The sequence below is a fragment of the Telopea speciosissima genome, chromosome 3 (genome assembly GCF_018873765.1).
Source record: "Telopea speciosissima isolate NSW1024214 ecotype Mountain lineage chromosome 3, Tspe_v1, whole genome shotgun sequence".
NCBI classification, from domain to species: Eukaryota; Viridiplantae; Streptophyta; class Magnoliopsida; order Proteales; family Proteaceae; genus Telopea; species Telopea speciosissima.
Window position 1 is genome coordinate 1,326,081 of NC_057918.1, and position 106,285 is coordinate 1,432,365.

The 106,285-nt window shown below is 39.0% G+C and overlaps 4 protein-coding genes across 5 annotated transcripts; 3 read left to right on the plus strand and 1 right to left on the minus strand.

Annotated features, from left to right (window-relative positions):
• Positions 1–1,256: 1,256 nt before the first annotated feature.
• Positions 1,257–2,234, minus strand: LOC122655924 (CCG-binding protein 1). Its single transcript, XM_043850314.1, has 3 exons — positions 1,975–2,234; positions 1,698–1,771; positions 1,257–1,578 (listed from the first exon to the last, which is right to left on the minus strand). Exons 1-3 carry the CDS (start codon positions 2,207–2,209, stop codon positions 1,258–1,260), a joined length of 630 nt encoding a protein of 209 aa, XP_043706249.1. The 5' UTR covers positions 2,210–2,234; the 3' UTR covers position 1,257.
• Positions 2,235–7,562: 5,328 nt separating this feature from the next.
• LOC122656290 (signal recognition particle subunit SRP68-like) lies at positions 7,563–31,940 on the plus strand. Of its 2 annotated transcripts, XM_043850775.1 has the most exons (13): positions 7,564–7,713; positions 7,805–7,871; positions 7,999–8,109; positions 8,347–8,542; positions 12,121–12,206; positions 12,560–12,755; positions 13,894–14,005; positions 19,503–19,630; positions 19,813–20,019; positions 20,165–20,274; positions 24,315–24,444; positions 28,737–28,886; positions 31,607–31,940. In XM_043850775.1, exons 1-13 carry the CDS (start codon positions 7,617–7,619, stop codon positions 31,826–31,828), a joined length of 1,812 nt encoding a protein of 603 aa, XP_043706710.1. In that variant the 5' UTR covers positions 7,564–7,616; the 3' UTR covers positions 31,829–31,940. The 2 variants fall into 2 exon arrangements, with proteins under 2 accessions (XP_043706711.1, XP_043706710.1); XM_043850776.1 differs by lacking the exon at positions 28,737–28,886 and having other exon boundaries at positions 7,563–7,713.
• A 3,202-nt stretch (positions 31,941–35,142) lies between these two features.
• On the plus strand, positions 35,143–41,361 carry LOC122656747 (sialyltransferase-like protein 1). The gene is made up of 11 exons (XM_043851383.1): positions 35,143–35,307; positions 35,417–35,493; positions 36,789–36,875; positions 36,972–37,049; positions 37,121–37,212; positions 37,316–37,517; positions 38,158–38,248; positions 38,419–38,477; positions 39,128–39,276; positions 40,413–40,494; positions 40,587–41,361. The coding sequence occupies exons 1-11, from the start codon at positions 35,193–35,195 to the stop codon at positions 40,977–40,979; spliced, it is 1,425 nt and encodes a 474-aa protein (XP_043707318.1). The 5' UTR covers positions 35,143–35,192; the 3' UTR covers positions 40,980–41,361.
• A 7,176-nt stretch (positions 41,362–48,537) lies between these two features.
• On the plus strand, positions 48,538–103,056 carry LOC122654031 (ADP-ribosylation factor GTPase-activating protein AGD3-like). Its single transcript, XM_043848003.1, has 19 exons — positions 48,538–49,192; positions 52,652–52,728; positions 56,145–56,245; positions 66,663–66,733; positions 67,191–67,253; positions 79,409–79,453; positions 81,257–81,322; positions 81,432–81,479; positions 81,598–81,693; positions 81,796–81,837; positions 83,706–83,921; positions 84,076–84,207; positions 84,294–84,524; positions 85,253–85,339; positions 85,424–85,765; positions 86,475–86,620; positions 87,059–87,152; positions 87,884–88,380; positions 102,455–103,056. The coding sequence occupies exons 1-19, from the start codon at positions 49,148–49,150 to the stop codon at positions 102,567–102,569; spliced, it is 2,514 nt and encodes an 837-aa protein (XP_043703938.1). The 5' UTR covers positions 48,538–49,147; the 3' UTR covers positions 102,570–103,056.
• Positions 103,057–106,285: the final 3,229 nt, after the last annotated feature.

The window sequence follows — 106,285 nt, forward strand, 5'->3', positions numbered from 1 at the left end:
ATTTCAGCGTCACTTTAAAACACAAATTAATCTTATCGTCTCCAGCTGAAATGATTTGGAGGCTGCCTGTGTATGAAACTAAAGATCATGTCTCACACGTTTTGCTCAAAACACATCGCTGACGAGTTTGAACCACCCCACCGGAGTGCAATGCCAAGGTCCAAGATGTATGATGTGATCCATTGATGCAACAATACACGGGTTTCTATTGGATCAGACCGGATTTCCACATGGATGTTACAGACTATCATGGACAAATTTGAGCCAACCCACGGAGGGGAATACCAAGATGTATCAACTGATGCAAAGCCATGCTTGGGTCTTGGGCTGTGGTTGGATTAGACTAGGATTACTTCACATGGCATCCTTGTCCACGTTTTAAAGAATCGGGCAAACCAGCTGATATTGGTCCCAAGAACCTTAGAATCGGCCTTCAGATCTGAAAACTCAAAATGGTTTTAGGGTTTCTTGGCATGACCATATTGGATTGATAAATTTTCACTTGAAAACCTACTTATAATGTTCATCCAAAATATATATATCTAAGTACCAAGTCGTGTAATCTAATATTAATTTCAATTCATACACCATAATGTCCAAAGTCTAGTGGAACAATGTGGCTTAACTATGGTGTTGCTCATTGTTAACACAGCCAACACACTCATAAAAGAATTTTACGCTGTATTTGGTCCATAAAAGACTTTTACTGTGTATCTTGGTCTATTGTTGGCTTGAACACTCCCTAATATCAAGCAAGGCCTAACCATGGAACTGAAACCTATTCTTCTTTCTTCTCTCTTTTTAATTGAGGAGGGTACGGGTTTGATTTTGTCCCTGTGGTTCTCGAACACTCAATTTACCATCCCACGAACCAGAGATATGGAATCAGGGTTTTACAAATGAAAATCGGATTTGAAATTATCCTGATCCCGATTCATGCCAATCCGAATTTCTAGGGTTCAATCTGATTCCGACTAATTCCCAACTAAATATGACCTATTTCGAATTCAGGCCGATTCCTTGACCGATTCTAGACAATTCTGATTCAAGCTTGATACGCCAATTCCAACGATTCCGCTTTCTTCGAACCCGGATGGAATGGGGCAAAACCAAAAACATCCTTTTTCCACATACACAAGACATGTAAACTTTAAATTCCCAAAAAAAACACACCTGTAAACTTTACATGAATGAGAAAAGGGGAAAAGTAAAGGTCGACAGAGAGAGTCTATAAGGCGAGAATGAGCAGAGGGCTCACTAATCAGTTTCATGGTCTGGGGCGGGAGAATACCAAGCGGGGAACCTCCCCTTGGTTCGTAAGAGTTTGGTGTATAACGAATCCGGCATTCTAGCTCTCTCTTCCTCTTCCAGCTCTTCCCGTGATTTCGGCAATCCGTCGGGCACCGGAAAAGGTTCCTCTTTCTTTTTCTCCAAATTTGATTGTCTTCGCGATTCCATGTCTCCGTTACTCTCCTTCTTCCTCCGCATTGCCGAAATTCCGTGCATGCAATCGATCAGAGATTTCACGCCCCCAGACTGAAGAACTATCTTCTCTACTTCTTCTTTTGGGTACTCCGTCTGAAAGTTCCATCCACATCATTTAAGTAATCTTAAAACAAAATCTGGTTATAATAATTATATATTGGATTGAATTGAGGATTCAAGCAATTGATGCAGGTGAATCTGTGAGAACTTACTTCTAGTTTTTTTAGATCAAAGTACGCCCTCCAACAGCTGTAGGATGCGTCTCCCTCTAGCGTCGAACAATAATCTGAACAGGTAAAAGGAAAAAAGTGCAAAAAGATTAAGGAGCCATCGAAGTTGCACTCAAATTGCAAAAGTAAGAACTAACCCTAATGTTCTGTCTCGCGACAAAAGAAAATATGAAAATGAAACAGGACATGTAAACAGGCTTTGAAATCACAAGTCAAAACTGATATTAATGGACCCCAAAGCTAGCCAAGGTTCACGTACCTGCAAGCTCATTCTCGCATTTTTCTATGAACGAGGGCTCTTTAAGACCTTTATCGATCTTGCTTCTGCTGAAAGGCTCGTGATTTGGGGTGTAAAAATTGCTCCTCGAAGAAGAGGAAGAGCAAACCGTGGTACCCACCCTCGAACACGACACCGTAGAACGATTGAGATCGCTAGCTCCGAAGAACGCCGTAGCTGACGAAGAAGAAGGATGTAGAAGCATTGATCTAATCATCTTCTTTCTTTCTGGTTTGTTTGAGTTGAATTGCGATTCACAAGGGTTTTCAATGATAGAATCAGATCGCAGATCGCAGATCTCAGAGCTCAGAGGATATCTCTATTCATTCTATTGTTGACTTATCACTTATATAACTTGTTATAGTATAATGAACGGATAAGGATTCGAAAAAGTTATTTCTTTAAATGTTTTTAGCCTTTAATATAATACTAATTGTTTGTGAGTCTATATGCGGCGCAGCAAGCGGTTTAGGGCTTGGCTCTAACTTACGCTGGTGGAAAGGGGGCGTTTCTACAATTAAGTTGAGACGCCACGGATCCTCTCCAGTCACTTGACGTGCACTGGAAAGTGGCGATAAGGATAGAGAAAGTGTATACGTGGACACAAATATAAGGGGCATGGTCCCGAGATATTTTGATGTAGCTAACCTTTCTCTTCGTTTGTGGCAAAAGAGTCTTCTAGATGGCCAGTTGAATGCCTCGTTAATTCCATATTGTTTAGCCACGTGGAAGTTGACTTGGCAATTCCAATTTTTCATACTGGTGATGTGACCATGAGTCCACTCCCTATTGACGAAGTCTAAACTACTCATTTCCATATCAGTCCGAGGGTGTCGATGGCTATGGTGAAGAGATTCCTATGTCACCATAGCTGAAGAGAGTGTCTAAAATGGTATATGATTATTTTGATATGGGAAAGGGTTCTTTGAGCTGCGAGGGGCAGGGATTGAGATATTGGTATTGGGATTTGGGACAATATCAGACTCCACCAAAAACAATCTAATATCGATCCAAGCAGGTCTGTATCACCCTGGATTGGTCGATTTCATCTCTAGTTTTCATTAAAAATTAGTTTTTTTTTCCCCCTTGATCTGATATGGATTCGTGACGATCTAATACCAATACCTCATTCCATGGCTAGGGGAGGGTAACAGTAATACCCTCCCTTCATCTCTCTCCTCCTCACATGAAATGATCTCACTAACCTCCTATGTATCATGTATTGATGTTTTTGTTACACCTCATTTGGCGCCAACTTGGAACATCGTGGTGATTCAGAGACGGCTGGTGGGATCCCAAGACTCATGGTGGCTCTTGACTTTAGGAACTCAGAGCAAGCATTTTGGGCTTTACGAATGACTTCCTCTAGGGTCCAAATTTTTCTCCCAAACACTTGCTCATTTCTGGCTATTCATATGTACCAGGATATGAAGGAGCTCAGACAAATAGTTTCTGTAGCCTTGGCCTTGCCCAAGTGAATGAATTTGTTCCCATCCAACACCCATTGGAGTATGGAGTAGTTCTAAGTAGGGACACGGAAGGACAATGGGTATCCAAGCCATAATGCTTGAGCGAAGGGACATTGAAGAAAATATGGTCTACTGATTCAGAAGCAGCTCCGCATTGACTGCAAGAGCCATCCCCCGTCATTTTCCTGATAAGAAGATTTTCCTCTAATGCTAGCCCAGCTCCGCCCGCCCGGCCACCAAAGGAAGGATCTGATCTTAGGCAATGACATGCGCTTCCAAATGGCTCTCCACACTGACTTCTGGACGGTTGACTAACGGCTGATGTGAAAAGAAGTATGCTACTTTGCTTCTTGATATTACAAAGCATGTGGTATGCAGACTTAACTGAAAACTTACCATCTTTTGCCACTCCCCACCTAAGTTGATCTTCACACAGGAATAAAGAGGGGAATTTTTAAGATCGCTGCAACATCAGATGGGGAACACCATTGGATTAGAACTTCTAAATTCCAGCACCTACTCTGTTGAGAGATTAAATCAACAACCCATTGGATCAGCCAATCCTCCTTTGGGCGGTGTGGAAGTGTGAAGCCTGGGTTACTTGGAACCCATTTATCTCCCCAAATTTTGACTCTGTCACCAACTCCCAATTTCCAAATGATTCATTCCTCAATCACCAACAAAGGAATTACTTCACAAGCTAATTAATGCACAGAGATAATCCACTGGGACATGAATGAAATGGAACATAAATTTGACATGTAAAAAAATCCCCACCGCCTTGGTATTCCCTGCATGGACTTTAATATAGACGTAGAATCAATAAAATACAAATATCTTCCTAATTTGAAAGAAGTTGGTAGAAGCATTAATTCTGAAGTGACGGTGCCAAATTCAGCACAAGCCAAAGGTTGGAAAAAGGACGGAGGAGTAAAGGTAATCAGTATTTTAAAGGGATGTCTATGTGTGTTCAGATGGCATTGAGAGCCATTCTTGATTTCCCCAATTGAACGCCTCCTCTGCACTAGTAAGCAATTTTAGAGAATTTTTCGAGCTTTATTTTTATCACTTGGCTTATTTCTTTCTAAGGAAACTTGATTCATGAGTATAGAAATTTGGGATCTAATCTAATTATAAAATTTCAGTTCTATCCAATCTATCACATGATACCACTCATCCTGTTTTGTCCAAATTTTGTTTGTCTACATTCCAAAGTGAAGCAACTCATCAACCAATTAATGGCTCACTGTTTGAGGGAGAGTTTGGTTAGTTTCGATGACACCAATTTTAGGCAATGTTGGATGATGATGGAATTTTGTGGATGGGTAGATCCTAAGGTCCCTCTTAATTTGCTATTTGACAAAAAAGAAAAAAGATTTATAAATTTTTAGAAAAAAATTGCATCTGTGTATTACCATGGCTGGTGGCACAGAGTTAGCCAATGTTTATTCTCCGTATATTGTCATTGCTCTCCTTTAGTGAAAGAAGTTTACAGCCCGTGGGCCTTCTTCATTCACGTGGCATTGCTCTGTCAGGCTTTTGCCCATGACGAAAAATTCCCCACTGTTGCCTCCCATATGAGTCTAGGTTGTGTCTTACTCCCAGTGTGGCTGATTATCCTATTGGACCAACGATTGAACATCGTATTGGTAAACTATTGTCTCACCAACTACTAATACAATGCAAATTGTACCAAGGGGGTTTATAGTTTAACAAGAGAATGCATGAACGTACATAGAAGGGTCAAAGATTGAATTCGGACGTGATGTATAATGAGCGACTGATACAAACCATCTTCATACACATCCAATTGTACATACACCATCATTCTTTTATTGTGAACGAAAAACAATCTTTTACCATGGGACCATAAGTGCTTAGACCTGATATCTACTCTATGTGGGGTCTAAATTTTGGTACAAGTTTTGAAATAATCTTAAGGGGAAGTGTTTTTTGTCCACGAGCATGCCTCCTGTGCCTATGAGAGACCCAAGCAACTCCCCTTTTTTTGTTCAATCTATGGGATTAGGGGATCATTTTAAGAGACACTGACATAAGGGTGCAAAGCCGGAGCCAAGATCCCAAATAGGAAACTTTATTCCTAAATTTAATTACTCATCAAATTGGAATTCAGTCAAAGTTGGCCATGTGGAAACATAAAACTCAGAAGATTCATAATATATTTTGGGGAAAAAGTTATCTGTCCGGGAGTGTGGCCTACACCAGCACTCCCATGAGTCTATCTCTCTCCTCCCCATGTGAAAAGACACCTATGCCCCATTGTTTTAAGGAGGAGAGAGATAGACACAAGGGAGTGCTGATGTAGGCCACACTCCCATGTAGAAAACTACTTTCTGCATACCCCCCTGAGGTTTGCAGAAAACTTTTTAGAAGGGCAATTCCGTCAGTTCAAGTCTACTTTTTAACAGTGTTAGTCATAAATTGACGGAATGGACCTATCTGTTACCGTTTGCAAACCTCAGGGGGGTACGTAGAATTTTCCAAACCTGGGGGGTGAAAATATCATTTCGTCAAACCTCGGGGGTGGTATGTGTAAATTTTCCTATTTTTTTTAACTGAAAAGGTTTTTCAATCGATTAGAGTAGGGTACACTAGCGGATCTTTATCCTCTCAATTACATTGCCCGTACTTGACGTCAAGTACATCTAACAGAGGAGGCATAAATGATTATCCTACCCCCTGTCCAAACACACTACCTGAGGTGGGGTCTACATGGGGTCCACCTCCCTCTATTAGATGTACTTGACGTCAAGTACGGACATTGTAATTGAGAGGATAAAAACTATGTTTACCACTCTCCTCTTCACTTAATATTACTTCATTACTATCCATGTATAACTATTTTGCCGCACTTCATTTGTGTGCTCCTCTATGCTGCTTGCTTGGAGAATACTCTTTCTCCTCCCCCCCCCCCCTTTTTTTTCTTCGAAAAATTGGGAATGCAAAGGAATGTGTGGAACACATTTAATGATGGCAATGTGTACTCTGTACCGTACACCCTAGTTGTCGATTGTTGGCTTGTCTTATCCCCCTTAGCTTGTAGTTGGCCAGATCTTTATCTGTTCCATTTCCCCAAGTCCCTCTAATAAAGGGGGGAAATGACCACTCTACCCCTGCCCGAACACACTGCCACCCCCTATTAGAGGGACTTGGGGAACTGGACCGGGCAAGAAATGGAGCAGATAATTTCCGTAGTTGGCCTATGGGCCCTTGAGTAGGATAAAAAAATGTGTACCATATACCGTTCACTGATACCGTTTTCGTACCGAACCATACCAAATAAATTCAGTATGGTATCGGTATTCGATACAGTATCAATATGGACATAATGCCGAAAATATACCATATTATACCAAATACCTGTACAGAATCATATTGAATTGATTTTATATGGTATTAGAATGGTATTCAATATGGTGTCGGTATGTAGTATATTGTAGTATACCATACCGATATACATCCTTGAATACATTGGGTAAATGATTCAGTATAGTTACCCAAAAAAAAAAGGGTGAATGATTCAGTATAGTTACCCAAAAAAAAAGGGTAAATGATTCAGTATTGCTGCAATACTTGATAAGTGTTCGATTATGGTTTTAAAAAACAGTATCCAGATCGATTAAGAAAATCATTTTTGAACAAATTTACTCCAAATTAGAGCCGTTTGGGCAGTTATTGTTATCGAATAGCCGATACGCCTGACCCGATACCGTCTTTTAAGCCATTGGTCTGCTCCCTATTCAACAGTGGATTTGTTAGATCTTCATTCCATTAGGCTCACGAGGTTTGAGTCGGCCGATAACTCAAGAACTACAGTTCACATTCCGACCAAAATTACATTGCGATATAAACTCGGACGTCTGAAACTATTTATCAAATCCATCAGGGGCAGTTGAATTTCTATTCTTCTCTTCGTTACAGTTTGCTCCTGGCCCTCTTACCGGTTTGGATCTCCTAAGCAAGGTATACCATTTCGAAACCCTACTTCTTCTAAATCCTTAATTTCCACGATGGGCTTGGAAGTTCGTAAAATGCCGGGATCTTATCTTTGAATGTAAACAGATTCACGTACCGATTTGTTTGATCTTCTTAATTTTACTGGTGCATGATTTTATTGTTCAGTGGAAAAGATTCATGGGGAGAATGAACGAGACTTCTGTTTCTGCCATGGAGATTGACGACGATAAATCTCAAGTTTCTGATCAGATCAATCCCAAGTTCTCAATAAATGGTTTCTCTCTTAAACTATTACGCTGTTCCTCTTTTCAGCCACATGCCTCTCTAAAATTTGCATGCTTGACCTTATTTTATGTCGTTTCCAGTGCTGCAGCTATTAAAATCCGCTCAGATGCAGCACGGATTGCGACATGGGGATTATACTCGTTATCGGTATGGTTTCTATGATTTGAGTACTTTCCTGCATTTAGGGCTAGTTTATTGCTATTCTGTTTGGTTTTTGAACCGTCATTGTTCAAGTTGTTTTGTTGTATTTCTTCTATTGTTAAATTGTTTGTAGGAGATATTGCACTGCACGATTGAGGAGGTTATACAAATCACTGAAGTTCACTCATGGTCGTGCTAAATACACTAAGAGGGCCATAACTGAATCAACAGTAACGGAAGTGAGGTTTGTCATACTGACTAGTTTTTTTTTGATGTTTGGGGTGGGGGAGGGGTAGCACCGGTTGGTCCCCCTTTCCTCCTGTAGAAAACGCACATTTGTACTTTAAATGAAAGCAATTAAGTGAAACAGGCAAGTATTTTTTCTGTTTGAAAATGAACACAAGTTGGAAGTGTATGCATAGGGATCCTCAGTTGTCCAAGTCGTTGAAATGATACCTCATGTTCTTTCAAATTGAAATAGGTTTCTTCATCTAGTCCTTTATACGGCGGAAAGAGCTTGGAGCCATGCCATGGAGAAAAGACAGTTGCCAGATGGCCCAAATGCACGCCAACGGATCTACTTGATTGGTAGGTTGAGGAAGGCTGTGAAATGGGCTACACTTTTTGCCCAATTGAGTGCCATCAAAGGAGATTCCAGAACCTCACTAGAAGCGGAGGTGTGTGCTTTGATTGTTTTGAAACTTGGGTGTGGTTCTTTCTCTTTTCTTACCTCCTTATAGTTCTTATAATTTTTTTTGTTTCATTATAAAGTCAATATAGGTTCTTTTTATCTCATTGCTTGTGCAGATCTTCTCGAGTATATTTCAAAGTTTTTAGCTCCCAAGGGGCTTACTAATGTGGGTAATCACTATTAAGGGAGAAGATAAAGGCTTGATTTGTCTCTTAACGGAATTCATTTCTTCTTGCATGTCGTGTTTCTTAAATAGAAGAAAATTTTTTTATTTCTGACTGACAAAGCCAGTGTTTGTATAACTGGGAATTTCAAAATAGTTCGGGGTGTGGCGGTTGATAACTCGAGCCAGACCTGACAGCATCTCTGTTTCCTGGCATAATCTACAATGATAAAATAAAGAAAAGCAAAAATAAATACTAAACTTTTATATAGGCACACTGAACATACACAGACAAAAGGATTAGAATATCTTCACAATATGGCCAGCAGAGGTGGTATTGCAGCTAATAGTTGAAATTTGTTTGAAGTTATATTTATCAAGGAAAAAGAAGGAATTGTATGGCCAGCAGAGGTGGTATTTCATCTAATAGTTGAAATTTGTTAGAAGTTATATTTATCAAGGAAAAAGAAGGAATTGTCTGAATCACACCTTTATAGGTGTAGAACGTGTAACCTTCTTTTGATTGCCCCTTGTTTTATTCCCAAAAGTTCTTTTAAGTCGGGGCTTGAAGAGAATTTTCAAAATTATTTGAAAGTGATACCACTATGTCAATTTCAAGAGTTGTCATTGTCTCGCATGCCTTTCGAATACACATGTGAAATGACAGGTTTTACCCTCCCTAAAGGGAAAAAATGTGTTAAACTAAGAAGAAAAGATGCAAGGTGTGAATTCATTAAGCTAAAAAAAATACAGGATATAGGCACAGACAAAATACACGTAAGCATAGGTGTTATATCGGTTTTATTGACTGTATTAATCCAATACATTGCAAAACATGGATGGTATGGTTGATATAGCATGATAGAATCATAGAATGATGCATTTGTTAGGATTTCTAGGTTTATGTTGAAAACCATGAGTTTTTCTCCATACCAATATTGGCAAGTGTCTTGGAACTGGATCCCTTTCTCTTTCTTGCCTTTTTAACTTAAAATATGATAATCTAGTGGTGTACCAGTTATGTAAATCAAATTTTTTATATATTATTATTTTTTGTAATTTTCCTCAGAAAAATGTAAAATAATAAAAAAATGACAAATTTTCCAAAGGAAGTATCTAAAGGTGAAATTATAATTTATTGATGATCTATACGTCCTCTAATAAAGCTTCATTTTGTTTATAAAAGATCACAGTTTTGTTAATACATTGTAGAAAAATTAAAATAATCAACACATTTTTCTACCTTGAAAATTTATGTTTCTTGGTGAAATACCTGTTTATTGACCCACTAACAAGATGAATTACAAATAACCTTTGCTTGCATTTTGTAAGTATATCAATATGTTTCTTAAACTTTCCCATGTATTCAGGTTCATTGATATGTATTTTAAAATTGATGTCTTTCAGTAATTATATACAAACCATGTGAAGCTATTTTTTGATGTGGTAATAGAGGTCTTTGGCTTTTTGCATGAGGTTGGAGGTTGTTGCCCTCTCCCAAGTACCCCCCCCAACCCCTCAAACTAAAAAAGCAGAAAGGAAGGTTGATTTTGGAGGTTCAGTTGGCACATATTCCTTTTTCCTTAGAAATCTTCAAATATTGATATTCTATTCAAATTTGGGTGTCTCACCTCATTAATAAATCCAACTTAACCCAAACTGCATTCTGCAATCTCTGGGTAGCTGACCTATTGACTGGTCAATATCCTGAAGTCAATTACTGCTTAGGTCATGTGTTTGGTTGTCCAGGCTAGTGGTTTACGACCCAAATGGCATTTAAATGCCAATCAAATGATTCATAAGATTACTGATATAATAGAAAGTGGAAATTTGTCAAACAAACATTTTTGGGTTTGGTAATTAGAATGCTGTAACATATTGATGTTCTGTTACTTTAAAACTGATTATGTTCGTACTGGTCAAGAATTTTTACCCTTTCGTTTTTTTGAACAAATTAACCATTGTGATGATATTATTTGCTTTGGAGATGCCAGATGTGGATGATATGACCGGGAAAATAATCGAAAATTTATCATGCTCATGTATTTTGCTGCTAATTAACTAACACTAAGAAGCAATAGGCTTCTATTAGTGTTATCTGGTGGGCCACTGGCCTTCTGACTGACATTGAAGAGATGATATGTATTTCTTATTAAAAAAAATTGAAGAGATGGTGGACACTTAAATGCATATTGATACATTCATGTTATTTGTAAGATTGTGTGTGATTTCTTGCATTTGATGCAATGCTGCGACAACAACAACAAAGTAGGGAAAACTGAGGTCTAAACAGAAAATGGGAATGAAGATGAATGATTGCAGTTAAGATTGTCCAATTGGGCCTCATAAGACTTTATTTTGGCCTATGGTTGGGTTCTATAGACCTTATGCTTCTTATTTTTGGGTTTATTGATGTACTGGGCCTAGTTTATAAGCCTATAAAGTGGGGATAATGTTAGTACCCGGGATTAGTAGTTAATTGAGTGTTTGAGTTAGATTTGGATACTTAATAGATAGATAGAATTCTGTTATGAGTTTATTTACTTTATTGAGTCTATTAGAGTGATTAGGAGTTAGGAATTTTAGGTGGTCTATATATATGTAATACATCCCCCATCAATTAGAGATGATTTGAGTAAAGAATATGAGTTTTTTAAAGAGTTTTGGTGTTGTTGAGCAGTCACACGGGATTGGTATCCCAAACCTGATTTCTTCTGTTCCTTCTTCTTTCTTTTTCCTCCCAAGTAGATCGATCTCAACTCTATTCCTTCCCCTTCCATCAGTCTGATTTCTTCCCTTAACAACACAGTTGCTTCCTTTATCTCAGATCTGATCACAGATTTGATTATTGGGCCTGCTTGCAAGTTGCATTTGAGATCCTTAATCTGGATTTTCAGATTGCATCAGGATCTGTGTTTGCCAGTACTGATCCTGGTAAATAAGCATTATGTGTGATTCGCGACGTAAATTTGCTAATAGACCATTACTTATATGTATCGAAGTTTCTTTACATTTTTTTTTGAATAAGGTAAGTCTAACATCATTGAAGAAAAGGAACAAATTGCCTGTAGACTCAGTAGCACTGCATCATATGCAAGAACCACATACAAATTTATTCATGTGAATGCTTATTGCTTATGTACATTGGAGTTTCAGATCTCCTTATAATTTCAACTCAACTCTACTAAGACTTATCCCAACTGTTGGGTTTTGTTCTTTTAAATGTTGTGATACATTTTAAAAAAATTTCCATTATTGAGGTCATCAATGGAACTTCATATTTTTATTGTTCAATTTCCAATGATATATTGAGTGGTTTTCATATATTGCTCTTTATTGGGTGTTAATGAAGTTGAGTAATTTTGTTGACTAAGCAAGTTTTTTTGCTTTTTAATGTATAGGCATATGCCAATTATATGAAGGGAAATTTTCTGTTTGAACAAGATCAGAATTGGGACACCGCATTGAGTCATTTCAGGAACGCCAGGTGCATCCTGACTTCATTAATACTCCATCTCTATCTTATTGTATTGATGCACGGTTCAAAGAAATTTTCTTAGCATGTCCATTTAAAAAAAAAATTTGTCTGTAATTCGTGTCCTTCATCTGATTCATTCCACCTGGAGAGACTTCCTATACCATATTAAATGACTTTCTTTCATTTTATCCTTCAGATTTTTGTTTCATCTGGCTCATTCAGCCTTTTGAAACTGCTTATGTTCCAATTCTCTTTGTTTGCAAAGATTGACTCAATGATATTAGATATATTCTTGTATTTTAGATTTGTTTTTTCTTATCGTTTAGTGCAATGGTCACTTGCTGACTTTGAGAGACTCATAGGGCTGTTTATGAGGAACTTGGGAAGTATGGTGATTTGGACAATCAAGTTTTGTGCCGTGAACGTGTTGAAGAGCTAGAACCAAGCATTCGGTATTGCCTACACAAAGTTGGTGAATCAAAGATACAGACTTCTGAGCTTTTAGATATTAGCAACATGGAAGGACCTGGATTGGATCTTTTCAGAGCTAAATTGGAGGTGATTAGTTTCTTGCGGCCGTGGAACTTGGATTCTGTCACTCAAGTTGTTTTGCTTTATTGACCACAAAAATCTAATTTTTTTTGTATTCATAGCTTTGATTTGTGTAATTTGATGGATGTGCTGCTGCTATTCAACATCAGCTGCTTTTGACAGAGACCTTATAGCTTGTTTTTAGTCACTTTAAAATATCTTCTATAATGCTTCTGTCTTCAGAGGGTGGGCCTTGGTGCAACGGTAAGGTTGCTCCATTGTGACCAAGTGGTCACGGGTTCGAGTCTGGAAACAGCCTCTTTGCGAAAGCAGGGGTAAGGGTGCTTACATTATGACCCTCCCCAGACCCCGCAGTGGCGGGAGCCTCGTCCACTGGGTACGCCCTGTTAATTCTCTTCTGTCTTCAAGATTGTGTATCTCTTTCAAAATGTGTATGCTATATTTTTTCTGAATGCTTTCTGAGGAGTTCCATCTTCTAAGTTTGTTACTTCTATATTTACTCAAAAGCATGGTTTAATTATTCCTCACATTGAAATATGTCTGAGACCTTGGGTAAAAGCAGTATCATTCAGCAAGCGTTAGAAATAATATGACGCAAATAGTTGCTACATTGTGGATTCCTCTATTGGAAGGATTTGCAGTAGATGTTGATCTGGGACATCTCCAAGGGCATGAGTGGGACAAGTATTTGTGTCATGTTCTTTCCATACATTGTGGGTTTTTTTGGGCTATGCCTCTTTATATGTTATTATCCTGGATGTCATCCTATTTCATTGGTACTCCCACTGTGTCAAAACGATTCACTTGTTTGGAAAAGCACACTTTTTAAGGAGGTTGTTGTTAATGTGTTAATCACCCACTTATTCAAACCATTTTTCCAACATCACCGTTAGAGTTTTGGCTTATGTAATAGAGGGAAACAATTATGACAAGTGAATACAATAAATGTGGGGATGATAATAGGAACATTATGGGGAATTTTGACAAAACTTCACATCTTGGTTTTTAAAATGGACAAACATTTTGCGACAGTGAAAAACCTCAAACAGGACTATCTTTGTGGACTAAGGGAGTGATAAAATTATGTTGCTTGTTGGGGGGGAAAAGTCTTGATCATGTTTCTTGTACAACTTGTGTTTTGCAGGCTGTTATGGCTGAGGCAAGATCTCAGCAGGCGGCAGCCATGATGGAGTTTTGTTGGCTTGGTCATACATTTCCAATCTCCAATGCTAAGACCCGGGTCTCCATATTAAAAGGTTTGTGTGGTTCTTATTTAGCTGAGTACAGGAACAGTATTGGAAGAAGTTAGTTTAGAAAGTGCATACAATTATGAGCAATAGTAGGAGGATCATGGTTTCAGCTTAACTTGTTGCCCAATTTTTTTTCCTTCTATGTGGCCCAATCATTTATGTGGCTGCACCTGCAGTCCCAAGACATTTCCCTAAAATCATTAATTCTAAAGTTGTGATGCGATTGACTAGTGAGGTTGTTTTTAAGAGATAAATGAAGGTGTTTATAGTTTTGACATAATCTGAACCATTTTATTTTTGGCTGTAGCCTCCATGAATGATGTTGTTGGATAATAGGGTGGTATCTCCCTCACCCCTCCCCCCCCCCACCAAAAAAAAAAGCCCATTGTAAGGTGTGAACATGTAGACTGGATCAATGACTTTGTCCCTGGTTTGTGGAGGTGTTTATAATTTTGATGCATTCTAAACGCTTTTCCATTTGGATTGGCTTCTAGAAGTTTTATCCCCAGTTTAATTGTTTAATTGCATATCTTTTTGATGTCTTGGGAGTTGAGTAGACACAATTCTGAGGTTATATGTCAAGACTGTCTTCATATGGATGATCATGTCAATCATAGACCCTAACAAAAGAAGTGGATGACTAGGAGAATGTGCAAGTTTTGAGGTCAATGTGCAACTTATATAGGTGAGAGGGCAATAAACTTTTGGTTGTACCCTTCCTCATTTACTATGCTCACTTGCAGCTTGTATGGAACTAAAATCTCTGGCTTTTGAAAAAAATGGCGTATGTATATAAAGAGAAGTGGATGACAAGGAGAATGAGAGCTACATAACATAGATTAAGGTCATAATGTAAACATCATTTTGCTTTTATGAACTATATGGCCCCAAAAATTACATAATATTACACATATGCGTGAAGTTTTTAATTATTGGATCTGATCAGCTGATCTGCCTGATCTGTATCAGTATCAGTGGAAACCATAATATTTTGATGCTTTGCGTCTCAATTAGTAGATATCCGGAAGTTTCTGACTTCATCCATCCAAGTTGCTGACCTCTCTCCTCTTCCCCTCCCTCCTTGTTGCTGCGAGCTGTCAACATCTGCAGAGAATCTGTTATGCTTTCAGTCTTGCTCCTGAGTCCTGACACAACTGTTTTCCTCCGTCCTTCTGTATTCTCCATAGTTGTCAAGTCATCACTCATCACCTCCTTGAGGTCTAAGGCAACCAGTGGCCTTGTGTTCAAGGTGCCCAGACCTTAAACCTATTGTGTCTTGCACGCGACCTCTTATAAACTTCAATCATTTCTCATTTCTTCCCTTCAATGTTTCTATAACCTCACTCTTATATTATAAATTGACAAAAACCTGGAAAATATGGAATGTGATATGCCTTGGCCTTGCCAAGGCGTCAAGGCAGCTATGGGCATCATGGTGGCTTGGCGCCATGACTACTAATGGATCCTGCAATTGATAACAGATGAGACTTGAGAGTGTCCAGTATGAATTTGAAAACTTTGTTATAAGAGCTCAAGAAGAGGGAACCCTTCTTTTGGGCTTTGGTTTTCCATTTCGAGTGGAAAAGAAACAATTTTTCTGTAAAGCCATTTCAGGGATTCTTGTCCATGGATTGTACTGGTCAATCCAGTCAGATGCATGTTGGGATCATCAGAAGCCAATCTAACCCTATAGAGCTTTAGACAGTATAATGGGTTTGAAACAGGACTGGTCTACCAACCCCAATTGGGTTTCTCAGGTTTGTGTCATTTGTTGACTCCAACACTTATCCAGATGCAAGCTATATGATAATTACAGTATATGGTATATATCAAAGTTACTGTTCGAAGCCAGGGATGTTACCCAGCCAACTCGAGTTGGTGTTTTGAGGCCCAGAAATGGTTTTTTTTTAAATCTGATTTTTGCTATACAGTCCATTTTTGACATTCTAAATACAATGCATGAACTATTTTCACACACACACACAAACAAATAAAAAAAAACACTCAAAATGGTACTTGTGGTTTTTACCCGAGTTTACAAGTGTACGCTGAATGATCGGGTACAGTGTACACTAGCTATATTATAAATATTAAGTTCACATATGGTTAAAGTACTAGAAAACTAAATATTTCATGTTAACCAAATAAAACATTAATTATACAACACTCACTCAATTCCATGCGGAGTTTCTTTGTGGGTCCAATCCACGAGCTGCGTACCATTGAACATGTTGGAGCCGTTCCTCTGAATGTACCACATATGTATCCCATGACATACTTTGGGCCCAATTGTTCTGATAGTATGGTACAAGATCTCTCTGAGATCTCGCTATTTTCTCGGTTTCGGCAACTCTCGAGACGAGACCATAAATCCATAATCGATACCAAAATTATACAAGATCTCGGCTGAGATCTTGGTATCTCGATGAAATTTCGACCTATATCTCGGTCTCGAGTCGAACCAAACCAACTTAAGTTTAAGTGTTATAAATATCCACCTCTCAGCGAGATTTCGACCTCAAAATCGAAATCTCACCAACTCTTGCCAGTCTCGGTCTGTTGTGAAGGGAAAACCCAACTTTGGTGGATTTTTTTGGCAAATCTCACCTCCAAGTGAAGATTAAAGCTTGTAGATTCAACATTCAAGCTTCAACATCAAGAGAGGGAGTTGGTTTGCTTCTCAAGATGACTGTTAGGTAACTTTTCATCTCAAAAGCAATTTTTTTTCATAGAAATATGATCAATATTTGTTTGTTGATTATGTCCTTATTATATGTGATATAATGTCCAACGTGATCGTTATGAAGATCCGGCCCGACACTCTTTTAGTACTAGCTACTCTCAAATGGTAGGACTTGTTAGACACTTACACTTGTATTTGTTTAATATGTCTCTTTCCAAGTTTCTAACAATTATTAACAAACCGTCGAACCATCACCATGTATGATTATGAAATATGAATATGATGTGTAATGCTTAAATGGTTTATGGTTTGATGTATTTTAACTCATAATGCTTATTTAAGTTGTTTTACATCTCTACTTTAATTATATGAGTTTAGGGCTAAAAGAGGTAGGGGCAGGCCTAAAATGACAATTGGAGAAGTGGTAAGACAGGATATGCATATGGTAGTGCTCGATCCTAGTGTGGCCGCGGATATAGTTGTTTGGAGGACAAGGACCCGCGTAGCCAACCCCTTGTAGGGGGATGTTCCTGGGATGCTGCTTTGCTTACTGCTTAGACTTTTTCCTTTAGTAATTTTATTTATTTGCTTATTTATTTATTTTTTATTTTTTTACTTCCTTCTACTGCTCTTTTTTCTATTACTATCATGGCCTCTTCGGATCCATGTAGCCGACCCCATTTAGTTGGGATAAGGTTATGGTTGTTGTTGTTGTTTAATTATATGAGTTCTAAATATTGTGTGGAATAGTCTAGGGCAGACCTCACGTATGCCGTAGACTACCAACCTAGGGCCCGAAGTCAAAGTACCATTTTGGGATTGAATTTGTAAAAACTAATGTTTCCATTGTATTAAGAAGGTCTAAAATAGGGTGGATGTCAAGTTTCAGGATCTATCTTGCCCATATGGCCATCGAAACCACCACCGAGTTGAGACGGGAAAAAATGCAACATCTCGCCAAGATCTCATTGAGATCTCGGCAGAAGTCGGTTTCGTGGCCTGGTGAAACCAAGGGCGAAACCAGGGGCGAAACCGAGTTCTAAAACCTTGTATGATATTTGTAGAAACCGCTTCCTTTAAAAGGCCGAGCTTCTAGGAAAGGGAGGAAACAATATGTATATCTTACAGGAGCTTTTAACACTGCGGACTATTCAAAGGGGGACATGGGTGGATAAATAATTTTTTAACACCTGCCCGCTCCCAGGGGGACTCGATACCATGACCCCTGCCTGCTTTGATACCATGTAGAAACTGCTTCCTCTAAAAGGCCAACCTTCTAGGAAAGGGAGGAAACAATATGTATATCATACAGGAGCTTTTAACACGACAGACTATTTAAAGGGGGACACGGGTGGATAAATAATTTTTTAACAATATTCCATAATTGCCCATCTATAAGCCCCATCATCAACTTGTCTGAGATGTCCCAATCTAGGGAAGGGTTCACTGAGACTATAAGAAGGTGGAGCTGGCACATATGGCTAGGATGAATACCCGGAGATTTTGTCAACAAAGGAGGACCCAACACCTGGCCCATCCCCATATCCATATGCAACAAAAGATGTATCATGGCCACTCCCATATCCAAATGAACCGGTGCTCTCGAAGGATGGTCTACCAACATATCCACCATACAGTCTCTCGTAAGATAGGAGAGCCTATTTGCCCTAAGATAAGGTGGTAGAGCCTATATGAGGTGGTGAATATTGGTGAGAGGGAGATTCCACAAAGTGATTATTTTAGGTATCTGGGCTCAATCATAAATAAAGAAGATGATATAAAGGATGATGTTGCCTAGAGGATTAAAATAGGGTGGATGAAGTGGAGAGGTGCATCCAGGGTGTTGTGTGATCGGTGTATTCCTTTAAAGTTTAAAGGAAAACTTTATAGGACTGTCATTCAATTAGCTATGATATACGGTGTGGAATGTTGTGCGATTAAGAAGTGTCATATAAATAAACTATGTAGTGGAGATGAGGATGATGCGATGAATGTGTGGAAAAAGTAGGAAGGATAAAAAGGAATGACCATATTAGAGCTGGGTTTGGGAGTAGCTCCGATTTGTGATAAGCTTAGAGAGAGACGTTGGAGGTGGCATGGCCATGTTCAACGGAGGCCTTGGAATGCCCTAGTACTGACGAATGATTTGATTCAAATTGAGGGAACAAAAAGAACTAGGGGCAGGCCTAAAATAACCATAGGAGAATTGATGAGGAAAGACCTGCTTAGCTTAGGCCTCGTATCATGTATGGCTTCGAATAGAGCTGATTGGAGAGCAAGGATCCATGTGGCTGACCCCATTTAGTTGGGATAAGGTTATGTCGTTGTTGTTGTTGTGGTTGATATGTGTATAAAGAGATTACAAAACATGTATTATCATTAATATAACATATATCAGGTTGTATAAATACATGTTTGGTTACTTTTCTGTTGTTGCCTATCAAAATATGTATTAGTTTTTTTTCTTTTCAAGTGCTCATTATGTTTCTTAGAAGTATTGTATTCAGCATGAGGTTTCTGCCTTCTCATTCAGCACTACCCTAGTTGTGTCCCTAGTTTAGAGGGAATAGTATTAGACTTTTATAAGTTCTTCAACAGTGTTCATGTGCAGCCAACCTGGATCATGTACTTCTCTATACTGGTAGAAAAATATCTAACCTTTTATGCCTCTTGCTCAGTGCATTCATGATCTTCCGTGAACTTTTGAAAATATGTTATCTTAATATATACTGTATGCATCTTTTTTTTTTAAACTTGTTATATGCTGTCAAAATTGGTTTCTGATGCTGCAGTATCTTTTTTATCACAAAATTTGATCAGCTCAGGAGCTGGAGAAGGATCTATATGGCTCAGCAGCTGACTCACTGCCTGCAGAGAAAAGGCTTGGCATTTTTGACAAGATCTTTGCTGTATATCATGAGGCCAGGAGTGGCATCCGCAAGGACTTGGTATGGAACATTGATTATTGTGCTTAACTTGCATTGTCATACTCAAGGACTTTTGTTTGTACAACCTGATTCTAGATGTTTCATTTGTTTTTGAGGAAACAGTTGTCTGCCTAATGAATGACTTACCTCATTTGCTCTTTGTATCTGGGTTTTTCTTGTTTCTTACAAACTGCTTATTCTAGGACTCTGCAGGAAATGCAGAAACTGTGAAAGACAACCTGAATGGACTTGATAAGGCTGTTAGTGCCATCTTAGTGCAGCGCACAATAGAGAGAAACCAGTTACTGGTTAGCATTGCCAAAAGTAAATTTAATAAACACCGTGATGACAGAGGTGAGAAAATCACGAAACCAGAGGAGCTTGTTCGTTTATTTGATCTTTTAATACAGGTAAATGGATTTTTTTTTTTGTGATAGTCTGTTTGACCTGAGATAGATCTTTCATTTTTATTCTCTAGACTATTTTGTTCAGTAGATGCTGCTGAGGTGCATCAAGTACAAAGCAAAACTTGAGTTTTATCTTTTCTATTTGCAGAACACAACTGATCTGTCTGATTTAGTTAGTTCCGGAAGAGATAGAAAACCCGAAGAAGTGGCTTTTGCTGAAGAGTATGCTATCAAGGGCCTTGCTTTTCGGGCAGAAAGGTTGTCCTTTTTCTCTCTTCCTAATATTTCCTGCTAACTCTAGTTTTTTGCTTTCGAAAAAATTCTGGGATGGATGGTATTCTACTTCTCAAGGATCTCTGTGAGGCTGAAACGTATTCAGTTTAATCTTTTATCTTAGAAACCTCTTGCCAAAGAATTTTAACTTCTTTAAGTAAAACATTCTGTAGATCTGAGCTTTTTGCATGAGGAGCTCCTCTAGCCATCTGGATCCTTATGATTATTGGTTGGAAGACCATCAAAGGCAGAGCTTTAGTTTCTACTTCCCTTTTCCCCCCTCTCTGTACATCTATGGTTGGGCTTATGCTGATGCAGGTTAATAAGAGAGATGGACTTATTTCCAAATAAGCCTTGGGTTGGGTTTCATACATGTCGGGCCTTTGGTCCAATGGGTTTTCATTGTAATGGGCCTAAAATATGGGTAGGAAGTGGGAATATGGGATTTACTTTATTTATCTAGTTAGAGTCCTTTTTTTTTAATACATTTAAATTAAAGTGTTGTAGTTGGGTGGGATTAGGTCTCTATGACTGACTATGAGCCCACCCTTGTTTTAAGCTGTTTTATTTATTTAATTTAGGCTTAGTTTTAGTAGTATTAGAACTACCTCCAAGGTAGGCTATTAGCTGGAAAAGTTTTAGGCCTAATTGTATTTCTGTAATGAGTTTTTTATTTAAGCATATTTAAGGGCTATGTTTTGTACACAAATTTAGTAATGAAGAAGAAGCTTTCAGCTAAATTGGTCTGTAGATTTCATGCTAGCTTTGTGGATTTCAGAGTGTTTTGGCATTTGTGTATTCAGCTGTGTACTTTAGTGGATTCAGAAATGGGTTGATGTTGTTCAGTAACCGAAATCAGGTGGATTACTCGTTACTTCCCCTCTCCTTTCTGAATCAGGATTCATTGTTTCGCTTCTGGCAATGGCTCTGGTACCAATTGATGGGGTTCTAAATCACCTAAAACTTAAAAATTCAGAAATCCTTTAGAAAATCCAGAATCACAGGAAATAGGAACCAAACCAGAATGCAGAATTTTAATAAAACTCAACAAATATAGGTCTGATATGGGCCAAAGTCTGGTTGAGTAGTCAATTAATGATGGGGTGGTTCAGTAAAATCTGACTTAAAACTGATGATCAGACCCTGAGTTATTTAGAACATTCCTACTGGATGTAACAAGCAGAATCGCAGGACAGGTTTAGGGCTTCAAACCAGACTTTAAGACTGCAATATTCAATGATTTATATGTAAGCAGAAAACCAGTAATCAGAACTAGAATGTCAATTTCAGAAGTCTGAGATTTGAAGAATCATACATGATATAGGATTTCTCGAAATTGATGGAAGAACTGAACAGAAAAAGAAACTGGATTAATGATATAACAAGGACTGAAGCCTTGAGAGTTTTTGAAATCAATTCTAGAAAACCAAAGCAAAAAACAGAAGTTTTTGAAGAATTTGACTGCAAGTAGGATTTCAGAATCGATATGAATTTAAGGTTTTCTGAAATCAGAACTGGAACTATATTGAAATCAAAAGAACAGAAAAGGAAAACTGCATGCGCAGGATAAAATAAGAGTTCAGATCTGACCTGTTCTCGATGGTAGGAGAAAGAGAGATAGGAGAGAGGGATGTAACCAGGAATCCACCTGATTTAAGTTACTGAATCTACATTCCACAACAACCCACGTCTGAATCCACAAAAGTACACACCTGAATCCACAAATGCCAAAACACCTTGAAATCCACAGAACAATTGAGCTTTCTATTGAGTTGAAAGCTTCTTCTTCGGTAGTAAATTCATGTACTAGCCTACTAGGCATAGCCTTTAAACAACAACAGCAACAAACTCAGCCTTATCCCAACTTAATGGGTCGGCTACATGGATCCAACAAAACAAAGTAGGGAAAACAAAAGTCTAAACAGGAAAAAGGGGGATGAAGAGATGGCAAAATAGGGATGGGGGATGAGATGAGAAATGAGAAAAAGGGAAAATCACAAATGAATGATGGAAAATAACAGCAAAATGAAAGATGAAATATGAAAGTAAGAGGAAGGAGGCACATGGATCCTTGCCCTCCAACAGGCTCTATCCAAGGTCATACTTGGTACAAGACCGAGACAATGCATGTCTTTTCTCACAACTTCTCTTATGTTCATTTTAGGCCTGCTCCTAGCTCTTTTTAGCTCCTTCGATCAGAATCATGTCACTCCTCCTTACTGAGGCGCGCCCCTAGGCCTCTGTTGAACATGACCGTACCATCTCAAACGATTCTCTCGGAGCTTGTCATTGATCGGGGCAACTCCAAGTCAGTTCTAATACGATCATTCCGTACTTTATCCTTCCTAGTTTTCCCGCACATCTATCTTAACATCCTCATCTCTGCTACACATAACTTCTCCATATGACACTTCTTAACTGCCCAACATTCTGCTCTATACATCATTGCCAGTCAAACAACTGACAATAGTCCTATAGAACTTTCCTTTAAGCTTTAAAGGAATACGTCGGTCACACAGTACTCCGGACGCACCTCTCCATTTCATCTATCCCACTTTAATTCTTTGTGAAACATCATCCTCTATGTCACATTCTTTATTAATGATTGACCCCAAATATCTAAATTAATCACTTTGTAGTATCTCTCTTTCCTCAATTAGAACCATGTCATTATCCATCATAGTGTGACTAACATTACACACCATATACTCCGTCTTCGTTTTGCTGATCTTAAATCCTCTTGTTTTCAAGGTTGATCTCCATAACTATAACTTAGCGTTAATCCCTTCTTTTGCCTCATCCACCAAAACGATATCATCGGCGACGAGCATACACCACTATAGTTGTCAAGGCGTCCAGGCGCTTTGGTTGACTTGGTCGCCTAGGCGGGCACCTTATTCGTCTACTTGATGTCGCCTTGATTTTTTACCCTCTCCAATGCCTTGGGTCGTCTAACCGTCATGAAAACTATGTACACCATTAGCATAGTTGTCAAGGCATCGCCTAGGCGTCCAGGCGCTTTGGTCAACTTGGGCGCCTACTTGGTGTCACCTTGCTTTTTTAGCCTCTCCACCGCCTTGGGTCGCCTAACCGCTGTCATAGTGTAACCGCCGTGACAACTATGACCACTAGGCATAGCCTTTACACATTTTTAAATAAAAGAAATCAAGACAGTAATAAAACTAGGCATAAAACGTTGTTAGCCAATAGCCTACCTTGAAGGTAGTTTACTGCTACTAAAATAAAGGTAAAATATAGTTTAAAACAAGGCTAGACTCATAGAGACCTTATCCAACCCAACTAAAACACTTCAAAAACAATTAAAAATAAAGAAATAGGACTCTGACTAAATAGTTAAAGTAAATCCCTTCTTCCTACCTCTTACCCATATTTTAGTCTAACTATGATGAAAACCCATTGGACGAAAGGTCCAACATGTATAGTACCCAGCCCAAGGCTTATTTCCACTAAAATAAGCCCATTTATCTGCATCGAATTTTGTTTCCTTAGAAAACATTGGGGCATTCACGCTATCTAATACCCTAGAAACCTTTTTGTCTGAAAGTAGTGACAACATGTGGTATCTGACCAGACTTTTGTTATCTGTGTCAATATTTTAATATCTGCATTTGTTTGCTGCTTTTGTAACTGATCTTAAGCAAATCTATGATTTTTGAAGATAATAATATTTTTTTCATAATTTGCTGGCACTTTGTCATCTTCGATCAGGTTACCAAATTTTATCTTTGGTGCTGAGCCTTCCTTTTTTTTTTTTTTGTAATTTCAAAAAGAATATAACCATGTGAGAAGGTATTTCATTATCATGTTCTTTTTTTCCCGCGTATTTTCGTTTGCTTTAGACCATTAATTTATTTCTTTTGGGAGTGGTTAAAACACTCTTGAGTAAAACTTACATAATTTGTCCAGATGAGGGAAAATGTGGGTTGGTATCATTTCCAACTTCCAAGTGATGTTTGAAATTGAAGTACTTAATATGGTTGATTCTCTTTGTGATATGTTTGCAGGTGCTTTTACTTGGCTAAGTCTTACAGTTTAGCTGGAAAGAGGGTAGAAGCATATGCATTGTACTGCCATGCTCGCACTCTAGCTGATAATGCTCTTCAGAAACTTCAGTTTGTGGCTGACTCTGACAGGGTATTTATGTTTGCAGTTGAATTATTTTGTTGCTTGACTGCTTCATATCAATGCCAATGACTTGTGAAACTGAGACATAAAATCCTTCCATCTCTTACAGTTGTAGTTTTGTGTTGGTTCATTTGTAGATGCATATTACTGATATGCTTGTCAGCATTCTTAGAGATCTTTTACTGGATTGTGATTCTGAGGCAGAATGATCACCAAATAGGGCTTATTTCTTTAGAAATAGGCCTAGGGTTGGGTTATATCCATGTTGGGCCTTTGTTCCCAAGGGTTTTTTATGTAATAGGCCACTTTAATGAGCCTAAACTAGGAGTACTTAGGTTGCATACGGGATTAGCCCAATACTTAGTTATTTTTATGTTTTTAGATTGAACTGGTTTAGATTTGGTTGCATCCAATTGGTTCAATGAGTCTAATTTAAGTGAAATGTTCCTATTGGCTAATAGGTTCTTATATCCTATTGGCTAGTATGGAATTTTCACTTAAGTTAATTGTTCTAAGTTAGATTCTTTTATTTTTAAGTTAGTAGGGGTAGTTAAGTCATTACACCATTTTAAGTAATTAATTAGACTTAAACCTCTCCCTTCCACGTTTTTGTGAAGGAGAGGTATTTAATTTGTAGTAGGAATTGGCCTATGGCCTTATTATAAATATAAGAGATCGTGGGAGGCTCCCCCACAATTGAAATTTGAATTAAAAGACTGTTTTCTGCTGCTGGCTGACTGCTGCTGCTGCTCCTTGCTCTTCAAGAGTGTTTGCATCCTTGTGGGTACATCAAGGTGGAAGGGTGGGTGGAATCCTGCGACTCCTTACGCCGTGACGGCTGGGAGGGTCTCTCTTCGAAGGTGATTTCATCCTTCATCCCTTAACTTGCTGTCGGTGGAATCCTATAGTAAGTTGAGTTTTAAATTTCTGTTTTTAGTTTCCTCCCCTCCCCCATTCGTTCCCTCTTGTTTTTCTATTTGAATTTCCAAAACCCTAGATCATCTAGGCATTATCCAGCCATCATCCTACCTCTGTTTTACACCAAAATCAGAGCACAGCCTTCCCATACCATCTCCCCCACTCGACCAGACTTGCTGCCCGTTCTGTCCAGCCAAACCCTAAAATCCCTCTTATCCTTTAAACCCTAAAAAACCCTAATTTTCTGCTGGGACATATTCAGCCATCAGAAAACCTCCCTGCTGCAGCCGAACCTTCCCCCTAGTCCCTCTAACACTCGACCTTAAGCCCTGCCCCTGAATCCTACTGTAAACCCTAGTTTTGGCTATTTTCCTAATTTTAAAAACCCGAAACCCTAACCCTAAATCTGCAGAATTTTGAAACCTAACCAAATCCAGATATTTTTATACCATAATGACCCTCTAAACCTGCAGATTAAAACCCTATAAACCCCATTCCCAAATTCCCATCCTAAACCCTAATTTTGCCCTAAAACAGCCCCTAATCAGCCCTAAACAGCAGGCTTGACCAAAGCTTGATTCCAATTGGCTCCTAGTAGGATTATCACCTATTCTAGGACTACATTAGATTCATAAGAGAGGGACAGAGCTGCTTGCGAAACTACTACTGTTCAACTGGGGATCTTAGTGTAAAATAACTATCAGTGATTTTGTACTAGGCATATAATAAGTATTTTCACATCATGCCTGATATGAACCAGGGTTCGAAAACCCTTAAATTTGGGTCACTATGGGCCCACAGAATTACTGAACACTCAATTAGAAATAGTGGCAATTTCATAATTAAATGGAAATTCAGAACTCTATTGGGAAAGGGTAAACAGTAGTTAGGGACAGAGTAAATAGATATCAAAGAGAAGGGTGATTCTGAAATTTAAGGCAAGAAGGGGATAAAATTGAAATAACTTAAAAAGAGAGGAATTTTTGTGTAAATAATAAATGTTCTGGCCCTTTTTTAAAAGTACAAAAGATATCTCTTCTTCTTGTATCTCTCAGCAGTACATGAGCCTACTGAAACCGAATCAAGTTCAAATGCTGGAACTCTCATATGGACGCCAACTGATCTGAAACTTTAGGGGTGGAGTCACTTAGCCCTGCTGAGCAAAAAAGTCCAGAAAATATTATTTTAATGGGACTGGACTGGTGCTATAAACAGTTGCAGGAAAACCCAGAAACAGAGCAGGAATTAGATTCTTCAGTTTTAAGAAGTTAACCTCAGATTTATGATAACTAATCAACACATCATGAAACCAAAAATCTTATATCCAACACATCATGGAATAGATTGGGGTTAATGGAATTAAGGTTTTAGTGAAGCTGTATTTGAGTTTTAAGGGCTGGAATGGGTTTCAGTATGAGTGGTCAGAAGATAAAAATGTATCGAAAACAGACCAATGCATGGGTTCGGATTACCAACAAATGTGGCCCTGAATAGTGTTGAATGGTGAAACAGGATCCGTTTAGCTGACTCTATTTAGTTGGGTTGAGTTGGTTAGGGTTTTGATGTTGTAAATGGTGAGGGTTAAGGTTTGGAGAGAGTTATGGTAGTGAAGTTTGATGAAGATTAATGGTGGAAGGGGCTGGTTTTGTGTTTGTATGTGCAAATGCAACAATAAACTTAGTAAGAAAAGTAAAAGAGAAGAGGGAAGAAAAAGTGAGGCAATCTATCCAAAGAAGAATAAGAAATGTGCCTGCACAGGGTGACTAGGACTCAATAGCCCACTAGGAATAGCCAAGGAGCGCAATGACAACAATAAAAAATATATTATTCTTGAAATAAACTACAGATGAGCAGTACCAGGGCTTAGACCATAAAGTAATGAACATTCATAGAAAATTTTGAGATATCGGTGGTTTATTCTTGAAATCAGGCCTCACAAAATCAATCATTAGCAGATTTTAAAACCTCAAGAAAAGTTACTAGAATTGCCCAAAGATTTACTATATCAGACTTTGGGAGAATAGTAACGAATTTCAGTTTTAATACACTCCATAAAGTTGTTTTTAGTGGGGTATGAAACCATAAAATTCTCAGGTAGAAGTAGAACGGACCTTGATTGGTTGAGTTGAAAAATTGCAGACCTAAGTTGCACCAAGAGAGGAAATCAGGTTTCAAATTCTAAGATTTAACTAGTGTCAGACTGATTCATGTACTAGAGCAATGATCCAACCCAAAAGAAAAAAACAGAGCAATTTGTAGAGTGCAAAGAACATAAACAGTTACAAATCCGCAGCTTATGACTGTAAGTTAGCAGCAACAGCAGAGGCTTTAGCCTAAGAGAGGGAAGAACCAGTCCCTAACTCAAAATCAAATAAAATTCAACCAACAACTGCCTAAGAACCCTATTCGAAATGGAAAACCAACTCCTAATCTAACTTGAACACTAGAAACTAACTCTTTAAAAGGATTATATGAATTATCTCTCTTATAACAGCTACAGAAACCCATTATAAGTCTTTATAAGAAAACGTACTTGCAACTATTGACCATAACTAAAGCCTATTCGTGAAAACGCTTATAAGTAATGATGAACTAAGAAAAGGCTCTCCTAATAACTAATTACTATTTACTAGTGCTGAAACTTAAATATCTTCTTCTTCCTCTGCTGGATAGACCCCAAGTGTCTTTACTAGGCTATTGGCCAATGTTTTTCTTATGTGGAGCACCAAAGGAGCCACTTTGGAGGATACTTTTGCATAAAGAGGACATAAGTAACATAGGAATCTGACTTTATTGGAGGAATCCTCCTTCAAAGGGGCATCTGAATCCGGAAAATTATCCTCTCCAATTCCCTAAAGCTCAGCAATGCGGCATTGCTAGGTGGAGATGCCAACACATGGCAGCTCGGACATCCAACGGTCCAAACTCAACATAGTCAATGAGCTCGGACCATTGGATGTCCGAGCTGCCACGTGTCGGCATCTCCACCTGGCACTGCCGCACTGCCGAGCTTTAGGGAATTGGAGAGGATAATAATCCCACTACGGTATCATAAAACTTACAGAGGAAAACTTTATCATTTTTACTAATTTATGGCACTCAAAGAAATTCTAAAGCCTAAAGCTCTACCTAACCCCATAAAGCCTTTTTATCTGGTTACACATATTGCTGCTGCAGTTCTTGACCAACTTTGACTGGACGCATCTCCTCTTGATCTACTAGATGTTAACAGAACATTTTCCCCATATAATACTTTCTGAATGACGAACTTCAAGCCTGAAAGGCTGAAATAAGTGGGCTCCTCAAGCAATAAACCTGAAATCTGCAATATTATTTTGCTCCATATCAATGTGTCCTGATGTTTCTAAGTTTTCCATTAACAGGTACTGATCCAGGAGTTGAAGCTGTTACAGAGCAACTGCAGATCAAACAGTTGCATTGAACATGCTACTGCAATTATGGAAGAGAAGGTGGCTCCAGAAAAGCTCTCTAAAGGAATCTCTACTATATCATTGACTGGAACTGAAAAGAAGGTATGTTTTAGGATTCGTTTTGGGTTTGATGTGAAATTTCTGGACTTCATAAAAGAGATTCCAGTTAAGTCAAAAAAAAAAAGAAAAAAAGAAAAAACAAATATATTCCTGATAAGCATTTTCATATAGACGTGAGGCACCACCATAACCAACATACTCTTTTCTCAAATAAAACCTGGGTAATCTCCTGCAAGACTTAAGGGTAGTTATTGTATCCTGACTTAAGTTGTCATTCTGTATTTTGGCTAATATGTCATGTGTTAACTCGAAGCATGATGAAGAGGTAACTTAATGATTAAATCTACTACTAAAACATCTAATGATATGTAGTAATGTTGTTGTTTTTTTTGGATGAATGATGCAGCCACAATCCCAAATCCTCAGGTAATTTTCTCATCTAGAACTATAGGAGTTAAGAGTAACTTTGAAAATTGGTTTTAAACCAAGAATGACAGTGCAGCCAGCTATTAAACTCTGTTTGAAATAAGATTTCGAATATTTGAGAGCTAATACTGAGCTGATAAAATTTATTAAAGATATAAATAAGGAAATTGATGTGATAGATAAAAAATAAGAAAATTTATTTGAAATTAATGATTGCAAAAATTTTGACAGAGACTCAAAGGGCAAAAAAGATGAGAAATCTATCAACTATTCACCATGAATAGTTTACTGAGGCTTGCCCATTACGCCATAGGAATGAAGCATTTTCTATGTTGCAAACTGGATCAAGTGACCTGCAGTTAATGGGCCCACTTAAGGAAAAATAGGAAGATAAGGGGACAATCTGTTTTATGTTGGTGGACCTATCTGATGACTGATTTTGGATCAGATCTGGTCTCTAGTCAATGACGAGAGTTGAAGATAACAAAGGGCTGGATGTAACAACTAAAATTCTAGATTTGATATGGCATGGTTGTGGAAATCAATAAGCAAATAATAGTGAGAAAATTAGATATTGATAGCTAATAGAGAGGGAAGGGAAGTAGGAGGTATCCATGGGAATAGAAGGGAGAAAAAATGAGGAATATCAGTCATAAAAAATAGGATCTGCGACTGATACCGATAATAGAATGATGTGAGAATAAAATAGAGGTCTCAATTAGATAAAACAGGGTGTAGAGGTAGCTATCGAGGAGAGAGGTAAAAAGTTATTACTGTGTGAGTTAAAAGAAAATCTAGATGAGAAAAAATAGGAGAAAAGAAAAGGGAGGGCGAGAGAAACTAATGTAGGAGAGAGAGGTGGGGAGAAGAGATTTCTAGAGAGAAAGAGCTGTGTTTTAGGTTGTCTTATTGTTTTCCTACGGGCTGTGTGAGGAGGAGATTGAGGGAACTTTGTTCTTGGTGCTCTTGATTTCCATGTGTGAGAAACCAAATTTCTACTTTTCAAAGTCACAATACATGAGGAAACCAATGGAAGAGAAACTGACAGGAGAGGATGGAAGGAGTAGGACTCACCAGTCTTGTCCTTTTTCTTTGACTGGGAAACAATGCATCAAACAATTGTTGAGAGAAAATTCTCTTTCTCGTTCTTTTTATTGTCCATGTCTTTTCTTTAGGCTGCGTTTGTTTCACCTCAAGATATTTTTCGTGAATTTTTTCTTTTTTTTTGGTGGAATCTTGGATACGACCAATAAGAACATACAATGATTATTGAGTGAGAAAGAATCAGCCATATGATGGGAGTGGGATCGGAGTGGGGTCCTCCATGGGTGCCAAGAGGTGCCAATAATCAAGATATCATAATTATTTTGGGAAAACATCATCTAGAATTTTAAAATGGATGTTGTCTTTCAACTTTTTGATTCCATTTCAATGAAACATGCCCCTCTAATCCTTATACAGTTTTGTATTGGTTTCAACAAATCCTTTAAAAGTATTTTTTGGGAAATAATAATTAATTATAAATTTTCTTTTATATTTTTTCACCATTTAGCCTTTTTATTGGGTAGACGTGACTAATAAGCTTATTTGAACATGAATGAGCAAGGGAAAGAATCCAGCCATATGAGGGTGGAGTCTGTTTTTTTTTTTTTGGTGAAAGGAGAAAAATTATATTACTTAAAAGATGGCAAATTAGTACACTGTTCAGCACACAAGGGATAGATTGTCTCGCAGCTAACAAAGCCATTGATTTTACCCATTTTAAAATCCTATCATCAGTTAAGTTTCGGAACAAGATATCCTTTGACAGAGTCCTCCATGTTAGACATGACTAATAAGCACATTTGAACATGATTGAACAAGGAAAAGAATCCAGCCATATGAGCGTGTAGTCCCCCATGGGTGCCAAGAGTTCCAATGGTCAAAGATACCATCGCTATTTTGGTAAAACAATATCCTGAATTGTGTAATGGATATTGTTTTCCAATTTTTTGTATTGCATTTCAGTAAAACATTTCTCATTTTTAATCCTTACTTAAGTTTTTATTGGTTTTCAACAATTCCCATAAAATATTTTACGGCAAAACAAATGCAGCTTGGAGCAATTAGCAAAACACTCTTAGGTTATGGCCCCTAGGTTGGACTCCGTAGATGGATGAGCAACAATTGTTGGTTGAAAATTATTTGACACCCATAGACATTGAAAACAAAAAAGTCCGAAGGTTTATTGATATAGTTGTATTGTAGACCCCCACTTGCTGATTATGCGTGCATTTACATCTTTGTAACAATTCGTATGTGCTTCATCAATATTTGCTGATTCCTTCCTGATTTAGGTGGAAAAATTCCTTCTTGATAAACTTGATCTTTATGAGTCTGCTGTTGGCAACTCCAACATGAAAGAAGTTCCGCGGATTGAAGCCTTTCCTCCAGCCTTTCAGCCGGCTCCTCGCAATCCTATTGTTTTGGACATCGCATTTAATATGATCGAGTTCCCATCCCTTGAGAACAGGATGAAGAAAGACAAAAAGGGATTTATCAGTAGGCTTTGGCGATGATGACCCCAAAGTTGGTAATGTGTTGATGGGTTTCTTTTGAGTCAAAATCTAGGAATCTCTTTCAACCATCTTTACTCCAAAAAGAATGATTTTGTAGCAATCGTGAAATTTTTGAAATTGTGAATGTAGTGATTCTAAATGCATGCTTTCTACTTCCATGCGTGATCTAGGATTTTCCCCACCAATCAATACAACCAAAGTAAAAATCCTGATAGGTGAATATGCTATCAAGTGAATACAAATATATACAGTTTGAAGCTACTTTGGGAAATTTAATATAATGAATTATTGCTTCTTTAAATTAAGTTTTTAACTTTCTGGTGTGAGTGAAACCCCAAAATATAAAGAGCAATGCTACGAGGGCTACCCATACCATTGGCATATGGGGTTTATGTCTGAAGCTTTACAATAGGAAAGGAGATGACTTGTGACCTTAAAAATTCGGTTTTACTTGAAAAAACACAAAAAGATAATAATACTTAAGTTTGTGTTGTCGGATTAGACTTGCGAATCTAGTGATGCGTCTCTTCTTCTTGTTTGCAGTAAGTATCTCCGCTCAGTTCTGCACTTTGAACTTCATGTCAGAACAGAATCTGGTTATCTGCTTATTCTAGATGCTTTCTAAATGCAAGATTTGAGCCAGGTCAATTGAAAGAGTAGATTATAATATAAGCATCGAGGGTACTAGTGGGATAGATATGCATGTAATGTTATGGGTATGAGGTGTCTCCTTATCTAAACATTAATGGGTGGTAATGGTGTAGCGGATTTTTTTCTGGAGCTTTATCGTATATCTTGTTCAGGCTCAATGTAAAGCAAGGATTTTAAACTCGAATTGGGGTTCGGATCAGTCCCTGCCCATTCTGATTCTATCCCGGATCAGAATCAGTCCAAAATACCTTAGAATTGGCGACTCAGATCTGAAACCCAGCTATTCGGTCCCAAAAATCCTATAGGTTCAGCCATTCAGGAATTGGACCTTGGTAAAGATTTGGTTGGTTATGAAAAAGCCAATCAATTGGTTTCCAACTATCCAATGGTAGGAATTGCTATATCATTCCATCGGTCCATCAATTTGATGGCTGAAGTGCATCAGAGAAAAAACACCAGGTGGTGGGTCATATAGTTAGATGACCACAGATTTTGGTTGTAGACAACCTTTGGATGATCTATCCAATGTCTCGATTGATCATGTATCAGCTCTTATTCGGACTCAAAGTAAGCTGCCAGATAAGAATTGGCTTCATGAAAGGCATGGAGCACTTCTATTAGTAGTTGGTCATCTATTTGATCAGGAATAAGTGTGCATTCCGGGATTCTAAACCTGATCCGGTGAGCATCATGTGTTTAAACTTCCGCTGGGTTTCTGATTCTCAACTTCTCTCTTTTTTTCTTCAAAATCTGGTTCTCTTCTGGTGGAGGATTCTGTATCCCATGAGGATTTACTAGAGATGTTAGCCATAGATCATTTTGTTTAATCTGCCATGGATACAACAATGGTAAGATGAGGGAAGCGGGTTGAGCTTTGCTTTTATTTTGTAAATCTCGCAATTTTTTTGCTTGCTTGGATTTTGGTCTTATAGGGCACCATTATACCGCAGATGCAAGAAGCAGCATACGGGGGTTGCAAAGGGCAAGGGAGTAAGGATGTTCTCAATTAGAGTTATGAATTTCAGTTGATAAGATGGTGGGATGGCTCACACAGAGACTTGGGAGGGTTGGCCATGGGAGCTCTTTAATGATTTGCTACTACATTCCCATATAATTTGAGTATCAACAAGTTTCCAACACAAATATTTAAAAATTATTTAGTTTAGGATGAGGAAGCCATTCCTTCTCTCCCATGCTATGAAATCACTCCTCATGATAATGACAGTAGTAATAATAAGGGAAAAATTCATTTGAATGCTCCAACTTTGATAAGTTTATCAAAACCATCCATCTAATTGTGTTTCATGGAACAAATATGTAGCAATTCTGTTCGTTGTATACATAGTACATGACTTTGATTAGTCACATGTCAAGTTTCAGAGTCTTATTGAATCAAATACCATCTCATGTATTGGCAAACATCTCCATAAATGTCCGTGCATGCTTAGTTTCCAAGTCTTAAATTTTCAAAACTCTATCTCACCCCTTAGCAAACTTTATTTGAACTGAAATTTTACAATGAATAAGGGACCTTGAACTCCATTTATCCACAAAATTTGGACCCTTTCTCATGCCCTGCTTGACAGATGTTTGGAACAATTTAATATTCTTATCAAGGCAAGTCATTCTGAAAATTTTGCCCTAATAATAATTTGTCCTAATTGTATTACTTATTATGCTGATGATAAATTTAATTTAACAAGCATTTTTAAGTTTAAAACCCCAAAATCCCTCTAAGAATTTTTGAGAATGTACAAACAAGAGAAGAAAATGGTCAAAACACTTACAATGCTCATGATTGACAAACACTTATCTCCTCTTTCCTTTCCTTTCTTTGTCACATATGATGATGGACCAGGGTTTTAGAAATCGGTAGTGGACAGGTACTATACTTAGCCAATAACAAGATAATGACTGGTGATAAAATGGTCAAAATCCATTATAGTATCAATATCTTTGAGGGTAAAAACGTTCAATATATATCGATATTGATACTGATTTAAAACTGGTCAATACCCGATGGATTGGGGTCCTTTGTAGCGCGGAAATTGCCCAGAGAGTGCCCAATGAAGATCTAATAGCTGGGCTAGTTGGGTGGGATTTGGCTCTTCTCCATTGAGTGGAGAGCGTAATGAGGCATCTGATGGTTAGGTTGTACCGCACACATCCCAACGATTGATTAGGCGTGCATTGAGATGTGTACAATATAGCCCAATCATCACATGCCTCATTGGGCTCTCCACTGAGTGGAGAGGAGGCCAATCCAGTTGGATGTGTTGATGGGGGCATATGCCAGGATGTGTGCCAGCCAGCCCAGACGTTGTTGGATGTCTTATTAAGCACTCATTGTGCAATCTCCATTGAAAAGGATTCGAATCCATACCCGATGCCTGAACTAAAACCAACTGATGGATATACTATTTTGAGGTCGTATGTTGTACGCTGTATCATCACCAAGCACTAGAAATGACAGAATCGGTGCCGTCCATTGAGATGTCAGTGAACGGGGTCACTAGCCCACTTACCGACGGCGAGGATCACACAAAACTCGTTGATCTCAGACTCCCAGGACCATTGTGTTTTGTTCTGATGGGATTGTGACTTATGAAGGGACACTCCTCTGAGGCGTATAACAAAACTAAAATAGCAAAATCCAACCCATTTAGGGTGCTGACTCGGAGATGTAACTCGGCCGAATCGATCTCCAAGGAAGATGAGACCGTTCAAGGTTTCCAACACCTACAGGCAACCCACCATTCCAATTCTTGTTTGCGCTGCAGTTTTATTTTCTCTCCTTGTTCTAGCCATTCAATCCTCTTCATTCACTGGTAAGAGATATGGCTGACAGACAATTTCTCTTTTTACTCTTCCCTTTTCAGGTTATCGCCAAATTTTTAGATCTCCTGAGCTGTATTCGTTCGTTCGCTTTGGTTGCAGGAAACCGGAACTCCGATCTCTACCGGGAAGAAGTTCGAATTTTATCTGATTTTCAGTCCAGTGTTCAGCAATGCGTGGTCAGTTTTCAATTTTTGAGTTTCGTAAGCTGCTTTTGGTTGTTTGTTCCCCTTGAATATGGAACCTTTGATTAATACTTTTTATGGATCTTTAAATGTTCTTCGATCCATCGTTAAAAATGAAGCGATGCATATCCACATACCATAGTTTTCTTATTACTATTGTGTTTGTTTGAGTTTTCATTCTTATGTACGCTTAAATAAGCTTTCAGTGTTTGTTTAGACTTTAGACCACGAAGAGTTGTTTGAGCTTACGGTAAGACTTCAGTTCATTCGGCGTTTATGACTTTTATTGTTGAACTGAATTTTTTAATGAATTTATGATTAGGAATTTGAGCTCTTTAATGTCTGTCTCCACTGGTTACAAAAGGAATGTCTCGCGGATCTGAGACTCAAAATAACTTGAAGGATCGTATTATGTCTCGGGGTTCCCCAACCCTGCGCCCGGGCTCTTCTGCATTCATCTTACACGGCTGCTTATGGAAATATGATTTGTTGTATTATTTCCGGTCATTTCATTTTAAGCTAATTTTACTCCCAGTTTAGTCTTGGTGTTACAATTTTATTGGAGAAGAAATGATCTGGGTGTTCCCTATACTACTGGGGGGACCCTTGTACGAGTGAACAAACTGTTATGCCTTGTTTGACTGGTTCCCATGACAATTGGAATTTACTTGACAATACTGGAAAAACTTCCATTGGAAAATTGAATTATATACATTTCAATTTTTCAAAGCTTTAACAAGCTTTACTTATTTTTCTACACTGGTTTAGTATTTCATTAAAATTATATGATTTAGGGCCCTGGGGTGGATAGGTTTCATTTGCCATTGTTTTTCCATTGAAAGACTTTTGCGATGTGTAAGTTGCATGAAATCCATGGTATTTAATTGTTTTTATTTATTTTATGGTAAGTAATGCTGTAATGCTATAGTTTTAAGAAGCACAGAATTGGAAACATAAAAGATTTCCTGATTGTAAATCACTGAATAGAAAAGAATAGAATAGAATAGAATAGAGTAGGACCTATCAAAAAAATACAGTGTTTATGTCAACAAGTTTGATGTTTACTTTATGGAGTTATACTCTTCCCATGTCTTCCAAGGGTAATGAAATTTATACATGCACATTTGGCATACATATGTGAGTGTTCAAAGTGACTGTGGGTGTGAACAAAGTCTTGTCTTGTTACAGCCTTCCTGTAATGCCGTAGAAGTGCAATTCACTGATTGTGTTCTCAGATCTGTTCTTCAGCTTTGCATTTTAATACGTACTAACTTGGAAATTGGGAGTAGGCAAACAGAGGTCTTGGACTGACTGCACACATCATTGACCACTGTAAATTGATCCTTAAATTTCCTGAAGGCACCAACAGCACTTGGGTGAGGCATTTCTCTGAACCTCTATTTTACTGCCTTGTTGTACACCTGCTATTGAAGTTAGAATATGCTTATAACCTGTCCCATCTTTGCCCACAGTACAATGAGCAGTTTAAAATTTATGAACCCTTGGAGTACCATTATGATGTTTGTGAAGCAATTCTACTATGGGAACAGGTGAGATTTAATAATATCTATTCCAGTAGTTTGTTACTTAATGTATTACTACTAAAACAGTTGGAATGCAGTACCGTAACATGACTACAGTTTTGACAAGAGAATATCTAGATGCACGACCAGACGGATGGCTAGAGTATGCAGCAAAAAGAATTGCTCAGTTGTATGATACTGATACATCCATCTTATCTGTTTCATTTTCCCCCTCGAATTAACAAGTAGTCTTCTGGATTGCCTTGTAACTATCTTATTTTTGTTGGCTGCAGGGGAGCAGATAAATGTTACAACCGTTCTCTTTGTGAGGAGCATCTCAATTTGATTTTACCAGCAAAGCCCCCATTTCATCCTCGCCAGTTTCAGACATGTGCAGTTGTTGGGAACTCTGGGGATCTTTTGAAGACAGAATTTGGACAGGAGATTGATAGGCACGATGCAGTTATACGAGACAATGAAGCTCCTGTTAATGAGGTAAACCTTAAGTGTTATTATGATTTTCTAGTTTCATCTATTAACATCTTTTTCTTCTTTTCTTTTCTTTCTTTTTTTTTGGGGGGGGGGGTTGTTTGGTCTCACCCAGCTCGCCTTAGTTTGTTGGGTCCCATTCAACTTTTGAAGATTTTTCACGTGATTTATTCGGATGACCAAATAAACAAGACTAGCATTATGTGCCTCCCAGGCAAAATTTGTTCATTCAGTGCCTTGTACCTGCTAAATCGTTGGTAGATTCTAATTTAGTTACTGTTAACTACTTCTAGACTTCTAGTAAGGATTTTGGGTCGAACAATAAGAACAACAACAACTCAAAGCCTTGTCCCAACTAAATGGGGTCGGCTCCAACTATAAGAACAACATTTCCAATATATCAGTCTTCACCTAAAAATGTAACTTTTCTCTTTGATCCTTCTGTATGGCAATAATATAGTGATTGAAGAGCTGTTGCTCAGCTGCTTCGCACATTATGAAATCTAATTCCTTGGATTTTGCTATATATTTGACTTATGGGGATTTCTCATGAGTAATTGTTAGCTTATCATTTTCTCCTTCACCTGAATGATTTTGTCAGAAGTTACAACAGCATGCACTAATCTTTTCCTTGTGTAAATTGCAGAAATATGCCAAGTATGTTGGTCTGAAAAGGGACTTCCGCCTTGTAGTAAGGGGTGCTGCTCGTAACATGGTAGCTATTCTCAATGGATCTGGTGAGCTTGAATCTTATTTTATTCTAAATTTGTAATTCTATCATCAGTCTTCTGTGGCTTCTGCTCGTGACTCTGGATGTCATTTATGATTGCTGTTTCACAGCTAACCATGTCTCCCCCCCCCCCCCTCCTCACTTGATCAAACTTACACTGCTAAATTTCTTCTGCAGATGATGAAGTACTTATTATTAAAAGTGTGACACATAGAGACTTCAATGCAATGATAAAGGTAAAGATTACATTAGTATGCTTGCATGCATAGTGTTTCCTGATGACTCGATTATGGGGAAATCAAGGCTGCTTTTCGTATTACTTCTGATTTTCTGATGTGATTCTTCTGGGAAGCACTTTTGATTCTCCTAGGTGATTATTCTTTGAACAAATACATATTGTTAATGATGCCCAGGAAAATGAGAAAATGATTTTCAGAATTGAATAGTGAAATTTTTTAGCTTAAAAAAAACCACTCCAGAAGTGCACAAATCAAATAGTCATTCTGGAGAATCAAATCTGTGCCTCGCATGGCGGTCAAAATCGCTCAAGAGAATTAATACCAAAATGCGAATCCATTAGGTAGACTATAAAGACGGTCTACTAAAAGAATGTGATCAGTGGTTAAGATAATCCAACTCGACTAGTATTTGACCTTACATTTAGGGGGATCACAAAACTTCTTCATACGTTTCATTTTTACTGTTACGCAAATGATGGACTTCTTTTGTTTGACATTCCGGGTACCGTAAATAGCCAAATACTTGTACTATGCTACCATGTAGTTCTTCGTGTTTGAATACTAGATATGTGTAAGTTTAGTTCATTTTCTTGATACTTAGGGTCTTGATCCAGCTGTAGCTAACAGGTTTATAATGTACAATGCAGAATATTCCAAATCCAGTTTATCTTTTCCAAGGTATTGTGCTACGAAGAGGTGCTAAAGGAACTGGAATGAAATCTATTGAACTTGCACTTTCTATGTGTGACATTGTTGACATATATGGTTTCACGGTTGATCCTGGTTACACGGAATGGTCAGTCAAACCCCATAAATGTTTCTTTTGTCTGCATGCTTCGTTCTTATTCATATAAGTCTATATTTTTTTGCTATTGCCTGCTGGAAAATTTTCTCCCATCACAAGCTGTGGTCTTTTCGTAATGGAAGCTGCTTTTCCTATTCTGACCGTTGGATAAGTAGGTTTTTTGGATTGACCATGTGTAAAGATCCTCGTGTATCTTCACCTGTCCAAAAAAATTAAAAAATGATAGACTTCTAAAACAAATTCATCTGACTTGTGGCAAAGTCCAAGTGGACTGAAACCTGATGCATGGGAGGAGATTGATGTGGACGGTATGTCCAGTACTCAGTTTGAATCCCAACCAATCTGCCACATTGTATAAACGAAGGATCGGGAGAGAGGATCTCTGCATGGCCCATGTAGAGGGCCTTCTCCCGTACTATTTTGTATTGTGTCGCTGGCTGAAGAACCTCTCATCTTTAGCTGACGATCAGGCAAATACTTTCGCTCTCCGCGGGGGGGTGGGGGGGTTGGTTGGAGATTCTGTTAGAAAGAATCAATTAGTTCCTGTTCTGTGTTAGTTCTTTTCAAGTTTAAACAATATTCATTGTTGCTTTTATCTATCTAGGATTTCACCAACCATTTTGCATCAGTTGCTTATTCTTTTCGTCATCAATTATTATTTAAAATCCTTTTTTCTCTGATGGAACCAATTCCCAAAAAATCCATGTGTCTTTTAATGAATATTAGCACAGAGAAAACAAAAGAAATTCTCTCCCCCGTTTTCCCCCTAAATCGATCGTCAGCGACTACTTTTCATTCAGGACCTTTACACCCCAGTAAAAAGCTTCAGTATGATTTGGTAACAGCTTCTGGCCAACTCCTGCATAAACCTAGGACACAGGTGCTGGGAGTACAAACTACACTGTAAATAATTCTTCTGTTCATTAATAAATTATTAAAAAAAAAAAAAACACTGCTGAATTGGTTGGATGGCCTGTGGCCACCTTACTGTACTGTAGGAGTTTGATTTTCCTAGTTTAGGTAACAAACTTGTTTATACTGTTTCCTTTGCCTCTAGTTCTCACCATACCAGCTCTAAGTGTGCATTAAATCCTACCTGAGTCTATGTGTGTGTGTGCATCTGGCAGGACTCGCTACTTCTCGACACCAAGAAAAGGGCACAACCCACTACAAGGAAGGGCATATTATCAACTCCTAGAGTGCCTTGGCGTAAGACCATATACAGTCATCTTGATTTTCTGCAGTCATGCTTTCATGCACCACATATATGTATACATGGTTCAGTGAGGTGATACTTGCAGGTTATCAGGATCCATTCTCCTATGAGAGCCGAAAGAACACAGGATTGGTCAGATGTTCCAAGTAAAGAAACAATACGGAAAGCCCATGCAGTAGCCCTGCGCTTGAAGAGAAGTCAAGCTGGTCAGGCTGGAGGGTTAGGACCATTTGGTAGCTGTAAGGTGTGGGGCAATGTGGGACCAAGCAACAGTGGGCCCATTTCAGGATCTCCAGATATGAGCGACATACGTAAGAATTCAAAATACAGTAAGTGGGAAGTCCTTCCATTTGAAAGTCTAAGAAAGGAAGCACAGGAGCACTTTATTCAAATGGGAGGTGTCTCTTTATATAAAATGGATGGCAATAAATTGGATGATCTGGTCTGCGTAAAGCGCTCTTTAAAATCGGAGGTATAGGAGGTGAAGGTATGGGTGATCACTTTTTGTATACCACCAGTTGTAATGTCCTTACTATAGCTTGTACTTGGCATTTTAATCAGGGAGGAAGGTTCCCTCAGACTGGGATCGGCATGCTTCAGTATGGGTCAGCTTTCTCTCTCTGGCTCTCCTCTCTCTCCCTTCTCCCAAGCAACTGGGCTTGGTTGGAAGGTGATTTGATCTCTGTCCAGAATCCAGATTATGAATTACTTCTACGAGCTGATTTTTGCCCAGATTATTTGAGATATAGAGCATTTGGACAGGCCATCACCTTGTAGTTTATCCTCAATCATCATCAATGAAATGTTTGGCAAACACCGAGTCATCAATGGTATGTGAGGTTTGTAGAAGTTTCATGAAATTGATACCTCTCTGTTAACGTTTTCCATTTTTATGCCAACTCTGTTAACAATCGGGTCCAGCATCTCTTATCGGTTATAGATCTGAGAAAATAGGGCCAAAAAAAAAAAAATTGTCAGTGAAAGCAGCTTGGGTGGAGCCAATGTGGGATGATTATCCTCTCCAATTCTTAAAGTGTGGCAGTGCGATAGTACTAGGTGGAGATGTCGACACTTGACAGCTGACGCATCCAACGGTCCGATCTCATTGATGTGGATCGTTGGATGCAGCAGCTGTCAGGTGTCGACATCTCCACCTAGCACTGCCGCACTTTAAGGAATTGGAGAAGATAATTTTTCGCCAATTTGCCAATGGATTGTCCGAACAGGGAGATACATCTCGTCTAAGCAAGAGGATGCAGACTGCAGAGTTCCATACCTGGGTCCTGGTTCCAAGGGTTGAATCTTGTTTTACCCTTTTTTTTAACTGACAAAAGTTGCTTAGATAGTGGACCTGATAAGCTTATTAAGTGGCATATTCACCCAAAAAAAAAAAAAACTTATTAAATGGCCTTTCATTTTAGCCACATGTTGGAATGACGGGCAATTCTGGAAGTTTGATAGTCTTGTTTTTAGAAGTCACTTAATGTAGAGGGTAAATAGGAATTTTAAATAGACAAGTGACAAAAATGAATTAATACGTTATAATTTTATTTTTTTTGCCTTTTGTCTTGTTCCTAAAAGTCATTTAATACAGAGGGTAAAAAAGAAATTTCAAAAGATAAGAGACAAAAATATAAAGTTATAATGTTGTTGTAACTAATTTTAGAGGCAACAAGATTTTCCCTTTAATTAAACACCATCACTTTTTTTTTACATTTTTGGTATGATTTTTTTTTTTCAGATTTTCTTATTGCTCATGCACCCTCTAATAAACTCTAGATTCTCAGAGTTTTATTTAGTCATTTTTTTCCACCTTTGTAGTTAGTTAACCGATTCTTCTTCTTTTTTTTTTTGGGTAACATACCAACTCTTCTTTTGGAGTGTTAAAGACATAGATTTAATACGTGGTATCGGATCAGGTATTGGTCACCTGAAAAATCGATATAATATTGATACGGTATTGGCATGTATCATCTTTATTGGACAAATTTGCCTTTGATTTAAAAAAATAAGGTTTTTGATGGTTTTACTCTTTATCTGTACCGTGACATCGATATAGTATCATCACAGTAAATCGATGATTAGCAAAATGATTATGTATCGTTTGATACGATACCAATACCTCAAACCATGGTTAAGAATTCTGTTTCACTACAAGGGGAGAGAAGACAGATCCACCCAGCTAAGGATATGTCAGCACTCGGAAGGCCCAGTACACTATTGTGTATTATAACACTACAGCAGCCAGCAGGGTTCCTAATAAACTCTTTTTTTTATAGTGCGTTCCTTAAAAAATTTTAAAAAGGTGTTTCCATGGATCATGCACCGCATCAGCACTAATTTCTGGTGGGGGCATGAACGTATGATGATTTGGTAGTGTATACATTTCAATAGATAAATTAATGAATAAATAATTTAAGAAAAAATGGATTCTGTCCAGGAACCGCCAGACACAAGATGGGGCAAACTGATCACCCCCACTCCCGTGAATGGCAGAGAAATCATGTCCCTGTTAATACTTCCTACTTCTATTAAGTATTGGTGTAGGGACCACATTCTTCCCTATAATTTGAATGAAATAGCTACCACATATCTATCATCTGATCGTTTATCAAAAAAAAAAAATCTACCATCTGATCTGTATAATGTAGGGATTCAATGATAGATGTGGAAACATGGTTTGTTGAACATTTGCATGAGTGAAGCGTGAAATAAAGAATCAAATACCTCCCGCCACTCTTGATGGAAAAAACAAGGGGGTTATGCTCAATGTAATCTATACTGGTGAGTGGTGACATGGAGCTGTCCTGACAGATCAGCATGAAGGGCAATGTATTTTGGATGATCAAGATGGTAGGCTAGTCAGCTTACAAATTTTTTTATGAGAAAAACAAAAAAAAAACATTAGCTGGTCACGTTTATGGTTTCAGAGACATGAACAGGAACCTTAGAGTTACAAGCATTGCTTGCTAAATTTTTATAAAAGGGTGCGACTGTTTGTGACCTTACTGTTTTTTACCCTCAATACAATAAGAAGGCATTATATGGGAAGGGCTATAAGTGTAATTTTGGTCCGTATAACTAAGCACAGGCATAGTTGCAGAGGAATTGGTCAAGCCAAACCCTCCCCTTTTCTCCCTGGCGACTGTTGAGCCATTGGACATCTGCAACTCCGGTGGAAAACTTTGTGAACTATTTGAAACACTGAACATAAACAGCTTTGAATGAATGTACCATTTACATTGTTGGAATCAAGAGCTCGATTCGATTCAACGTTTTTTAATTGGTGTTCGAGGCCAATTAACCACCCTAATTAGTGAATAGATGTGAATTCCATTGGGAATAGAAGAATCCATCTTGATTGATCTATTTGAGTGGGGTTGAAACCCGATTGAACAATGACAATTTTCCTTTTGTTTGTTAAAGAACTCACTTTCTTGAGATCCGTTCATAGCAACTCCAACAAAGAAGAGGAGCAATGTGGTTTTCGATTTCAACATTATCAGGTGTTTCAATTCCATAATTACAAAAACATTGAGGATTTAATAATGTGGGGTTTTGATTTTAAATTTCATAAAGGCAATATATAGGATGGATTAATTAATCCAAGGACTCCGTGGACAGCTCCGGCGGCTGGTTCAACGAAGTCGCAGAAGTTCATATGCTACGCATAATTTCTTTTCCTCTCCCTATTGAAAAGGATCATGTTCATCAAAATTATGAAAACATGGTTTTATCAGGTCTGAATCCAGCATTCCTTCTCTCTTACACCTTCATCCTTCCGTTTGGATCATCGGAGGATTCCAGATCTAACAAGAAGGGCATGTTAGGCCCACATCTTCAAGAAATCCTCTACAATCTGCTGATCTATTAGGATGTACATAATCCAATGTAGGTTTTCAGGTAAATCTAACCTGAGTCATGCTGATTTGATGATGCTGCCTTGAGAAAAAATGTTGGAAAGATTTGAATCCTTAATTGGAGTGGAGGGAGGAAGACAGACGGGGAAGGAGAAAGGGAAGAGGAGTCGGAGCGAAGAGAGACAACAAGAAAGAGAAAATGATGGGAATGATGAAATTATCAAAATGACCTTACCAACAAAAAGGTTTAAGCTATGTGGCCAAAGGTATAAAAAAAGTGGTTACAAAAAAGAGAGCTCTGCAAAATGGAAACAGTTTGAGAAAAAACTGTGAATGGAGATGCTGACTCTAAGAGCATATTCTGCAGTGTCTGTGTAACATTCTAAATATTAACATTAGTCCATCCTAAATCAAAGGTTTACTTTAGGCTAGTCAGCTTAATGTTAGTGTTATATCTGACGTTTTGAATATTCTATTATGTTATTTTGTCTCTTTACCATGTGGATGGTGATAACGCCTTGCAATCAGGCATCCTTATACCAAGATTAACCATTAAGATTAACAGCAGAAAAAAACCTGGCTATATTTTGATGTCAATGCAAAATAAAATAAAATTTTAATATTTTTTAAAAGATGATAGATATATAGACAATAACTTATCATTAGTGTTTGTCTTATTTTTCTTTTTTTCTTTTAAATATATTCAAAATTTTTCTTCAAGTAATGAAAATATTTGTTTTTCATTGATGTGATCGTATGATTGGACTTAAGGTTTATCATTAACTCATGCAACCTATTCTTTATGGATTTGGCTCTTCTCCAAGGAGCCTAGCGCCCAGGAGGGCATCCAAGGTTTGGGCTGTGCCGCATACATCCTGATGCACGCCCAGTCAACCATCGGGATATATGCGGCACAACCCAATGGTTGGATGCCCCCGGACACTCCCTAAACACTGGGCTCTATAAAGAGGAGTTCAATCCATTGTTTATGGTTACAAAATACCCTTCTTATAGTTTATCAAAAAAAAAAAAAAAAAAAAACCCCATTATTGGGTTCAATCAAAGGGTTTAGATGCCTATTATGAGGGGATTCTTCCTCCATCAAGAAAAAATAAAAACAATCTTCCCAACGGATGTTTTACAACCACCTTAACGAGTTGTAATACACAATTGGATTTTTGGTTTACCAAGATAATAGTGTTAAACCTAATCATTCATCGATAGATTCAACTAAACCCGTTCAAATAAGATTAAAATCAAACAAATTATTTAATGAAAGAGGGATTTATACGCTGTTTACTTATATTGGCATCTTACACGTCAAGTCGATAGCATCAAAACTAACAATATGTTTAATGAGTGAGAGGGTGAGGGAGATTAAAATCCTCTACAGTACCGGCGGGGCGACAGTGCACATCCGACGGCATAGCAGAGGCCATGTGTGCCATATGTGCCACCTGCCCTCTGCTGTGCCGTCGGATGTGCACTACCGCCCTGCCAGTACTATAGAGGATCCTGGTCCGGGTGAGGGTGGGGGCTCACATACTTAACGAGGATAAAGAGGAGATAGAGGAGAGATATTGAGAGCGGGAAGTACACACTGAGAGCACGCACTTCCTTTTCCTTTATTTAGCATACAATATGGTTTTGGTTTTGGGTCTTACAATTTTTTGAGTAATTTGTTACATTTGGTCCAACCCGATTGACCTCATAGATCGATTGATTAACAATTGAATAACAACTCGATTGAAACACATCAGATTAAAGATTAATTAGCCAAATAAACAATATCAATTTATGGTTTTTAGGACTGATTACATAATCAATCCATTTCAATATATACATGACTGGGGTGTCAAATGTTGGCCTACATTGGTAGGCTCGACCTGAACCGACCGGTTGAAGTTTGAGATTGACCTGATCGATTACTAAACATGTTGGGCTCAAGCACCGATCAAGTAATAATTGAGCGTTCCATGTGCAAGGTAGTGGCCCGACAATCACTTGATTAGGATCGATTGAATGTTGGGACCGACTGATAACCGACCGCTTGAGCTAAATTAACCCGACTATAATCTGCTTAAGGACCAATTATAGCCCAATTAGTCATTTAGCTCGATTAGCCCTAAGCCCGATTATGGACTGGTAATTGAGTGACCTGATAGAATTGTGTTCATGTCCTGACCTGAGACATAAACGGGCTAAAACGATGTGAGACCTTAAATCGGTGGGGTCCAATTAGGCCCGTTTGAAACCGTTGGACCCAATCAATTGACACCCTTATACATGACCAATTGTGCCCAATCAAAATGGACCAGTCATTATTGTAGAAATGGCTTTATATACTTTTGGCTCTTTATGTTGGGCGGGTGATCCCAATGGTGTCAATTTAGAATCGAACACGAAAGCAGTGGTTTAAAATCGAGTTGAGTTGAACTGAACTACTCAGTTCAATTTTCGGTTTAAAAGTAGGAATTTCTTTTTCTTGGTTCGGTATCAAACTAAGGCTATGTTTATTATGCTTTCTTGAAATGCATCCAAGTTGATTCTGCATTCTCATATGATAATAACAACCATTTTTGTCATATGAGAATGCAAAATCAACCTGAAATGCATACCATATGTAGCCAAAATCACCTATTTTTTGAATCAAAATCAAATCGAATAAAGAACTGAGTAAAATTAATATATGTTTTTGGTAAGAAAAGCATTGCCTCAGTTGCATTGCCCCTACACTAGTGCGGGGGCCAATGAGGGGATGCACAAGAGCATCGACTAGGAGGATTTATCATTTTGTAGAGGTGGGGTGGTCATTTTAGGGGAGCTGTGTATGGGTGCAGGGGCTACGTGACTAGGTGAGGGGCCGCATGACCAAGCATCGTTCTTTTTCCCTATACAATTTTTAATATTTCATTAATATGGTTGATAATTATTATTTTTTAACGTTTGAAAAAAGTTGGATGGACTATGACCCTAACAAATAAAGGTTTTTTATGCATATAAAAACAAGGTACATGGTTCCAAACACTGTTGAGTGCAGTTTTGGATAAATAAAGGAACCCTCTTTGGAATCTAACATAAAGGGTATGGGCTTTTATGACATATCACCCCTGTGTAATTTCATTTTTGACCTAGCATTAAAAAAAAAATCCCAAAAAACATATAAAGATTTTTTTATTTTTTGTTTTCATTGAAGATGGATTTCACAATTGCTAGGCCCTGGTAGGGCTGGGCCGGACTTGGGTTGAGGCATTGGCTTTGGTAGGACCAGCCCAACCCTGTATTAATGTATTATATAATATATATTAATATAGGCTTGATATTCTTTACACCGCAGTGTAGTGTGCGCCAGATACATGGGCTTGCCATTCAGGGGGCAGGATGGTCATTTTGCTCACCCTGTGTGTTTAGGTGTAGCCTGTGCCTGCCATTTGACCATTAATATAATACATCAAAAAATGAGATGTGGCTTTGATATACATTAATACATATCAAGTGAATTGTGATGCCATGGTGAGCTTTGTTAATTTCACAATCCAATGGACCATCAGGGTTAATCAGGGTTGGGCCGGGCATAGGAAAACCCTGCCAAGGTCGGACTGGGTTGAGGGTATACTTGACCTTGGCAAGTCGGGTTAAGCTTGGATTTACGATAAGACTCATAGGGTTGGGCTAAGATTAAAGGCCAAGCCCGGCTCAGTTCGGGCCATTGACACCCCTAGACTAGATTCAGCTTTATCCCCGTGGGGACCAGTTTTTTTCCGAGAGTAATCAATGGTTTTGTTGGCGGGATGATGGGCGACGGGTCCACCACAAAAGACGGAGGGAGAGGAGAAAGAAGCGGGGAGTGGCCCGAAAGCGAATGATTACGGTGTCTCATTCTCTTTTATTTATTTATTTAATTTTTGGGTAGAAAGTGTCTCACTCTTTCTTTTTTAGGAAGTATGGGACCCTCAAAATGGTTTTAAGTAAAGATGCGACCTGTCTCTCTCTCTCTCTCTTATGAAAAAGAATGTTTTCGTCGGTGAAGTGTTTATTTTTTGATTTAACCCCCCAAGTCTCACTCCCGCCTGAGAGTAGGAAATAAGAGACAGGAGCGATGGTTGGTAGATATTATTTCATGAAAAAGTGCAGAGCTTCCGATGTTTAAAAAACAAAACCTCCTTCAAATCCGCTCCGAATACTCAAAAAAGTAAAAAAAGTAAAAAAGAGAAAAAAATATAGCTCTCTTTTCCATCTTCTCTCTCGCGCTCGTCCATCTACTGTCATGGCTTCAATGCATCTGGCATGAGTGTAATCTCTTAACTGATCTATTCAGTTCCCGAGACTATATTAATGCTGGTTGTAATTCGCTTATCTGGTCGTGTTTTTTTTTTTGGTTTCCCTGGGGTCTGGTCTTTCATTATTTTGGCTGCTGTGCTAGGGTTTTGTTCCGTTGAAACGTGCGGAGTTGGAGCTTGAAGAGCTCTGCGTTTTTGAGTTGCATGGCCTGAAGTTGACGGAATCGAGCTGCAGTGACGGTTTTTTATTTTATTTTTTGGGTGACCGAAATTCTGTTTTGGAAATGATTTCCATTACAATTCTAGAGCCCGGGGAGCTCTTCTGCCGTTAATGGTGCTGCATCAGGGAGGATGCGTGATCTTGTTTAGTCTTGACAGATTCGGCTCTTATTTCTTTGATTCATGGATCTTATTGTGGTTAGGCTTGGTTAAACACAAGGGGTTGAACTGCGGTGTGGCATTGATGAGAATTTGTTTCAGTCAGGAGTGAAAATTGCGGCTTCAAAATGCTTTTTGCAAAACTCGACGATTCTCCTATGTTTCGGAAACAGGTTGGGAGTTATCCATTATGGCAATTAAATGTTTATGTTGTTGGCGATTTGATGTGTTAACTTTATGTAGCCTTTTCCGTGTACTTCATTGAATTTCTTGCGTGGTTTAGTTGTTTTTCTCTTCTCTGTGTGGAACACATTTGGGTAGTTTAGATGTTCAGAAATAATGATGACCTATCTGCAGATACATATAAATCTCTTAATTGTGCATTTGGGTTGAACAAGACTACTCTCTCTCTCCCCCTCTCAATATACACGCGCACACAAACGCTTGAGATTCGCCTCGTTTGCTTTTGGGCATACAGTGGGTTTTCATTCATGAATTTCCTTGGATCATCGAGAGCAGAAGCTTGGTTTCTCAGCTGATTTTTGTCTGGCTGAGGTGACAGAAATTCGAAGATGTGCTTATTCAAATGGCTGTATTATGGTTGCAGACACGGCTTACTAGCATAATGTGAAAAGCACAAGAGACAGCTTCTTGGTTCTACTTTAAGTCTTTAACTGTCATGCGAAATAGGATTCCTTTAAAACCAATTTTATCACTGTTGAATAATTCTTTTGGTGCTTAGGGTCAGAGTTCTGCTAGCAACTGTTTATGTAGAAGCTTGGAGAACTGTGATGCCGTAAACCAAACCTTTCAAGAAAGAAGTGTGAAATGGCAGAAGGCTATTAATTGAGTGCATGGTTCTGAGCTTGAATGTTTTTCTGTATGATGAACTGGAGAGTAGAGAGAGAACTTTTGACAAATAGGAAATCCTCCATGACATAGCTTACATCTGTAAGTTATTGAAGCCACATCATTCTCCATCCTTTAAAGGGCTGCTAAGGGATTTTTGCAACAAAAAATAGGGTAAAGGAGGAGAAAAAATCAGCAACCCGTTGCCCCCTCTTGTATCCTTTGTTGGAATGGCATTGAGGACGTTGATCACCTATTTTTTTCTTGTCCTTTTGCTTCCAACATTTGGAGGAAAGCCTTAGCTTTTATCTGGCTCCGCAATAGGAGACCTTTACCCTTCGCTCGAGAGTGGCTCTGGTTGGACATGACCTTTTCAGGCAAAACTATCTAACATTGCTGGCAAACTGGTGTTTGGGGCTGTTATCTCGCACATTTGGATGGAGAGGAATCTTCAAAGATGGACCTCCAACTCTCACTCATTCGACATGATTTGGGAAGCCATCTTCTTTGATGTCGGCTCTAGACTTCACATGCTTCCTCATGGTTCTCTTTGTGATTCCCCAAGGAACAGGCTCATTGTTGTTTCCTGGGGCTTAGGTGTTTCTCTTTTTCAGTTTCATAGCCCAGCTTCTTAGGGCTCGAGGTTTTGTATAGCTCCCCCCCTCTTCCCCTGTGTATCCTTCCCCCCCTCTCTTTCCTCCCCTTCGGGGTTTTGGTAATGAATTTTTTATTCACAAAAAAAAAAAATAAAAAATTGCAAGAAAGAGCCCACAGTACTTTTATAAAAAGGTGGTAAAATTAGTATCTGACTATAGTAAAGCTGATTTGTATAGGGTTTTCCTCTCTAGGTGATTCTTGTTTTGGAGTCTTGGAACACCTCTAGGAAGCATGTGGAAGGGTTACATGACAATTGAGGCTGTGCCTCGGTTGTTTACAGAACTGGTAAGAAAGTGAAATGGTTATTTTATTGTAGTGCCACCAAGATGCATTCTATTTGGCTAATGATTCCACAGAGAATGCAATACTTTTGATGTAAAACCTTGGTCTCTACAATTTAAAAGTCTCCAAGGGGTGGAATCAACTCCCAACTAACCCTAATTTTGTATGGTAGCAAGAGAGAGAAAGCTTGCTGTTTTAGCTATCGAAAGTGTAATCTGTGAAGGGAAAATTGAGGTTTAGGGTGAAATTAGGGCTAGGTTTTGTTGGCTGATGAAAGGATGAACATGTGATTTGATAGCAGAAGGCTAGGACAGTGTTTCAGTGGGACTTTAGCGTAGAGATTCGGTGAAATAGGGTGGTTATGGAGATTAAAGAAACTATTTTAAGTTTTTAACATATTCTGGAAATGAAAGGTAGAAGAGAAAAGATAAGAAGCAGAAGAACTACAGTAGTAAGCAGAAATGGACATGCCAAGCGGCATATTGATGCAGTCTTGGGTTCAAATTTATAGCAAGGTCCCAAGTTTACTAGGCTCAAAACCAAAATATTTCGACCAAAACCGAAATTTCGGTCGAAACCTATACATTTTTTCCAGTAAGTTCCGTTGATGGGTTTCGAGGCCCAAATGGCCAAATTAGGTCACGCCGTCACGAAACTATTAGAAAACCCTATTTTAGGCCCTCTACACATAGTAGAACTCTTGGATTTTAAAAAATCACACTCAAAATGGTAGTTTGACTTTTGACCCTAGGTTGGTGGTCTATTCAATATGAGTATTGGAACACTTTTAACTCAAGTAAAACAACTTAAATATGCATGAGGAATGAATAGATATAAAATTATAAACCATGTCATAAATAATGCATCATACATGGTTCATTACAAAAAATAAAATCTAGCAATTCCCAGCCCTATTGGACTGGCCCAACGTAAAGTTAGTTGGCTCTATGGTCCATTGGGTTGGTCCACCAATTGGTGAAGTGAACCAGCCTTTTTCTCATGAGTCCCTGTGGTGTATTTCTTGCCAAACAGCTTGACTTCTGCATTAATAAGACTTCAATTCATGCAAGGTTGTTTTGTCTTTTAAAATTCTTCTCAATTCAATTAAGCCTTTGGGTTGGCTACTCTGATCCTTTTTCTCCATTCAACTTTATCCAAAGCCATGTTTGTTCTCATATAAGGCCATTCAAATCTTTTCTCATCACTTATTGCCAAGTCATTTTCAGTCTACTCCCTGGTCGTCAAACTCTTTAAATTCACATAATGTTAATCGTCCTTAATCTTTACTGTTGCATGCATTGGCCTCTGCTGCAAATGATTATACGACCTCAAGTGACTTTCCTTCAACTTATCTCCTGTTGCAGCCACTCCTAAATCACCTAGAAATTTGTCTTTGTGTATTTTATTTTCCTAGTCTTTTCACTCATCCGTGGCAAAATCCTATCTTTTTGTCCTCCCTTCTAATATTTGTTCAATATTTGGAAAGGCAAATGCAGATCATTTGATTTCTACGTAAAATTACTGAGATGTTCTTTTAAGATGGCTTTGTCTAAAACCTGAATCTCTATTGCAACTCTAATTGTGGGACTTTTATGGTGTTTCAGCCTTTCAGGCTTCTTTTGGAATTTCTTGTGAGTTCACTTCCAAGTTTGGATTTGTCATGCATCTATTGCATATTATGGTTCCTTGAGGTCATTAAATTGCAAGTTAATGCTTACATTGAAATTTTTTTCTAGTTATGACATTTTTTCAGTTCTTATAGTACTATGAGAGGTGATATGCATAGTGTATCTGTCTCACATTTATGAGTTATGATTATTGATTTGTTTTCTTTGCTGATATAGATTCAGTGCTTGGAGGAAACCGCCGAATCTTTAAGAGAGAGAAGTCTAAAGTTTTATAAAGGATGTCGAAAGTACACGTAAGCTTATATCTTCTCCTTGCCTTCTTAATGACTTTGGGTCCTTCATGGAAAAATAAAGTGTTTTATGCCTATCTTGTTGCTTCAATTTCATTATTTGCAATTTTATATTCTAAACTGATTTCATTTACCATCGGAAGTTAAAAACTTAGCTGATAATGATTTTAAGTAATGCCGTTTGGTTCTCATCTAAGATCTGTTGTACAGGTGTCAGCATGATACCATACCGATATCTTTGCTCCTCAAGGTTTAAAGTATCGGGTATCGTATCGGTCGGGTAATTTTAAGAGACTTATCGTATCAGAGATACGTATCGAACACTGCAGATATGCATAGAATTGGTCAAGTTACACATGAAAATACATTTTTGGAACAAAAAACAATATAAATAAGCAATATATAACAAGTTTCATGCATAAACACTAAAATGGAGAATAATGTATTACCAAAGAAGTGCATTAAATTGAAATTGTTATAAAGAGGAGGTTTCTTACATGTTGTAATCGTCTATAGTCATGAAGAGTATTGGGTGATGCAAAGGATGATGTTGTAGCACTCCTTGATTTTGAGTCCAAAAGTGTGAAAAACCAAGATTAAATGCAAGATTTTAGACTCTTGGTTGAGAGTTTTCCTTAAATTTTCAGTTAGAATTGGAGTTGTATCCAGTCTGTGAGTGAGATTTTTAATGGAATGTATCGAGCCGAATCGGCCGATACGTATCGATAGATATATATCGATACGTATTAAACCACCCACATAACCCTTTACTGGACATATCGATGGTATTTGTATGTATCGATCGTATCGTATCGTATCGTATCGGCCCGTATTGGCCGAAACATTTTGATACAATCCAAGACAGTCCATTTTTTTAAAAAAAAAGTATTGGTACCGACTGATACTGATACATACCGATACTTTAAACCATGAATACACATGTATGAATGATTAGATGTAAAAACAAAAGAACACTCAAAAGTGATATTTTGATTTCGCACCTTATTTTGCTGGTATGAAGCATTCAAACATTGTTTAAATCTATCAAAAAAATTGGACCAAGATGATAAAATTTGAGGACATACCTCTTTCTAAAGTTTCAACCCAAATATCTCTTTGCAATCTTGTCATGGGAGCTTAGATGAGTTTGGGAGAGATTTGGATTCTCAAAGATTTGTAAGTTTTTGAACAAATCTGTAGCATTAGCAATTGTGATTCATTTTCTTATTTTCGACTCGAATTTTGGTATTCTATATGAAGGAATGATTTTCGATTCTCTCGGCCCAAATTTTGACCTTTTAATTCGTTCATTTTGTTGCAAATTTCTTGTGTCATGGTTATTCGTTGTTAAGTCTAATATTATGTTGTGAAATTGGGTTGACTTGGTTAATCTGATGTCAATGTCATGTCTAAGGAGTAAGGACAGAGGGTTACTGGACTCTCCTGACTTTTGTATTTGGCCCTTTTTCATGGATTTAAAGATCAGAATCCAGGACAGGATCAATCTCCACCAATTGAGATCTGGATCAGCCGGTATAATTTGGTCCCAACCCTAGCCGATCCACTGGTTATTTATTTATTTATTTGTTTTGAGAGAGATGGCCGTTGGTAGAACTTAATTTTTGGATGCAGATAATGAGAATTGTTAAGAATCAGGATACAAGGCATAATATTGGATTGGCCTTGCCTGATCCCTGTCCTGGTACAGATTGGATAGATCAGCCAACTGGTCCTGATACTTGGAACAGTGCCCCTATTTCTTAAAGTGTGCCACCTTTTGTCCCTGAAGGGACTGAGAGAAGAGTGAGTGCCACCATTTGTCCCTGAAAGGACTGAGCATTACCTTTTAGAGAGAAATAGCATATGGGCAGTGAAGAAACAACATATGAACAAATTTAGTGTAGCTGAAATGAGGATGTTGAGATGGATGAGTGGTAAAAGTAGAAAAGGAGTAGCTCCGATACATGATAAGTTGCGAGAAAGTCGTTTGAGGTGGCATGAACATATACAACGGAGGCCTTTGGATGCTCCAGTACAGAGGGGTGATTTGATTCAGATTAAAGGAGATAAAGGAGCCATGGTAGGCCTAAAATGACGAGAACTGGTGAGGAAAGAATGCATAGCTTAGAACTAGTAACAAGTATGGCTTTGAATAGAGCTGATCAGAGAAAAAGGATCCATGTAGCACACCCCATTTAGTTGTGGCAAGATTGAATTGAGTTGGTTCTACCGTTTCACCTGGAGGGTAACCATGTCCCCACTGTTTCAAAAATCGGAATTGGATCGGCCGAATGGGATCGGAATCGGCCGTGACTGATCTTGATTCTGGACATCTGGAGTGATTCCGAGTTTAAAATCCTTGCCTTGTTTTTCTCTATAATTGTTATTCTCCTATTCTGTTTTAAGACCCTCTCTCAGAAAATAGGGGGGGGGGATCTACCTCAGTAACCTCTAAAGCCTATCCATCTTTGTTTTCGGCAAGAGTTTTGCATATCTGAGGACACATTCCCAATTAAAAGCTTGGGAAGGGGAATGTAGAAGCATAAACTACAGAATTTACACAGTGAACTTGTAAATACTTACCTGGATCCGTCTCATTATGAGTTTTTAGGTCTTTATTCTCATAATTATGCCTTTAATCTCTGTTGTGGTTGATTTCTTTTTCCCCCTCCATTAACTGTGTTGGATGTGGAAGTTTCATACATGGTTCAAGATCTCGAAAAAAACTCGGTTTCGTGAAATCTCGAGACGAGACGGTAGGCGGTACAGGATTTGTGCAATATCTCGGTCGAGATCTCAGTATCTCGTCGAGATCTCGTGGTATATCTCGATCTCGATTTGACTCAGTCGAAAACCAAGCTATAAAAAGGCACCCTCTCGGTGAGATTTCGACCTCAACTCGAAATCTCGCCTCTCTCGCTCTGCTATGAAGAAAAAACACTTGGAGATGAGGGTTTTGGTGCTTTTTTTCGGTAAATGTCACCTCAAATGAAGATTGAAGCTTCAACATCAAGAGAAGGTTTTAGTGTGTTTTTTTTATAGATTCATGATCAATACTTGTTTTTTGACTATGTAGTTTTTATATGTGATACAATGTCCACCGACACTCATTTCAGTACTAATTACTCTCAAATGGTAGGACTTGTTACACACTTACACTTGTATTTGTTTAATTTATGTCTCTTTCCAAGTTTGTAACAATTATTAACAAACTGTCAAACCATCACCATGTATGATTATGAATATAATGCCTAATGCTTAAATGGTTTATGGTTTGATGTTTTTTAATTCCTAATGCTTAATTAAGTTGTTTTACACCTCTACTTTAATTATGTGTTCTAATATTGTGTGGAAGTCATTGCCCCTCCCACTAGATCCTGTTTGAAGGATTTTACATGCATATTTCCCTTAATTTGCAGAGAAGGGCTTGGGGAAGGATATGATGGCGACATAGCTTTTGCTAGTGCCCTTGAAACATTTGGAGGAGGGCATAATGATCCTATCAGTGTTGCTTTTGGAGGTATTTTTTTTGTGGTAATTGTTTTGGCTTAATTTACTTTGGGATTATTGATAAAGGCAACTTGGTGGTAAGCTCGTGCTCAACCCCCCCCCCCCCCCCTACCCCCAAGCACAGCCAAATAAAGTTGGGTATAGTTTTGCCTATGTTTCTTGTTGTCTGCTTCTATTATCATTTTATCACATAGTGCATATGGATCCTTGTGGAAGATTGATATTCCTTTTTAATCCATCCCCTGGTCATGGCTATAGGATTGGTGCGGCCATTGATGGGTGAACCAGTGAATTATTATATTCTCTACCACTTTTGATTCAATGTTTTCCTGAACTTGGTTCTCTGGTTACTACAATGGTTTAAAGCATTGGTCTTGGGCTGCATATGGGAAGATGATTTAAAGAGCTGTCTCGGAGACGTATTGGAGAGACGCTAGGAGACGTTGCAATATTCATAGATACATGCAAAATTAGTTTTTAAAGCATAATACACTGCAAATAATCAATAAATAAGGATATATAATCACAAAAACATGTTGCTATGAGTCTAGAGAATTCAAATTCCTTTTACAATGGCGTCGCAAGCTTACTTGGCACATGCACAATAAAACATATTTACTAACATTTTGTTTTCAAATTCAAATCATTTTAAGATGGAAAAAATATGGAGAAAAGTTCTCTCTGGGGAGGTGTACCGCCCACGCCTAGACACAGAGAGGGGGGGGGGAATGGAGAAGAAGCATTGTGGTCCCAATTTATTAAAACAAAGGAAATATTTAGAATTTTAATAACTATAGAGGCATAAAATTAATGAGTCATACGATGAAGTTATGGGAGAGGTTATTGAAACTCACCTGAGAAAGTAGACTACTATTTCGGAAAATAAATTCAGATTTATGCCAGGAAGATCCTCAATGGAGGCAATTTTCTAACTGAGGAGACTCATGGAAAGATATGAAGAAGGCAAGAAAGATCTTCATATGGTCTTTATAGATCTAGAAAAAGCCTAGACAGAGTCCCTAGAGACCTAATCTGGAATATTCTAGAGAAGAGAAGGGTGTCATGTAAATACGTAGACATAATTAAAGATATGTATGCTGATATGGTGACTAGCATTAGAACGGCGGGGGGGGGGGGGTTGATGCAATCCTCGGGTTAACCTTTAATGGATTGCTTGTGGGCCCACTTGACTGTTGAATAAATCAAATCACAAGCACTAGTGGCAAAATAGTAAACAACTTGAGGTTTTATAAGGACAATGGCAGAATGGTAAATAATTGAGAGTTGTAGTGGTATGGCAGTATTGTGATAAAAGGGGATGGCAATCTGGTAAATAAAGTGAACAATATAGGGTCCCTTAGAAAGAGATACAAGGCTTTGGGGACAATGTGAATTTAAATTGGTAGGGTAATTCTGAAAACTAATTAAAGAAGGGTAAATTTAATAAAGAAATTAAGGGCTGGAGGGCTTAGTTGTAATAACCTGAAATTAGGTTTAAGCAATAGAAAGACCTTTCTTCTTCCTCCTGATGGAACACCGGACAATAGAACAGGAAACCCTTGAAGAAGTTCTCCACTGCTGCACCACTCGGCTTAAGATTTCGGTCGAACAAATCTTCCTTATTGATGATTGAATACCAACTGAGGTTGCCCCAAAGATAGAGCAACGGAGGAGAGCTAACGGCCTGAACCAGCTTCTAGCAGTAACTCGTAAGACCAATGCTGGCCTCTCGTTCGATCTCAGATCTCAGGAGTCGTTTGGAACTCATCTTCTAGAGCCGGCATAGTTGTTAAGGTGTCGTCTAGGCGATGCGTAAGCATCCAGGTGCTGCTTAGGCGACGCCTGGGCGTCCAGGCGTCTTGGTCGCCTAATTGGTGTCGCTTTGATTTTGGACCCTCTCCAACGCCTTGGGTCCCTAAACACTGTGACAACTATGCTTCTAAGTTTCCAGCCGCTCTAGGGAAAAGATATGGTTCCCAGAACCTCAGATCGAAGGAATCAGAAAATCAGTGTGATGCAGATCCTTAGTTTAGTTTAGTTTATTTCCATACTTAGTTTTTATTTTGTGTTTTTAATTGAACCGGGTTAAATTGGTTACATCCAATTGGTTCAATTGGTCTAATTTAAGTGAAGTGATCCTATTGGCTAAGAGGTTCTTATATCCTATTGGCTAGTAGAGAATCTTCTTTATTTTAAGTAGTTTAAGTTGTTTTTAAGTCATTAGGGGTAGATGAGTCTTTTCATTTAAGTTTTTAATTTGTTTTTAAATTGATCCACCTCTCCACGATTTAAGTTGGAGATTTAAATTGTAATAGATTTAGGAATAGGCCTTTTGGCCCCTTATTTAATAAGAATCGTGGGAGAGGCTCCCCCACCAAGTTTTATGTTTAAAAAATTCGTTTCCTGCTGTTAGCCTTTGCTGCTGCTGCTTCTCTCTTCAGAGACTGTCTTGTGTGTCATATAAAGACCCCTTGTGAGTCATATCAAGGGTTAGGGTTGGTGGACTCCGGCGACTCCTCCCATCTTGTAGATCGGGAGGTCCTTCTTCTTCTTCAATCAAGTTTCTCCAAGCTGCCATTGAAGAACCTGCAATTCAGTAAGTTAATTTAGTGTTTTATTGTTTCCCCCCTCTTCCTAACCTTCAATCCTAATCTTAATCGATCCACATTCCCTTCCTCCATTAAAACCCTAATCGATCCCATAAACCCTAGCTTTTGTCTACAGTCTGTCCAGCCATTATCCTCCATCAGTTCTCCTCCAAAATCTAACCACAGATCCAACACAGCAGACCCTCCACTCGACTACCATCTCAGCCCCAACTTACAACTCTAAACCCTAATCCCCTCATCCCTCTAAAACCCCAAAACCCTAGGATTCCTAGATCAGTCACTTCTGCCCATCCATTCCCCTCCATATGCTGATCGAATGTTCTTCTCCCTCATTGGAAAACTCGACCAGAACCTGATCCCAAACTTCCATCTTAAAACCCTAGTTCCTGCCTAGAATCTAAAACCTAAAACCCGAAACCCTAGCTCTAGAATTCCAGAATTTTAATTTCTTATTTAAACCTAATTAAACCTATGTCTTTAGCTTCCTAAAAACCTGCATATCATTACTATATAAAACCCTAACTCAAACCCCTAGTCTTAACCCTAATTCTGCCCTAATTTAGCCTATGCTGTCCCAATCGGCCAGCCCTAGTGTATGACCCCATTACCTGGCTCCTAGTGGGACTATTCCTACCTAGGACTACATTACAGTGAGTTCCGGTGTCGTCTTCTAGCCTCAAGGTACCGCTAACAGCAAGGGAAGGTATAAAGGGACTCAAAGGGGAAGCAGGATTGTGGAAGAAAGAAGAAGAAATTGAGAAGGGGAGACGTGAGAGAGGATCAGAGAAGAATAGAGAGGTAAGTGCAGCTCATGGCAGCCATCGGTTTCAACCCAAATAAGTTTTCATTCAAATCTCTAATCTGAGTATCGTTTCATTACAATGGTATTTAAGAAAATAATTGAAGACTCCTACTCTAAAACTGAAACATAGAAATCCCAATTGAAACAGAAATGGTCTCAACTGAAACAAACTTTGACTCAAACTCTACTGCTATCTACAGCTGAAATAAAAAGAAAATATATAAACTAATTTCTAATTTATCCAATGCCTATCTGCATTAGGGGGCCAAGGTAATGAATTCCCAATCTTAATTGGGTCACACCAAGGATCAGCCTTAAGCCCTTATTTGTTTGTGTTTATCATGGATGGCTTAACCAGAGGCATTCAAGATGAAGTCCCATGGTGTATGATCTTTGCAGACGATATTGTTTTGGTAGATGAGACAAAAGCAATGATTAACGCCAAAGTGGAACTATAGAGAACAACCTTGGATTTAAAAGGTCTAAAGGTAAGTAGAACTAAGACTGAATATATGGTGTGTAACTTTAGCAGCTCTTAGATCAATCGTAAACAAGGATGGAGATGTAGATAATGACGTTGTCCGAAGGATTAAATAGGTGGATGAAGTGGAGAGGTGCGTCCAGAGTTCTGTGTGATCTGGCAGATCTGCGTATCCCTTTAATGATGCAGATCCAAAGACCTACATCTGCATGAAGAAGAAGAAGAAGCCCTTGGAGTAGGGCCGAGTGTGTTTGGAGCCTTAGTTATTTCCATACTTAGTTTATTTTCCAGTCTATTTGGAACCGGTCCAGACCATGGTCCAATTTAAGTGATTTAATCCTATTGGTTGCTTAGGAATCTTTTTATTTAGAGCAAATTACTTAGACCTCCCTTGACCTTTCTGACAATTCAGGGAACCTCCCCTGCCTTTTTGACAACTACTCAAACTTCCCCTACTTTTCAAATTGGGCTTCACTTAGTCCCAGTCCGTTACTTTTTTAACGCTAGGTAACGGATAAATTTGAAAAACCTAAAAAAATTACCAATTATGACTTTTTTACCCATAGGAAGTTACCCTATTGCCCTTCACTCTTTCCCTTTCTTCTTCCTCCTGCAAACCCACCTGCTCCCACCCCTCTGCAACTCCATCCATGCAGGTCGCAATCCCCACTCCACCTGAGAAACATATTAAATCTCTCTCTCTCTCTAACACTTTTTTTCTTGAAGAGAAGGAGAAGTAAATGCTTCTTAAAGTATGATGATTGGAGTAGTTTTTACTGCACAGAACTTCAAATGAGCACACGATCTAGGACGAATTAGATTCACTTACCGAACAAATCTAGGGCAACAAACCCACGATCTCATCAAATTGCACTCCCAAAACACCAGAGAAAACCCTACCTAAACCCAAATCCTAGATCACTAACAAATGAAAGCAAAATGAACGAACAAAATCATGTTTCCAGACGGAGACACTTAAATTAATGATCAGATTTCTCAGCTTATGCAGTGCAAGCCTTTGTTCGAGCAAGAGGTTCCCTTATTGTCTTAGACTTCGCCACACATACTGCTGGCGGTACCTTGTTTTTGGGTGTTTTTCTTCATATTTTCTTTCTGCAATTAATCTGAATCTGTCCATCAGATTCAGCTGTCCTTCCAGTGTTTTATTACAACCCTTTGGAGGGTCTTTTGGTCTGATTTTGGTGGCAACCTGCCCCTCAGATTGAAAGTAATTTGATTTAACCCAAAATGTGGGTGTTTTATCTTCAGAATTCAGTTTTTTGTTCACTGGTTGGACTCTTAATTAGATCAGTGTCATTCTGTGGTGATTCCTTCTTCCTTTGGTTACTTATACTCAGGCTTGGGTTCGATTATATATTGGTTCCAACAGTTTTCGGTGCGTTCTTACTCGCGACTAAGGAACTCATTAGAGGATTTGTTTCTCAACGATAGCTTGGGTCAACACTCCATCTCTGGCCGGAAAAGCTTAGAACTTGTTTCAGTTCCATTGCAGATAACCCAGATGGGTTTGCAGGAAAAATCCTTTCCTGGGGATGCAACAGCTTTTTTTTAGATAAATCTTTTCTATTTGCAGGTTAGGGTTGAGTTGAGAGGGTGAATTAGATTCACTTACAGAACAAATCTAGGGCAACAAACCCACAATCTCATCAAATTGCACTCCCAAATCCTCACAAATCGCGGAGAGGAGGTGGGTTTTGGAGGAAAAAGAGTGCTGTGGAAGCGAAACGAGAAGGATGAGGAGGTGGGTTTTGGAGAGGAGTGCTGTTGCATCTCATCTGGGTTCAAGGTTTGCAGGAGGTAAAAGAAGAATAAGGAGAGGAGGAAGAAGAAAGATAAAAGGGAAAAGGTGCGTTGTTGTCTTTTGTAAATAAGGGCATTTTGGTCACATCAGGTTAATTATTAACACCGTTAACGGCCTGGGGCTAAGTGAAACCCAGTTTTAAAAGTAGGGGAGGTCTGAGCAGTTGTCAGAAGGGCAGGGGAGGTTCCCTGAATTGTCAGAAAGGTTAGGGGAGGTCTGAGTAATTTGCTCTTTTATTTAAGTTGTTTAGCTTTTAATTTAAGTTGTCCGACCCCTCCACGATTTATGTAGAGAGGGTGATTTATATTTGTAATAGGAATTCAGCCAAGGATTCAAACTCTTGGGTTGAATAGGATTTGGGCCATTGGCCATATTATAAATAAACAAATCGTGGGAGGCTCCCCCACAATTTAGACTTTTAAAAAAATAGCTTTATGCTTGCTGCCATTGTTGCTGCTGCCTTGCTCGATTGAGTGTGCCTTGTGAGTAATATCAAGGTGAAGGAACTGGTGGATCTCCAGTTGACTCCTTGCGTCTTGTAGACCGGGAGGATTTGCTACTCATCTCCTTGCATGTTGCATCTTGTAGATCGGGAGAACCTATCTTCTATCTTCAAAGCTGCTGCCATTGAAGATCTGCTATTCAAGTAAGTAGTTTGCTGTTTCAGCAATCATTCTTCTTCTCCTAATCCTCTAACCTAAGCCCATCGATCCCCATTACTATCTCCTCCATTAATCCTAATCGATCCACTAAACCCTAAGCTCATCTTCATTCTGTCCAGCCTTATGCCACCATTCATTCAAATTTCAACCACAACATCCCCACATAACCTCTACACGATCCTAGCTTCTGCCCCATTCCTACATCAAATCCCTATTCCCCCTCATCTCCCATTAAACCCTAAAACCCTAAATTACTGCCCAGCCATATCCAATTATCCAAAACTCACCAAACCTTGGTCGAATGCTCCTCTCTACCATTAGAGAGCTCGATCTAAAGCCCTAGCCCTATCTCCACCTCTAAACCCTAAATTCCATCACTCTCACCTTCCCCAAAACCCAAAACCCGAAACCCTAATTTTTTGTTTTTGAATTTCTTATTCAAACTTCACTACACTTAGCTCATTAGACTCCTATAAACCTGCCTAGCATTACCAAATAAGATTTACCCAAGGTACTAAAACTCGGGTCTCTCGGTGCCAACTCGACTCTTGGAAAAACCGAGACGAGTCGAGATCTCGACGAGTTGGTGCATTTTTTTTTTCAACTCGAAGCCTCAACTTTGGGTCAACCCAAGATCCGGACCCGAGATCCGAGATCTCGCCGAGATATGTCGAGTTTTGTCCAATTAGGTAAGGTATTTAAGTGGTAGGTGGGTTAAAATAATGGGTTGAAACCGAGATCTCGTCGAGATCCAACCGAGATCCGAGATCTCGGCGAGATCTCGCCGAGATATTGCACTTTGAGACTCGCAGCAATCTCGTCTCGAGATTTCAAAATCCGAGAAACTCGGCGAGATCTCGAACCTTGGATTTACCCCCATTACCCCTGCACTAACCCTAAATTTGACCGAAATCCTCAAACCTGTCCAATCGGCCAGACTTGGAAGTTTTTGTTGCTTGGCTCCTAGTAGATCACTTATCTATCTAGGACTACATTAACGGTATTAGAGCCATGGATGAACATGGCAATCTAGTGCTGAATACAGATCTTCCACCCCCATCTGATCCCATGGCTGCCATAATGGAGATGAGGATGTTGAGATGGATGTGTGGGAAAACTAGGAAGGATAAAGTAAGGAATGACCTTATTAGAGCTGGATTGGGAGTAGCTCAGATACATGATAAACTTAGACAAAATCGTTTAAGGTGGTATGGCCATGTTCAACGGAGGCCTTCAGATGCCCCAATTCGGAGGAGTGACCTGATCCTGATTGAGGGAACAAAAAAAAACAGGGCATGCCTAAGATAAGCATAGGAGAAGTGGTGAAGAAAGACATGCTTAGCTTAGGCCTTGTTCCTGGTATGACCTCAAATAGAGTTGATTGGAGAGCAAAGGTCCATGTGGTCGACCCCAATTAGTTGGATTATGATGTTGTGATGTTGTTGTTGTATTACACTCCATTTCGAGGCCTGGAGCAGAATATTGGGCAGTTAAGAAGCGGTACGTAGCTAAGAAGGGTCGATGCCCTAGAGTTTATGTTGATATTGTATGCCCCCCCTTTACTTTATTATTAATTTGATGTCTCTTCTAGGATCCATGTAGCCGACCCCATTAAGTTGGGATAAGGCTATGATGTTGTTGTCGATGTCCTTGACTGAAAATAAAAGGAACTCTGCTACCAAAGCAACCAGTTGTAAAACTCGAACCGGAAGCCAAACCCAATCTTCTTCAATTCAGTCCAGCAAACTCAATACTTTAACCAATCAATTTCAAAATTAGGTATAGCTTCTCCATTCTTTGTCCACTTGGAATCAGTAGAAGAAACCCAAAACAGTAACCAATAATTTAATAATATCTTGCAGAATCAGAACCTGGCTTTAGTAGCAAACTCAGATCTCCTAGCTCAGTAAGTCCTTCCAATTCAAATTCTACAGCCTGGGTTGCCCTAAGGTAAAGTTCCAACCCACAAAGTTTCAGGCTAATACAAGGAGAATCATTTGAGATAAGAGAAATTCCTCTTAGTCCAAAACTTATACCAAAAAGTTGTGTATCTCTTGTTTCAGTTGTGCATCGTATTGAGAGGCCAACATTCGATAAATATGGACCGTATCAATGCTTAATAACTTGTTTTCCACGTTGAAGGCATTTATCGTCATTCTCTAGCGGCCTTTATTAGATTCAAGATCTACTTTTATCTATGGAGTTGGCTATTTCCTTTTGTCTTTATCTGTTTGTTCATTTAAAGATTCTTTTATGATCATTGACTTGATGTAGTGGGCTTTCTAGCTGATAGCTATTATCAAAAAAGGCTTCCATCTAGATGTAATGCCAAATAAGAGAACCATGATAAAAATGGGGAATTAAGGCTGAAGCTATTATGACTCAGAGTCTCGGACTTGGGATAGGTTTGGTGCAAGGTTTTAGGTCTCGATTTTGACCCTGGTTTCGCCAAGCCACGAAACCGAGTTTTGGCGAGATCTCGATGAGTTGGTGTATTTTTCACTGTCTTGACTAAGTGGTAGGTTTCGGTGGCTACATGGCCAAGATAGGTCATGAAACTTGACACCCACCCTATTTTAGGCCTTCTAAACACAATGGAAACATTAGTTTTTACAAATTCAAATCTAAAATGGCATTTTGACTTCGGACCCTAGGTTGGTAGTCTACGGCATAGGTGAGCTCTACCCTAGGTTATTCCACACAATATTAGAACACATATAATTAAAGTAGAGGTGTAAAACAACTTAATTAAGCATTAGGAATTAAAAAACATCAAACCATAAACCATTTAAGCATTAGGCATCATATTCATAATCATATATGGTGATGGTTTGACGGTTTGTTAATAATTGTTAGAAACTTGGAAAGAGACATAAATTAAACAAATACAAGTGTATGTGTGTAACAAGTCCTACAATTTGAGAGTAGCTATTACTGAAATGAGTGGCGGTGGACATTGTATTACATATAAAAACTACATAGTCAACAAACAAGTATTGATCATGAATCTATGAAAAAAAGCACCAAAACCCTCTCTTGATGTTGAAGCTTCAATCTTGAATCTCCAAGCATCTTCATTTGAGGTGACATTTACCCAAAAAAGCACCAAAATCCTCACCTCCAAGTGTTTTTTCTTCATAGTAGAGCGAGAAAAGCGAGAATTCGAGTTGAGGTCGAAATCTCGCCGAGAGGGTGCCGGTGCCTTTTTATAGCTTTGTTTTTGATCGAGTCGAATCGCGATTGAGATATACCACAAGATCTCGGCGAGATACCGAGATTTTGACCGAGATATTGCACAAATCCTGTATCGCCTACCGTCTCGTCTCGAGACTTCATGAAACCGAGTTTTTTTCTAGATCTCGCCGAGATCTTGTACCATGGTTTGGTAAACTAAGTCCACTCCACAAGGACCGTCCTCCTTGACAAATCCCAAATTCTAAGGATGAGTAGTTAAATCATTGAAATCTTACTAATGTTCTTGTTGTAATATGGGTTCAAGGGTAGTTTGGTCTTTATTTATTTTCAGGGGTATTCTTGTCCTTGTACCTATTCTAGAACTTTTCTTTCTCTCATCTATTAAAAATAAAGTAGGGCTGTGATCTCAAAGTCAAGCCATTATTTCAAGAACCATCAGTTCTGATACTGACAACCCACTCATATTCTGTTTAGAGATCCCTCTTCCATTTATATTTTAGATCTTTAGATCTGCAAGTAAATACAGGGGGTAATATGGTATACTAAGTAAAAATCTACTATTTGATTTGTACAATGGATAAGCAAACTGGGGAATATATATGGACAGAAAGCCAGTTGTTGGATGGACAGGGTAGTTGTTTACATGGCACTAGAATTGCATGCATTCAGATATTTGCTAATTATTGCTTGTTTAATTATTTTACATAACACAGCTGTATCCTTGATTGGAAAGGTGTCCAATGAGAAGTTGATTGCCAATTCTGAAAGTTTGAAATATTGCTTAATCTGATTGTGGTATTAATACTTTCATATACTTTTTCTCCCCTTTTTCTTTTTGGAATTTGGTTGTTTCTAGGCCCTGTTATGACTAAATTTACAATTGCGCTAAGAGAAATTGGGACTTACAAGGAAGTTCTTCGATCACAGGTAAGAATCTTACCAAATTAAGTAGTATAGAATATTATGCTACAATTAAAAACTTCAAAATTAAACCACGTGGTTATTTGTAAGCATTGTATTATCAATTTAGAAGCCTCTTGTACTATTTTGTTCTTTGGGAAATAGTATCCTTTTTATTTATCAAAAACATGCTTATGGTGTACTGAGAATTTTTACTGCAACTGTCAAGGCAGTTATAAATTTCAATAGGCATACCATTACCATTTTTAATGGATTTTTTTTTTTTTAATTTTTTTTTTTAGGGGGGGGGGGGGAGGGGGATGAAAGATATTTAACCTTTTAGTATATGCTTTGGCTTTATTTGTTGATATTTTTATTTACATACAAAAGCAGATACTTGATTATTTTCCTTGAATTGCCAGAAGTTGCATCTGATGACTTCCAGTTGCTCTCTCTGCTTACAGTTTCCATTTTGTTGTGCTAGGTTGAACACATGTTAAATGACAGACTGCTGCAGTTTGCCAATATTGATTTGCATGATGTCAAGGTACCATATATTGCTCCTAGATTGAAAGTTTATGTGCTGTAGGAAGAAAGGGTTTAGCCAATGTCCTTGTTACCTATGTAATATTATTGTGAAAACTGCAAGTTCTGCATCTTGATTCGAGTTTTTTTATTTTTATTTTTTAATTTCTTGTTAAAATGCTGCCACATAGGATAGTTGAAGCATCACATTCTGTATAGTAGATGCCAATTACAAAGGGAAGTTGGGGGGAGGGTGGGACCGTGGAGAGATATATCTCATGTGAAACAACTTCTTGGACTGTTAGCAACTTAGCATGGGTATGGGTTGGAACAACTTGGAAGTGGTCTCTGACTGTAGAGTTCAGAAAAAAAATCACACCTTGGTTTATTTTCCGTTAAGTCTAATTTGATGCACTCTGCAGATCAGAGATTGCATTCCCTTGCGAACAGTTTGGATGAAGTGAATCTTCTCATTCAGTTCTTTCTTTGGTATCAGTAACAGAAATCCTTACCCAAGGGGATTGACTATTCTGAATGTGTGCTTTTTGTTCCTGGAAGATGCTGAAGACTTGAAATTGTCCTACATTTTTGTTTCATGGTCCATTTGCCAATGAAGTTTGTAATGAATATTATGGAAGGTTTGTGTTTCTTGTTTCATGCTGGAGGAGTTGCGTGGGGCCAATGGGTCATGTAATGCTTGAATGCTTTGAGAATCAGTGTTAAGGGCGAAAATACCTGAGTGGTCCTGTTCTATGGAGTCTTTGTTTCTAAAGAAATGGCAGGGGCTCTTGTAGCCCAGCATAAAGGTGATCTCTTTGGGATTTGGTAGCCTTTTGGGCTTCTAATATTGAAGAGTTCATGCTTAGGTACCTATGTGCCAACTGCTAAGTACAATATCAACATGTAGTGTGTGTGTAGATTGTGGACCTTCTATCGTATAGTTTGGCCATCCCTTTTCTTTCCTCTTGGGGCTGTGTGAATAGTGCAGGATTATAACTTGTCAATCGTCCAAAGGTAGGATAAGCAGCAAAGTAACATATTTCTGTGGAATCCTCTTTAGTTAGTAGTCCTCCCTGGAGGTGGTGGTGGGGATTTGGGTATTATCTACTCTATATGGTCACTGTATATCTGACATTTCTTCTTCAGTTTATAAGTTTTTTGTTGTTACATAGCCACGGGAGTAGTTTGGTTGTGTCCATTTTTTGTTTTTCATAGTATGGGTTTTTTTTTATGACCCTTATTTAGTTACCAAGTTCTCTGGTGTTGTGTCCTGATAGCTGTTTGGATATTTTCTAGGAGTGCCCTTTTCAAAAATGATCAGGGTGTTTTTGCTCTTCTATTTAGTTGAGCTGGACAATTGATATACAAATGCTTCTTTATTGCATAGTGGCTTGAGTTATTGAGAATAGGTCATGGCCATCTTGGATTGTGTAGGGTTTAGGAGGGTTTATTGTACAAGCAATTTTGTAGATCATATTCTTTCTTTTCTTTTTTTTTTTTAAAAGATTGATTGCAAGTAGAATCTTCTTAGTTTGCAGCTGGAGAAATCCCTTTTTCTCTACTGCATTGACTTCCCGCTTGTGAGAGATACCACATGGCAAATGGGGGTGTTCATCATGGAATGGGGGAGTGATGCAGATCCAAGCATCCGCAAGAAGAAGCAACCCTAAGATTAGGGCCTTGTAGTTGGAACCATAGTTTAATTCAGCCTTAGTTATTTCCTATGCTTAATTTTTTTTTTTAAGTTTAATTGTAAACTTAAATTGAACTGGTTCAGACCATGGTTCAATTTAAGTGAATTAATCCCATTGGCTGTTAGCATCTTTTTTCCTATGGTAGTAAGGGAATCTTTTGTTTTAAGTGTTTTAATTCCATCCCTCCATGATTTTTAGACGGAGAGTTTTTAGATTTGTAATAGGATTGGGTCTTAGGCCATATTATTATATTAATACAATCGTGGGAAGGCTCCCCCACAATATTCAGATGTAAAAAAAAAAAAAAAACTCTTTTGTTTGCTGCTGTCAATCCTGTCATTGCTGCTGCTGTTTGGCTCCACGTGAGTGTGCCTTGTGAGTAATATCAAGGTGAAGGGATTGGTGGACTCCGATCGACTCCTTGCATCTTGTAGATCGGGAAGTCCTTCTTCTAGTTCTTCGAAGTTGCTGCCATTGAAGAACCTGCATATTCCAGTAAGTATTTTACGGTTTTAGTTACCCCTTCTTCTAATCCTCCAGCCTAACTGCCTAAGCCTACTTACTCCCAATCGATCCCCATTAAACCCTATCTCCACTAAACCCTAAAATCCCTGTCCAGCCTTCTCCCACCATCAGATTCCCATCAAATTTGGATCACAACCCCCTCTCACCTCACCTTACACTCGATCCAGGTTGCTGCCCCAAAACATCAACCAAATCCTAATCCTCCCTCATCTCCATTAAACTTAGAAACCCTAAAAGCTACCCAGAACAATCCAGCCATGGAAATCTGCAAATTACAGCCGAATCTCACTGATATTACCCCTAACACTCAACCTTAAGCCCTCTCCCAAATTCCAAATCTAAACCCTAAAACTCATCACTCTCTTTTCCAAAACCCGAAACGCTAACCCTAATTTTTCTAAATTTCAATTCTTGACTTAAACCTTACTAACCCGACATCATTAGGTTCCTACAAACCTGCCTAGTTTATTCAAATAAGATTCAACCTTTTTTACCCTAAACCTAACTTTAATTCTGCCCTAATTTCCCAATTCTGTCCCAATCGGCCAGCAAGTTGTGTGATCCTGATTTACTTGGCTCCTAGTAGACCCTTGTCTATCTAGGACTACATTATGGAGGCTTGGGGAGAGAATTAATAGATGGCAATTGATGATGTTCACTGAGAAACAAAGATGGAAAGAATGTGTATGTTGGTTTTGTTCTTCCTTGGTTGTTGTGTTGTTGCTACTGTATACTAGTTGTGGTCTGCCCCTAGATGTAGGCTAGTGTACTATACTTTTTTTTTTCTCGTCAATAAATTTTTTCTGATAAATAAAATATATTTGGTTGTCTGATTACAAGTAGAGATAAATAAAGGAAAGCAAAATTGAAACAAAAATAAAGTGGAAACTTTTGTTATCACGATTGTAACTTACTTAAATTTTAATATGGTTAGCCAACGTATCAAATGGATCTCTTAGCACTATCATATTTTCCTGTTCTACTTGAAGTATTTTTTTGAAAGTGACATAAAATTTCATTTTATTTAGCAAGTTTTTGAGTTAGTTAAACAAAATTGATTAGAAAATTTTTCATTTTATTTTTATTTTAATATTTTTACAACATCAGAATATAAAAACCAGCAGCAAGGAGAGAAAAGGAGACGAAGAAGGAGAGAATAGAAGAAGAAAAGCTGTTGAGAGAGCTCACAGACGATGCACTCTCTTCTCTCTCAGATCTTCTTTATAATAATAGAAGTAGGAAGATTACAATAAGAACTTTCCTAAATAGAGTAGGAAAGAAATAAGAAGGAGAAATCTCCTAGAAAAATAGAAGCAAGCTACCTACTAAAAACAATAACAATACTAATCCACGATAAAGGGACTCCCTCTATCGTGGCTTGGCTTACACAAGTGGGCCTTGTGGACCCGATATCTTAACACTTCCCCTCAAGCACTCCCCCTCAAGCTGGAGCATATAGATCACCCATGCCCAACTTGACACAACTCTTTCGGAACATCGGACCAGGTAAGGGCTTAGTAAATAGTTCACCAAGCTGATCTGCAGAGGAGAGAAAAGGTGTGGAGATGAGTTTCTTCATAACAACATCTCTCACAAAATGAAAGTCAACTTTAATGTGTTTGGTCCTCTCGTGAAACACAGGATTGCTTGTATGGAATTTCATGAATACTGGCTTGTGAACAATGTGCCCACAACCTCTTTATTTATAATAGAAGGAAGAACATTCCAAAGTGGATACAATGATCATAATACCCTTATAGACAAAATTACCCTTGTACCCATTACATTACAACACTCTCCCTCAAGTTGGTGCATAAATATCAAGCATGCCCAACTTGCTAATTACAGAAGAAAAAGACTTATGACAAAGACTTTAGTGAGAACATCTGCTAGCTGATCACTGGATTGAACAAACGGGACACACACACCTCTTTGCTCTAGCTTCTCCTTGATGAAGTGTCTATCAACCTCCACATGCTTGGTACGGTCATGTTGGACTGGATTGTGTGCAATACTAATGGCAGATTTACTATCATAGTAGAGATGCATGGGAAGAGTTATTGGAAGATATAGGTCCTGTAGGAGACCCTATAATCAAAGTAACTCACAAAATCCATGTGCCATAGCGCTAAATTCAGCTTCTGCACTTGATCGAGCAATAATAGACTGCTTCTTGCTCCTCCAAGTGACTAAGTTACCTCCAACAAAGGTACAGTACCCTGATGTAGATCTCCTGTCATCAGGGCAACCAGCCCAATCAGCATCCGTATATGCTTCTACTTGAGTATGACTGTGAGAAGAATATAAAATTCCCTTTCCAGGAGAAGACTTCAAGTATCTCAAGATTCTGTAGGCAGCCTCCAAATGAGAAGAGTAAGGATCATGCATGTATTGACTGACCAAGCTCACGACAAATGCTACATCAGGTTGGGTATGAGATAAGTATATCAAGCGACCAACTAATCTCTGGTAGCTGCCTTTATCAACTGGATCTCCATCCTTGCTCTTTAGATGAGTATTAGGCTCCAGTGGTGTGTTTGCAGGTTTACATCCTAGCATTCCCGTTTCATTTAGCAAATCAAGGGTATATAAGTATATTTTCGTTGGGACAGAGAGATGCCACGAGCTGAATGAGTAACCTCAATTCCCAAGAAATATCTCAGCCTCCCTAGATCCTTCACTTCAAATTCAGTTCCCAGGTACTTTTTCAACCTCTTCATTTCTTTAGTATCACTCCTAGTGATCACTATGTCATCAACATAAACAATTAACACTGTGATATGCTGCCCCACTTTCTTTATAAATAAAGTGTGGTCTGCATTACTCTGCTTGTAGCCATTTGACACCATAGCTTTGTGGAATCTCCCAAACCCTGCTCTTGGTGACTGCTTCAAGCCATACAATGCTTTCTTTAGATGACACACTTTTCCCTTAGTCTTTGAAGTAGCAAACCCGGGTGGAATTACCATGTAAACTTCCTCTTCTAGATCACCATGGAGGAAAGCATTATTTACATCTAATTGTTGAAGTTCCGAACCTTGCTTAACAACACGAGATTATCACTCTTCATCTTCGCAACTGGGACGAATCTTTCCTGGTAATCAATGTTGTGAATCTGACCTTATACCTTTCAACAGACCCATCTGCCTTCTGATTGATGGCAAAGACCCTTTTGCAGCCAACCGGTTTTTTTCCACGTGGAAGAGAAGTCAATTCCTAGGTTTTATTCTTTCTCAGAGCACTCATCTCCTCATTCATTGCTTCTTTCTACTTTTGTTCGACAATTGCCTCCTGCCAAGAGTTAGGAATAGAAGCAGAGGATAGAAAGGAAACAAATGCTTGAAAGGAAGGGGATAAAGATTCATAAGACACAAAATTAGAGATGGGATGTTGAGTACAACTCCTTTTAGGTTTCCTGATAGCAATAGGTAAATCAAGGCTAGGATCATAAATAGGCTTACCAAGAGTAGAGGTTGGAGCAGGTAGTACAAGTGGAGACATTTCAGTGGTGGTAGTCTTTTTGTGCCATGTTCCTCTGGCGAATGTTTCATTCAAGTAAGCATATTTTCCAGTCGCCCCTTGAACAAGGGGCTGCTCAACTTCTCCTTGTATTAGAGGCTGTTCCTGTTCCTGCCCAGTGATCCCTTCTTGAAGTTGTATTTCTGTAGATAGTTCTTCAACAGTGGGAATCTCAACTTCCAATGGCTTGATGAGAAGAGACACCTCTTCACTCCTAGGCTCCCCCTGAAGAGGTGTAGTGGGTGAAAAATAGGCCTCAGAATCACGAAAGACAACATCCATAGTAATGAACATCAGCCGTGTGGGGGGGATGGTAGCACTTATAGCCCTTCTGAGTGGCGGAATATCCCAAGAATTCACACTGTCTCGAGGATCAAGCTTACGAATATGGTGATGATTGCGGGCAAAAACATCACACCCAAACACCTTCGGAGGGACAACAAAGGATGAATTTTCCCAAAGGACTTCAAGGGGGCAGCGAGCATCCAAGACCCGAGTAGGCAGGCGATTAATGAGATAGGAGGTAGTAAGAACAATATCTCCCCAAAAGCGTGGAGAGACACTCATGGTAAACATGAGAGAGCGAGCAACCTCCAAGAGATGGCGGTTCTTTCGCTCAGCAACACCATTTTGGGTCGGTGTGTCAACACATGAGGTTTGATGTATAATCCCATGAGAGTCAAAGTAAGTGCGAAGGCGGCTGTCCATGTACTTCCCATTCTCAGTGCACACAATCTTCACTCGGGCATCGAATTGAGTCTGAATCATTTTGTGAAATAATTGGAAGCAATTAAATACATCATTTTCTGATTCATCAAGTAAACCCATGTGGTTCTACTAAAGCAATTAATGAAAGTAACAAACCATCGAAACCCAAAAGTTGACACACACCGGGCAGGGCCCCACACATCCGAATGAATAAGACCAAAAGGAACTAAACTTCTTTTGTCAGAAATGGGATAAATAGCTCTAGTTTGTTTAGCAAAAGTGCAAGCATCACAAGTAAAATTGTTTGGATTACAACTTTTAATCAAAGTAGGAAATAAAGTAGATAACACATCAAGAGACGGATGGCCAAGACGACAATGTCATTTATTGAGTTCAGCAAGGGCAGAATCTTAAGTGCCTGAAGTAGATGCGTGAGAAGCCAAAGCAGAATTATCAGAAGATGATCCGTCAAGCACATAAAGACCACCGACCACCTTACCACTACCAATCATATGACCCGTGTCCAAATCCTGAAACAAACATTGAGAAGGAAAAAAGGTTACTTTGCATTTCAAGTCCCGGGTGAGACTACTAATAGACAAGAGATTAGTAGAGAATTGCAGAACATGTAAATTAGAGGAAATACGCATAGAGGGCAAACAGTGTACAATCCCTTTTCCAGAGATGGGAGAAAGGTAACCATCAACAACACAAACTTTGGAATTACCAGGTTAAGGAGAATAAGTCGAAAAATTAGAAGGAGAACCTGTCATATGATGTATTGTGCCAAAGTCAATTACCCAAGAGGTGGAATCGATAGAGGAACAACTACAACTAAAAGAAATACCTGAACCACAATTTTCGGGCAAGGAAATGGTGGAGGCAGCCGTAGAAGAAGCAGAGGAAGCATTAGTGTCCAGCCTGGTCATCAAAGTGCGAAGATGCGGCATCTCGTCATGGGAAGGAGGCCCGGTCGGATCAGAGGAGTGATCATCAGATGTGGCTTGGTTTGCTTGGGCAGATCGGTTGGAACCACGCCCCCGGGTATGTGCAGGGCACCCATGAAGCTTCCAACAACGGTCCTTGGTATGACGTTCCCTACCACAGTAATCACACTTGACCGGAGGATGATCATTGCTCACACGATCAGTCCCAGTACCATGGACAGAATTCCCTCGTGCAGCAGGTTGAGAGCTAGAGAGAAGAGCAGATCGTTCTTGGGTAACAGGCTGAATCATTGTTGTCTGGCGATCGTCTTTTTAACAGCAACAAGGGAATATGCTTGTTCAAGAGAGGGAAGAGGATCTCGATTGAGCACTGATGCTTGGATATGATCAAACTCAATGTTGAGACCAGCAAGAAAATAAAAAACACGCAAGTGCTCTTCCCATTTATGAAAAGCAGTAGTATCCACATCACAGGAAGCAGTAAAAGTCCCACAAAAATCCAGTTGTTGCCACATGGTACACAACTTGGAATAGTACTGGGAAAGAGTTAACTTCAATTGCTTGGTCTGAAGATTTTTTTTGGCGAAGCTCATACCAAGTAGCCGCATTGCCGATCTTAGAGTAAGTGTCCTTGGCTGTTTTCCAAATCTTCGCAGCTAGAAGGCGAGAAAAGGTCTCATTCAATGATGGGACTTTCTCATCAGCTAGAAGATGACTTTTAACCGACTGAAAATCAGGATGAAGTCTAGCAAGAAATTTAGCAACATGAAATTCTGGCCGTTGGAGTTTTAGCTACTTCAAGTTAGTAGTGAGTGGTTGATGGACTTGAAGTTCCTCAATAATCCCCTTGTAGCTGCTGAAATTGCATTTAGAGAACTATCCCCTTGGGAGAAGCTGAACAGCCTTTCATATAACTCATAAGTACGAGAGATATTTTTCTCCTGGGAGAAACTTTCCTTTAATTCATTCCATACGCCCTTGGCAGTTTTGTGAAACATAACATTGGCAGCAATGGAGGGTTCAATACTATTCCATAGCCAGATCTTGAGTATGGATTTTCATGCATCCAATCATCATGTGTTGTAAAAGTAGTGGGATCTTTAGGATCAACATTGGGGGGATCATCCGTAAGATATTTCATCTTCCCCTTGGCATGGATATAAACAAGTACAGCTTGTGACCACAACATATAATTAGAAACACCATTCAGTTTAATACTGGTAATCTGAATATGGACATTATCCACAGTAGGCTTTGAATCAGCCATCACAGAAATTAGTAGCAACCACAGACGAAGTAACACAAAGTAGAAAAGACCAAGGAGAATCAGCAGCAGTAGGTAATCACCAGAAGTTGTGCAGAGCAGTAGTGTTGAAATTTAGCAATCAGCAGTAGAAAACACCAAAAAAATTATTCAGGGCAGAATACCTTTAACGATTGGTGCAAGATTGCTGTAGATGGAGTAGAACACATCCCCAAAAACTTACTCTGATCAGCAGGCCTGATCAGTCTTAATGGCAGATGGAAGGTACCCCAAAAAACCAGAAAACAGAGCATCCGCCAGGTGTAGAGAGAAAAAAATATAGAAGAAAATCCAACCAGTAGAAGTCTTCCAACTCTGGATCGAGTCTAGCACGAATAGAAGCCAATGGTCTCTGAAAAATTCATCCACATCATGTGGTGGACAATGGAATAAAACTGATAACTTGTTGTTGAAGAAAAACCCAATAACAGAGAAGCCGCAAGCACCATAGTAGCAGAAAATCGATCTCTTTCTTCAATATTTCTTCATGGGTCGATGAGAATAGGTAGTAGTAGTAGTAGTAGTAGTATGCAGCATAGTTGTCATGGCGTCACCATGGCGACGCCATGGCGTCCTGGCGCTGGAGAGGGCTGCATGGCGACCTACGCCATGGCGACCCTCTTTGATTTCTTCTTCCTAACTCTCTTTCCCTCTTCGATTTCTTCTTCCTGTCTTCGATTTCTTCTTCCCTCTTCGATTTCTTCTTTCCCTCTTCAATTTCTTTCGATTTCTTCTTCGATTTCTTCTTCCTGTCTTCTTTCCCTCTTCGATTTCTTCTTCCTGTCTTCTTTCCCTCTTCGATTTCTTTCGATTTCTTCTTTCCCTCTTCGATTTCTTCTTCGATTTCTGAATTTTCTTCTTAAAACTTGAGAAACAATAGAGAAAAAATAAAACATGGCTTGAGTATACATCTATTAACACATTAAAAATAGAGAAAATAAAAAATAAAACATGGTCGACATGCTCGATATATCGACGTGACACCCCTCCACCGACTTGGATCGCCGTGACGCCGTGACAACTATGGTATGCAGCCTAGTTTACTTCATATCATTAAAAACTAGGGCAGAAGATATGCAGCATAAGCTGCTGCCGCTAGAAGAGACAAGACTTTGTGAGAATCACCAATAAACAAGAACCGAAGGAGAAAGCAGCTACTGGTTTGTATGCTCTAATACCATGTTACAACCATAGTTATCAAGGCGACCAAGGCGTTTGAGGGCCTTCCTAAGCGCTAAGCGCCTTGGCGATTTGGCAGCCGCAAGGCGTCGCCACGGCGAACAAGGCGTTCTAGTGTTCTTTTTGTATATAACCATTTTATTTAGCACAAATAGCATATTAAAAATTATATAATTCTACTTATATGCTAAATAGATATTAAAGAATCATTAGAATCTGTCATTAGACTCATTACAATGAAGTCAACAATCCATCCATAAAACAGTAAAATGAAATCAACAATCAAGGAATTACATAATCATATAATCACAACATTACAAGTGAAACACAGAATCAAATATTCTCAGATTACATAATTATATAATCAGAAAATGTTAAGATTACATGACTTATACTAACAGTTGCACAATTTGATTTGATTAACAAAATCACATACCACAGAATTACAGCCACCGGCCACACCACCAGCAGCCACCACTACTGCCACCAACATAGAAGAAGAAGGAAGATGAGAAGAAAAAGGAGGGGGAAAAAACGCAACAGAGCAAGAACATTGAAGGTTTCAGAAATTTTAAAAGGGCATATGCCTTTGTTTCTGAAAAAGCTAGAGATCATGATTGTCTTCAGAGAAATGTAGCAGGGAAAGGGGAACCAACGCAATCAATTTTGCAACAAACAGTTGACAATCGAAAGAGGAACAAAGAATACTTCAGAAAAGTGTCGCAGGGAAAGGGGAAGAAGAAGACAATCCAGTTCCTCTGATTATTCATTCGATTCTGTTACCTGATTCCTTTCTTCTTCAGAGAAGTGTCGCAGAGAAAGGGGAAAAAGAAGAAGAAGAATATTTCTTCATCACCGTCTGTCACCGGAGTAGGGTTCGAGGTCACGATTCATCATCATTGAAGGAAATGGCACTGGAGTCGCTGGGCAAGAGCTGGCATCGCTGGAGCAGGAGGTCGAGGGTTTTATTTTCTCCTTTAAAGAAGAAGAAGAAGAAAAGAAACTTACCGGGAGAAGATTCGAGGTCGCAGTCCCTCACCGGAGCAGAGTTCGTGGTCGTGATTCATCATCATCGAAGGCAATGGAGTCGTCGAACAGGAGCAGGAGTCTCTGGAGCAGGAAATCGAGGGTTTCATTTTGGATCTTTCGATTTTGTTTGCTTTAGGTGATTCTATGTAACACAATGTACAAAACTAATGTATAAGCCAAATGAAAATCGAAGAAACGAAACTAAATTCTACATATTTTTATTTTGTTTTGTTTTTAAATGATTCGGTGTATCACAGTGTATGAAAATCATATACACAAAACCAATAAAAATATAAGAAATAGAATAAAATGAAAATAAAAACAATAAAATAATAAATAACGCCTTACCAGCAAGGCGACTGATTGCCTTGACCCTTGAAACCCGCCAGGACGCCTTGGCGTTGCCATGGCGACGCCTTGATAACTATGGTTACAACATCAGAATATAAAAACCAGCAGCAAGGAGAGAAAAGGAGACGAAGAAGGAGAGAAGAGAACAAGAGAAGCTGTTGAGAGAGCTCACAGCCGATGCATTCTCTTCTCTCTCAGATCTTATTTATAATAATAGAAGTTGGAAGATTACAATAAGAACTTTCCTAAACTGAATAGGAAAGAAATAGGAAGGAGAAATCTCCTAGAAAAATAGAAGCAAGCTACCTACTAAAAACAATAAGAACAATAATAGAAACTAACCAGTCCACGATAGAGGGACTCCCTCTATCGTGGCTTACACAAGTGGGCCCTGTGGACCCGATATCTTAACAAATTTCATTTCCCTTCCCTTCACTTAAATGTCCAACCGCACAGAACTCTAGAGTAAGAAAGCCTTATATTTATCATAGTTTGTGTTATTTATGTTCACTCCCTTTCCTTTTATTAAATACATCAGCCTAGTGTAATAAGATTCTAAATTAATAGTTTGCACACATGCTTATAAATGATTAATGAATATATGTATATCGGATACATACACGTACACATGCAATACCATTTATTAGCAGTAGCCAAGTACCCTATTTTTAATCAAATTTCAGAAACATTTCAGCTAACCCCCAATCTCCCAGACACGTCCACGTTGCTACTACCCTTACCTGAATCTGTGTAACATAGTTCGATATTTATGCTTTTATGGAAGATGACGTATGTTTAATACTGAGAAAATCCTGTATTCTTGCAGGTTATTATTTCGTAGGATCCTAGCCAGTCTTTAGCCATTACTTATTTATGTGAGCAACTTCTAAATTGTGCTATAAGGAATCTTATATTGGTGCAGGAAGCACGGAAACGTTTTGACAAGGCTACCCTCCTTTATGACCAGGTGTGGACTGTCTTCAATTTCTCAAATGATTATTCAGAGTTTGATGTTATTCTCCATCCATAAACTGCAGCTTTATGTCACATTAACCAAACTAATAGTGTTCTAGTGCCATCCTGATAAAACCCGAAAGTAAAAATATTTGATAGTGTTTTTTTCTGTTAATATTTTACCTGTGGTGCTGTCAGTGTGATAGCTTCCACACTTAAGGACAAAGAGCGATGATGGGTTCGAGTTTGGTTAGAGGCTTGAATGGGTGTTATTAAAAATGTAGAACTACCAGGCTGCACATCATAAAGTGATGCTTCCTAATTTTCTAGAATACCATTAATCCATCATATTCTCTTTCCTGAAACAAGAAATTCAGTTGGTGTGATTTTATTATGTTGAGTCCTAGTTGGTTTGAATATAATGAAATCGCATAAGGGGCATATTTGGTAAGCTTATCAGGCTTCTGTTTCTGGGCTTCCAGAAGCCAGCTTCTCAAATTTAGAATGTTTGGAATCGTTAATGCCTGAAACACAAGAAGCCTATAAACCCACTTTGGGCGGCTTCTCGGTGTTATGTGATAAAGATTTCAAACTTTACATTCCGATTTGCTACACGTTTTAAACCCCAGATGCTGGCTTATGCTCAGAAGCATACCCAAACATGCACAAAATGAAATTGGGTGTTACCAATCTACTAAAAATAGTGACAGACTCACGTATGGTGACACTTCATTTGGACAATATTGCCCTTCACTTTTGCTGGAAAAAGAAGTGATCAGCAGAAGTGGGGATTGGAGCTGAGCCCCTGGTTTTTTTTATCTCACTAGAAGCGGGGAGGAGGGGATAGAGGTGATTGGGGTGTTGCTCCTTTTTTTTTATATAAATAGAAGGAAGAATTTGGGGAGAGAGTTGATGGGAGGAGAGCCCAAGGGGAAGGGGATAGAGGTGATTGGGGCATAGCCCCTGTTTTTTTCATATGAAATTGAAAGGGGAAGTATTGGGCTGGGGGAGGTGATGTGAGCAGAACCCCTGTTTTTCATGCACAGTTTGGGGGTGGGATAGTTAATTGGTTGTAGCTCTTTAGTCGCTTGAAACAGATCCAGCTCAACTAGTACAGATATCCACAGTGTTGACTGTTGAGTGGTTAAGCTTTAGTTCTTTTACAAGGTCTTGACCTTCTGGCTTGTCCATCAACTGCAAATGATTATTCCTTTTTCCACAACAGTTAACTCTTTTTACCTGTCACCTCAGCCTGTCTGGGTTTCATTCTTTTCAAAACCGGAAAAGACAGTTAAAACTTCATCCTACCATAACCAGCTATATAAGAGAAGGGCCTGGGCGATAGCGAAGGTGGTAATGGAGCTTCTCTTCTTCATTCGATGATATAATGTCCAATGTATGGGACAGAACCACTGCATGTCTGTGTTTGAACTCCTTATCAGTCGTTTTATTATACAGTAAATCCCCTTTCCTAAACCATCAGTCCTTTTTCCTTCGATTGTGAAGGGTAATATCGTCTGAAAGAGTGTATCCAACTGCTCTAGGTGTATACATGTCACTGTTTGTGTAATTTGGGTAATATTCAACTTTTTCTGTGCAATTCCATTACTTTTCAAATAGTGTGTAAATGATTTTTAGTCAATATATTATTTCATATAGTCAGTTAATTTTCCCTAAATATGACTTTGCTAGGAAAGAACATAAACAATTCATGACTGAGCTGATTGTACTATTGTATGAATGTGATTATATTGGAATTTCAAGCTGTTTCGTTATCAATCATTATGAGTGGATTTTGATTAATCTAATGCTACAGGCTCGAGAAAAGTATCTGTCATTGAAGAAAGGCACAAAGATGGATGTTGCTAGTGTCTTGGAAGAGGTACACGACACAAGTGAAAGGCTCAATTATTTGGTGCATAAAGCATCTCGTAGGCTATTGGGAATATTCTTCATTCTTTTATTTCTAATTTTATTTAGAGATGTTTCAGGAGCTTCACACTGCAAGGACTACATTTGAGCAAGCTCGCTTCAGTCTGGTAAGTGAACTTTCTGCACCCATTCATCTGGCTAATAGCAATCTTTTTTGAGGAATATCTGGTTTAGATACAGCCATGATGGAGAAGGCTAGCTTCACATTATTTGGCATGTCTCCAGGTTACGGCTCTTTCTAATGTTGAAGCAAAGAAGAGATTTGAATTTTTGGAGGCAGTTAGTGGGACAATGGAGGCTCATCTTCGTTACTTCAAACAGGTGGATGTGAATCACATGATTTCATATCTTTTCTTCTGTTTTTCAAAGTGCTTTGTTGCTTGTATTTTGCTTGTGAACCTTTTGTCCTGGACCTCAATGCAGGGTTATGAGCTACTGCACCAGATGGAGCCTTATATCAACCAGGTATATTATTTTTCTTTGGTAAATTTTTTAGTGTCTTTAAGTAATTGTGGTTTACCTTTCTTTGTACAGTCTTCTTTATTGTTTTGGAAATTAAATAAATAGCAGAGCAGAACCTAAGGGGTGGAAAAAAAAACACTTGAAGTATTATTATTGATGAAAAAAACTTCTAGCCGTTGCAAACACTTTTCATTGTGAAATTGAATTGATACCAATTTGACATTTTCTTTTACCTGAAATGACCAACCCAAGAGGTCTTCAATATTCTAGGATCTTTTTTATTTATTTATTTTTTTTTTTTTTGGGGGGGGGGGGGGAGGGTGTTGCAGGGAGGGCAAGTGCAGGGGAAGATTAATTTTGTAGATAATGGACTAAGTTTTTCCACTTCCACTTCCAATAGTCTTCAAGTTTACTACTTATCAATCACTGAAGCTCCACGGAAGTTATTGAAATAGTAGAAAGTACAATATTTAGTACTATGGAACTAGAGGGTGGAAAAGGACTGCATCATTTATTGGACCTTGGTTTAGAAGGAGGTAGGGACTGTGGATGATGGAGGAGAGAAATATAGTGCAGATGGCCAAATGGTTATGGAATTCTGAGGAACTTTCACTGTTTTCCATTTAGTTATTCAATTTAATTATGTACAATTAAATGGGAGGGATTTATTGCCTGCAATCCGGCTTGATGTGTATTGTCCTTGGAAACTGATATTTTGTAGTCTCCCTTCCCCCCCCCCCCCCCCTAATATGATTCTTTGATTAACATGCTGTCATCAACTTTGGTGGGTGAGATGTATCGTTACGTTGGATTTTTGTGCTATTAGTAAAATACCTTAATGAAAATAAAATCCCGAGCCTTCTGTTCTCATTTCTTGGAATTTAGGATTTAGTGTCATCACTTTCTTTTAAGTGTCTTTGTCTTTACTCTGTGTCAGTGTGCTACTGTGCACATGCAGTTTGCATATTTTGTGCGACAAGAAACAGGAAAACTTACATTAAAAGTAGAAAGTGTAAAAAAAAATGTAGAAATGAGGATAATATGTCCACGATTATGTATTTTTAGGCTTCATGGAAAGGACATGTACAAAATGTTCACTATCCACAAAGAATGGATCATCAGGTCTGTTGTAGCTGAGCCGCATCCAATAATACCATTTGAAGTCGTAGCCCAGGGAGAAATCGATTATACAAAAACTGCACCATCCTTTGAATGGGGTGTAGTTAGTTGCAGAGAAAAATGTGTTTGTTACAGTCCCTCCCATTAGCTCCGTAAGGGTAAGACTTCTGTGAAGTTTATTTCCCTACATAGAAAGCTGTCGGATCATTTACAGACTTGAGGGAACTGCCTTCATGCCAAATGGTTGAATGTAGAAACTCCAGAAGACTGTTGCTATCTTGAAATTATGAAAACTTGCTTTGCTGTTTCTGCTTATTTTTCACATATAATGCATGATTTGGGAAACATGGCTCCTTAAGCTCTTTCTCCATGTTGGCAGGTCTAACACAAACATGTCCCTGTGTATTGGAGTTCGAGAGGTTTTTTTTATTAAATCCCCAACTTCTCTGAATATTAAGTGTTAGAATATACTATTGTGGACATTAACTGTTTGCTATAAAACGAGATGGTTGTTAAACACTTAGCTCATCCCTGACAAGAAAGTATGAGTGCGGTTGCCATTATGGCTGTTCCAATCCTTTGTCCAATCTGGGCCTCGAGACACTGAAGAATTTGGGACATGTTGGATAAATTGTTGCATATTCCTGTCAATTCCTGCACTACAGTAATTTTATGTTTGCATATTTTCGTTTCCTGTTTGTGAGTTGTGAAACTAGGGAATTATTGAACTTCCCAGGATCTTTGTTTTGAAGGTCTCGACTTATGCACAACAGTCAAGAGAAAGGTCCAACTATGAACAGGCAGCTCTCACTGAAAGAATGCAGGATTATAAAAGGCAAATTGACCGTGAAATTCGATGGTCTTCAAATGGTTCACATGTTTCTCCAAATGGAGATGGTATACAAGCCATTGGTAGAAGTTCCCATAAAATGATAGAGGCAGTGATGCAATCTGCCGCGAAGGGAAAGGTATCTAGAGATAAACTTGTAAACAGTCAAGGGGGTTTCCTTACAAGTTCACTGCTGTTCAGAAATGTTTGGTTTCCTTATCAGGTTATTGCTGTTTTTTCTTTTGCATTACTTTGGGTTTACCCTACATCTAAGAAAATATGGGATATTTCAGGTTCAAACCATTCGTCAAGGTTATCTTTCAAAACGGTCCTCTAACCTGAGAGGTGACTGGAAAAGAAGATTTTTTGTTCTTGATAGCCGAGGGATGCTGTACTACTATCGCAAGCAATGGAGCAGACCATCTGTAAGCCAACCATGAGATGTATAGTGTGTGCGTTTTCCATTTCCTGTTCTGCATATCTTTTTGTATGATTGAGTATATTTTATTAGGGAACTGGTGTTCAACTTTCTAGTCAGAGGACTCATAATTCATCTGAAATTGGTTCGGGGCTGCTGAGCCGTTGGCTTTCTTCTCATTACCATGGTGGAGTTCATGATGAGAAGTCTGTTGCTCACCACACTGTGAACCTGCTGACGTCTACCATAAAGGTTGATGCAGATCAGTCTGATTTGAGGTTTTGCTTTAGGATCATTTCTCCATCAAAGAACTACACTTTACAGGTACAGTCATCGGGGCCGGTATGAAGGATTAAGTTGAAGTTTTCTTAATTGATTATATCTGATACCTTGTACCTGTCAGAAATCACCAAAACATAATGTGGCAAAGTAATCACTGGATTGTGAATTTGGGGTGTTACTAATTAAGTAGGGTGGAAATGGGTGGTGTGGGGTCAAGTCAAAACTGAATCCTGTTGAAATTGACTCAACCCAAACCTAACTCATTTCTTAGTTGTATTAAAATATTTCCCACCTTAACACTACCCATATTAAATGGGTCTTGTTCATGTCACCCTGCTAATGTATTTTATGCCAAGGTCACAGTAGTTTTAGACTCAAGTGCTGTGTTGGGTTGTATTAGATTCATGCCATGAAATGTATTTGCTAAATTAGAGTCAAATTTCTTTTCAAATGATGACAAGAAGATTTGAACTCCAAGCCTAATGCATAAAGATACTTAAATCAAACCACCAATGTATATAACAAAATTTTTAGTCTTTCACAGATAAAAATACATAGTGTCAAACAAGTTGGGTGTGTCGCACACCCTCAACCCTAACACAATCTGTCTAATTGTGTGGTTTCATCTCTTGTCAAATTTCTCCCATGCCCCTCAACTAATATCCTATAACTCGTGCATGTTTGTGTTGGGTTAGCACGTCATGTTGAAAATTGCCAGACCTAATTCAAGCTAAGCCCCTATTATACTTGATATTTGCTTACTGATACAGGCAGAGAGTGCACTAGATCAGATGGATTGGATTGAAAAGATAACAGGAGTTATTGCTTCACTGCTGAGTTCCCAATCACCTGAGCAAGTAATTTCTTTCTTATCATTTTCGCTACTCTAAATTTGTGGATTTTTGTCTCATCATTTTCTTTATTGGCCAATTTTATTTCAGCATCTCCTTGCTTGTCCTATGGGCAGTGGTCTTCAGCGAGTCGCTAGTGATAGTAGTTCTTTTGAAAGCTTCTCTGATTTGGATCACCCAGCAACAGAAGAATACGCATCTGAGAAGAACCTCATCAGTGCACATCATGAACGAACATCTAGAAGTTCTCAGCAGCAACGGTACAGTGTAAAAAATGAGAAGCCAATTGATGTGCTGAGAAGAGTGTCTGGGAACAATAAATGTGCTGATTGTGGTTCTCCAGAACCAGATTGGGCATCCTTGAACCTCGGTGTTCTCGTCTGTATTGAATGTTCTGGTGTCCATCGAAACCTTGGGGTGCATGTCTCAAAGGTGATTCATCTAGTCTTGATAATTTCATTTTTATTTTAGGCCTTTAGATCCAACACAAAGGTAAAATTTGTACTCGCACAAATTCTATGTTGAATCATTACACATGGACTATGTAGTGTTGTGTTTCTATTGCATATTTAGTTTGGCACATGGTATTCTGCTAGGTTTTATGCGTTGCTTGGTCTGCCTTGTTGCTTCTTGCTATCCTACTGAGGTTGGGTTTGAGTTATTACCTGAGGCTTCAAAACTAGGTAAACCCTTTGTGTCCTAGGGTCTACCCAACTTGAAGCCCAATTAGGAAAAATGGCTCTTCTCGCTCAAGAGGGCACCAGTATTGAAGATATTGCATAACCCACATTGAAAATGGCTCTAAATGTCTGCTTTTGGCTATCTATTATCTCAGTAAAAAATAAATGGTTCCCAAAGGGTTCAGAATTACAAGGGGCTTTTTAAGGCCTGCCAACTTGGAACCTTTGGTCCCCCGATAAATTTTTTTTGGAACACTTGACCATTATCTGAACAAAAGCTCCGTGAATGCAAAAGCATTACCCCCATCAATACAAGTTGATTGGGCCTCCTTGTACAGGTTCTAATGCATTTGAGTTGCAATTATTATCTGGGATCAATGAGGCCCTTACTGTTCATCTGCATGCTTTATTCCTTCTTTTGAATGGTCAGTTGCAGTTCTGATAGTTTACCTTTATTGCAGGTCAGGTCACTTACGCTTGATGTGAAAGTCTGGGAGCCTTCTGTTATAACTCTGTTTCAGTCACTGGGTAATGCATATGCAAATTCGGTATGGGAGGAAATGCTGCAATCAAATATGGTTTTTCATGCTGCTGAAGGCTATACAGGGTAAATAATGTGTTACTTCATATTTTGTGAAATTTCATTCTGTTGTTTAGTAATTTCTGATGGCCATGGTTCAAGTAATTGGAATTGGATTGGGTGAATCGTCCGATTCTGTGAACCCTCTTTTGAATCACCCTGTTTTATGTTTTATCTTCTTTTTTGGCCATTGTCCTTCTGTTAGTCAATAAAATAGCAGAAAATCAATGAAACTTACCTCTTGTAAGTTGTGACAAGATCCCCAAGTTCCCCCAAAAAAAAAATTACAGACTTTGGGAAGTCTTTGCTTCTTCTGCCGCTTCAAATTTCTAGGGTTAATTTAATTCCGATCATTGGAATCGGTGGAGGTCGATCCCATGCCCGATTCCATATACTTGAACCATGCTGATCAACACGTATTCTCTCTAAATGGAGCATTTAATTGAAAGATGGTAAATGGTGCAGTTTCCCTTTGTCTGGGAGAGACCAACTACGATTTATGAGCAAACCTAGTCATGCTGATCCTATTTCAGTAAAAGAAAAGTTCATTCAGGCAAAGGTATGTTTTCTAAACTGATTTCTGCTCTTTTTTGTCATCTCCATTTGAGATCCTAGTTTTTGTCAGGAATCTCGTAATTTTACTGATTATAATTTTTTTTTGTGTAAACCTGTGTCCATGCATTTTTTTTTTCCTTGATGTGTCAGTGCTATTAATGTCTACGGTTGCCTGAGCAATTCTGTTAGTTAAAGCTATATTTTTTGTTAAAGAGAAATATAATTTTGGCTTGGTTTGCTATAGAAAGTGCACGCTTGTGTGTTACTCGACAACAATCCCTTCGTATGAAACTCTGATTGGTAGTGTTTCTTTTTTACCTGTGAACATCTTGGAGTTGGACAATTTGTGTTAAGACAGTTTTTCATTGTGCAATATACAATGTTTCTAACAGCAGATTGTGGTTCATACCAGTTGGCCCTGCAGTCCATTGTTCAAACGATCTGACTACCTAGTCCTATGATGAGGCAATGACAGTTGTATGGAAAGTGCATTGGATCATTGATCCTTTCCAGTCAACATTCTGAGCAGTACAACCACTGTCTGACTACCCAGTCATTATATGTGTGTATTATGGCAATATGTTGTTCGTTGTGTTCTCAGTTTTGGCCTTTAAAAGCTCAGTATTTCTGTTTTATTGTTCCTTTTTTTATGGGGGGGGGGGGGTGTTTCTCTAGTAATAGTGCTTGGATGGTCATTCAGGGACCTTGAAGTGAAATTTCTTCTTGTGCTTGCAGTATGCAGAGAAGCTTTTTGTTCGCAGGCCCAAGAATGAACAAAATCTTCTTTCAGTTGCCCAACAAATGTGGGATAGTGTCCGCACCAATGATAAGAAAGCAGTCTACCGGCATATTGTCTGCTCTGAAGCAGATGTGAATGCTGTGCATGGGCAGGCATTTTTTGGTACATCTTTAACTCTAGCTAAAGTAATGCTGTTGCAGGAACAGCCAAGCCTTGGCCGCAATTCTAGTTTCTTAGGAGGGGGGGATTCTTTAGGTGACCCCTCTGCAAAATCCTCGAAGTCAGTAAATAGCGGCGAGGACTGGAACTTAGAGGAATGTTTTGATGGTTGCTCCTTGCTTCACCTTGCGTGTCAGACTGCAGATATAGGCATGCTAGAACTTCTCCTGCAATATGGTGCAAACATCAATGCTCCTGATTCAAGAGGCCAGACACCACTCCATCATTGTATTCTCAGAGGCAGACCTGTATTTGCGAAACTTCTCCTTGCAAGGTAGTTTATTGATCCTTGCCCTCAATCGTGATCACAATTGCAGTCTTTTCTTCCTGTTCTTTTTGATTGCAAATAGTTACTTCTTGGTTTTTATTAAAAAAAATAGGGTTACTTCTTGGCTTTTAGTTTTATTCTTGGTACACATGATAAAAAGTTTTAAGGAACACAAGATCTTTGACAATTCCATGGACCATAGCTAACTCTTTATGCATATTTCTTCACCTTTCTTAGAATGGAAAAAACATGTTCTTTTAATGTTAACAGCACAACATCGTATGCAGTTAAACTTGTGCAAGTAAATGCATGCAGGTTGAGAATAATTATCTACATATATGACTCTAGTAAAATGACTAAATCAAATAAACCAAAATCTATGAAGAAGAAGAAGAGAACAAAGAGAGGGGAAGAGAGCAGAATATGATGGAGATTGAGAAGAGGGAGAGAAAGCTAGAACATGATGGGAATAGAATACCCTTATTGTGGTCTAACCTCATACTTATTTAACATAAAGTCATCAATTCCTAGTAGGATTCCTATGAAGAATCTTAAGTCTAATGACAATATAGTGAAATAACTAGAGAAGGAAATAACAACTCAACAATATGCCATTATCCCACGGTACACAACAATACTTTTTTGCCCCTCATGGTACACTTTAACACTCCCCCCCCCCCCCTCTCTCAAGCTGGAGTATATATATATATATATATATATATATATTGTTAACAGAATAATTAGGACTGTAATGCTTGAATGATCTAAGTGACCAGTCAAGCTCTTTATTTATAATCACTGAATGAAATTACATAGGACAGAATTGCCCCTACTCTAGCCGACTCTACTAAGAGAGACAACAGTACATAAAATAAACCCAAAAATTCTAGAATACCCCCACGGTATTCTGTTATACATAATTCAATACTCCCCCTTAAGTTGGAGCATAGATGTCAAACATGCCCAACTTGACTAAAGCAGGATGAAACAATTTTCCAAACAGTCCCTTAGTGAAAATATCGGCTAGCTGATCAGCATACTTCACAAAAGGAACACAAATCAGTCCTCCTTCCAACTTCTCCTTGATAAAATGCCTGTCAACCTCAACATGCTTGGTACGATCAAGTTGTACTGAATTATGTGCAATGCTAATTGTAGCCTTGTTGTCACAATACATCATCATAGGGAGACGAACAGGAACACCAAGGTCTTATAGTAAACCCTTGAGCCATAACAACTCACAGATACCTTGGGCTATAGCACGAAATTCCGCTTCAGCACTAGAACAAGCTATGACATTTTGCTTCTTGCTACGCCAAGTGACAAGTTCCCACCTATAAAAGTACAGTACCCAGAGATGGACTTTCGGTCAGGAGAACCAGCCCAATCACCATCGGTATAGGCCTCTATTCGTAGGTGATCATAAGGAGACAAGAGAATGCCTTTTCCTGAAGCTAGCTTCAAGTAGTGAAGAATAAAAAGAACAACCTCCATATGAGAAGAGTAGGGTTCATGCATGACCTGACTCACAATGCTCACTGCTATAGCAATGTCCGGACGTGTATGTGAGAGAAATTAACTTCCCTACCAACCTTTGGTATCGACCTTTATCAACAAGTTCACCCTCTTCTTTAAGACGGACATTAGCATCCGTAGGAGTATCTGAAGGATGACACCCTAAAAAACCAGTTTCTGACAATAAATTCAGGATATACTTCCTTTGGGAGAGAAAATGGCTAACCTAGCAACTTCAATTCCAAGGAAGTACCTTAATTTTCCCAGATTCTTAATTTTGAACTCCTGTCCAAGAAAATTCTTCAGACTACTGATTTCATCACCATCATTTCCTGTTACCACAATATCATCAACATACACTATGAGAACAGTGATTTTTTCACCAACCCTTTTTATAAACAGAATGTGATCAGCATTGCTCTATCTATAGCCTACAAAAATTATAGCCTTGTGAAACTTGCCAAACCATTCTCGAGGTGACTGTTTCAGCCCATAAAGTGCACGCTTCAATTTGCAAACTTTGCCTTGGGTTTTATCATAGGAGAACCTTGGTGGAATATCCTTATATGCCTCCTCATCAAGTTCTCCATTGAGAAATGCATTCTTCACATCCAGCTGTTGCAGATCCCATCCCAGATTCACGGCACAAGACAATAAAACTTTGATAGTGTTCAGTTTTGCAACTGGTGCAAAGGTCTCCTGATAATTAGTTTCATATGTCTGAGTAAACCCTTTTGCCACAAGTTGTGCCTTATATCTATTCACAGTGCCATCCACCTTCTGTTTTATCATAAACACCCACTACATCCAACTTATCTTTTCCCTGGTCTCCTTCTTCATTTCTTCCATCATTGTTGTCTTCCACTTTCCATATGCCAAAGCTTCCTACCAATTCTGAAGAATACGAACAAAAGAAAGAGAAGAAACAAATGCACAAAAAGATGGAGAAAGAGAGTTATATGAGACAACATAAGATATAGGATGTTGAGTACAAGTCCTAATACCTTTGCGAAGAGCAATAGGTAATTCAGGAGGAGTCTTACCAGATGGAGAGGTAGGCTCTGGATCCAGGGTTGGCAACTGGATTAGCACTGGTGTTGTAGTGGATTGAAGCTGCTTATTTTTAGTATGGCTTTTTGTATAGACCTTAATAGTAGAATCATCAATCCTCCTCTCAAATTCATTAATGGTTTTATGAACTAGAGTGAGCTCACCCTGAATTGGAATTTCATCATTACTATTATCTATAGTCTCCCCCCCCCCCCTATATAGGATCCCCTGCACCTGAGGTAGAGGGAGGAACAGGAGCAGACTCATCATGAACATACTGAAGGGGAGCCTCTATGGTCAACACATCTTCACTAAAACTCTCCCCCTGAAGAGGTGTGGACGAATACTAGGAAAAATGTTCATGAAAAACAACATTCATACTCACCATAGTATGTTGTGTAGGAGGATAATAACACCTATACCCCTTCTGGGTGGCAGAGTAGCCCAAAAAAATGCAACGAAGCCTACGGGGCTGAAGCTTATCGGGGATCTAGTATCCCGAGCATAACAAACACAGCCAAAAACCTTAGGGGACATTATAAAGTAGGAGGAGCCATGTAAGAGCTCAGCTGGGGAACGAGAGTCAAGGACTCAAGTAGGCATCCTATTAATTAGGTAGGCTACAGTGAGGACAGCATCCCCCCAATAGTAGGAGGGAACATGGAGAGCAAACATTAGTGCTCTAGCCACCTCCAGGAGATGGTGATTTTTCCTTTCAGCCACTCTATTTTGGGTCGGGGTATCAACACAACTGGTGTGGTGTATAATCCCATGGGCAGCCAGGTATTTTTGGAACTAACCTTCCAAATATTCTTTGTCATTGTCACTCAAAACTTTGAGAGTGTCATTGAACTGTGTCTGAACCATTTTATGGAAGTGATGAAAACAGGAAAAAACTTCACTTTTAGGCTACGTTTGGTAACGGTCTTCGTAAAGAACACTCGTTCTTGACCAGAAATGTTCTTTGGTGTTTCTGGTCTGGAATAACGTTTTGTGTATGAATATGGCCGTTTGGTAACGGTCTCAAGAACGTTTTCGGAACTATAATAGAACAAAAATGTCGTTTGGTAAAACCTGTTCTTCCAAATTTGATATTAATTACAATAATGTCATTACCTTCTAAATTATACCAAAAAATACTTGTACAATCCTTTTCTCTTACCAACCTTAGCATAAAATTATAATATCTCATTAACATAACCAAGGTAATTATAAAAATATGTCAAATTTCAAAGATGCCATTAAAATTGGGTTCTTGTGTGGATTAGTCATAACTGAATATTCTATGAACAGTTGAATAAAAAGGGCCTTGGTGGATTCGAACCACCATCACCTTGGAACATGCTCATGTCCCAAGTGCTCTATCAATTTGAGCTAAAGACCCATCAAGTAGAGCTTGGTATTTACAAGTAACCATGAGACCTTGCCACAAACCTGGACATTCATGATGTTTTGAAGATGCAGTTCAAAAGTGATGGCAACAGTGATAATATCCTTGGACCAAATACAACTGGGTCATTTGAACTATGTAATGTGTATTATTGTGGTAGACCCCGAATCAAGTTTGTAAATATAGGTAATGTAGTCCTAGATAGATGATAAATCTACTAGGAGTCAATAACCAGGACCTTCCTAAAACAGTTGGTCGATTGGGCAGAATTAGGATTTTAGGTCAAATTCTAGGGTTTGGAGAATGTAGTTTATATGATAAAACTAGGCAGGTTTTAGGGAGTTTAATGAGCTAGGTGTGGTTAGGCTTGAGTGAGATTTTAAATTTCAGTGAGGTAACCAAGAACGCCGATGTTTGAAATCTTCTCTAATAAGCAACTATGACCAGCAGCTGCTTGATGTTTCAATAGGTAACTTAAGAAAATGAAAACAGTAGCTTTAATGGAGCTCGGTTGGTCGCAGCAGTATTCAAAATTAAAATCAGAAAAGGGAGAGGGAATCAATGGTAGAAGGGAAGAAAGGGGAAGAAGGGATATGGCTATCTCAGCCTTGGGCATCTCACCCCGAGGTCTTTCACCTCACTGTTTCTCGTTGCATCGTATTGCGCAAAGCAAAACATCATTCATCTTCATTAAATCGTGGGGGAGGGCCAGAGGTCCATTACAATATATAGGTAAAACTTATCGAAAAATAAAAAATTACAGCTAAGGGAACTTATAACTTGTTCCCCAAGCAATTACTTAGTTAAACTAAATAACACAATAACTCATTGCACAAGCCATCAAAAAATAGAGACGAAACTAACTACCTAAGTGCCCCCCACGCATAGGATATCAAAGGTGTTGAGTACAGCCGTAGATGTATTGCCTTCTTCGTGGATTTTTATTTCATCCAACTCATTCCGAGTATAAGGACAAAATTCTGGATCTTTGTCAAGATGATCATCTTTTGATACTTATCTCTTTCGAATACTCATAGTTGGGTTCTGATCATCTTGAGATTGATCGGAGTCATCTGATTAGAGTCTGAACTCGAACTCGAATCTTCTAAACTTACCATGCTTGTTGCATGGCATTCAGTAACTTCATCATTAGTCTCCTCTAGACTAATGATACATTCATAACCATGCATGGTCAATAAAACCTCATGTTGGGTAAACAAAGTGTAGAGATAATTGAATTAAGGTAAGACTCTGTTGATTCTTAGATCACACAGGCTTTTTATTTATATTAAGTAGAATGATAAGGATCCAAGTACAAATAGGAATCAACCTCAGTCCTAATCATATTAGGGATTCCTAGTACAACTAGGAATACCAAACTAGGATTCGGTTGAGGGAGATAAACAATAAAAAAGGAGAACAATAAAAGAGACAAATAAAAGGGAATAAAGGGGATACATCCTAATCTAACTAGGGGTACTTCCCCAATCGGTTAGGGGGCAGTCCTAATAGAATTAGGACTGCTTACCCCAATCGGGTAGGGGATAAGTAACCTATTTCAACACTCCCCCTCAAGTTGGAGCATATATATCATGCATGCCCAACTTGACTAATATAAGATGAAACAGCTTGCTACTCATTGCCTTAGTGAACACATCAGCTAGTTGATCAGTAGACTTCACAAAGGGAACACAAATGAGGCTAGCTTCAAGCTTTTCCTTGATGAAATGTCGGTCAACCTCCACGTGTTTAGTACGATCATGCTGGACAGGGTTATGAGCAATGCTAATGGCTGCTTTCATAGGAAGATGGACAGCAACACCGATATCCTGCAATAATCCTCTAAGCCACAGAAGTTCACAAATGCCTTGTGCCATCGCACGGAACTCGGATTCAGCACTAGACCTAGCCACAACATTCTGCTTTTTGCTACGCCATGTGACAAGGTTCCTACCCACAAAGGAACAGTAGCCAAAGATAGATTTCCTATCAGGAGAACCAGCCCAATCGGCATCAGTATAGGCTTCAATCTTCAAGTAACCATTGGAAGATAGAAGAATTCCCTTTCTTAGAGCCGACTTCAAATACCTCAAAATACAACGGACCGCATCTAGATGAGAGGAATAGGGATCATGCATGAACTGACTCACCAAACTTACAGCAATTGCAATGTCAGGACGTGTGTGAGAAAGGTAGATTAGTTTGCCCACTAACCGCTGATAAGCACCCTAGTCAACAGGTTCACCCTCTCTCTCCCTAAGTTTTGTAGTAGCTTCCATAGGAGTATCTGAAGGATGACAGCCAAGCAGCCCTGTCTCAGTCAATAGATCAAGGACATGTTTCCTTTGGGAAAGAAAGATGCCCTTTGAAGATCGAGCAACTTCTATCCCTAAAAAATATTTTAGGGAACCAAGATCTTTGACCTCAAACTCACGGCCAAGAAGAATTTTCAAATCCCTGATTGCAGCATCATCATTACCAATGACCACAATATCATCCACATAGACTATGAGAAGAGTAACCTTGTTACCAAGTCGTCTGATAAACAAAGTGTGATCAGCATTGCTTTGCTTGTAACCTGCTGAGATCATAGCCTTATGAAATCTACCAAACCAAGCCCTAGGTGACTGCTTCAAACCATAAAGGGCACGCTTCAATTTACAAACCCTGCCCTTAGTCCTGTCATTAGAGAATCCTGGTGGAATGTCCATGTATACCTCCTCCTCAAGCTCTCCATGGAGGAAGGCATTTTTGACATCTAACTGCTGAAGATCCCACCCAAGATTTGCAGCACAGGATAATAGCACCCTGATGGTGTTGAGCTTTGCCACGGGTGCAAAGGTCTCCTGATAATCAACTCCATAAGTCTGAGTGAACCCCTTTGCAACCAGACGTGCCTTATATCGATCCACAGAACCATCAGCCTTCTGTTTAACCACAAAGACCCATTTACATCCAACTGGTTTTTTCCCTGGAGGAAGATTCACAAGTTCCCATGTATTATTTTTATTCAGTGCTCCCATTTCTTCTAACATTGTTGCCTTCCACTTTCCATCTGTAGATGCTTCCTGCCAATTTTTAGGAATCGAAACAGAAGAGAGAGAAGATACAAAGGCACGAAAAGAAGGAGAAAGAGAAATATAAGAGACAACACGAGATATAGGATGTAAAGTACAAGTCTTAGTACCTTTGCGATGAGCAATAGGTAGGTCGGAGGAGGAGGGATTACCAAGAGATGGAGGATCTGGATCTGGAGCCGGCAATTGAATGGGTATTGGTGCTAAAGTGGATTGCATCTGCCCTCTGTTGGTTCTGCCCCTTGTGTAGGTGAGTATGTTGTTGTCAAATCTCTTCTGAAATTCACCAATAGTTCTCTGCACTGGAGTCAGCTCCCCCTGAATAGGAACATTAACTTCACTATTTTCTATGGTCTCCCCCTGTGAAGGGTTCCCAGTAGGTGAGGGAGGAACAACTAGAGAAGGTGGGGCAATGTCCAAAGGTGATTGGGCAGCAGTCAAAGGAAGCTGGGCAGCAGTCGTGTGTGGTGGTAAAGATGGCTTGGCAGCAACTAGAGGAACCTCCAGTGGAGGAATCTCAAAAGGCACATCTTCACTTGTACTCTCCTCCTGAAGAGGTGGTGAAGAATAATAAGAAAGCGTCTCATGAAAAACCACATCCATACTAATCAAGGTACAGCGGGAAGGGGGATGGTAACACTTATAACTTTTCTGGGTCGGAGAATAACCCAAGAAAATACAATGGAGCCCCCTAGGCTCAAGTTTGCCAGGGGATCTGGTATTCCCAGCATAGCACACACACCCAAAGACTTTGGGAGGCACAATAAAGGAGGAATGGCCCAATAAAATATCAGAGGGAGTACGGGAACTAAGAACCCGAGAAGGTAACCTATTGATAAGATAGGCAGCAGTGAGGACTGCATCCCCCCAATATTGAGAGGGAACATTCCTCGCAAACATCAAAGCCCTGGCCATTTCCAGTAGGTGACGATTTTTTCTTTCTGCCACGCCATTCGGGCAGGGGTATCAACACTGCTAGTCGGTGAATAATGCCATGGTCACCAAATACTTCAAATTGGGACTCGGTATACCGGCCCATTATCACTTCTCAATATTTGGAGAGTAGCCTGGAACTGAGTTTGTATCATTTTATGAAAATGTTGAAAACAGGAGAAAACCTGATTTTTAGTGTGCAAAAGATAAACCCAAGTATTCCTAGAATGGCAATCAATGAAAGACACAAACCAACGATGACCAGAAATAGATGGTTTACGATTAGGGCTCCAAACATTAGAGTATACCAAATTAAAACAAGTAGAATTTCTTTTATTTGAAATAGGATAATTTGAACGTGTCTGTTTGGCCAGAACACAGGCCTCACAAAAAAAGTCATCCTTAGTACTTAGGGTGACCAAACTAGGAAATGAATGAGCTAAAATGCCTAAAGGGGGGTGACCTAACCGAGAGTGCCACTGGTAGAGTTCAGAAGAGACCAAGGAGTTCTGATGCAGCGGAGATGGTAGTGGTGGTGAAGAGAAGCGACTGTCATCAAGCAGATACAGGCCACCATGCACTTTACCCAATCCAATCGTCTTCCCAGAGTCCAGATCCTGAAATACACAATGAGAAAAAAAAAAAAGGTGACTTTACAGTTAAGATCACGAGTAATACTACTAATGGAAATGAGGTTAGTGGTAAAATTAGGTATGTGCAAAACAGAAGTCAAGGGAAGAGAAGAAGTGCATTGTATGATTCCTTTTCCAGATATGGAGGAAAGGGAACCATCAGCCACTTTGACCTTATCTTTCCCAGAAGTGGGAGAATATCTGTGAAACAGACTAGAGGAACCAGTCATATGATCTGTGGCTCTAGAATCTATGATCCAAGGATGGGAAGCCACAGAAGCACAATGACCTCCAAAAGGAATACCTGACCGGGCAAAGTGTGAACCTGAAGGAGCCGAAGAATTGGCAGTAGCAGATGTAGTAGAGGCAGTGGCAGCAGAAGACCTAAGCATACATAGGAGTGCCTATATATCATCCTGGGATAGACCAGTTTGATGGGAGGGCTGCGATGCTGATCAGCGATCGATGTGCCTTGGGCTTTGTCTTTATCTTTGTCTTGGCAGCCCGCTTAGCTTCAAAATCTGCCGGTTTCCCATGAAGTTTCCAGCACCTCTCTTTGGTGTGATAGGGTTTGTGACAGTGCTCACAAACAACATTCCCTGTAGTAGAATCACCAAGAGAAGCAGTGCCACTAGGTGCATAAGAGGCTGGGGCAGCAACCTTGAGAGCTGATCTATATGTAGTAGGAGGGTGCAACATGGCAGCCCTAGGGTTTTCCTCAGAGGACACCAGGGCATAAGATTGTTCAATTGTGGGAAAAGGTTGATGGCCCAACACTTGAACACGAATCTGATCATATTCCACATTTAAGCCAGCCAAGAAGTCATAGACCCTAATCTTGTCCACATGCTTTTTATAGGAAGCAATGTCATCAACTGTAGTAGGGTGAAAATCAGAGAAGTGGTCCAACTGTTGCCACAGGCTGCGGAGAGTAGCATAGTATTTCGAAACAAAAAGGTCTCCCTGAGTAGTGTGAAGTACCTTTTTTCGAAGTTCATAAACTTGGGCATCAGTACCAAGCTGCCTAGGTTTCCTTGCAAGCAGCCCAAATCTGGTCGGCAGTATTCAGAAGAGGAAAATTATGCTGTAGTTCTGAAGTCATAGAGCCTATGAGGTATGACATGAGAACACCATTATTGGCAAGCCACTTAGTCTGAGCAGGGCCTTTATCACTGGGCTTCACACTAATGCCATCAATATGGTTTGTGAGACCACGGCCAGCGATGGCAAAGGAGGCTGATCTGGACCATAGAAGGTAATTAGAGCCATCCAGTTTGATAGGGTTAGGTGAAAAACTGTGAAAATCTGTCTTGTTGTGGCTATCATGATCCGAGGTAGCTGTAGAGTTGGTAGAGTCACCCATACTGGCAGCAGAGAATGCCAAAAAATATCTTCAAGTGAAATCCCAAATATGAGAACCAGCAGCCAATAAGAACCCTATATCGATATGGTCAGGGTTTTGAAAAAAACCCTGAATTTGATGAAATCGATGAAGGATCCAAGGGGCTGAAAAAAAATCCTGCAGTGAATGGACTTGAACTGAGGATAAGGAGCCCTTAAGAATGGGAGAAAAATCTTCCTGAAATCAGATTCCAAAAAAAACTGCAGTAGCTCCAAATCGATAGAAGTAGGGTTTTGAAAAACCCTAATTTTGCTAATATCGATCTCAAGGAGGTCCTCTTCAATAAAACTGAACTGTGGGAGCCCAAATTGCTGTCGAGTGGGTCCAAATAGGTGGAGAAGAAGCCTTCAAAAAATCAGATACAGTAGTGAGCTCAAACTCCTAGATCGACAATTGTCAGGGTTTGAAAAAAAAAACCCTGATTTGGTAAATATCGATCTCAAGGAGGTCTTGAAACTGTGATCAGATCTGAGATAGGAACATGAAGCAATAATAAGATATTCCTGCTGCAGTTTCTGGTCTTCAAAAAAAGGAGATGATTCCTTGTATTAGAAGTAGAAGCAATCCTCAAAGAACTGAAGCTCCAATTTGCGCAAGCTGGAAGTGCTGGTTCCTATCGAGCAGAATTATGTAGTAGCATCCATGAGGTAATGGGGCAGCAACTGGATCGAAAGATCACCTCATCAGTGCTGCCCTATGTGACAATAGAGAACAAGGGAGAAGAGAAAGGAGAAACCGAGAGAGAGAGAGAGAGAGAAAGGATCCAAGTACAAATAGGAATCAACCTCAGTCCTAATCATATTAGGGATTCCTAGTACAACTAGGAATACCAAACTAGGATTCGGTTAAGGGAGATAAACAATAAAAAAGGAGAAAAATAAAAGGGAATAAAGAGGAAACATCCTAATCTAACTAGGGGTACTTCCCCAATCAGTTAGGGGGCAGTCCTAATAGAATTAGGACTGCTTACCCCAATCGGGTAGGGGATAAGTAACATATTTCAACACAAAGTCTGCATCATATGCTATAATTTTTCTCTTTCTAAATAGTCTCGTTGTTTGATATATCGAGACTTCCAATATTCAATTATTTCTTTAATAGATTGAAATTGACCATAGGCTGGATCATCCTCAATGACAAAAAACGCTGCTCCATAACAATTTTTTTCGATGTGTTCCTGTACCACCTGAAGTAGATGAGCCTGTGGTTAGACTCTGGTTTAGAGTCGATATGAGTTCTTTTGACTCATAGTTGAGGTCGAGATTAGAAACTGTACTAATCTGTTTGACCTTTTCTCTATTTGGTCTATTTGTTTTTTTTTTTTTTTTTTTTGTGTTTTTCTGAAAAATGAAGTGCTTAAATCAACAAACATATTTAAACTATGACTAATACTAATAACAAACCGTTACAAAAATGGGTTTGGTGCCTAAGACCTCCTGTGGTCAATTCCTTCCAACAATGATCTATTGTCCAATACACTAAATAGGCTTTAACAGACAAGACAACAGAAAGATCACACAAGCATATGGACTTTAACCATTATGTAATAACTACACCACCAATGTAACAAAACAGAATTAAAGAGAGATAGGGTTCGTATGTCTTACATACAGGAATTACCTATGCTTGTGAATCAATAGGGAGTGATTCCGGCAGAGCACTGTTAGTATGCAAACATAAACATAAAACAATTTTAATTCATACCTTGTAACAATCGTTTGGCTCTGAGACCATTGCAAGAGAAAGAAAGAAATTTAAAAAAAGGGTAAATTACACCGCGACCCCTTGAGGTTTGTCCTAAATACAGAGCAACCCCCTGTGTTTCTAAATTATACAGCCGCGCCCCTTGAGTGGACAGTATTAAATAATACAATGTAAAATGCCAACTTTGCCCTCTTCTAATACCAACAACAACAACCATAACCTTATCGCAACTAAATGGGGTCGGCTACATGGATCCGATAGAGGCTATGATAGTAAATAGAAATAAGAGAAGTAAAAGGGAAGTAAGAGGAGTAAAAGGAAGTAAAAAACCAACTTTTCCATCTTCTAAGATCACAAACCAAAAACCTATTTAAACCCTCTTTACTGTTGCCTTCTTCCCCAAAACTGAAGTTGCCAAAGTCGCTGGACCTGCAACTCCACCTGCCATTATCTGTCTTCTCTCCCTCATCTCAACTACTCGTCTCTTCTCCCTCTCTTCCCTCTCTTCCCTTTCGTATTTTTTTTTCCTGCTCTCACGCCTATCCCTCATCGCCATTAACCCTAAAAGTTCAGCAAACCCAATGCCTGTAAGCCATTCCTCAAAAGTTCCCTGCAAAATGAGCTTGACATATCAAGTTTATTGGAGGCAACATATTTCTGAACGTTAAATAGATCTTTGGTTTGAATGGAGGCATGAATGAATCATCTTGTTTCACAGATTTCTCTGAGCCTATAGCCTATAGTCGTAAGTGCTTGTTTGGCAACATATTTCTCTTATCTTTAATGGGAAGCAAATCAAATTTGTCTCAAAACCAAGGTTTCACCATTTTAAAGTAATGCCTGTGATGGTTAAATTAACAAATTTTGTCCTACCCAGTACCCTCCTATCTCTCATTAAATTAGAATTCAAAATAAAAGGAAGGAAACCCAAGAGCCACCCACCCACTTACCCTCTTCTCTCTTCTGCATTACTGCATACACACACAAAGAGAGAGAGAGAGAGAATGCCGGCATATGTAGAGATGAAGGGGTTAGAAGTTAAAACCTGAAATTGGAGGGGTCAGAGGAAATAGCTTTAGAAGCCTGAGAAACGGAGAGAGGGCTGGTGTGGAGGAGGAGATAGTCGACTTCATCCATGTCACCATTGAAGCCGATGTTCTTGCACCCATACCCAAAAGGTTTAGCGGGTCTAGTTTTTTGTTTCTCCAGGGAAGGTCTATGGAAGAAGTCCATTATGGCAATAATGTCTCTTGGGACTCCATGGTTCACCACCTTGAAGAACCCATACTCTTCGCAGGCTTTGACGATGAGCTCCCTCACCTGCGACCTCTTCCTTGAGAGATCCACCACCGGAACATGTACTACCCCTCCTCCAACATCAATGTTGCCGCCACCGCCGCCAATTCTTGTAGGAGAGGCCACCACCACCATTGCTACCAAATTCCTGATGATGCCTTTTCTTTCCAATTCATGTAGCAGCAGGGGATGGAGTTGAAGATGGCCTCAGCTGATCACCATCTTGAAAACCCTAAAATGCATATGCATCTTCCTTCAAGTAGCAGAGGAAGGAGTGCCAGAACCCTAAACCCTCTTTCTGATTCGAGTAACAGGGGAAGGGGGTGTGAAGTTAGGGATGCCCTATGGGCAAAATGGTAAGCTCACACCCCATAGGGGTATATTAGTCATTTGAAGGCAAACTTAACCAACACCGTAACACTTAACTAACGGAGTGGGGCTGACTGTAACAACTAACCAAAACTCAGGGGCTGTGGCTGTATAATTTAGAAACACAGGGGGTCACTCTGTATTTAGGGCAAACCTCAGGGGATCGCGGTGTAATTTACCCTAAAAAAAATTACATAAATCCCCAATTATCCCTATGCCTAACTGTATCATGATTATGTCAAGCATCAGTTTGCTAGAAAGGGATTAATGTTTGTGAATTTGCATTGTTTTTGTGTACAACTTTACTAGTTCTATCTCAAAAGAAACTGGAGATGATTTTCTTTTTGTGGTGGAACCATAGTCCCAAATTTACATGTACATTTTTGAGATTTTGCTTCAATTAGGATGGTTGGAGAAAATCTAGGTTTTGCCCCTTTTAAGATCTAGGATTTGAATTCAGTTGATACCTAAAGTGGATATAACATTTCTTACCCATTAGAAATTGGAGAGAGAAAAAGGGAATCGGGGAACTGATGCTGTTTCCAAACATAAATAGTGGACGCCAATTGGCACTTATCTACTCATCTTGAGAAATCATAATTCATAACAAAATATTCTTTCCGTCAGCTACTGACTTGAATGTGATTACCAGGGTAGAATATCATTTAATTACCATGGAAGGGTTGCTCAATTATTCCCAATCTGGTTGCAGGGGTGCAGATCCATGGGCTGTAGATAGTGAAGGTAAAACCCCTCTTCAGCTTGCAGCAGACTCTAATTTCAATGATGACGAGGTACTTGCTCTGTTAAGAGAAACAAATAGATGAGACTGTCAGAGAGGATGCTTCAAAGGCCAGCCACTTAAAAGCAGTCTAATGTATAGAATGAAGCTCAGTTGCTGTGTGATTATTCATCAGAAACTTGGTGGCTGATTCCCCACTGGAGTTTGCTCCCACCTGTGGTTTTTGGGATTTAAGAGGAGCTAGTAAGGATGGAATGCCCTGCCCCTGCAGTCCCGTGTAAGATAGAACCCGGTCAATGTAAGTTAAAATGGTTGTGTTTCCCAAGCTTGAGAGTTATCGCAGGCTCCGTGTCTCAGGCCTGCAGTGCGAGGTGCTGTGTCTCTGTTTATTGGGATTGGTTCCTTTTACTGGGATTTTGCATTTTGCGGCACTGTGTGGTTGTACAATTGTATGTTTAGTCATATAGATCCTTCGTTGTATGGGAAGCTCTGCTGAAAACTCTTCCTAATGATGTTTTGTTGATATTCATAACAAGGAAATACAGAATAAATGGTGATCGTGGGAAATACCATGACAATATACAAATCTTTTCTTTTGCAGTAGATTGCTGTAACATCTTCATGAACAATTTAGTGAAAGAAAATTGAATGGTAATGGAGTGACACTATTTATTGGAAAACAAAGATTGATGGTAGCAGAGGGCAGGCTTTGGTGCAATGGTAAAAGTTGCTCCATTGTGACCAAGTGGCCACGGGTTTGAGTCTAGGAACAGCCTCTCTAAGAAAGCAGGGATAAGGCTGCGTACATTATGACCCTACCCAGACCCTGCAATGGCCGGAGCCTTTGCACTGGGTACACTTTTTTTAAAGATTGATGGTAGCAGACATAGGAACTGTTAACTAGGTTAAAATTGCTGTTATTATTATGGATTGATATTTGCGATTACTGATTGTATGTTTATGAAATCGGTGGTCATGCTGATCTGCGACCACCCTTTTCTTCTTGCTCTTTCCACTGCAAGGATCTTTGGTATTATCCAGCCTTTTCTTGTCGACTCATCTCTGAAGAAACTCCTCTCTATGGCCAAAAAATGCAGCTGTTGGAAAGCACTACTACTCGAAACTAAGTAATGAAACCTTAACCATAAACTGTGAAAACTTAATATTTGAATCTTAAACTATGGAATTACCAAAAACCCATTGAGAGTTCACTTGAGGTGTACCCTTGTAGAGAAACTCCATTAACTTAAAAACCATGAACTGTGCATCCTTAATCTATGAACCAAAATCGGGAAATCACAATACCTATAGTTTCTACACCCCACCACCCCCCCCCCCCTACCCCACCAAAAGAAAAAACCTATTGTCTATCCAACTATGAAAGCACCCCTTGGCAGAAAATCTGAGAATATAGCATGTGAGCATGAGTACGATCACCAGTGAGAGTAGCCGAGAAGGATAGATCAGGAATGAAGTTGCAGCGGAGAATCCTAGAATATAGGAGAACTCATATTCTTGCTCTTGCTTATAAAAACTGACGTACAAAGCCAGGAGTCATAAAACCTGCCCGTGTGTGATTCCTTTTCCCCACTCTCTTGTGGAGATTCTCTAGATTGTGAGTTGAATCTTAAGTATTCTATTGGAAAGCACAATAGAGTTTCAGAGAATTTAAGAAGCTGGAGAAGCTCTCCAAAACATGCAATAAATAGTCTTCTCCTCAATGTTCTGCTCTTTCCAAGTGGCACGAAGGGCTCCTTTTATTTCCCTTAGATTAGCAAGCTGTGAAGTTTCGTTTCTACCACATGAGGAATTGTATAACTGGTTTCAAAACCTTCATTTCTCCATGTGACAGTTGAATATATATTGAAACCCTCCAAATGTGTAAAACGGGCGTTAACAAAACTGCTACAATAGAACAGATATCTTTCGCCCCTAAAAGAAGCTTTCTCAATGGGCTTGACCTTAAAGAAAAGAAACAGTGTAGGCTTTTCTTATCTTGGCTTTTACATGTCTTCCTCATGAACTATGAGCATTAATCTTAAAAATGGTTCTGATTTACATGTGAATGGGCCAAGCATTTGCGCTTTTTGTATACATTTATGGAATAGTATCTGCCTTTCTTGATACCCTATCGTAATCATGCTTGCAAATCTGTACAAGATTAGAGTGTCGTTGAGTGCTTTGATCTTCTTTTATATTTAGTAGTGTAGTGTAGTCTTCTTCTCTTTTAACAAATTAGTTATCGATATAGAATAAAAAAAATCTTATATTCCAAGTTCCATATTAGTAAACTAAGATTGGAGGAGGTTCCATTCCACCACTTGGAGTGTGGGTGGGAATCAATTCCTCTTTTATCCAATTATTTTTATAGATGTTTGATACTTCCTATTTCTCTATTTTCTTGTATCTCTTGGTACACGTCTGGTTTTAATTCTAATTCTCAATTCTGACCTATAATTATAATTGGTGTCTTTATAAATAAATAAATAAATAATATATATATATTTGGATATAAAGAAAAAGAGCACGAGCCAAGGGCCCAAGAGCTGCTCCCACACGTGGAGAAAGCTGATGCATTGCTAAAAGGCGCCTTGCGTGCGCTCACTGTCCTGCACCTTATTTGCGATATTAAATTTAAGGGAGAATGTTCTCTGTACCACAGCACTGGCTGCGCCAAGCACATGGGCTTGCCACTCAGGGGGGCAGGGTGGTCATTGCGCCCACACCCATGTGCTTGGGTGTAGCCTGTACTGTGGCACAAAGAACAGTGTCCCTAAATTATCACTAGAGATGAGATTTTCACCTTTCATAAGAGCAAAAATCATTTTGTGGGCTTGAACTTCTTTTTTTATTTGCCCCTTGTTTTATTTTCTTTAACTCAAGGATAAAAAAAAGAATGGGAAGAAGAACATTGTCCAGTCTCGTGGCCCTTGCACAAGTGCAAGGCCAATGAGGGGACACGCAGGGGTATCATTCGAGGGGAATTTTTCATTTTGTAGGGGGTGGAAAGGCCATTTCAGAAAGGATATGTTTGGTCATAGGCTGTATACAACAAGCAGTATTATTTTTCCCAAAAGGTGTCTTCAAAATAATTTGAGAGTGATTTACTATTACGTCATTTTCAATCATTATCTTGCACATTTCTAAAACACAACAAATGATGAGATTTTATCCACTTAATAGAAGAAGTGTGTTATACTATAAAAGCCAATCCAGAGCTCTAATGGTTTGGCACTACTACTTTAGGAGAGTGCTCACCGACTTGGTCGATCAAATCCCCTCGATGGCATCTAAGTCACGGTGTTATATATGTATCAGTTTAATGGTTTTCCAAGAAGTATGGTCCCTTTAGACCCGTTGTGGGTCTCTATCTGGCCTTTCAGTGGGTCATAGCCTCTTTTTGAGTCTTAAAAACAATGTTACAACTTACAACCATGGTAAGAGAACCCGATCGAAACCAACCGCTATACAGAAATTAGGGTTTAAAGTTTTAGCCAATATTATCCGGATTCCAGATCAGTTCCTGGTTTTTAAAACCGGATTCTAAGTTCCTGGTTTTTTTTAACCCGGGTCCAGTGGGTCATAGCCTCTTTTTGAGTCTTAAAAACAATGTTACAACTTACAACCATGGTAAGAGAACCCGATCGAAACCAACCGCTATACAGAAATTAGGGTTTAAAGTTTTAGCCAATATTATCCGGATTCCAGATCAGTTCCTGGTTTTTAAAACCGGATTCTAAGTTCCTGATTTTTTTTAACCCGGGTCCAAGTCACCCTAGGGTTATTTACCAAGACGATCAA

Bases quoted from the DNA above. Each gene is read 5' to 3' on its own strand.
- LOC122655924 (XM_043850314.1), bottom strand. From the start codon at position 2,209: ATGATTAGATCAATGCTTCTACATCCTTCTTCTTCGTCAGCTACGGCG. The intron at 1,772-1,974 runs GTACGTGAACCT...TTACCTGTTCAG, and splicing joins ATGCGAGAATGAGCTTGCAG to ATTATTGTTCGACGCTAGAG. The intron at 1,579-1,697 runs GTAAGTTCTCAC...TGGAACTTTCAG, and splicing joins TTGATCTAAAAAAACTAGAA to ACGGAGTACCCAAAAGAAGA.
- LOC122656290 (XM_043850775.1), top strand. From the start codon at position 7,617: ATGGGGAGAATGAACGAGACTTCTGTTTCTGCCATGGAGATTGACGAC. The intron at 12,207-12,559 runs GTGCATCCTGAC...AGAGACTCATAG, and splicing joins AGTCATTTCAGGAACGCCAG to GGCTGTTTATGAGGAACTTG. The intron at 12,756-13,893 runs GTGATTAGTTTC...TGTGTTTTGCAG, and splicing joins TTTTCAGAGCTAAATTGGAG to GCTGTTATGGCTGAGGCAAG.
- LOC122656747 (XM_043851383.1), top strand. From the start codon at position 35,193: ATGAGACCGTTCAAGGTTTCCAACACCTACAGGCAACCCACCATTCCA. The intron at 35,494-36,788 runs GTCAGTTTTCAA...AATTGGGAGTAG, and splicing joins CCAGTGTTCAGCAATGCGTG to GCAAACAGAGGTCTTGGACT. The intron at 37,213-37,315 runs GTATGATACTGA...TGTTGGCTGCAG, and splicing joins GCAAAAAGAATTGCTCAGTT to GGGAGCAGATAAATGTTACA.
- LOC122654031 (XM_043848003.1), top strand. From the start codon at position 49,148: ATGCTTTTTGCAAAACTCGACGATTCTCCTATGTTTCGGAAACAG. The intron at 49,193-52,651 runs GTTGGGAGTTAT...TTGCTGATATAG, and splicing joins CTCCTATGTTTCGGAAACAG to ATTCAGTGCTTGGAGGAAAC. The intron at 85,340-85,423 runs GTAATTTCTTTC...ATTTTATTTCAG, and splicing joins GTTCCCAATCACCTGAGCAA to CATCTCCTTGCTTGTCCTAT.